This window comes from Ceratotherium simum, chromosome 6, assembly GCF_057802395.1.
Source record: "Ceratotherium simum simum isolate JZ-2026a chromosome 6, ASM5780239v1, whole genome shotgun sequence".
NCBI classification, from domain to species: domain Eukaryota; kingdom Metazoa; phylum Chordata; class Mammalia; order Perissodactyla; family Rhinocerotidae; genus Ceratotherium; species Ceratotherium simum.
In genome coordinates this window covers 32184094-32304534 of record NC_141905.1, presented here as the reverse complement: position 1 = coordinate 32304534, position 120441 = coordinate 32184094, and the positions used below count along the sequence as shown (strand labels likewise).

The following is a 120441-nucleotide window of genomic DNA, read 5'->3' as shown; positions in this document are numbered from 1 at the left end:
AAAGAGCTGTGGTAGTGAAAAGACTGGGAACAACTGTGTTTTGAGAAGCCATCCTACAAGCTACTTGAGAAGGCTTTTAGGGGACAGGGAAGACAGACTAGTGCCTAAAGGGAACAGAGAAGAGAGACATGAGAGTCATGAAATAAGAATGGGGGTATCAAAAACAAACTCATGATTATTTTGCTGGCCTCTACAGATTTTTCTCCTTTGGGACCTTAGAAGCATGTTCCCTCTTTAGCAGTAGCAGATTCTATTTCTTGGGTAATGGTGCCCTCTTCTGGGATAACTGATGTGACTACTCCCTTCCACCACTTGATTCAAAACATCTACAAAGCAATTGACTATAGAAGCAGAACTCCCTCCAAAGGTTCAACATTTAAAAAGCTTTTCCAAATAATTTGAATTAGGAGCTAGAAACATACATAAGTATACATGTGATAAATGTGTTCAAAGCTGTTGCCTCTCTAACGCTGTCAAAACCTGGAGCTAAAGGGGGAAACCGTAAGCACCTTTGTACATTATCTCTGATCGTCCCAATTTCCCTGCACTATCAGCAGGTAAGGCATTTTTGTCCCTACTTTACTAACAAAAAACAGGTTTTAGAGTTGAATTGGCCAAGGTGATGTGTCTAGCAATGGCAGAAACAGCCCTCCTGTTCCCTCTTTCATTTTCTCCTTACTTCTTAGTAATCTCAACACTCATTCTCTGCCTCCAATGTCTCTTGATCAATTTATAGCAGCCCCTTAAACTATTTCCATGTCATAACATTTTCTTGTCTTTGAAGAAGATTAGCCCTGGGCTAACATCCGTGCCCATCTTCCTCTACTTTATATGGGACGCCGCCACAGCATGGCTTGACAAGTGGTGCATCGTTCCGCACCCGGGATCCAAACCTGTGAATCCTGGGCCACCAAAGCAGAGTGTGAACTTAACAGCTATGCCACCGGGCCGGCCCCATAACATTTTAAAATAATGGTTCAATTCCTCTTGTCACATAAGATTGACATGCAGATGCAAAATGATGGCTCTTTTTACCTTCTACTTTCTAACTATGGAGTAAAAATTAAAATCAAGCACTGTAGGTTTGAGAATGGCCAGAGATAAGTTTATAGTCATCTCATTTTTATATCTTAAAAACAAGGTCTTAAGGTCATTAAGTTTAATGGACTGAAGCCAAAGGCAAAGGAAATCTTTATAGAACATTGAAACAGAGCAACAGATGAGGCACCCCAACTCAAATTCTGAGAAAGAAATTACATCAGTGACTCTGGTAAGATATTTGGAAAATAAAGATGTTCTAATAAGATTATATTTTGAGTTCCTTGTACATTTTAATTATTCATGCTACCCCTTCATGTTTCCCCCAATTAATTTCATCATCAGATATAAATCTCCTGAGATTTATAGAGGGAACAAATAGGAAAAAAAATTCTCCATTCCCTCATCCCCTTTCCCAAATTTTCTAGTTGATACCCACTGAGAACACATATGTGGTATTAGCCAAAATTTTTCAACTAAGCCCCAGCTTGGTCAAGTTACTTATGACTTGCTTTAATTTACACACAGTTGCCCTTTCCACCTGACATAGATAGCAACCAGGGATTTGATTCAATGAATTTGGGGCTTAGAAAAGCAGAGTTTGTTGGGCCGGCCCCGTGTCTTAGCGGTTAAGTGCGCGCGCTCTGCTGCTGGCGGCCGGGGTTTGGATCCCGGGCGCGCACCGACGGACCGCTTCTCCAGCCATGCTGAGGCCGCGTCCCACATACATCAACTAGAAGGATGTGCAGCTATGACATACAACTATCTACTGGGGCTTTGGGGGGGGAAATAAATAAATAAAATCTTTAAAAAAAAAAGAAAAGCAGTTTGTAGAGTATCTCAATCACAGGTCATTCTGAAAAACACTAATATACTTGTTAGTCTCTTGCAACGGGAGAATCAAACAATCTAGTCATTTCCTTTTTCAGACCTGCTGTATGACCTCAACATAAAAAGGAATGCCAAAAACAGAAGCTTGAGGAGCTAAAACGTTACTTCATCTATGTTTGATCTTCAACCACAACATATTAACATCTATTCCTGTTATTATCCCAATTTTATATGTGTGACATTCTTAGCCACATCCACTCCTGTGTTCCTTATGCACATCATACCCTGTTGTAGGGCCAGGAAGACTTTACAATGGTAGAATTGAGGGTGGGTGTGAGGGCGTGGGACAAAAAGATTTAGAAAAGCACAGATCTAGAAATGCATAGCTATTCTCATAATTTAGGGAGAGAGATGCATTTTCCCACCATCATTAGCTGAACACTCCTTTTGTTCACAGTACTGAAACCATAAGGTAGCGTTTAGATAAACATATAGCCTTTGACTCTGGCCAATCCATAATTATGCAGAAGGACTGTTGCAATCACAGATTTAACATTCGTGGTTTCAGCTATTCAGTACCAATCCCCAAACTCCGTGACACGTAGCCATTAGTAATTTTGGTAAGACACAAGTTTGATGCTCAGGCTACAAGGCTGGTGTGCTAGACAGTGTCAAGTGGTTTGTGAAGTGCCCCCGAACCTACATCTCAATTTGATTTCTCGTTCTCCACTCAAGAATAGCCGGGTTAAGGCCGGCCCGGTGGCTTAGCGGTTAAGTGCGTGCGCTCCGCTGCTGGCAGCCCAGGGTTCAGATCCCAGGCGTGCACCAATGTACCGCTTCTCCCGCCATGCTGAGGCCATGTCCCACATACACCAACTAGAAGGATGTGCAACTATGACATAGAACTATCTATTGGGGCTTTGGGGGAAAAGATAAATAAATAAATAAAATTATAAAAAAAAATAGCCAGGTTGAACAAATCATGACAAAGAAATGGCTCTGAAAAGAAAGCCAACCAGCTGGCACCAGTGATGTAAGAAAAAGTATATGCTAACAAGTTAACCCTTTGTATTCTCAAAAGGTTCCCAGTTTTGTATAGGGTTGTAATTCACAGGCAGTTAATCCCTATCAGCAAAATAAAATCCTTTTATAATCCCTTTCTTTATGGGTTTAGTTTCCTCTAATGTCAAATGAGGAATGTGGGAAGGACCTAAAATGAACCAAGGAACAACTTCAAGACTAAAACGTAAGAGTTGAGGGACGACTGTCCAGTCCCTGCGTTCAGCTAAAGCCCACCTCGCCCACTCCAGCCCCCCACAACCCCCTTCCCACCTACGGCGCGCCTCCGGCCTCGCGCGAAGCCGTTGGACGTTAACGCCTCACCCCGCAATGGGCGGGGCCGAGGCCTGCAGCTTCCGGCGGGGGAAGGCGAGGTGGCACGTGGCGCTCCCCACCGGCAAGGCCCGGGCGCGCGGGCCCTTCGCCGCTGCCGTTGAGGGGCTCCCCAGCCCCAGCAGTGAATACTGAGGGCCCGAAGCATCTCCGGGGTGCCGAGGAGAAATGTTTCAAGCGGGGTAGGAGGACAGAAAGAGAACCCGCCCCCCCAATCATTTTATGCTAATCAGTTCGTGCGTCCTTTATGGCGATTGGCCAGGGTTTTACTCTAGAAGCCAATCACTTCAGAACAAGGGTGGACCAGTCGAGACCGCTCACACTCATTGGCTGGGAGATTGCGTCGCAAGAGAAGAATTTAAACAGAGTGTCCGGGGTTATTTTCCCCCGCCGTGCGGTGCGTGCCCCGGAAGTGACGCACGGCCCTGGCCGGGCGGCCGCCCTGCCCCCGCTTCCTTTTACGCCGTCGCTGCCAGTAGGTGGTTGTGGCCGCCTTGCTTAGAGGGAGGCGGCGGCGGCGGCGGCGGCGGCGGCGAATGATGCCTGGGAAACTCCTCTGGGGGGACATTATGGAGCTGGAGGCACCCTTGGAGGAGACCGAGAGCCAGAGGAAGGAGAGGCAAAAGGTGCGCGGAGGATGGGCCGCACCTCCTTTTGGGGCTGCGCCGGTTTGGGCGGGGAGGGGAGCTGTCCCTGGAGGCCTGTCACAACTGGGCCGGAGAATCCGAGGGCCTCCCCTCGCGCCGCCCTTGTCCCTCTGAGGTCGCTCCTGGGCCGTTTCCACCTCCACACCCTCAACCTGGAGAAGGGCGGCACTAGGTTTTGGCCCGGCCTCCCGTGGTCCCTCAAACCTTCCCGTCGGCGCCTATGAGATGGGCAAACTCAAACTCCCGTCGCGGAATCTTTCTTTCCTCTTCTTCCTTAAGCAGCGAGGCCTGTCATTTGATTCTCACTGGCCGTCTTAGAAGATGATTAAGAAAAAGGATTGTCTTGAATATGTGTTACTTCTCCGTCACCCTGTCCTGTGTGCGAGAGTCTTGGGGAAAGCGATCTTAGCTTTACAAACCTCGGTAACTAATCTGTAGAGGCTTAAGAAAAAGTGTCACTGCAATCGTTGCCGGGATTCGGTTGTGATGGAGATCATGTGGGTTGTATTATTAATGGCCTTTACTGTTAGTATTTTCATTCAATCCACAAGTAGTATTTATTGAGCCTAATTTGTGCCAGACTCTTTGCTGGGCACCAAGGAGCCTGTAAAAGAGTTGTAGAGACTTCCCATCCCACTCCTCAAAAGAAAGAGGGACTTACAGAAAAGAAAATGGAGCTTTGGAGGGTAAGGAAGCGGTATTCCAAAGCTGACATTTGACAAAAGGATGAAAATATTATATATAGCTCCAGAGAGCAGAACCTACCCTTCCACCATATCACCAAGGTAAACTTGCCATTTCAGCCAAGCAGTTAATTTTTGTATCGTGGTAAAATACACATAACGTAAAATTTACGACTTTATTTTAAAGTGTACAGTTTTGTAGCATAAAGTACATTCACATTGTTCTGCAGCCATCACCACCATTCATCTCCAGAACTTTTTCATCCTCCCAAACTTTGTGTCCCCTCTCTGTGCCCCATCTCCTCAGCCCCTGGCAACCACCATTCTACTTTCTGTCTCTATGCATTTGGCTACTCTAGATAACTTATGTAAGTGGAATCACCAAGCAGTTATTTTAATTTTGGCTCCTCCTGAAATGCTTGTCTCTCCTTTTACATCCAAATCCTGTCTGTCTGTCAAGGTTTAGTTTATGTGTGTTCTAACCACTGTAGTGTATAAGTACAGTAATCTTATTCCCCTTTGAAGTTTTGTTCCAATGCTATCTTTATCATTCGATGGGCATTTATTATGTGCTGTCTTACAAAATTAGCTCATTTTTCCTCTGTGCCTCTTTCCCAAAGATTCTTGAGGGAAATGACCATATCTTTGTCCATCCTTACATTTCACTATATTCTTGTAAATTGATGGCTTTCACACTGTAGATTCTCCAGCAGTACTTGAATTTTCTTTAACTATGAAAGATAACTAAAGATTTGGAAACAGATTGGAATTCCAGCTAATAGAAATAGAGCATTCAGGGGCCGGCCTGGTGGCGCAAGCGGTTAAGTGCACGTGCTCCACTGCGGTGGCCCGGGGTTCGCCGGTTCGGATCCCGGGCATGCACCAACGCACTGCTTGTCAAGCCATGCTGTGGCGGCGTCCCATATAAAGTGGAGGAAGATGGGCATGGATGTTAGCCCAGGGCCAGTCTCCCTCAGCAAAAAAAGAGGAGGATTGGCAGATGTTAGCTCAGGGCTGATCTTCCTCGCAAAAACACAAAAAAGAAATAGAGCATTCAGATAGTGATCTGGCATCGAGATGAAGATAACTTTGGTTTTGGATATGTTGAGATATGGAGCTGGACTTTAGGTTCTCAGAACTGGGGTACAGGTGAGGAAGGATGCTGGAAGTGTATATTGAAACCATGAAAATGGTATGAAAGTGTATGTAAAGAGACTTAAAGAGTGTCCACAGAAGGAGGAGGCAGAAGAACCACTGAAGAGGATAGAGGTAAGAGGATAAGGAGCGAATATAGAGTGTCATGGAAGCTAAGTAAGGGGAGAGTGTCAAACACTGTGGATCTGATGTGGAACAACGTATTTCATCACCTTGGGATATTGCTGGGTTTGGACCTAGAGGTCTCACTTTACCTTGCTTCATCTCCCTGAAGTGCAGGGCCCAGGAGTAGTTCAAACCCCAAGGCTAGCTCTATAAATAACCTTGTTTTTCTATAGAGCCTGTTGGTTTGGGGAGATGTAGGCTAGTTTGGTTAACTAAAGATCAGATGATGTAGCATATGACTATAACTTACATTAATGTACAGTTTTAATGCTTTACAAATGTAACAAATGCTTTGTTTACAAAGCATTTTCACATGTGTTAATTCAGTTTTCACAACAACTATTTTATGGATGAGAAAATTGTATGTGAAAGCACGCTGTAAAAATTGTGTAAATCATGGTGAAAATTTTGGTGGTGGTAGTTTTTATCATCACTAGTCACTACTATCTAATTTATTTTGAACATTTAACCAAGTAATTTCGAAATGCTAAATTTCCAAATCATGTCTTGCTCTCTGCAAATATTAAAACACTTGTCACCAGTTTGATGTTTTAAAACTGAAGTTGCAGAGGCCACCCCCGTGGCGTAGTGGTTAAGTTCTTGTGCTCCACTTTGGTGGCCCAGGGTTTGCTAATTCGGATCCTGGGTGCGGACCTGTGCACAGCTTGTCAAGCCGTGCTGTGGTGGCATCCCATATACAAAATGGGGGAAGACTGACACAGATGTTAGCTCAGGGACGATCTTCCTTAAGCAAAAGGAGGAAGATTGGTGACAGATGTTAGCTTAGAGCCAATCTTCCTCGCCAAAAAAACCCAAAACCAAACAAAAAACTAAAGTTGCAGAATAGTCTTTTTTTTTTAAGTTGTATTAACTAAATTTAAAAAACCTTAAAAAATTTTCCAGGATTACTAATATACTTGTCTTTCCATGGGAGTCTAACAGTTGGAGTTTTATGTGAATTATATAATTTTGTTTGGTTTGGTTTTTCTTTAACGTCTTAATTATCAGAGTTCAGGGAGGAGGCACGATGTGAAAAGAGCGTGGGCTTTCAAGTCGGACAGGGCTTGATTTCTAACATTTCTACTTGCAGGAAATCCCACATGTGGGTCTTTGGCAAGTTACTTACCTCTAAGAACTTCTATTTCTTCCTCTGTAAAATGGCAGAGGTGATACAGGTTCGCTATCCCTTATCCAAAATCCTTGGGGCTAGATGTGTTTTGAAATTCAGAATTGTGGGGATTTTTATAGAAAGGTAACACCCCAGTAGGGTTTGGGGCCCCCAACCTGTAATCAAACATCTTAATATTAAATATGAATATTCATACTAAGTGGAATAAATAAAAATTATAAATAGCCTCACATTAGTTCAAGTCAGATTTTGCCACCAAATGAGTTCAGGTCAGGTAAGGTTTTGTCTCCAAATAAGTTACAAAAAAACTTTCGGTTTTCAGAGCTTTATGGATATCGGAATTTCGGATAAGGGATTATGGACCTGTACTTCCCTTATAGGGTTGTTATGAAGATTTAAACAAGATAAGCCGAAAACACATTACACATGCTGGGTAGGTACTCAATAAATATTAATTTTTTTCTCTTGGAGATATTGGGAGTTTTTGTTTGTTTTTTAATTTATAAATCTTGGGTTCTCATTCTTTTTCTGAAAAGGAGCTATTTTTTTTGCTGAGGAAGATTTGCCTTGAGCTAACATCTGTGCCGGTCTTCCTCTATCTTGTACGTGGGTTGCCACCACAGCATGGCCGCTGCGAAGTGGTGTAGATCGGCACCCGGGAACGAAACCTGGGCTGCCAAAGCGGAGCGTGCAGAACCTAACCACTAGGCCACAGGGCCGGCCACTGAAAAGGAACTATTTTAATTTCCCTCATATGTTATGATGGGATTGGGGAAGGGCTAGAGGCCAAGTCTTGAGAATATTAGAATTGGGATGAGAAAGAAAGCAGTAGGTGAGTCTTAGCCTTGGCATTAGCAACCAGTCTGGATTTTACCAGGTAACTTTTCAAGATAATGGTAGATTGAGCTTTGCTGGTTGGGGGGGTCATGCTCTAACTTATCAAGAGTCTTAAAAGGAGACCTTGTGACCTTCTTGTCATTGCTTTGTTTTTCCACAGAGTGATAGAAGGAAGTCAAGGCACCATTATGACTCAGACGAGAAATCAGAAACGAGAGAAAATGGTGTTGCAGATGACCTGGATGCTCCGAAGCCCAAAAAAGTTAAAATGAAAGAGAAGCTAAATGGAGACACCGAAGAAGGATGTAATAGACTTTCAGATGAATTTTCTAAAACTCAGAAGTCAAGAAGAAAAGATCTATCAAATGGAGATATTGATGAATATGAAAAAAAATCAAAACGAGTGTCATCCTTAGATAGTTCTACTCATAAATCAAGTGATAATAAATTAGAAGAGGTATGGACACTTTTTGTTTTGCATTTGACATTATCCTTGAAATACAGGCAAATTTGATTTTTTAGACTAATTAGAATTGATTCTATAATATTTCCTGCTTAGGGTCCAGTACTTTCAGTTGGACCAGGGAGTCTGGACAGCTGAAACCTGAGCATTTTTTCCTTTGTTCGTTGTTTCTTTCATTGTATTGCCTTTTTATTGGGGTGGAGGTGGGGGATGGTCAAATTTAAACCTTTCCTGTACTTTTGGATTCCTGAACAGTTTTTCCAAGTTGCTTATTGATGGTCCCCTACTTGCTTTCCTTATGGTTATTTCAGTCCCTACCAGTACTCATGAATTGACTTCTGACTGCCTGAAACAAGGTACAGAAGGCCTCGTGACTTTGTGTATTTTGCCTTCTGCTTTTTCTGCTTCTTTAACAATAGCAACATGATCTTTAGGTCCTATTGTAACTCAATCCTAAAGCTGCTTGCATTTTTTTTTTTTTTAATTTTGTTTATTTATTTTTCCCCCAAAGCCCCAGTAGATAGTTGTATGTCATAGCTGCACATCCTTCCAGTTGCTGTACGTGGGACGCGGCCTCAGCATGGCCGGAGAAGCGGTGCGTTGGTGCACGCCCGGGATCCGAACCGGGGCCACCAGTAGCGGAGCGCGTGCACTTAACCGCTAAGCCACGGGGCCGGCCTGCTGTTTGCATTTTTAAAACAGAAATGAAACATAAAAATGATCTGAAGAAATCTATTCTCCTGGGTATTAATTTTTTGAGAGGTGTAGAAAACATGCTTAGTATGAAATCTGCCTTCCTGGACCCATTGCTTTTGCCAGTACCCGTTAGACTAGATATTTTTTGGCACAGAATTTGTTTAACTTGTTCTTACACTTTTCTTCTAGCAGAGCTCATAGGTTTATCTAGGTATTATGGATTGTCAGTAAATTACTCAGGTCTTCAGAAGAAACCACTTTGATATTCTTAATAATTCTTGGTAATTAATAATTCTTTATATTTTTAAAATCTGATAGTTGCTGATAATTTAAATACATTTGAGCTTAATTTGATGTGTAATCTTTGGGGAGCTTTGGGAAAAGACGTTGAATCCTTGCCTTGCAGTGCGGTGTTTTTTTTGTTTGTGAATTTGATATTTGTTGGGAAGCACATATGTTAGAGCGTTGATCTAAATAAGGCCCTATAAATCTGTATGTGCTAGTAGTGGAATGTGGTTGCCTCTTGTTCTGTTGGGATTATGCCTGATACAATGCTCTGTATAATAATAGGCTTAACTGTTTATTATTTTGTTTAGATCATGTTAGAGTTCAGGAATTCTACTTCTAGGAATTTATCCTCCTAAGAAGATAATCATGAGGTGTGCAGAGATGTATTAATAAGTACTCTTATCACAGTGACGTTGTTGATAATAGCAAAAAATTAAAACATCCTAAATGTCTGATAGTAGGTCGTTGGTTTAATAAAATATGCTATGTCCATGCAGTAGAATACATCTATCCTAAAGGGCATAGAAGAATGTTAGAAAGGTATTTAATGTATCTTATTAAGTGAAAAAAGCATATTACAAAACAGTATGTACAGTATGACTTCATTTTAAAAAATTTATATGGGCATAGAGTGAGGATTGGAGGAGTGTGTGTTTTAAATGTGGCTTTAGTTGACCGGATTATAGATAATTTATTTCTTTCTGTTAATATATGGTTTCTAAAATTTCTACAATGAAAGTGTATTGCTTTTGTAATAACAATTTTTTCTTTTAATCTTAAAAAGATAACAGCATTGAGGTTTGCTTAAATGGTTTACAATTTGAATTCAATATCATGTCTTTTATCTGGTCCCTGGTTTGAAAACTGCTATTGTAAGTGGTTTTGGAACTACTTTCTTTAAACACACCAATAATAAAGTTTACAAGTAGATATATTGTTTTTGTTCTATATATACATTGATTAGTACACTAAGTTTTCAATAGATTTTAAGTGATAAGGTCATGCTAACCAGTATATATGTTAAAGAAATTTTCAAGCTTACAGGAACTTTTCCTTGTATTAGTGACCTAAAAAATGTTTTTTAGAGCCATAGAACAACTTTTTTAAGTTTATTTTTGGAAATAATTTACTTTCCTCATTGTGTAATTTCTGTTAGGGCTGGTTTGTAGGCTTGTGTTAATCTTTGTAATTAATATTGTCTGTGTCTGTTAATATGATTTAGATTATTAAATAACTCTTTTGTAATATCTTAGTCAAATGGAAATATATTTTGATTTAGGTAGTAGCTGTATTTCTAAAGTGAGTTTTATTTGTGAATTAATCATTTTTAAATGTATCATGGGAAATGTATTAAGTAAGCTTACTGTTTAAAGGGATACTTCTAAAATTAAAAGAATTTCTCACTAATTTATCTTGAAGTTAATGTATACAGTTTTTGCAAGTACTAGCTAAAGTCAATGTGTTAGCTCATGTAGTAAAACTAAAAACAGTAAATGAGTAAAAGCTTCTAAATACCTAGTCAAATATGAACTATATTAGTTAGAACTTTGATTTCATTTTGACAGACCCTAACACGAGAGCAGAAAGAAGGGGCCTTCTCCAATTTTCCTATTTCTGAAGAGACTATAAAGCTTCTGAAAGGTACTATGAATTTTAATGGATATGCAGTTGAAAATCTACAATTAGATTTTATAAAAACTCTTGTGCCTTTTCTGACCAAAAGGAGAATATAGAAAACGTAGAGAAATCACTTTTCTTTAGTTGAAGTTATTTATGCATCATCCTTTTTGGTATTCTGACCTATTTTAACTTTAAAGAATATTTGTATTTGTCAAAAGTTGAGACCAGTTTTTTTTTTAATAATTCCTCTTTGGGGTGGGAATAACTATAAATGTTACTATAGTGGTGGTGTATCTTTAGGCAGACGTTGAGGAATCAGGATTGTCATTTTCAAATAAATATATTTTTTCCTAATGCTAGTCTTAAATAAGTATTTCAATGAAATCTTGTTTTACAGGTCGAGGGGTAACATATCTCTTTCCTATTCAAGTTAAGACCTTTGGTCCTGTATATGAAGGAAAAGATTTAATTGCTCAAGCACGGACAGGAACAGGAAAGACATTCTCTTTTGCCATTCCCTTGATTGAAAGACTCCAAAGAAATCAAGAGATGATTAAAAAAAGCCGCTCACCAAAGGTAACAATTATAGGGAGTAAAAGGTTTAAACATTACTTTAATGGAGAGAGAAAGAAAGAGTATACTGGTCTTAAGTTCAAGTTCTCCCAAGATAGAAAAGTTAGCCCTGTGGTATAAAGCAAAAATTTGGGTCCTAAAGCAAAAATTTGTTAATTTTTAACATAAAGAAATCTCAAGTAAAGCTAAAGTGAAGTAGTTATTGCATATGCATGTAATGTGTATGGATCCATAGATGTCTTTATAACTGTATATTATGAAGCCAGCATATCCAATTTTAGGAGTATTTACAATTAGTATATTTAGTGGCTTTTTTCTTCTCCTTTTTTGGTCCTGACTTTTGGTTTTAAACAATGAATTTGCTAAATAGATACTCATTAATTTGGTTGTTTAGTAAATAATCAGTATCATTTATTTCATTGGTTGACTTTAAGAAGAATATTACGGAAGTGATATTGCTAGTCCCTATGTTATTGGGGTACTGGAGCTCTGTCTTAATTTATCAGCAGTAAAGAACAGAGAGGACCTAGTGAAATTTTAGCCTAAAATTTGACCTTTTTAGAACCTGTGTTCACTTTAAGGTTCATAAAGTGAAGAAAAAAAATAAGCATCAAAATTTGAACAGATAGGTGACTAAAAGTAATTTGTTCTTTGAGACTCCTAAATGGTATTACAGTATGAAAGTAAAGTTACATACATCATGCATTGCTTAATGACGGGGACACATTCTGAGAAACTCGTCATTAGGCGATTTTGTTGTGCGAACGTCATGGAGTGTATTTGCACAAACCTAGATGGTATAGCCTACTACACACCTAGGCTGTTTGGTACTAATCTTATGGGACCACTGTCAGATATGTGGTCATCGTTGACCAAAATGTCGTTATGCAGCGCACAACTGTATGAATATATTTATTTATTTACTTATTTATTTATTTATTTTTTGTGAGGAAGATCAGCCCTGTGCTAACATCTGCCAATCCTCCTCTTTTTTTGCTGAGGAAGACTGGCCCTGGGCTAACATCTGTGCCCATCTTCCTCCACTTTATATGGGACGCCGCCACAGCATGGCTTGCCAAGCAGTGCGTCGTTGCATGCCAGGGATCTGAACCGGCGCACCCCGGGCTGCCACAGCAGAGTGCGCGCACTTAACTGCTTGTGCCACTGGGCTGGCCCCGAATATATTTAAATCATAGTGGTCTTGGATTAGGTTGACCAACAGGACAAATCTTTTTTATAGAGTTCTGTTTCTTAAGTGAAATTAGGAAAGACTGCAAGTAATAGAAATAGGACATAGTCCCAACTCTGCCTTAAAGAAGTTTTTATGTTAGAAGGACATTACTGGAGATTCTGGCTCCACCACTTCTAGCTATTTGATCTTGGGCAAGACTCTTAACTTCTCTAAGACTCATGTTCCTCATCTGTAAAATTGGAATAATAATGCCACCTCATAGGGTTTTCGTGAGGATCGAATTAGATAACTCATGTAAAGCACTAGTGCCTGGCACATGGTGAACATTCATTCATTCATTTAACAATTATTTTGAGCATCTATTCTGTTCCAGGCACTGTTTGAAGTGCAAAGAATACAGTTAACTCAAACTGATATAAATCCCTGCCTTTATGGAGCTTACATTTTAGTGGGTGAGACAGAAAATAAGCAAATAAGTAAAATATAATTATTTTATATGGTATAAGTACTAAGGAGAAACAGTTAAGCAGGGGTGGGAGGATATGAAAAGGGTTAGGAACCTCATTGAGAAAGTGAGATTTGAAAAGAGACCTGAAGAAAGTAAGGGAAGATTTAATAAATACAAGCCATTGTTCTTGTTATTTGTGCTGTCTGTTTTTAAAGATTTTATTTATTTTATTTTTTTCCCCCCAAAGCCCCAGTGGATAGTTGTATGTCGTAGCTGCACATCCTTCTAGTTGCTGTATGCGGGACTCGGCCTCAGGATGAACGGAGAAGTGGTGCCTCGATGCGCACCCGGGATCCGAACCCGGGCCACCAGCATCGCAGCGCGCGCACTTAACCACCAAGCCACAGGGCCGGCCCTGTGCTGTCTGTTTTTAAATACTATGACATTAATGTTGAGATTCCTAGTTTTATTTTATTTTATTTATTGTTTTTTTGAGGAAGATTGGCCCTGAGCTAACGTCTGTTGCCAATCTTCCTCCTTTTTTTCCTTTTTTCTCCCCAAAGCCCCAGTAGATAGTTGTATGTCATAGTTGTACGTTCTTCTAGTTGCTGTATGTGGGATGCCGCCTCAGCATGGCTTGGTGAGCAGTGTGTATTTCCGCGCCCAGTATCTGAACTGGTGAACCCCGGGCCGCCGAAGCGGAACGGGCAAACTTAACCAGTACGCCACCAGGCCGGCCCCGAGATTCCTAGTTTTAAATACATCTTAAAAAAAAGATCTTCTCGGTTTGAATAATCTATAGAAAAGTATCTTTTTGTTTTTTTAAACCTCTTGCTCAGGTACTTGTTTTGGCTCCTACAAGGGAACTGGCAAACCAAGTAGCCAAAGACTTCAAAGATATAACTAGGAAACTCAGCGTGGCATGTTTTTATGGTGGAACATCATATCAAAGCCAAAGTGAGTAAATATGTGTGTTAGTAGTACAAAGATCTATTTGCTACTTAAATATAAAGAAATAGTGTGATAATATGTATTTGATTTTTACGAGTTACTGGTATTTCTCTCCTCTCATAGTTAATCATATTCGAAATGGTATTGACATCTTGGTTGGGACCCCTGGTCGTATCAAAGATCATCTACAGAGCGGCCGATTAGATCTTTCTAAACTGCGTCATGTTGTCCTTGATGAAGTGGATCAAATGTTAGATTTAGGCTTTGCTGAACAAGTTGAAGATATTATCCACGAATCCTACAAAACTGGTATATCCTAATTCAAAATAAGCACATTAGCAGTTATTCTTTTCTTGAAAAGCTTATGAATTTTTTATTTCATAATTTTTATTACATTGTCTCCAGTGTTCTAACAAAATTAAAGTTATTTGGTATCTGTTCTCTTCTTGAACAAGAAAGTACAGTAGCATACTTTCACTATGTTCTTAGCTTTCTATGCTTTCTTCCATGTATTACATTTTTAAAGTCAGTAGTTAGATTTACTAACTCATTTTACTGATTTCTTTGCTCATTGTTCCATCTAAATTCTCACCTTCCTTCTGGGTTTAGTTTTCTTCATATTTTTCCCCCAGTTTTGAAAGTTGAAAATTTTAATAATTGCATTGAAGTTTGTATGTCCAAAATTCACTCCAAGTTTTAAATTTTTCATTATTTCTTTGAAGTCTGGGGGGATTTTTGAGAGCTGACTACACCATGGGATATTAAGAAAGCGTTTGAATTCTTTTTGTTTATTTAAGATTCTGAAGACAATCCTCAGACTTTACTTTTTTCTGCAACTTGCCCACAGTGGGTATACAAAGTTGCAAAAAAATACATGAAATCCAGATATGAACAGGTTGACCTTGTTGGAAAAATGACTCAAAAGGCTGCAACTACTGTGGAAGTAAGTAGCTTTCCAGCATGATAGATTTTAGCTTTTAGTTGGTATTTTGAAATTTGTTGAAGCTAAACTTATGTTTTAGTTACCAGTTCAGGCCAAATCTCTCCTTTTTGCCCTTAGTCAATAAGATACCTATTAATTTCTAGTCTGAGACTGAGGAGCAGAATAGAATAAATAGGGGGGGAAAGTATGTCAACAGGCAAGTCCTAACGGGAGATATACAAGCAGCCATAGAGACAGAATTAAAGTATGTAGAATGTGGCAAAGGAGACGACTCATACCATTTCAAAAAGAATAGTGCTGGGATAATTTGTTAAAGCTTAGGTGAAAAAAAGTTAGATCCTCATCTCATACCCTGTACCAAAAATATTCCCAAAAGATTTTTAAAAATTAAGCCATAAAATAAGTTGAAGCAGATGTAGAAGAACAGTCGTTTGATTTCAGGAAAGGGAAGGCTTTTCTAAACATAAAGTCCTGAAGAAGATACACCATAAAGGAAAAGGTTGATAATTTTGACTCCATGAAAATTTAATAGTATTTAAAAAAAAAAAAAAAGATTAAAGGTAATATTTGCATTATTTAAAGTCACCTCTGTATATGTCGCTTTTCCATTTAATAGATGTACATATATGTATATGTAGATAAAAAATAAGTTAAATGAACAATAGTATAATTTGTAAATACAATGTAATGGTTGAAAAGAATGAATTTGAGTGATAAAAACCAAATTACAAAATGATATGTACAAAATCATACTATTTTTTAAAAAAATACACAAATAATGCTAAATGAGTTCTTAAGGTATTTACTTAAATGTACAAAGATGGATTGGAAGGATAAACATCAAAGTAATGTGATGATTACTTCTGGGAAAGAGGACTATTGTAGTACAGGATGGTGAAAGCAAGCTTTGTATCTTTTGTAATGGCTGAAAGTTTTACAATAAGAACACAAAATGTACCAGTGAAAGAAAATTTATTAAGGACATTTTCAAACATGTACAAGAATTGAATAGTATAAGGGATCTGATGTACCCATCACCAGGCTTGAACAATGATCTTTTCTATACCCCCTTTCTATACATTCTTCATCCCTATATTTGAAGCAATCCAGTCATCGTTTCATCTTTCATGTAATTGTATATATTTTTAAAAGGATATGGGCTCTTAAAAAAACAAACAAAAAACCTCAAAGTTACTATCACAGTAGGAAAAAACAGTAATTCTTTAATATTAAATATCTATTGTCCACATTGCCCAGTTGTCTAATAGTTTGTTTGAATCTGGATCCAAATAAGATCCTTACATTGCTGCTGGTTATTTATATATGTCTTAAATCTTTTATAGTCTACAGGTTCCTCTGTCCTTTTTTTCCTTGCAATTTTTTCTTGAAAAGAATCATCATTTGTCCTGCAAGTTTCCCACTGTCTCAGTTTTGCTATTGGCAACCCTGTGGTGTTACTTAACACGTTCCTCTGCCTTCATTTTCTTTTCTTTTTTTTTTTGTGAGGAAGATCAGCCTTGAGCTAACATCTGCCAATCCTCCTCTTTTTGCTGAGGAAGACTGGCCCTGGGCCAACATCCATGCCCATCTTCCTCCACTTTATATGGGACGCCGCCACAGCATGGCTCGACAAGCAGTGCGTCAGTGCTTGCCTGGGTTCCAGACCGGGGAACCGCGGGCCACTGCAGTGGAGCGCGTACACTTAACCGCTTGCGCCACCAGGCCGGCCCCTGCCTTCATTTTCTTGTGAGTTGATGGTTAGATTGTGAGGCTGGTTCAGATTCAAGTTCTTTTTTCTTTTTTCTTCTTTGAGAGTAGGGGAAGAAGCAAGGCTGTTGTACGTGGTACAAATGATTCTTAGTTTTCTTCTTTGTGCTTTTCTCTGTTTTCTAGGTGTTCTATAGTTACTATGTGTTATGTTTTAAAAACAATTTTATTGCGATATATGTTAAAATGCACAGATTTAAAATGTACATTATGGGGCCTGCCCTGTGGCTTAGCGGTTAAGTGTCCGCGCTCTGCTACTGGTGGCCCGGGTTCGGATCCCGGGCACGCACCGACGCACCGCTTCTCTGGCCATGCTGAGGCCGCGTCCCACATACAGCAACTAGAAGGATGTGCAACTATGACATACACTTATCTACTGGGGCTTTGGGGACAAAAAAGGAGGAGGATTGGCAATAGATGTTAGCTCAGAGCCGGTCTTCCTCAGCAAAAAGAGGAGGATTAGCATGGATATTAGCTCAGGGCTGATCTTCCTCACACACACACAAAAAAAAGTAAAATAAAATAAAATAAAATGTACATTATGTTTTTTCCCAACATTTTATCATGAAAATTTTCAAACACTGAAAATTTGGAAGAATTTTAGAGTGAACATGCATATACCCACCAGCTAGATTCTGCCATTAATATTTTACTCTGTTTTATCACATATCTACCCATCCCTATATCTATCTTATTTTTTGATTCATTTCAAATTGCAGAAATCAGTATACTTCCCGTAAGTATTTTAGCATGCCTATCTTTAACTGGAGCTCAGTATTTACAATTTTTTTATTGTGGTGAAATTCACATAACAAATTTACCATTCTGAATTGTACGATTCAGTGTCATTTAGTACATTCATGATGTTGTACAACCATTGCTTCTACTTCCAAAACACTTCATCACCCCAAAAGGAAACCCTGTAACACCTAAGCAGTTACTCCCCATTCCCCACTTCCCCTAGCAACCACCAGTCTGCTTTCTGTCTCTATGAATTTACCTATTCTGGATAGTTCATATAAATGTAATAATACAGCATGTGACTTCCTTTTGTCAGGCTTCTTTCACTTAGCATGATGTTTTTGAGGTTCATCCATATAATACTAACTTTTTTTGTTGTTGAGGAAGATTCGCCCTGAGCTATCATGTGTTGCCAATCTTCCTTTTTTTTCTTTTTGCTTGAGGAAGATTAGCCCTGAGCTGACATCTGTGCCAGTCTTCCTCTATATCATATGTGGGTCACCACCACAGCATGGCTGATGAGTGGTGTAGGTCTGCACCCCGGCTCTGAACCTGAGAAACTGGGCTGCCGAAGTGGAGTGCTCTGAACTTAACCACTAGGCCACGGGACCAGCTCCAATGTTTATAGTTTTTAAAATAAGATTTACATACAATGAAATGTAAAATTTTAAGTGTACATTTGCTTAGTTTTAACAAATTCATAAATGTGTGACCCACACCACTATCAAAATATAGGATATTACCATCATCCCAGAAAGTTCCCTCATGCCACTGGCTAGTCAGTCCCCATCCAGAGACAACTGCTGTTCTGATTCTTTTTCCACCATAGACTAGTTTTGCCTGTTCTAGAACTTCATGTAAATGGAATTATCTGTGTGTACTCTTTTTCTATAAGGCTTCGTTCACCCAGTATATGTTTTGAGATTCATCCGTATTGTTGCATGTATTAGTAGTTGGTTCCTTTTAATTACTGAATAGTTTTCTCTTGTATAAATATACTACAGTTTGTTTATCCTTTCACCTATTGATGGCCATTGGTATATTGTTTTTTTTTTAATTATTTTATTGAGGTCATATTGGCTTATAACATTGTGTAAATTTCAGGTGTACATTGTTATATTGCAGTTTCTGTGTAGACTGTATCCTGTTCACCACCAATAGTCTCGTTTTTATCTGTCACCATACATATGTGCCCCTTCACCCCCTTTGCCCTCCCCTCACTCTTTTCACCTCTGGTAACCACCAATCTGTTCTCCTTATCTATGTGTTTGTTTGTTTAGGAGTGAAATCATACAGTATTCCACATAGGAGTGAAATCATACAGTATTTGTCTTTCTCTGTCTGACTTATTTTGCTTAACATAATACCCTCAAGGTCCATCCATGTTTTTGCAAATGGCATGATCTCGTCTTTTTTTTTATGGCTGAGTAGTATTCCATCCTATGTGTGTACCGCATCTTCTTTATCATTCATCTGTTGATGGGCACTTGGGTTGCTTCCACGTCTTGGCTATTTTGAATAATGCTCTGATGAACATAGGGCTACATATATCTTTTTGAATTACTGATTTCACATTCTTTGGATAAATACCCAGTAGTGCTATTAATAGCTGGATCATATGGTATTTCCATTTTTAGTTTTTTGAGAAATCTCCATACTGCTTTCCATAGTGGCTGCGCCAGTTTGCATTTCCACCAGCAGTGTATGAGCATTCTCTTTTCTCTGCATCCTCTCCAATGCTTGCTATTTCTTGTCTTGTTAATTATACCCATTCTGATGGTTGTAAGGTGATATCTTATTGTAGTTTTTTTTTTTTTTTTTTTTGCTAAGGGAGATTCACCCTGAGCTAAAATCTGTTGCCAGTCTTCCTCTATTTTTGTATGTGGGTCACTGCCCCAACATGGCCACCGATGAGTGGTGTGTAGGTCAACTCCTGGGAACCGAACCTGGGCCGCCCAAGCAGAGCAAGCTGAACTTAACCACTAGGCCACGGAGGTGCCCCGTCTCATTGTAGTTTTGATTTGCATTTCTGTAATTATTAGGGATGTTGAACATCTTTTCATGTGCCTATTGGCCATCTGTATATCTTCTTTGGAAAAATGTCCACTCATTTCCTCTGCCCATTTTTTGATTGAGTTGATCATTTTTTTGTGTTGAGTTGTATGAGTTCTTTATATATTTTGGAAATTAACCCCTCATTAGATATATGATTTGCAAATATTTTCTCCCAGTTGATGGGTTGTCTTTTAGTTTTGTTGATGGTTTTCTTTGCTGTGCAGAAGCTTTCTAGTCTGATGTAGTCCCATTTATTTATTCTTTTGTTTCCCTTGCCTGAGTAGACATGGTATTCGAAAGGATACTGCTAAGACCAATGTCAGAGAGCATACTGCCAATATTTTCTTTGAGGAGTTTTATGGTTTCAAGTGTTAAATTCAAGTCTTTAATCTATTTAAGTTAGTTTTTGTGGGGCCGGCCCTGTGGCTTGGTGGTTAAGTGCGCGCGCTGCGATGCTGGCAGCCCGGGTTCGGATCCCGGGTGCGCATTGAGGCACCACTTCTCTGTCTATCCTGGGGCCGAGTCCCACATACAGCAACTAGAAGGGTGTGCAGCTATGACATACAACTATCTACTGGGGCTTTGGGGGCAAAAAATAAAATAAATAAAAAATTTAAGTTAGTTTTTGTGTATGGTATAAGATAATGGTCTACTTTCATTCTTTTGCGTATGGCTGTCCAATTTTCCCAACACCATTTATTGAAGAGACTTTCCTTTCTCCGTTGTATGTTCCTGGCTCCTTTGTCAAAGATTAGCTGTCCATAGATGTGTGGTCATTTGTATATTGTTTTTAAATGAGGTTGGAGAGAATCGTTGTTTTATTGTTTGCTAGGAAGGCCAGTTCTTGAACAGGTAGAAAAAAATGTACAAGAGAAATCTTTTTGAATAATTTTAATGAAACGTATTTGACATTTTCTTTCCTCAAAGCATCTGGCTATCCAGTGCCATTGGTCTCAGAGGCCAGCAGTTATTGGAGATGTCCTTCAAGTCTACAGTGGGTCTGAAGGGAGGGCTATCATTTTCTGTGAGACCAAAAAGAATGTAACTGAAATGGCCATGAACCCACACATAAAACAGGTAAGTCTTTTTCATACTTTCTCTAATTGAGATTATAGGGATGAATCACTGAACAAAAGCTCATTATCCTTTGTGGGCCAGGTTTGATAGTCATTCTTAGATTGAGTCTCGTTCAGAAAGAAGTTATAGCCAGTCACTCATAATCTGTTAACTCAGGATGGAATTATATGCATTTTCATCAGAAGTTTTTTCAAGACTTTGCAAATGTGATCTTCAAAATACAAAGGTTGAAACAAAATAAGTTTCTATGGGTAAGAGTGGGTAATATTTTAGAAGTGTGTTATAAAATGAATCCAAATATTTATTGAATGAATGGATCAGAATACTAAATCCATGTGTCTTTTTTCTTTTAACTGTCTTTTCTTTTTTTTTTTTGTGAGGAGATCAGCCCTGTGCTAACATCTGCCAATCCTCTTTTTTTTTTTTGCCGAGGAAGACTGGCCCTGGGCTAACATCCCTGCCCATCTTCCTCCACTTTTTATGGGACACCGCCACAGCATGGCTTGCGAAGCAGTGCATCAGTGCGCGCCTGGGATCCAAACCGGCAAACCCTGGGCTGCCGCAGCAGAGCGTGCGCACTTAACTGCTTGCGCCACCCAGCCGCCCCCTCTTTTAACTTTTTATAGTAGAAGATTTCAAACATATACAGAAGTTGACTTGTAATAAACCCCTGTGTTTTCATTCTCCAACTACAACAATTAATCTGTTTCATCAAAATGCCCATACACTTCCTGCTCCTGAATTATTTTGAAGCAAGCCCTGGATAACATATTAATACGTTCATAAATATTTGGCTATGTGTCTCTAAAAGAAAAGGATTATTTTCAAAAACCCAGAATATTGTTATTACATTTAAAAAATTAATAGTAATTAATATCTTCAAATATCAATTAGTGTTTAGATTCTCTATTGCCTCATAAATGCTTTGTTTTTTCTTTTATAGTTTCTTTTCTTGAATCTGGATCCAAATTACATTGTGCGATTTCATTAAATATCTTTACTTTGTGGATTCCTCCTTCATCTGTTTTTTTCTTGTAGCTTTTTTATTGTTGTTTAAGAAATCATGTTTCCATAATCTAGAGTATTGCCTTCCTGTGATACCCTTTAACATGTTCCTCTGTCTTCTGTATTTCCTGAAAATTCAGGTGTGTTTGTTTGTTTAGAGCAAAACTTTTATAGGTAGTGTACTTCCATAAAGAGCTATATAATGTCTAGGTCTTTCTCTTTTTGTGATGTTAATGTCCATTGATAATAACACCATCAGTCCTTATGTCAGTGTCTCTGCAGTCATTTTTGTTTTCTGTGACTTATCTGATAGATTCCTGAGGAAGGGCTCGTGGAAACAGTATTGCCTGTTGATAATAGCTTGTTTGTAACTTTATACCTGAAAATCGTTTTGGCTGAATATAAAATTCTTGGTTCACATTCTCTTTCCTTTAGTATCTTAAATATTTTTCCATTGTTTTTGGAATAAAGCATACTGTAAAAAGTCTGATGTCAGTCTGATATTTTTTTTTCTTGTGAGTGATTTGGTCTTTTGCCTGAATGCAAAGGACTTTTTAAAAAAAAAAATCAGTTTTATTAGAATATATTTTGGTGGTGTTCTTGGTCACTTTTTCTGGATACACAGTATGCACTTTCAATTTATGGTTTCAAATATGTATTTTTTTAATTTCAGCAAAATTTTCTTGAATTATAATTTTTTGATATTTGGTTTGTCTGCTTTGGTTTTTGTCTTGAGAGACTCTTGTTATATATGTGTTGGCTTTTTTCTTCTCTCCTTTGTCACTTTATCTCAAACCCTTTTCATCTTTTTCTTTATTTCAGTTTTCAAAATTTCCCGTTTTTAAGGCACAATCTGTTGTGCTTACTCAATCTTATATTCTTTCCAGTGTAGTCTTCATTTGCAAAAAGTCTTTATCTTTTATTTCTACTTCTTTCTTGAGTCATTTCACCCCATTGGTTTTTCTCATTCTGATTTTTCTTGTTCTGTCATATATCGTTTAAAAATTTTCTTATAGCTCATTCAGAAATACAATGCTGTACTTTTCATCTGTTTTGTGGGCATGCCTTTCTAGAGCTCTTTCATTATTTGTAGGGATATTATCCTGCTTCTTATTCTGTTCCCCGTCTCCCCCCATTACTTTCTATGGGATTTAACCATGATCTTTTCTGTTGCTTATTTTTAGATGAAGTAAATCTTTCTGAACTTTACATGGAGAGGCATGGATCAGAATAGTTTTCTAGCTTCACTGTTATTTTTGTTAGTGTTTAAGAATACAGTCTGTAAATTATATGTCAATAAAGCTTTTAAAAAAAGGTCTCCTGCTTTCTGAGCTCTGGCTGTCTTTTCCCTCACTTTTATCTGGATCTTCTCTTTCCTTTGCTTCTGTCATCTCTGGCATCCTCAGTTTGGATTCTAGGTCCAACAGTTTGTTCTCAGCGTGGGGCTTTGTCCTGGCAAGGGAGCATTGGCTTGTTAATTTTGAAAGTTCATATAGGGCTCAGGCTTCTCCAGCCTCTTTCAGACCTTACCTCTGGCTCCTCACAATCACCCTTGAATGTGCAGAAACTCCCCCCGTTTCAGTTGCTGTTCTCAAATTGGCCCATTATGCTTTCCAGGGAGTATCTGCTCTTAGGACTAGAAAATTCCCCCCTATACATACAGGTGTTGTCCCTACCTGTTCATGTTTTAGAAATCATGAAAATGCCTTGTCACTTAGTTTTGTCATTTAATTTTGTTATCCTAGTTGCTCTGTTTGTTTTTACGTGAGAACTGGAGATTCAAAAACTATGCTGTCACCATCTTCCCCAGTGTCGTTTTAACTAATTGTGTAGCTTTAGCTTTGTACCCAGTATAAACAAATGGAGGCTAAATAGTGAAAGAGTGTTGGAGGGTAGTTGATTTACCTCTCCTGTCATTGCTTTGGAACACTCAGCAGCAGCTGTCTTGCAGAAGCTATTGTTTTATTTTGTAGGGAGGAGTTGCCTTGCTGCGAAGGCTGGGTGAGAATTCTCTTAGTGGATGAAATCAGTTTCTATGGTTGGGAGTCATGTAATTTCTCCTCTGCTGGTGACTGCTATTTAGGTAAAAAGCAGTAGTAGCATATCGTTATGGGCGATAGGGGATTTTATGGACTAACCAGGGAACTTTAATGGTTAGTTTATTTTTATTTTTATTTATTTATTTATTTATTTTTAAACTTTATTTATTTATTTTTCCCCCCAAAGCCCCAGTAGATAGTTGTATGTCATAGCTGCACATCCTTCTAGTTGCTGTATGTGGGACTCGGCCTCAGCATGGCCAGAGAAGCGGTGCGTCGGTGCGCACCTGGGATCCGAACCCAGGCCGCCAGTAGCGGAGTGCGCGCACTTAACTGCTAAGCCACGGGCCGGCCGTATTTTTATTTTTAAATTTTGATTTAATTGAATTTTTTCCTTAAGGTAGGTTTTATCAGAAAAATGCCTTCTTAATTCTAAACAATTACACACACACGTACACGCACACAAACTTTTGGAAAATAATTTATTCATAAGTTGGCGACCTGGACACTGTCACTGGTATCATGAATGTATTATGTCCTTCTTAGGACTAATTATCAAGTAAAAAATCTGTGCTGTGTCAAATTTTTAAAAAATGAATTTGAAAAATTCACTATGAAATACTGTCCAACGTATTTAAAGTATGTTTGTTTATAACTTAAAAAATATATATATAATAATGTTTCCTTTCTTGAAACATTTCTCTTAACTTGGGTTCCATGATATCACATGGGTTTTCTTCCTTTTCCTCTGGCTAACCGTTCCTGGTTTTGTTGAGGTCTTTTTGTATTCTTACTTGTACTTTAAATATTGGCATTTCTCACAGTTCTAATCTCTGTACTTATTTCTTCTCATTCAACGTATTCTTCCTGAGCATAGTGATTTTTTTTTTTTTTTAAAGATTTTATTTATTCATTTTTTTCCCCCCAAAGCCCCAGTAGATAGTTGTATGCCATAGGTTCACATCCTTCTAGTTGCTGTACGTGGGACTCAGCCTCGCGTTGGACGGAGAAGTGGTGCCTCGGGGCGCGCCCGGGTTCCGAACCCGGGCCGCCAGCATCAGAGCGCGCGCACTTAACCGCTAAGCCACGGAGCCGGCCCAAGCATAGTGATTAATATCACAGATTTTGGAGTCAGACAGATCAGAGTTTAAATCCCAATTGTCTTACTTACTAGCTATGTAACCTTAAGCAAGTCACTTCATATTTCAGTGCCCATGTTTCCTTTTTAAAAAGTAGTATTGAGGGGCCGGCCTGGTGGTGCAAGCGGTTAAGTGTGCGTGCTCCACTGCGGCGGCCCGGGGTTCGCCCGTTTGGATCCCAGGTGTGCACCATCGCACTGCTTGGCAAGCCATGCTGTGGCGGCATCCCATATAAAGTGGAGGAAGATGGGCATGGAGGTTAGCCCAGGACCAGTCTTCTTTAGCAAAAAAAGAGGAGGATTGGCAGATATTAGCACAGGGCTGATCTTCCTCACAGAAAAAAAGTAGTATTGAAAATAAATTTTTTACACTTTTAAGATTTAAGTGAAATCATTTATTTAAAGCATTTAGTACAATGCGTTTCTCTTTTTTTTTTTTTTGTGAGGAAGATTAGCCCTGAGCTAACATCTGTTGCCAATCTTCCTCTTTTTGCTGAGGAAGATTGGCCCTGGGCTAACATTGTGCCCATCTTCTTCTACTTTATATGTGGGACACCTGCCACAGCATGGCTTGATAAGTGGTGCATAGGTCTGCACCTGGGATCTGAACCTGTGAACCCCAGGCTGCCGAAGTAGAGCGTGCGAGCTTAACCACTATGCCACCAGGCTGGCCCTGGTACAATGGTTTTCTTATAGCAAGCAGTCAATAAGTGCAGAAATATAGTTTAGCTCTGTATATAGATACGTATATCTAATCACTCCTATGGCTCCGGTTATTGTATATATGCTGATGATATCCAAATCTCTTTCCAGGTTAGCTCTGTCTCCAGAATCAAGACCTGTGTCTACCCTACTGGCCACAGACACCTCAACCTATTGTGTACCTAAAATTGAATTCATTCTCTTCTACACTCTAATACCTGCTCTGTCTCCAACATTCCATGTTGTTGAATGATACATCTATCCATAGCCTAAGCCAGAAATCTACATATTGTCCTTGACTTTTCTTCCTTACCATTTGCCATCCAGTTAACTACAAAGTATTTTTGGGTTCTATCTCCCATGGTTTAAAATGGTCCGTTTCTTTCCTACTGCCATTGCAGAAGCTCAGAATCTGGGAATCATGTATGATACGTTTCTTTACCTTATACCTCATTTCCACTCCCAAGTCCTTCCAGTTTCATCTGCTGATAGTTTTTGAATTCATTTATGGCCTAGCTCCTACTTACCTTTCCAGCCTCAACTTATCATTATACTTTCTTCTCATTTCTGCATTCTCTCCATACGTGCCATGTTTCCTCTCACCACAAGGCTCTTGAACGTATAGTCTGCCTTACCTAGCAACTCCTACTCATCCTTCAGATATCAGTCCAGAGCATCACTTTTCAGGAAGTTCTTTTCTTGCCCCAAACTGGGTCAGGTTGTCTTCTTATAAATGCCCTTTGCCTCTTAGACCCGTGCATCATCCATTACACTTGTTGGCTAAATTGATTTGCATGCCTAATTATTTCATAAATGCCCATCTCCCTGACCGGAGTATAAAGACCATGAGGACAAAGGCAGTCTTATTTTTGTTTGCCATTTTATCCCTAGTACCTGACATGTTGTAGATTACTAAATGTTGGTTGAATGAATAGTTATTGATACCACCTTGGTGAAGCCACTGATATCTCTTCTGAATTTCTATAACAGCCTGCCACCTGGGTCTCCCTAGCTTTTGCCTTGCCCTTTTCTAATACATTCTATACATTGTAGCCACCCGCAGTGTTCCTTCTACAATGCAAATATGTTCATGATAATCTTCTGCTTATAATCATTCCATTGTTCCATATTGTCCTCAGGATAAAATTCATATTCCTTGCCAGCCTCATCTCTCACCACTTCCCCTTTTCACTCTGTGCTTCAGCAATACTCAAATATTTGTAGTTCTCTAGACACACTATTTATGTGGGATATTGCTTCTGCCCAGAGCTCCCTAGCCTCCTGCTCCTCCTTTTACCTGACTTCTAGTTCCTTATTATCTGTCAGGTCTCAGCTTCAGTGCTTCCTTCCCCTCAAACAAGATTGTGTTGGGTTTCCCTCTTAGGTGTTCCTATAGCATCCTGCACCTTGTTATCGCACATATCGTACGGTATTGAAGATGCCTGTCAACTTGTCTGTCCCAGGGCTGTTTCTTTATGATTATTCCAGAACCCGACAGAGTGCCTGGTGCATAGCAAGTGCTCAGTGAATTCACTCGTGAATGCATTAGGCTTGAATACTACAGTTTAGATACTGTGGGGGTTAAATCATTTTTATGAACTTTTTAATTTTAATAGTGGCTAGGAATACTGGGAAATTTATGTATAATACTAGGAAAATTATTTTCAGCACAAATGGAAGATCAGCCCAGTATAAATAGGTTCAACTTCACTAAAAATTACAGAAATGTAAATTAAAAGAACATTGGGAAATTGTTTTTGCCTATTAGATTCACAAGGATTGTAATGATATATAATATACAAGGTAGGTGGAGTAAGATGAAATAAACTCATAAAATGTTGAAGAGTAAATGTAAAAAGAGGGTTCAACCTCTTTTTACAATACAGTTTTGCATAGCTATTAAAATGTTAACTGTTCATAATTTTTGAGCCAGAAATTCAACGTCTATATATTTATCCTACTGAAATATACATATACTGAGGGGTTCAGAGATCTAAGTACACGGTTATTCATTGTAGCATAGTTTCTAGAGGTGAAAATTTGGATATGAGCCAAATGTTTATCAGTAGGATATTGCTAAAATTAATGATACTGCATCCATATGAAGAAATCATATACGGTTTTAAAAAATTAAATAGAGTTATATCTGTAGATGTGGAAAAATGGCTAAGATATAATAAATTTATAAAGCAGGTGGCAAAACAGTACATATATAGTATGATCCCATTTTTACAAGTAAATACATAAAATTATAGTATATGCTAGTACATGTGAATAGTGTGTGTATGTGTAGTAAAAAAAATATCTGGAGGAATATTCACCAAACTTTAGCAGTGAATTATTAGGAGGCTGATATTAAGGGAAGCTTTTACATTTTATGTTTAATATTCTCTGTAATGTTTGATTTTTTTAAACAATAAGCATGCATTATTATAATTATCAGAAAATAAGATTAAAAAACAACAAAAAAAGATCACAGACTGTATGGTGTTAGGGTGCTATATCAATTGCAATTATGAGCTGGACACTTACCTTTCCCCTTTTTCAAATAGAATGCCCAGTGTTTACATGGGGACATTGCACAGTCACAAAGAGAAATTACGCTGAAAGGCTTCAGAGAAGGTAGTTTTAAAGTTTTGGTGGCTACCAATGTGGCTGCCCGTGGTTTGGACATTCCTGAGGTTGACCTGGTGATTCAAAGTTCTCCTCCACAGGTAGGAAATGAGGTTTTTTCCAGTTTTATTGAAAAATAATTGACATATATCACTGTATAAGTTTAAGGCATACAGATGGTTTGATTTACATATATTGTGAAATGATTACCACAGTAGGTTCAACTAACATCCGTCTTCTCATATAGACACACTAAAAAAAAACGAAGAAAAGAAAAAAAATTTTCTCCTTGTGATGAGAACTTGTAGGATTTACTCTCCTAACAACTTTCCTATATATTGTAAAGTAGTGTTAGCTATTGTCATCATGTTGTACATTACATCCCTAGTACTTATTTATCTTATAACTGGAAGTTTATATCTTTTGACCACCTTCCTCCGATTCCCCCTCCCGCTACCCTCCGCCTCTAGTAACCAATACGTCTGATGTCTGTTTCTATGAGTTTAGTTTTTTTTTAGATTCCACATATAAGTGAGGTCATACAGGATTTATCTTTCTCTGTCTGACTTATTTTCCTTAGCATAATGCCTTCCAGGTCTATCCATGCTGTCACAAATGGTAGGATTTTCTTGTTTTTTATGGCTGAATAATATTTCATTGTGTATATATATATACACAACACAACTTGTTTATCCATTCATCCCTTGATGGATACTTAGGTTGTTTCCATGTCTTGGCTATTGTAAATAATGCTGCTATGAATATGGGGGTGCAGATATCTTTTAAAGTTAGTGTTTTTGTCTCCTTTGGCTATATTCCCTAAAGTGGAATTGCTGGATCATATGGTAGTTCTATTTTTAAATTTTTGAGGATCTTCCATACTGTTTTCCATAGTGGCTGTACCAATTTAAAATCCCACAACAGTGCACAAGAGTTCCATTTTCTCCACATCCACGCCACCATTTGTAATCTCTTGTCTTTTTGATGATGGCCATTCTAACAGGTATGAGGTGATATCTCATTGTGGTTTTAATTTGCAAGGAAATGAGATTCGATTTAGGGAAAATAAAAGCACCTATATAAATTGCCATTTTATTTACAAGATATTGCCTGGGATATGAAAAATATGTTATCTGTTTTTGCTCTTAGCCTTCTTTTGTTAGTGCAGTGTTAAATTGATCAGAATCTGATGTCTTTGCAAATGATTAACTTCATTATTTGGATTTGAAGCATGGAACCATGCAAGGGAATTATAAAAAGTTGCCATATAAAGAACCCTGGGATGAGGTGGATAAAAAGGTTTTAAATCATATCCCCTTTATCCCAAAATTCAAGCATGAAAGTTCCTTGGGATGTTGAAAAGAGCAACAGGATTAAAATAAAAATATTATTATTAGTTGTAGTTTTGTTATTATTAGCATTATTTTTTGGATGCTGGAATGACTGTGTAATTTGCCAGAATTTTAAAAAGTATCACCTTTTTTATTTTTAGGATGTTGAATCCTATATTCATCGCTCTGGACGCACAGGTAGAGCTGGCCGGACAGGGATTTGCATATGTTTTTATCAACCAAGGGAAAGAGGTCAACTAAGATATGTGGAACAAAAAGCAGTAAGTAGAGTTAAATTGTTTCAGGCTTATTGTCCAAATGGTGCCTTAGAAAGAGCTCTTTTTATATTTGTTCTCACAAATAGATCTTTATAACTTTTCTCAGTTTAAGTTGCATTTGGATGTGAAGCATGTGAAGAGCTAAATTTGTATTAGCTGCAAGACTTTGTTTTAATACAGCTTTTATTGTGAAGACAGAAGAGCTGACTTTCTCATTTTTCCCTTGAATTTCTCCCTTGATACTGAAATCAGAAGTGCATTGTGATTTCAATACCTCTTAGTCCAGCATTGTAAATGGGTGACTGTGACATTGTCTTGGTGTAATAGTTAAGATTATATTGAGTAATGGTACAATAGCCAGTTTCTATAAGAAATTATACATTTTTTGTGGTCTGGATTTTTTGTGGTATTTCACATTTTTTCTTATTTTTATGATGTGTGTTTTTATACACTATTTCATATTCTTTGCAAAATGGGAGTAATAAGGAAAAAAGTTGATGTAAACAGCATCTTTTTCTTCTTTTGAATCAGCTATATTTTGCAAGTGAAATTCCATGATTTTAATTAAGGGGCAATTCAAAAAATTTTTTTCTCTTTCTAGAATTTGTAGTTGATGATTTATTAGAAAAAGCAGATCTTTTGATCTGCTAGGGCTTGGAAATCTTTAAGTCCAAGAAATGGAAATTCAACAAACATTATTAATTTAGAAATTAATTGTAAAGACTTCCATTTTTCTTTAATATAATTCTTTCATTTTCAGGGAATTACTTTTAAACGTGTAGGTGTTCCTTCTACAATGGATTTAGTTAAATCTAAAAGCATGGATGCCATCAGGTATGCTTTCTGACCTTGCTGAATAATTTTTTCTTTTGTATTAGGCTATTCATCTTTAAGCTCTCCTAGTTCAAATATGAGAAAATTTAATCACCAGTTTTACCAGCAGACATTTAGTTATATTAAAATACGAAAACGTTGCTCTTTCTTTTCCCATTCATTCTCTTATCTTTAATTTTTTCCCGTTGTCTTGACCAAGAAAATTTACTATTTTTAAACCATAGGTCTCTGGCTTCCGTTTCTTATGCTGCTGTTGATTTTTTCCGACCATCAGCTCAGAGACTGATAGAGGAGAAAGGGGCAGTGGATGCATTGGCTGCAGCATTAGCTCACATCTCTGGTGCATCGAGTTTTGAACCACGATCTTTGATCACCTCTGATAAGGTAGAAATCTGTGAGAAAGTTGTATGTGGTGAGAAAGATTAAAATTGAACCATAGATATCTGTCTATCTGGAGAGAAATACAGGAAACCTTCACTTGGCACAGTACTGTGTTAACTGAAACTTGCATACCAGAACCTATTCTTCATTTTGTAAGTTGCCATGGAACCATGCAAGTCGAAAAATAGACTGTGCAGTTAACACAGTACCATGCAAAGTAAGGATGTAATCCATGTAAGGATTGCCTGTACATGTGGAGGCATTGCCTGTGTGTGTGTGGGGGGGGTGTGTATCCCACCAGGTTGGTATGGGATGTCAAAACAAACCACACCATTGTAAATGTATATTCTACTCTCTATAATTAGTAAGTAATCTGTGGGGTGATACTTTAGCACTGAGCAAATTCCCTATCCCTAATAATCCACCAAATACTTCTTAAGAAAATATTTAAACTGTAGTTCTTAAGAAAATATTAAGGGGCCAGCTCCATGGTCTAGTGGTTAAGTTCAGTGTGCTCCGCTTCAGCAGCCTGGGTTCAGTTCCCAGGTGTGGACCTACACCACTCGTCAGTGGCCATGCTGTGGCGGCAACCCACATACAAAATAGAGGAAGATTGGCACAGATGTTTGCTCAGGGTGAATTTTCCTCAGCAAAAAAAAAGAAAAGAAAATATTAACATAGACTTTTAGAGCTAAGTACCTAAGTGGTCATTTAGTTCCAGCCCTTATCTAATAATAGAATCCCTCGTTGGCAGATGGGTCATCTACCTCTGATTAAATATCTTGGAAACAGAGTGTTAGTGGTTTGAAATTTCTTTTACAGGTTAAACCAAAATCCAAAGTCTTTACTCTGAATGTCCTATAGGGTCTTTCCCTTGCTACCTTTTTGACCTGATCTCTTATCACTCTCCCTTTGCTTGTTTTACCTACCCTGACCTACGGGCTGTTACTCAAAACATAAACCTACCCTGCACAAGGCTTTTGCACTTACTTGCACTGTTTCAAATGTTCTTCCCTTTTAATAACCACACAGTTTCCTTTGTTACTTCATTCAGGTCTCTCCTCAAATATCACCATATCAGAGAAGTCTTTCCTGATCCCTCTGTCTAAAATAGCTTATCCCACCCTTTACTCTCTATTCCCTTCCCCTGCTTTATTTTTCTTCATGATGCTTATTATCTGACATTCTGTATATTTCCTTATTTGTTTACTCTCTACCCCCCACTTAACTTACCACCCTCACACGCCCCCCTCCCTGACTCGAATGTAACCTCCATGAGAGAAAGGACTATTTACTGCTGAATCTCTAGCACCTAGTACAGTCCCTGGCACATACGTGGGGCCACTCATTGTTAGATGAATGCCTCCCTGTATCTTCTTCATGTTGATCCTTTTGCTGTCCAGTGAAGTTTTATAGAACAAGTAATTTTTGCTTATGTAATATTCCTTCAGAAGTTTAAAGAGGTTTATGTCCTCTTGTTTTTCCACTCAAAGCTAACTTTTACTCCTTTAGCATTTCCTTAATTCTTTACTACCTTATCTTTTCTCTGATGCTCTAGTTTTTAAAATTTTCTCTTAAAGCATTATGGTTTGAATTAAATGTAGCCTTTACAGCAATGCATAGAAAATGACACCTTCAATGATCTGTAAACATTAGTCTTCTATTAATACAGTTTCAGAGAAGTTATTTTTTAGCAGTTATGTTATACTGTTGGCTCATAAGAAGTGCACAGTTAAGTCATGAAGGGCTGTAGAGTTAGAATTTCATTGTCCTGCTGCTGCTGCTTTTTTCCAAACAAAATGTGACTTTTATTCCTTCAGGGGTTTGTGACCATGACTCTGGAAAGCCCAGAAGAAATACAGGACGTCAGCAGTGCTTGGAAAGAACTTAACAGAAAGCTGAGTAGTAATGCTGTGTCCCAAATTACCAGAATGTGCCTCCTAAAAGGAAATATGGTAGGCTTTTCTAGATAAGTAAAAAGCTTTTTACTCAACTACCGTAAATGTTTATAAAGACCAGCAGAGTTTATTTTTCTTCCTTTTTTTGAAGACTAAAGGAATGAATAATACTGTTTTCTCCATGTGTTAGTTCATTTCCAGTTGTAAATTTGGGGAGTTATTAACCCATTCCTCTAGAAAGCTTATGTAAGTCATTCTGCTTAGTTTGACTATCTAATACCCAAGTTATTTAAGTTTCTGCCCTTGTATGCATATTATGTGTGGTTGTGTGTGTTTATTTTCTAAGACTCAGTAACTTATGATTGCAGCAGCTAAATAGCTCTATTTTTTAGAGAATACACAATATTGGTTTTAAAGTGGCCTGCTATTGGTTGTTAATGAGGATAATGATGTGAAGTAAGTATTTTACTACATTTATGAGGTAGCAAAATTAAAGCTGTCAGTATTAACTCGATTTTTTTTATTGGAAATAATTATCTCTCTCAAAGTTTAACATTGCTTATCTTTTAAGATTTGTTGCAAGTATGAGACAAATACACACATTGAGAAAAAAATGTGGAGGAGGGAAAATATAACAAGATCCTTAGCCCAAACTAGTTGCTATCCTTCAGTATTAAATTAACTTTCAACTTATTGGCAACCAAGACCAAAGAGGAGATATCTTGGGCTACATCATTCTCATTATCTGATAAACATCACAGCTCCTCAGGAGGGAAACTCTCTGGCACTAAATTTTTTTTTTTTTTTTTTTGTGAGGAGATCAGCCCTGTGCTAACATCCGCCAATCCTCTTCTTTTTTTGCTGAGGAAGATGGCCCTGGGCTAACATCTGTGCCCATCTTCCTCCACTTTATATGGGACGCCGCCACAGCATGGCTTGCCAAGCAGTGCGTCGGTGCGCGCCCGGGATCCGAACCAGCGAACCCCGGGCCGCCGCAGCGGAGCGCGCGCACTTAACTGCTTGCACCACCGGGCCGGCCCCTGGCACTAAATTTTTAAAGGAATTTATTAGATGGATCATTTTACAAGGGATATGGAACAATATTATAGTGTCTACAAAAACTTTTTTAGAGAATACTCTAGATTCTTAGTAGTAGTAGATTCTTATTAGATATTGTGTTTTTTTTTTTTTTTTTAAAGATTTTATTTATTCAGTTTTTTCCCCCCAAAGCCCCAGTAGAGAGTTGTATGTCATAGGTTCACATCCTTCTAGTTGCTGTACGTGGGACTCGGCCTCGCGTTGGACGGAGAAGTGGTGCCTCGGGGCGCCCCCGGGATCCGAACCCGGGCCGCCAGCATCAGAGCGCGCGCACTTAACCGCTAAGCCACGGAGCCGGCCCAGATATTGTGTTTAATTACTTTTCAGATTTAAAAAATACAATAAGCACCCATTCTGTGTCATGCATTATTATGTATTAGCTGTTGGAATTCTATAAGCAATCGTGGGACGCACCTAATCTTTTTTTTTTTTTTTTTGAGCTAATATAAGATTACCAGCAAGTATTTGTCTTTTAGTAAAAAATCAACTCATATGCATCTAAATAAAACTGTTCTCCTTTTGCTTTTAGGGTGTTTGCTTTGATGTTCCCACAACTGAGTCAGAAAGGTTACAGGTATTTTTAAGATTTTATCTGTTAAATAGTTGAGTATGTTTCTCTAAAAGATAGGGATTAAAAAAAACATAGTCACAATATCATTATCATGTCTAAATCAGTTAACAGTTCTTAATATAAAATATCCAGTCTGTATCATAATTTAAAACATCTTTTTATTATAAATAATTTCAAACATTAAAAAAATAGAATTGCTTACTGAATTTTCACGTCCCCATCACCCAGCTTCAGCAATTATCAACTCAAGGCCAATTTTGTTTCATGTCTACCTCCATCTACTTCCCCACTCTCCTATATTCTTCTGAAACAAATTCTAGGCATTCTATCATTTCAACCATAAATATATCCATATACCTAAATATTAAGGACACTTTAACAAAACATAATCATAATACCATAATTAAGCCCCCCAGAATAATAATTCCTTAATATCATCCAATTTTGTGTTTAAATTTTACCTTTTGTCTTCTAAATATTTTGAAATATAAGGTTCATACATTGTAATTTGATGTTTCTTAAGTCTCTTTTAACCTATAGATTCTTCTTCCTTTCTCTCTCTTTTTAAAAATTTTCCTTGTATTTTATCTGTTGAAGAAAGAAATTGTCCACTAGATTCCTACAGTGTAAAATTTGTCTATTGCATCCCTGTGCATATTTATGTACATATTTTGAAACAAGAATGGAATTATTCTGTTTAATAATTCTTTTTAAAAATGCAGAGTATATTGTGAACACATTTCTTTGTCAACTATATACTTATTTTTTTATTATTATTATTATTTTTTTTTTATTGTAACATTGGTTTATGACTATATAAATTTCAGGTGTACATCATTATATTTCGATTTTTATATAGATTACATCATGGTCACCACCCAAAGACTAATTACAATCCATCACCGTACCCATGTGCCTAATCACCCCTTTTGTCCTCCCCTCTTCTCCTCTGGTAACCACCAATCTAATCTCCATCTCTATGTGTTTGTTGTTTTTATCTTCTATTTATGAATGAGATCATACAGTATTTGACTTTCTCCCTCTGACTTATTTTGTTTAGCATAATACCCTTAAGGTCCATCCATGTTGTCACAAATGGCAAGGTTTCATCCTTTTTTATGGCTGAGTAGTATTCCATTGTGTATATATACCACATCTTCTTTATCCATTCGTCCCTTGACGGGCACCTAGGTTGCTTCCAGGTCTTGGCTATTGTGAATAATGCTACAGTGAACATGGGGTGCATATATCTTTATGCATTTGTATTTTCATGTTTTTTGGATAAATACCCAGCAGTGGAATAGCTAGATCATATGGTACTTCTATTCTTAATTTTTTGAGGAATCTCCATACTGTTTTCTGTTGTGGCTGCACCAGTTTGCACTCCCCAGCAGTGTATGAGAGTTCCCTTCTCTCCACATCCTCTCCAACACTTGCTGTTTCTTGTCTTGTTAATTATAGCCATTCTGACAGGTGAGGTGATATCTCATTGTCGTTTTGACTTGCATTTCCCTAATAATTTGTGACGTTCAATGTCTTTTCATGTGCCTGTTGGCCATGTGTATATCTTCTTTGGAGAAATGTCTGTTCAGATCTTTTGCCCATTTTTTAATTGGGTTGTTAGTTTTTTTGTTGTTGAGATGTATGAGTTTTTTATATATTTTGGATATTAACCCCGTATCAGATATATGGTTTGCAAATATCTTCTCCCAATTGTTAGGTTGTCTTTTCGTTTTGTTGATGGTTTCTTTTGCTGTGCAGAAGCTTTTTAGTTTGATGTAGTCCCATTTGTTTATTTTTTCTGTTGTTTCCCTTGCCTGGTCGGACATGGTACTTGAAAATATGCTGCTAAGACTGATGTCAAAGAGCATACTGCCTGTGTTTTCGTCTAGAAGTTGTATGGTTTCAGGTCTTACATTCAAGTCTTTAATCCATTTCGAGTTAATTTTTGTGTATGGTATAAGATAATGGTCTAGTTTCATTCTTTTGCATGTGGCTGTCCAGTTTTCCTAGCACCATTTATTAAAGAGACTTTCCTTTTTCCATTGTATGTTCTTGGCTCCCTTGTTGAAAATTAGCTGTCCATAGAGGTGTGGGTTTATTTGTGGGCTCTCAATTCTGTTCCATTGATCTCTTTGTCTGTTTTTGTGCCAGTACCATGCTGTTTTGATTACTATAGCTTTGTAGTATCTTTTGAAATCAGGGAGTATGATACGTTCAGCTTTGTTCTTTTTTCTCAGGATTCCTTTGGCTATTTGGGGTCTTTTGTTGTTCCATATAAATTTTAGGATTCTTTGTTCTATTTCTGTGAAATATTTCATTGGAACTTTGATAGGGATTGCATTGAATCTGTAGATTGCTTTAGGAAGTATGGACATTTTAACTATGTTAATTCTAACAATCCATGTGCATGGAATATCTTTCCATTTCTTTGTCTCTTCAATTTTTTTCAACAATGTTTTATAGTTTTCAGTGTACAGGTCTTTCACCTCTTTGGTTAAATATATTCCTAGGTATTTTATTCTTTTTATTGCAGTTGTATTCATAATTTCTCTTTCTGCTACTTAGTTGTTAGTGTATAGAAACACAACTGATTTTTGTATGTTGATTTTGTTTTTGTTTTTTTTTTAAATTTTTTATTTATTGCAGTAACATTGGTTTATAACATTGTATAAATTTCAGGTGTACATCATTATACTTCTATTTCTGCATAGATTACATCATGTTCACCACCCAAATACTAATTATAACCCATCACCACACACATGTGCCAAATTATCCTTTTTGCCCTCCCCCCTTCCCCTCTGGTAACCACCAATCCAATCTCTGTCTCTATGTGTTTGTTTATTGTTGTTATTATCTACTACTTAATGAAGGAAATCATACGGTATTTGACCTTCTCTCTCTGACTTATTTCGCTTTGCATAATACCCGAAATGTCCATCCATGTTGTCACAAATAGCTGGATTTCATCGTTTCTTATGGCTGAGTAGTATTCCATTGTGTATATTGTATGTTGATTTTGTATCCTGCAACTTTACCATATTCATTTATTATTTCTAAAAGTTTTTTGGTGGATTCTTTAGGGTTTTCTATATATAAAATTATGTCATCTGCAAATAGTGACAGTTTCACCTCTTCCTTTCCAATTTGGATCTTTATTTTTTTATTTTTTGCCTGATTGCTCTGGAATTGCTCATTCCAATACTATGTTAAATAAGAGTGATGAAAGTGGGCATCCTTGTTTGGTTCTGGTTCTTAGAGGAATTTTCTCCATTGAGAATGATATTAGCTGTGGGTTTGTCATATATGGCCTTTATTATGTTGAGGTACTTTCCTTCTATACCCATTTTATTCAGAGTTTTTATCATAAATGGATACTGTGTCTTGTCAAATGCTTTCTCTGCGTCTGTTGAGATGATCATGTGATTTTTATTCTTCATTTTGTTAATGTGGTGTATCATGTTGATTGATTTGCGGATGTTGAACCATCCCTGCATCCCTGGAATAAATGCCACTTGATCATGGTGTATGATCTTTTTAACGTATTGTATTTGATTTGCTAGTATTTTGTTGAGGTTTTTTGCATTGATGTTCATCAGTGATATTGGCCTGTAATTTTCTTTTTTTGTGTGTTGTCCTTGCTTGGTTTTGGTATCAGGGTAATGTTGGCTTTGTAGAATGAGTTAGGAAGCTTCCCCTCCTCTTCAATTTTGGAAGAGTTTGAGAATGATAGGTGTTAAGTCTCCTTTGAATGTTTGGTAGGATTCACCAGGGAAGCCATCTGGTCCTGGACCTTTATTTTTTGGGAGGTTTTTGATTACTGTTTTGATCTCCTTACTGGTGATTGGTTTGTTCAAATTCTCTATTTCTTATTGATTCAGTTTTGGAAGCTTGTATGATTCTAAGAATTTATCCGTTTCTTCTAGATTATCCAATTTGTTGGCATATAGCTTTTCGTAGAGTTCTCTTATAATCTTCTGTATTTCTGAGGTGTCTATTGTAATTTCTCCTCTTTCATTTGATTTTATTTATTTGCACCTTCTCTCTTTTTTTCTTGGTGAGTCTAGCTAAAGGTTTGTCAGTTTTGGTTATCTTTTCAAAGAACCAGCTCTTCATTTCATTGATTTTTTTCTATTCTTTTTTCCATCTCTGTTTCATTTATTTCTGCTCTGGTTTTTATTATTTCCTTCCTTCTACTGATTTTGGGCTTTGTTTGTCCTTTTTCCAGTTCCTTTAGGTGGACTGTTAGAATGTTTATTTGAGATTTTTCTTGTTTGCTGAGGTAGGCGTGTATTGCTACAAACTTCCCTCTTAGAACCACTTGTGCTGTATCCCATAAATTCTGGCATGTCTTATTTTCATTTGTCTCCAGGTATTTTTTTATTTCTCCTTTGATTTCTTCATTCACCCAGTCGTTGTTCAGTAGCACTTTGTTTAATCTCCACATATTTGTGGCTTTTCCTATTTTCTTCCTGTAGCTGATTTCTAGTTTCATACCCTTGTGGTCAGAAAAGATGCTTAGTATTATTTGTCTTAAATTTTTTTTTTCTTTTTTTTTTTTATTGTGAAGTTTTTGTTGTACATTATTGTTTATCAGTCACGATATAAGTGCATCCCTCCACCCCTTGTGCCCCTGCCCCCCCCCAGCCCCTGGTAACCACCAAACAGTTCTGTCTGTCCGTGTGTTGGTTTGTCTTTCACATATGAGTGAAATCATGCACTATTTGTCTTTCTCTTTCTGGCTTATTTCACTTGACATAATACCCTCCAGGTCCATCCATGTTGTTGCAAATGGGACGATTTTCTTTTTTTATGGCTGAGTAGTAGTCCGTGGTATATATATACCACATCTTCTTTATCTAGTCATCAATCGAGGGACACTTGGGTTCTTGGCTATAGTGAATAATGCTGTGATGAACATAGGGGTGCATAAACCTCTTTGGATTGTTGATTTCAGGTTCATTGGGTAGATAGCCAGTAGTGGGATAGCTGGATCATAAGGTATTTCTATTTCTAATTTTTTGAGGAATCTCCATACTGTTTTCCATAGAGGCTGTACCAGTTTGCATTCCCACCAGCAGTGGATTAGGATTCCCATTTCTCCACAGCCTCTCCAGCATTTATTGCTGTTTGTCTTGGTGATTATAGCCATTCTAAGGGGTGTAAGATGATATCTTAGTGTGGTTTTGATTTGCATTTCTCTGATGACTAGTGATGTTGATCACCTTTTCACGTGCCGATTGGCCATCTGTATATCTTCTTTGGAGAAGTGTCTCTTCATTTCCTCTGCCCATTTTTTGATTGGGTTGTTTGTTTTTTTGTTATTCAGTTGTGTGAGTTCTTTATATGTTATGGAGATTAATCTCTTGTCAGATATATGGTTTGCAAATATTTTTTCCCAGCTGGTAGGTTCCCTATTCATTTTGATCCTGGTTTCATTTGCCTTGTAGAAGCTCTTTAATCTGATGAAGTCCCACTTGTTTATTTTTTCTTTTGTTTCCCTTGTCTGAGTAGACATGGAATTCAAAAAGATCCTTTTATGGCTGATGACAAGTAGTATACTACCTATATTTTCCTCCAGGAGTTTTATGGTTCCAGGTCTCACCTTTAGGTCTTTGATCCATTTTGAGTTAATTTTTGTGTATGGTGAAAGAAGGTGGTCTACTTTCATTCTTTTGCAAGAGGCTGTCCACTTTTCCCAGCACCATTTATCGAAGAGACTTTCCTTTCTCCACTGTATGTCCTTAGCTCCTTTGTCAAAGATTAGCTGCCCATAGATATGAGGTTTTATTTCAGGACTTTCAATTCTGTTCCATTGGTCTGTGTGTCTGTTTTTGTACCAGTATCATGCTGTTTTAATTACTATTGCTTTGTAGTATGTTTTGAAGTCAGGGATTGTGATGCCTCCAGCCTTGTTCTTCTTTTTCAGGATTGCTTTAGCTATATGGGGTCTTTTGTTGCCCCATATGAATGTTAGTATTCTTTGTTCTATTTCTGTGAAGAATGTCCTTGGGATTCTGATGGGGATTGCATTGAATCTGTAGATTGCTTTAGGTAGTATGGACATTTTAACAATGTTTATTCTTCCAATCCAAGTGCATGGAATATTTTTCCATTTCTTTGTGTCATCATTGATTTCACTCAGTAATGTCTTATAGTTTTCATTGTATAGGTCTTTCACATCCTTGGTTTAATTTACTCCTAGATATTTTATTCTTTTTGTTGCTGTCTTCTTAAATTTTTTGAGACTTGTTTTGCAGTTATTTTTAACAGCTCTCTGGCATTTGGCCATATGGGTGGCCAACTTTCCTTAATCAGTGTCCTATTTTCTGACATAGGTTATTTCCAATAACATACTATTATAAACAGGTCAGCCCTGAACATTGGTATAGCTATTTATGCACTGCCATGTTTAGCTCTTTTTTTTTTTTTTAAAGATTTTATTTATTTATGTTTTCCCCCCCAAAAGCCCCAGTAGATAGTTGTATGTCATAGCTACACATCCTTCTAGTTGCTGTATATGGGACGCGGCCTCAGCATGGCCGGAGAAGCAGTGCGTTGGTGCGCGCCCGGGATCCGAACCCAGGCTGCCAGCAGCGGAGCACACGCACTTAACTGCTAAGCCACAGGCCCGGCCCAACCATGTTTATCTCTTTAAGGTGAATTTTTTAAGATGCCTGCTTGGCCAAAGGTCTGTGCATTTTTAAGGCTTTGGTCATATATTGCCACAGTGGTGTGTGGGGGTGTGTGTCTCTGCTCACTTTTACCAACAAGGTATTTTAATATGAACTTTCCTTAGCAACTCATGATCACAATGTAGCACAGTTACTGTAGCAGGATATGACATAGTGATGCTCTTATGAGCTGCTGATTTGTGTATCTTGAGTTGTTTATTCTGATACCAAATTGTTTCCAGTGGCTACATTTTTTATTCCCTGGCTGGTGTTGACAGGTTGTTAATCTTCATTATTAGTTCTCACTTCTTGCTTCTGTCAATATACCTACTGAATGCAATGCACTAGTTATTAATGGCCTATTTGTTTTCTTCTGAGAAACCAGTGCTGTTTTTTAGAATGTATAATTTATACATTTATACATGAATTTAGAGTCTCAAAATGGGCCTCCGAGCTTCTACTGAGGCTAAAACTTAGGAACTTTAATGAATGAGCTTTGAATATGTTTTTGTTTTTGTTTTTTTTCTGGTTTTCAATTTTGTTCCCGATACTTTGAATTTAATGGATAGATGGCCCTTAGCTAATAGATAATGGATATGAAAAAAGAGTTTCCTATACTCCTATATGCTTATCTTATGGTTTCTATTTTGCATTTATGTTAATCCTGTAAATTCCCCCAACAGGCAGAGTGGCATGATTCAGACTGGATACTCTCAGTGCCAGCCAAGTTACCTGAAATTGAAGAATATTATGATGGAAACACATCTTCTAATTCCAGACAGCGCAGTGGCTGGTCAAGTGGCCGGTCGGGCAGGTCGGGCCGGTCAGGTGGTCGATCCGGTGGCCGGTCAGGTAGACAGAGTCGACAGGGGAGTCGGTCAGGAAGTCGACAAGATGGTAGAAGACGAAGTGGGAATAGAAATCGATCAAGAAGTGGGGGCCACAAACGGAGTTTTGACTGAGAATTTGATAGTTAATCTACCAATGTGAGCTTGCCTGTTTCTGCCTAATCATGTACATTATCCACCAAAAATTAGGTCATCATAGTTGAGGTATGTGTCTGCTATTTGCAAAGAAGTTGGTCGTATTTTTTTAAAAAGTATTTCACAAGAATGGTTGTAAACAAGTCTACTTATCCAGTTATACCTTTGAATAAAAAAACCTCCTTTTATTGTCTCTTTTCACTATGCGTTAAGAATTTTGTCAATGTAATCTTTTAAAATTTCTTCTGAAATGTGGTAGTCAAGTTAATCTTACTTAAGGTTACTTGCATTTTACAAAATGTGGTGTATTTGTATTCAGATCATTCCTTCCATAGGATATGTGGTAGAAAATAAGAAATCCCTTCCACATTAAAGGGCTGTATAAACTGGTGACATGATTGGTTAGGTGTAGCATTTTAAATTCTAGATATAGTTAATTAAAAGGGTGTGCAAACAGTGCACACTCAATAATTTATTCAGCAGATATTGGTTGAATGTCTACTCTGTGCCCATAACTTTACTAATCACTAGAGATATAGTGGTGAACAAGGCACAGTCACTATCCTCAAGGAACTTAGTCTAAAGACAAGCAATTATGAATGAGATTAACACCTAAAGGCTAAAATGAAGGTAGGTATGGAATGCTAAGGACTTAGTTGGGGTATGCCTAACCAGTTGTAGGAGTCAGGAAGGCTTTTAGAAGAAGTGATACCCAAAAGGAGAAGTAAAGCAAAAGTATCAGTTAATCTAGCCAAGTATATGTGTTTGGTGGGAGGAGGAGTTTAGAAGGGAGAGGGTTTGCAGGCAGAGAGAACAGTATATGCAGAAACCCAGAGGCAAAGAAGACCATGGTAAGTCTGAGGACCTACAATTAGTTTGGTATGATTTGCATGATAGGCAGAGGACAGGAATAAGAGAGAGGATTTAGTATTTAACGGGGGCCAGATTTTAAAAGCTTTGTGTGCATTGTAAAAGAGTTTAAATATTCTCTTGAAGACAGTGAGGAACCATTAAAGGGTTTAAAATAAGGAGTAACATGATGAGATTTGTGTTTTAGAAAGATTACTGGCTATACTGAGGAGACTGGATTGCAGAAAGGCTAGACTGGAGGTGAGGAGACTTCTCCAGATGCTGTCAGAGTAATCCAAGGTAGAGGTGGTGGTGGTCTGCACTAATGATAGGTAACACATTTTGAGTGATGAGCACTGAGGCACTTGAGAGGTTGTTGCTTGTCCATATCACACAACTGGATAATATGTAGTGGAGTGAGGATTTGAACCAAGATAAATCTAGCTTTTGAACCAGCACTCTTAACTACTGTGCTAAATAGTGGCAGTGAACATTGAGAAACATGGATAGATTTCCGAGGTTTTTAGGAAATAGAATTGTTAGTACTTTGAGTTGGAAGATGAGAGAGAGGCAGAAGAATGAAACCTATGGGCCAGCACCATGGCTTAGCGGTTAAGTGCGTGCGCTCCACTGCTGGCGGCCCGGGTTCAGATCCCGAGCGCGCACCGACACACCGCTTCTCTGGCCATGCTGAGGCCGCGTCCCACATACAGCAACTAGAAGGATGTGCAGCTATGACGTATAACTATCTACGGGGCTTTGGGGGAAAAAATAAATAAATAAAATTTATTAAAAAAAAGAATGAAACCTAGAGTTTTGTCACTAAGATAAGGTACAAGGGCAAAGAGCAAGTGAAGTTATGTGGGGAGGGAGTGGGAATATGGTTAGTTCAGGATTAGATATATTTTAGTGTTGAGTAGCCCATGAGATATGTAAGAGGAGACAAACAGTAGGCAGTGGAATATATAGGTTTGTAGCAGGAGAGAGGTCTATCTATTCTAAAGATCTGGGACTAATAAAAAATGGTAATTGTAGTTAAGGTAGTAGATGAGATTATCCAGGGAAAGTATAGGAAAAGAGGACAGAAGGGAACCCAGAGGCACACCAATGTAGTTACTGCATAGCAGAGGAAAGGGGATGCCATTGAGAAGGGATGATGATAAGAGGGCAAAAAGCCCGGAAGTGTGAGGCTTTCAAAGGAACTGGAAGACGATCCTGAAATGGCCACTGATTTTGGCAAAAAGGAGACGTTTGACATGGGGAGCAACAATATTAATAGAGTGTAAGAGTAGACGCCATTTAGCAGTGGGTTCAGCAGGAAATGGGAGTTAAAGTCGTAGGGACAACAAACATGAACAGTCTTCTAGAAATTGGGCTGTGAATAAGGAAGAATAAGTTAAAGCTGGATGTAGAAGAAAGGACAGGAGGTTGCAGTGAGAATTTTGTGTGTGTGGTGGGGGGGAGATGAGGGAAATTTGAGCATGTTGAAATACTAATATGGGAAGGAGCCAGAAAGGAGGGAGGGGGAAAAAGAAAATATGATGGAGCAAAATCCCTATGAAAACCCAGAGGGATGAGATCAAGCACACACTGGAGATTTTAGCCTTAGGTGGCAGAAGCACATCTCTAACGTCTTGTCAGGAGGAAAGTGATTATCATGTAGGTGAGTTTGCAGGTGTCAAGGTAAAAAGCTGAGAGAGTGCCTGTCTGATGTCTTCTATTTTTTTCTGTAGTATTCTTGCATGGTCATCTACTGAGGGTGAAGAAGGAAGTAGTAGGTTAGGAGACTTGAGGAAAGTGGAGAAATGCTGAGGTATCAATTATTAGAACAAGATGGAGAACTCACCAGGCAAACTGAGGGTCCCAGGCAGCTTTGGGGGTCCAGTTGAGATTAGAGACTAAATCTGTAGTGGCGGCAGTTAGAGTGATTGAGTGATTTCCTATAGCAACACTCAGCTTTCTGTTGTAGGAATGGAGATGGGAGACAGTTGATTGAGGGTTGGGGTTTTGCTCTGAGATGAAAGGATGACAAGGTGAAGATGTTAAGGACTCTGCAAAAGTGATTTGAGTAATGGTCCATGGAGTCCAGACTGCCTAGGGGTTGAAGTGGAGATGGGGTTGATAAGAGGGAGAATGTAGAAGGGGCAAGGGAATAAGGTCAGTAAGGGCTGTCTGAATTTGAGATTTCACAAGTGGAGCAGTTGGGGAGGAGAAAGGTGCAGAGTACGGTAGTAGGTTGTTGGGGGCAAAGGTTATTTCAGTTGAGGTGGTCCAAAAACCGAGACGCCAGGTGTTATATGGGTGATTTTCATGGACAATGAAGTCTCCTAGAATGAAGACAAACCAAGACTAAGGAGGGAGAGGAAGACTAAGCCAGGTGCCAAAATATCAATGAATGGGGGAGGTTGGTAAATTACCTGAGTTAGGAGGGGTATACGGTGATACTACCACCTACCTTCAAAGGGACAAGGGTATTCACATGAAAGTGAAGGAGTAATAGTTTAGAAATGGCCTTGAAAAAAAGAGGACACTGCTACCAGGGTACATAGAGTGTGAGGGAATGAGCAACATATGTGTGAGAGAGCTACAGGGGAAATATTTTTCAGGAGAAGCCAGATTTCAGTTAAGCCAAGGAAGGAGAAAGGACTCTCAGTGCTGGATTGAGAAAGGGGGAAATTTTGATTATGGGGAACGGCGTTCCAGATAACTATGACTCGGGGGAAAGAATCTCAGTTGGCTGTGCATTTGAGTAATTGTGAGCTCTGGATTTATAACCAAGGTGAAGTAGGGGCTCCATTCCTACTAAAGTGCATGAGTTAGAATATGCTGTCTTCAGTTAGAATATGCTGTCTACCTACAATGACCCAGGCACTATGTTTGGGGTACAAAGGTGAATGGAGTACCCAGTCTCTGCACTCAGGAACTCAGAATCTAGTGAAATAGATAGACACATAAACTTAGGTCCATAGCAATGACTAAATGCAATGATTTGAGAGCTCTGCACAAGGGCACCCAGCCCAGCCCAGGAATGGGGGTGGGGATTCAGAGAAAGCTTTTTGGACATGATGACTGAACACGAATTAAGTCAGGTAAAAGAAATGGGGATGTGGGAATGGGCATCCAGGCAAAGGTACAGAATAGCTAATAAAACTGTTAACAAAGTCTAAGTATGGTAAGCTAAGTAGCTCTTGTTGCTGGGATCTTCACTATGAGGAAAGCAGTGGTGAAAACATGGCAAGAGTCATATCTTGGAAGGTTTCTTAGGCCTTGTGTTGGACAGCCATTGAAGGGTTTCAGGGAAGAGAGTGAACAAGATAAGCACGTAGCTAAATTCCAGCAGGGTGGAGATGGATTTAAGGGGTGCACTAGCTAAAGGCTGGCTTCTCTATTAGCAGGGAAAGTGGAGCAAATCCTAACAAGATTAAATAATAACTTTCCATATCTTCTGGAAGGAGGAACCGGGGCAAATTCCTAACCAAATTCTCAGCTTTGGGCTGCAATCGGCCACTTATCTTTACTCCTTCCTCATAAAGCCTAGCACCTTCATGACTCCACTTTTGGCTCTTCAGAGCCTCCTGTTTGGTACTCTGTGCCTAGTGTGGTCACTTAACAGCTATTTGAACTTGAATCAGTTACCCTGATCTTCAGTTTTTGAATTTGTAAATAATATCTTTTATTCCCTTCAGCATTAGAAATTTGAATAATGAATTCACATTTTGGTGTGAATGTCCAAGAGCCTCTTCTCACATTGTTTTTGTTTTGTATATTTTGGGGGTAGTGCTTAATAAGTTTTTTAAAACCATATTCCTTTTTTTAAATATTAGTAATATATGTCCATTGTTGAAAATTTAAAAAAACGCAGAAGCAAATGGAAGAAAATAAAAACCACCCATAATCACATCACTCAGAGATAATTACTGCCAACATTTTTGTTGTGTAGACTTTCAAATTCACTGCATGTATGTGTGTGTGTATACATACTTTTTGAAATAGAAATTCTCCCAATTTTATGAAAACATATTACATCATCTACATCAGAGGAAACTGGTCTGGCAGAATCAATATTCAAGCAAAACTTCACATTTCCTATCAAATGTATATAAGACCCATTTCTTATACTTGTTACTGAGTTTTATACTGATGACTAGATTTAATACAGTAATTTGGCCACCTTTGAGCCAAAAAGGGCCTGTTGCATGTTTCTTCTTGGAATTTTGGCCTCGTGCCCATGTGTAGGAATGTTAAAAAGGAACTTACATACTTTATAAGCCTTGACAACAATTTTCCATTTACTCTCTTGTTGAACATCTGTTGGTAATAAAAATGTCCCTGTACTGTTTATAGCAGTTATCACCTACAGCAGTATCACGTAGTTTTGTGGTTTATTAACCAGACTTCAGGTTCCTAATGCCAGGATGATTTAATTGCTTTCCTGCCTGGGCATATAGCTAAAATTTATTTCAAGGGGTTCCTTCCCTCCCCTGACTCCCCACATTGCCATTTTAATGATCGATCAACATTTAGTGACAGGTTACTATGTGCCAGGCACTGTCTGAAGTCTTAAGGATACAAGGATAGATAAATTAAGGCTCCTGGCTCAAGGATGTCACAGAGTTAAAGCATTGTATATTTACATAAATTTATCTGTTAAATTGAGACTGTGAAACATCAATAGTTCGTGTGAAACATGAAATTTTTCCTTTAAATGGTCAGACCTGAGGTTTTTTTGTTTTCTTTTGCTGAGGAAGACTGGCCCTGAGCTAATATCCGTGACCCTCTTCCTCCACTTAATGTGGGACGCTGCCACAGCATGGCCTGACAAGCAGTGCGTTGGTGCATGCCCAGGATCCGAACCCTGGCTGCCAACAGTGGAGCGCGGGCACTTAACCGCTATGCCACAGGGCTGGCCCGACCTGTGAGTTTTAATAGCTCTCATTTATTGTGCTCTATGTGCCAGGCACTGCTAAACCCTTTTCATTCATTATCTTAATTTTCTCAACCGAAGAAGTAGGCTTTGTTATCCCCATTTCATGCATGAGAAACTCAGGTTCAGATTAAGTAACGTACAAAAATCACAAAGCAAATAGTGCAGGTTTTCAAAGCCCGGCCTGATTTCAACCTATTTTTAAAAAAAGATTTTATGATGAATTGGCTCCCAATTCTTTGGATCACTAGTTCTTCACAGGAAGTTTAGCCACGTTGTCACAGATCATTCAATGGACCACTCCTTCAACTGCTTGAATTAGTATATTGTCCAAATTATGCAAGACTAAGAGCTGTATTTTCTAATAGAGGTCCGTGTGGTTTGGCGCCCCCTTCTCCTGGTCTCAAGGAAGGTTTAAGTGCCTCTCTCTGCCTTTGGAACAACTGATACTCCTCCATCTCCCACCAATCTATAAACCTTCTTGGAGACTAAGGCTTGTGTATTGTCTGTTACTGAATCCTAACCCTGTTTCTCATACCTGACACGGTGAATGCTCGGGGGATGTTTGTTGAGTGCACGCACGAATGAATGACCAAGGCCGACTGAATTCTAGATGTGAGGCCTGGGCGTCTCCTTTCAGTGTCGACGTTTCCACAAGACGATCAAGAATACACACCTCGCGTATGTGCGAGTGAAAGGATCTTGCAAACTCGAGGAATCTAAAGCACTGAAGAGGCGCCATTCAAAGGCAACTACAAGTCTTCATTTATCAGGCCAGGGCTAGCGAGAATCCGGCCAGTGTTTGAACGACAATACAAGGCCAACCTTTGCGGTTCCTTCCAGTTCTGCCTTTCTGTAAGTGCCTTCTAGTCCCGGCGCCGTAAGCAGTCCATTCACCAAGCGCAGCCAGCAAGAGATGCCGGCGCTTTGCACCTACCACGTGGGCCCCGGCCTCCCTGGGGCTTCCTGCTTCCGCAGGAAATGCTTTGCTACGGGAAGTGACGAAACTGGGTGGGCTGAAGGGGTAGGACAGTCTCTTCCTCTCCACGCGGTGGACGAGAACAGTCGGCTTATCCATCTTGTGCTGAATGATGCCGGGGAAACTCCTTAGTGACGCGGATTTGGAATCAGACACGGCCATGGAACAAGTGGAGATACCGCGAAAGCAAAATGAGAAGGTACGCTGAGAGGAGCGCGGCCGCGGGGTCCGGGAGAGGAGGGGTGCCGGGGCTGGAGCGCGTGGCGCGGACCCGGCTCGTCCGGAGCCCGGCGTGGGTCTCGGCCAAGGGCGCCCGGGAGTGGTGCTCTCGCGGACGGTGGGCGCGCCGCCCGCCCCACCGAGCCCGCGCCGCCGCGCGCCGGCATCTCGCACGGGGAGGCCGGGGCGGATCGGAACTGGACAGAGGCCGGGTGTCCCACGTGGTCCCGGAGTCGGGGCGCCCGGCACCCGGTGCGCAGAGTTGGCCGTTCACGGTTAGGCCCTCCGTTGTTGGCTCAGGCTCAGACCCAACTCTGGGCGTGAGCGTGCGCGGAGGGGATTGTAAGTCAAGTCAAGGTAGGGACTGATGCTTTGGACTAGACTAGCGAGACCTTCAACCCCTCGGCACACGTGGGCGGCGCCTGCGGTGACATCCCTTTTACCCTGGAGAGGGAAGTACAGTTTGTGTTCCGGTAAGCAGACCTTAGAAGATGAAGTAATTCAGTTCCTCTTAATGTTTATTGACCAGATTTCCCATGGAAATGTAAGGACGTGTTGTGGTGCTAAGTTTACTCCATATCTTGATATAGGCCAGCCGTGTGCAGTAGTCTTAAGTGACAATGCTTCCTTAGATAGTGATTTAACTTGTGACTAAGTCTCTGTTCTGAGATGAGGTCAGTGGGAGCAAAGATTGTCCCTCAACTTGTGTTGTACGTGACTTAGAGGTTTTTTTCTTGCTGTTTGTGGGTCTTTTTGATGGGGAGCTTTTACAACGGCAATATTTTGGCGTCGTCGGAAGCCAAGGGATCGCAGATTTGTCGGCACAGGTGGGGAGGAATTGGTCCTTGTTTACCTGCGCTGTATTAGCGAACCTGTTCAATTGTGCGATGCTCAAATTAGAAGGGACATGACCAAACTCCATTACATTCCAAAAGAGACCACCGGGATGGGAAATCCACTCTTATTTGATGGAACCAAGGGATGAAAGAACTGAAGCCTTGCAGGGAAGACCGGATTATTTTTCAGATGCCTGAAGGACCATCGTGTGGGAGAGATTACTCTTCATACTTGATTTGAGAGCAGAGGCCAGACCTGAAGTTTCAGGGAGGCAGATTTCAGCTCAGTGTAATAGTCTCCATACTTCTGGGATTGGCCTGGAGCTCTACCAGAGAGGTTTTAACAGAGGCTCCAACACCTGTCTAGTTGTTTTCAGTAATATGAAAAGTTGGAGTGGGTCAGACATTTCAGATACGAGCCATAGTCTGGTATGGTTTTGATGTTTCACCCCTTCCGTTTCCTTGTAATTTGTGCTTTTTTCCCCCTTCTTTAAATTAGGTACATCTTTTTTACACATGGAGTGATAGGTTGTGGGGTTTTATAGCTTTTTGTTCATAAAGTGTCTCTGTAAATTCGTTTGTGCTTGTGAGATAGACAAGACATATTATGAATCACTGTTGTACAGGAATTCTGCAGAAAAAGAAATCTGCTTAACATCATCCATCGGTGGATGTATATGGCCTATTACTCTATCAGAATTAAATTAAGCTGTACAGGATGACTTTCAATAGTAGTGTTTACCGTAGAGCCTGTTAGAGCATCCCATGAACCACCCCAAATCCCTTGTGAAAATTTGACTTTACAACCTGTTCAACCAACATGAATCGTTACCAAGAGGCGTTCTCTTCCAAGCTAATGAAATTACTGATATATACGTATCTCTGTATAACTAAGAAATGGTACTAAAAAACATACTGTTTGATTTTTGCCTTATTGCAAGGTGAAAGTACAAATGTTGAAAAATGCCCCAAAATTGTGTTCTTCATAATTATGCAACCTTGAAAGAATCCAGAATTGATGTACTCTACAAATGTATAGATGCTTTGTTCAATGTTTGTATTTTCTTTATTAATTTTTTAGAAAGGTAGAAAAGAGAAGCCAAAATCGAATAAGACTGAAGAGGCAGCAGGAGAAAAGGAAGAAACTATTTCCCCCAAAGCTAAAAAAGCTAAAAAGAAAGCAGGGCTTTCTGAGGTTGACATAAATTCTCCTAAATCCAAAAAGCCAAAAAAGAAAGAGGAGCCATCTGAAGACGACGTTATTTCTCCTAAAACCAAAAGTGTGAAAAAACCCAAGGGGCCTTTTGAAGAGAAAGTTGTTTCTCCTAAAACCAAAAAAGTAATAAAAAGTAAGGAGCCTTCTGAAGAAGAAATAGGCGCTCCTAAGCCGAAGAAGATGAAGAAAGAAAAGGAAATGAATGGAGAAATTGGAGAGAAAAGTCCCAAACTGAAGAATGGATTCCTTCATTCTGGACCTGACTCGAACTCCAGTGAAGCTGCCAGTGAAGAAAGTAGCAGTGAGTTAGAGCAGGTAAAGTTGCATTTTAATAGGTGGAGTGTATCTTTCATTGTTTTTTAAGAAAAATAAATAGGTAATCACTACATGTATTAATTATGTAGTAATGGGAGGAAATTTGATGTGTCAGCCCTTCATAGGGGTCCGTTGAGCTGCAGGGTGAAACTTCATCTTAAAAATTGTATGGTGTCTGAATGCCTCCTTTGCAAATAAGCACATCTTTTTAAGTTTAGGGAAAGTCTTCTCTCCACACTTGGTCTGCTTATTTGCAAGTCAGAAATCAACAGGAGGGATATAGTTATGCGAATAGGTGCTAGCTTCCCTCTGAGGGGTTTCACCAAATAAATCACGATTAAGTGGCACCACTGAAAAGGTATTTGCTTGACTGCATAAGTCTTTTTGTTCAGGCCATTAACTAACTTGAGTTGAACAAGATGATTTAAATGTCCACTTGGAAGCTAATTCTGTTACCTTTCAAAAACTCAGTCATTAAAGAAAAATCCTAGTTCTAATAAGTAATTTTCTGTTTGCCATAGGTCGTGATCAATATTTAAAATTTTTTTCCCTGGTCATAAAAAGTATGTGATCTAGAGAATTTAGAAAATATAGAAATTTACCAAAAAGTAAAAAGTTCCTTATAATTTAAGCATTCTGGTAAATATTAAGCACTTTTCAGGTAAAGAGGTAACCTGTTGTTGAATTTTGATGTTTCCTTACTGTACTTTTATTGTATACAACTGTCATTTATTTATTTTTTTGGTGAGGAGGATTGGCCCTGAGCTAACATCTGTTGCCAATCTTCTTCTTTTTGCCGAGGAATAGTGGCTTTGAGCTAACATCTGTGCCCATCTTCCTCTATTTTGTATGTGGGATGCTGCCACGCCGTGGCTTGATGAGCAGTGGGTCGGTCCGCGCCCGGTATTCGAACCTGCAAACCCTGGGCCGCCAAAGTGGAGCATGGGAACTTAACCACTACGCCACCGGGCCGACCCACAGCTATTATTTTTTATCAGATTAGGATTGTATATGCTGTCTTTTCTCTTTTTATATAAGCATTTTTCCCACTTTTAAATATTAAATATTTTTAATGGTTACGTAATCCGTCATATAAATGTTTAGAAATTCACTTAATTATTCTTCTGTTGGGCATTCAGATTTTTTACTATCAAATAGTGCCACCATGACCACTTTGTTGTAAATGCTTGTTCCTTATTTTGTATAGAATTATATGAGAGATGTTGCTGTGGAAAAGGGTTAATGACCTGTTCAGCAGTGTGTTGCTGGTTTGGAATGGCTATGGAATGGTTCTTAGTTGAGACCGAATCTGCCTTCACTAGCACATATAGTATATGTGCAGTGTACATTTGCTACAGATTTTTCTTTTGTTAGGGTTTTATCGATTATTAATGATATATTTCCTTTTCAGATCTCGATTTACCTACCTACGTTTTTGTGTCTTTTTGGTTGATTTAGAAGAGATACAATAGGTTCTTTTGTTTCTTTTTTAGAAGGCTTCTCTTTATTAACCTGTAGGGGTAAAGTTATTAATTTCTTTCTGTGGCCCTTTTCTTGATAGGAAATACCTGTGGAACAAAAAGAAGGAGCTTTCTCTAATTTTCCCATATCTGAAGAGACTATTAAACTTCTCAAAGGTAATATTCTTAGACATATTGTATGATGTTAGAATATATTATTTGGAAGCACTCCACTGTTTTTGTTGAGACGAACTAGGACGTGTTCTTATTGGTGGACAATATATGCAACCATATGATGAATTAGATCTGTATATTCAGTACAGAACTGTACTGTTGATGGCCTTTGTTGCCTCTTAAGTGGGTGATGAAAATTTATTCAATACAGTATGTATATTCAGAAGTAACGACTGATAGTGCTGGTGCAATTAAACAGCTGATGCCATGTTAATATTTTCTTTTTTATCCTCTTCTACTTCTTGAGGCATCTCTAGGTTAATGATACCAGCTTGACTCAGACTTATCTTAGCAGTGTGCCTGTGGATGAGCTCTAGGTAGTCACAGATGCTCGACTAAGTATTTTCTGAATCAGGTGTGGCACAGTCTGGACTGCAAAGCACCTGATTTTCAGGCTGATACTGGCCTATGGATGAGATTTCATGACAAGTGACTTAATCTCTTAAAATAATAAATATTTACAGTAATTCACTGCTTTAAATTTTGTTGATATATATATATTTTATTTTTATTTTTTGGTTGGGAAGATGGGCCCTGAGCTAGCATCTGTGCCAGTCTTCCTCTGTTTTGCATGTAGGATGCCATCACGGCATGGCTTAATGAGCGGTGTGTAGGGCCGCACCCTGGGCTGCTGAAACGGAGCACACGAACTTAACCACTATGCCACCGGGCTGACCCCAAAGTTTGTTGATATTTTTTAGTCAAGCAGATTCTTCTTTACCAGAATATATTTGAACCTGACTTTGTAGATGTTGACAAGAAGGTAGAGTTCCTTAATTCTGCAGGACTAGGAGCATGGATATGCTTTGGTCCTCCAGGATGGCTAGAATTTTAAGAAGTGCAGTGTGAGATAACATGGTTAATTTGTTCACAGCCCGTGGGGTGACCTTCCTGTTTCCTATACAAGCAAAGACATTTCACCATGTCTATAGTGGGAAGGACTTAATTGCACAGGCGCGGACAGGAACTGGGAAGACATTCTCCTTTGCCATCCCTTTGATTGAAAAACTTCAGGGAAACCTACAAGACCGGAAGAGAGGCCGTGCCCCTCAGGTAACTATTTCTAACACAGACTTCGGGGTCTCCAAATCTGCCCAGGAAAAAGCATCTCTTAGGCACTGTTTACATACCCTATTGGTTTTTTTTTGTTTTTTCGCCGAGGAAGATTTGCACTGAGCTAACATCTACTACCAGTCTTCCTCTTTTGTATGTGAGCTACCACCACAGCATGGCCACTGGACAGATGAGTGGTGCAGGTCCGTGCCCGGGAGCCAAACCCGGGCTGCGAAAGCAGGGTGTGCCGAGCTTAACCATTAGGCCACCGGGGCTGGCCCCTGTTGTTTGTTATTGGAGTCTCCTTAAAGCTTTTTTTTTGGTATTTGCTTTACATCTTTATCTAAAGGTAAACCAGGATAATTCTTTTAACACTGTTGGCTACAAACCCTATCTGTTTAACTATTGTAATCTGTCCCATTGTTGTGATCGCCTATGTTATTAATGTTCATCATGTTCCTTTCAAACTATTAGATGTCCCTGGGGCTCACAGGTTTGGTCAAGTGTCTTTGACCATTTTTTCTTAAAATGGAGAAAGCATGTTTATTAGAGATGCATGAGTAGAAGGAGGAGCACTCTTGAGAGGTGAAGAGGCCAAGCCCCCTAAGAGGATGGTGCTCATTGAGCTTATTTTTGGAGAACCTGGAATTTGACAAACCTTAACCTCACTGAAATGTGTATGTTGTCCTCTTGGCTGTGGGTTCTTGCACCTGACTTTCTGGCCCCACCTCACTAGTTTACTGGCCTTCCAGTGTCCACGCTTCCTCCTCATTAAGTTTTACTGCTGTAAACAAATACATCAGTAAACAAATGAATTATTCTAGCACCTAGAACAGTGCCTAGTGGATGTTGAGTAAGTATCTGTTGGATGAATGTATTAGGTTGTTGTTCTTAAATCATATTTGTTTCATGCTGTTACCCTAGTTGAGGATCTGTAGTGGTTTCGTACTGTATGTCCTGTTGGATCAAACTCCTCATGTTGGCCCTACCTTATTTGTCTGACTTCCATTCTACTTCAAATTCACTGTAGTGTAGAGGTTCGGACTACAGGTTTTGGAGCCTGACTGCCTGAATTTAAATCCAGACTCTGCCTCTTCTTAGCCTTTTGGTTTTAGAAATCTACTGTGTGTTATTATAAGTATTATAATAGAATTGTAGGTGAATAACTTGTTGTGAGAATTAAGTGAGAATAATGCATGTTAAGCATTTAGTAGAGCCTGAGACATAGTAAAAGCTGGAATATTAGCTGCTGTTATCATCATCAGCGGTATGACTCCTTGCACAAGCTGTTCCTTTCCTGGAGTGCTGTTCTTTAAGTACTAGCAGCTCCATGAAACGTTCCGCAATTCCTCCAGCCTGTTCCATGCAACCCTCCTGAAACACCATACATTTGGGCACCTACTTCTCTGATTGGTAAGATCGCAAGCTTTTCTTCTGAGTAGCTATCTTAGGAACCCTATTATATTTGTGATCCTTCCATACCACAGTACATTGCAAAGCACATAATAGCTGTTCTGAATATAATTGTTGGGGTGAGTTGAACCTTTGGTGAATTCCAGATTTGTTAAGAAACAAATACTGCATAAAACTTTGAATTTAATTGTTAGTTTTTCCTGTTTAGGTACTGGTTCTCGCACCCACAAGGGAGTTGGCAAATCAAGTAAGCAGAGACTTCAGTGACATCACAAAGAAGCTAGCAGTGGCTTGTTTCTATGGTGGAACTCCTTATGGAGGTCAAAGTAAGTAAATGTAAAAGTGAGGAAAGGAAATGCCATCCATTGTTGGATGCCCTGATTGGCTTTCTTCTGATCTTGACATCTGGCTTTACCTACCTGGTCTAGTCATTTATGGTGGTTTTCTTTTGTCATTATTGTTTAAAGATGATCAGGAACATGGTCCTGCATGACGATGTGTCAAATCCTGTATACAGTTCTTGGGACTTTTGTATTATCTAGCTGTGTTTATCTAAAGGCTGCAAAGGTATCTTACTGAACCCAAGAAGATAGTCCAGTTAGGCCCTTGGAATGAAAAAGTCAGAATTTAAGGTTATTGTTTTTATCTGTCAGGGACCTTGGGTCTCGGCCTCTTTTTGCTTCAGGCGGGCTTTCTTTTCTCTGGGCCCAAGGCCAAATGTTACAGCCCCTCCTGTAGTAGTCCATTACTTCCAGCTCAAGACCTTGAAGCTTCATTATGTAGAGCAGTTATATAATTCAGGATGGGACTTCAGGCATTAAAAAGGTCCTAGCTTTGGCACTCAAGGCTTGTGATTATTTCTTTCCAGCTTTACTGGAATGAACATAGGCTTTGGCATCAGAAAGGCCTGGGTTCGAATCTAGACTCTGCTCACAGAATAGCTGTGTGATTTTAAGTTCAAGTTGCTTGATTTTTCTGCTCATGTGTAAAATAAGGTTACTAAACTCACCCTGCAGGGGTGTTGGGAGGATTGTATTGGATGATGTGTGTAAAGTGCCTAGTATGATCCCTAGGCTGCAATAGCAACTCAGTGAAAAGCTGAATTATTACCATCTCATCTCAGCTATATTGAATTCCATTTTCCAGAACGTTTCTATACCTTCTTGGAATACTTGCCTTTCTATCCTATCATTCTGTCTGTATCTGTTTACCTCATAGAAAATTTCTATTTCTTTGAGATTCTTATTTTTATTTTGTTTGTGAAACCTTGACACTTTCTACCAGCCAAGGGAGTCATTTCTTTCCCGGTGCTACCATCCCCCACTGGTGTATTTTTCTGTTGTGTCATGAAATACACTGGACCGTCACTTACATTTTTTCCCCACTAGATTAAGGCGTTCCTTGAGTGTCTTTGTCTTCACTACTTAGCATATTACCTTGTACTTGTAGTTAGTAAATATTTTAGAATAAAAATATATTTAGTTGGTACCGCAGCCTAATAAAAGGACTTAAAAACCCAGTATATCTTATCATTGGTCTTCTTTATAGTTGAACGCATGCGGAATGGGATTGATATCCTGGTTGGGACACCAGGTCGTATCAAAGACCACCTGCAGAATGGCAAGCTAGATCTCACCAAACTTAAGCATGTTGTCCTGGATGAAGTTGACCAGATGTTGGACATGGGGTTTGCTGATCAAGTGGAAGAGATTTTAAGTGTGGCATACAAGAAAGGTAAACTCCAAATTCAAGGAACTGTTCTCAGGGATTGGAGAAAAGGTGGTGCTTAAGTAGTCTTCTAAGTTAAATGAAGCCTTAGGAAATTGGGAGGTGACTTATTTTATTCAGGAAAACTTAAATTAAAAAAAAATCATGATTTACACATAACTACCATGGAGAAAATTTGAGCAAGTAAAAGAACAAAATTCCGTATTCTACCAGCTTGGTATACTTTGCTTTTGGTGTATTTCTTCCTCACTTTGTGCTGTTGTGTGTATGTGTGTATGTTAATTTTAATCTACTGTACCTATAAAAATTTAGCATAATACTCCATGAAGGGGTTGTGCCATCATTTAATTCCATCTACAAATTTTAATTTTTAGATAATATAAATAATTCTGCTCACAGACATTTTTATGTAGGCAGTTTCCTTCACACCTTAGTATGTGGAATTAATTCTATCCTGAAGATGTGAAATTACAGTAGTCCCCCCTTATCCATGGTTTTGGTTTCCATGGTTTCAGTTACCTGCGATCACCCGTGATCTGAAAATATGAAATGGAAAATTCCAGAAATAAACAATTCATAAGTTTTAAATTGTGTGCTGTTCTGAATAGCCTGATAGAATCTCGTGCTGTCCCACTCTGTCCCACCTGGGAAATGAATCATCCCTTGTCCAGCATATCCATGCTTTATATGTTACCTTTCTTTTGCCCACTTAGTAGCTGTCTGGGTTGTCAGATTCGCTATCGAGGTATCACAGTGCTTGTGTTCAAGTAACCCTTAATAATGGCCCCAAAGCACCAGAGTAGTTTATTACAGTATGTTGTTAAATTGTTCTATTTTATTATTAGTTATTGTTATTTTCTTACTGTGCCTAATTTATAAATTCAACTTTGTCATAGGTTTGTATAGGAAAAAACATAGTATATATGGGGTTCAGTACTATCTGCGGTTTCAGGCACCCACTGGGGGTCCTGGGATGTACCCCCCCCCCGCAGATAAAGGGGGGGCTGCTGTGCTGAGTTGAAAGGTATCGATAGTTCATACTTCTCAGTGTACATTGTCAAGTTGCTCTCCAAAAGGGTTCTGTTGGCTAACACTCCCATTTGAAATATATGAAAATGAAATGCCGTTCTAAGAGCAACTAAAAAAGAACTGGAGTTGGGGAGCTTTTTAGTACCTGACCTCAAAGAATGAGTAGACTGGAATTCTCAACTCAAATGTTGAGGAAATGCTAAGAGGGCTATAGATGAGTACAGAATCTGTTCTGTTGTTACAGGGTATTTGCTTAGTGTTCTAAACTGGTTGGTTACTGGGCTTGAGGAATTGGTGTTTTCCAGTTGCTAGGTCTCATGATAATGGACAGATTGCCCTCGTGGTTCATAAAGGCCAGTGGTCAGAAAGCAAAATACGTTTAAAGTACTTTTGGTATTTCAAGGATCCTTTACATAAATTATTTAGGCAGTATTTCTTTGTTCATTGGGAACCTTTTGTGTCTTTCATTTTTGTGTCCTCAATGTCTGGCTTCGCCTCAAGTGGTTGCTGTAGAATGTTGATGGATCCTAGAAGAATTGGGTGAGGTGTGGAATACTATGTAGGCTTGTTTGGGTTATTCATACTGACTTTTTTTCCCCCAAAGATTCAGAAGACAATCCCCAAACATTGCTTTTTTCTGCAACTTGCCCTCATTGGGTATATAATGTTGCTAAGAAATACATGAGATCTACATATGAACAGGTGGACCTGATTGGTAAAAAGACTCAGAAAACGGCAATAACTGTGGAGGTAAATGATTCGTTCAGTTGCTGGAATTAGTAATAAATTGTATATAATTCTTTTCCTGTCTGATAGTATTAAGACTGGCAAATACAAACTTTTTCCAGATAAATACTAAGTCCCTGTGAAAAGCTAAGTAAAGATATATTTCTATTTGAGTTGTATATGGTATCTGTGTTTTCTCAATTTCATCTGGTAGCCTGATTTCAGAATCCTGTGCACCCTAACTAAGTCGTCTGAATTATGTAAGAAATTACTCCTAGAATTTAAACACTAGAGGGCAGCAGAGAAATCTAGTGTTTGTGTTGAAGCCCTTTTGATCTTAGGGTCGGATACCTAGATGAATTCATTGGGAATCCTTGGGAATAGACCTGTACGGTAACTGGCTACTGATTGCATTTTTAAGTGGAAAGGGCAAAACATCCAGAGACTTTTCTCTTGTCAGTTATGTGGTTTCCCATAGGAATCTAGGGAATGGCATTTCTTCCTATATTTTCCTGATTAAGTCAGAAAATAGATAAAGAAGCCAGAAGGTCTTTGGAGAAAGGGGAAAGGCTCTCTGCTTTAATGGTTTGGTTTTTTTCTCTGATGAGTGGTGGCAGCAGTCTGCTCTAGTCAGGCTCAAACGATGCTTCTAGTGCCATTAGTGTTGAGCAGATGATTTTGGGTTCCAGCTAGGCTTTACTAAATAGATGGTTTTTTCCCTCTCTTATAAGCATCTGGCTATCAAGTGCCACTGGACTCAGAGGGCGGCAGTCATTGGGGACGTGATCCGAGTGTACAGTGGTTATCAAAGACGCACTATCATCTTCTGCGAAACCAAGAAAGAAGCCCAGGAGTTGTCACAGAATGTGTCCATAAAACAGGTTGGTCCTTCCCCTCCCTTTCTTTTAGGGAGGAAGCATCTTGCAATTAATAGTCAGAGTATACATGTTAGAGCTCACCTAATCTGTCAGTCTCATCTCACAGATGAAGAAAGGGTGGCTCAAACCCAAGGTTACACCGACAAAGTGGGTTTGATCACTTATCTGGTGTTCGTTACCTTGTAAGTAGAGGTGGATACAGTTGATGTAATGACCAAGATTGGAAATAGTTTTGAGGCTTGTCCGTGTAAGGCACATGTTTTCCCCTTTGTATTATTTTCAACAGAAGTATCACCACAATATGAATGTCTTTTACAGGCTCAGTTAATGATTTTAAAAATACCTGTATTGTTGGATTTCATCTTCTTAGGCCAGTTTGTTTCTTTGGCAGGATGCCCAGTCATTACACGGAGACATTCCACAGAAGCAGAGGGAAATCACCCTGAAAGGTTTTAGAAATGGTGATTTTGGAGTTATGGTTGCAACCAATGTTGCTGCCCGTGGGTTGGACATCCCTGAGGTTGATCTGGTTATACAAAGTTCTCCGCCAAAGGTAAGTGTTCTGTACTTAGATTTTATTTTGTTGTTTCTTTTGGGTACTAAAACAAATTGGAAGTTGTATCATTTACCTTCATGTGATGAGTAATAGCTCTCTCTTGAGGGCTAGGATGCTAAGGGTGAGGCCCTCCCCTCGGAACTGACAGCTGAGTAGAAGTGCGGTTGGTGGCCACAGGTTGGAAAAATAGTTACTGGTTAGAGAGGAGTCCTGGAAGGCTTCATGGAGGTGGTACAATTTTGAGCTGGGTAGGACTTAAATGGGGTGGGGGTAGGATAGATAAACTTATGAGCTTGAGGATAGAGAGGGGAGAAAAGGCCTGAGGTTAACAGCCTCCGTGGTTAAAACTGCTTGGGTTTGTGGGTGATGGGAACCTCTCAGGGAGGGCCCTGAAGCACACTTCATGTGATGTGGACAGTGCTTCATGGAGCGTGTTCTCATCACTTCAAGTGTGAAGATCCCACAGCCTCCCCCGAAATTGGCAAATCCCTCTGTATTAAAGGTTGTTTACAATGATGGAAAATTGTAATTAGTATGAAGTCACCAGTTCTTATGAAGGAAGTCCCATAAGTGCGTTGACATAGACATTATAAATTAGCCTGTAGGCCTGTGGTCTCCAGTATGCTAGCCACAGCCTGTGTAGCTGTTGAACACTTGAAATGCAGCTGTTCTGAATCGACGTGTGTGCTGCAAGTATAAAATACATGTTGAATTTTTTTTATTTTAAACTTCTTATTATGCACACTGGATTTTGAAGACTTTATGAAAAAAAGAATGTAAAATATCTCATTGATAACTTGTTTTATATAGATAGCATATTGAAATGATAAAATTTTTGGATATATTCAGTTAAATAAACGATATTATTAAAATTAGTTTAACCTTTTTTTTTTTTAACCTTTTAATGTAGTTACTAGAAAATTGAAAATTGAAATTACGTACATGGTTGTTTTGGGCAGCACTATTTAGACAATATTTTTTGCAGACTTGCCCACTGGATAGAGACCACTGTTTAGAGGTTTTTAAATTCTTTAACAGTTCTTTAAATTGAAGTGCTAAGGAACCTTCCCCCTCACACCCCCTGGTATGTAACCGTCACCCTTGCCTCTGCACAGACTGCCCAGGTCTCTGTGTCTTTTTGGCGTTCAGTGTCACTCACATATTTTACTTCAATAGGATGTGGAGTCCTACATTCATCGTTCCGGGCGAACGGGTAGAGCTGGCAGGACGGGGATTTGCATCTGCTTTTATCAGCACAAAGAAGAATATCAGTTAGCACAAGTGGAGCAAAAAGCGGTAAAACGATTTCCTTAGTCTTCTTGCAGCCAATGTTGGTTTCTTTATTCAATTTTTATTAACTTTAAATTATTTTTATTGTTACTTCTATCATGTGGCCAAAGCTTATTGTTAGATACAGGTTTTATATGTTGTCCTATAATAAATGTTGTCCCATTTTGAAATAACTTTGCATTTGAAAGCATTGGTTTTGTTTTCATATTTATAATTACAAGGGGTGTTCTTAACGTTTGGAAAGGCAGTTTTCAGACAATGATAACATGAACACAACAGAAACATTTAAGCATAGATTAGGGGCTTATAGGAATTGCTTGAAACCAAAAGGTTGGGAATACGTCAAAAGGATAAATTTAAGAATAGGAGAAAAGGGGCCGGCTCCGTGGCTTAGCGGTTAAGTGCGCGCGCTCTGATGCTGGCGGCCCCGGTTCGGATCCCGGGCGCGCCCCGAGGCACCACTTCTCCGTCCAACGCGAGGCCGAGTCCCACGTACAGCAACTAGAAGGATGTGAACCTATGACATGCAACTATCTACTGGGGCTTTGGGGGGAAAAAAATGAATAAATAAAATCTTTAAAAAAAAAAAAAAAAAAAAAAAGAATAGGAGAAAAGAGACTAGTTTTCTTACGTAGGTACTTCTCCTCTGGGAGGTGGAGCTTAATCTCCCCCTACCCCTTGAGTGGACTGCACTTAGTCACTTGCTTAGGAAGAATAGAGTAGGGGTTGGGGGGCGGTGAGGGCTTCACAGTGCAGAAAGCAGGCAAGCACCGCCTGGCCAGGTGACCATGGTTAACATCAGTGATAAGCATGTGCCTCTGATATGATGTGATGAGATGGGCATTCCCTTTGGTCTTCCCCCAAACTCATAACCCCAGTCTAAGCATGTGAAAAACATCAGACAGCCTCAAACTGAGGGACATTCTACAAAATACCTCACGAGCACTCCTTAAAACTGTCAAGGTCATGAGAAACAAGGAGACACAAGCTGCCACAGATCAGAGGAGACTAAGACGACCTGATGACTAAATGTAATGTCGTATCCTGGATTGGATATTGGAACAGAAAAAGAATATTAGTACAAAAACTAGTGAAATTCAAGTGAACTCTGTAGTTAATAGTAATGTAGTGATGTTGGTTTCTTAGTTGTGACAAATATACTGTAGTAATAACAATAGGGGAACTTGGTGCATGGTATACAGGAACTCTCTGTGCTATATTTGCAACTTTTCTGTAAATCTAAAACCATTCTGAAAAATAAAGTTGATCTTTTAGATGTGTAATAAATTTGTCTGGTAAATATAAAAAAAATTAGAGGACTGCTGATCTCAGTGGAAACAGTTGATTGCCACGTTGTACATTAAACCATGGTTTATTTTCTTGTAGGGAATTAAATTTAAACGCATAGGTGTTCCTTCTGCAACAGAGATAATAAAAGCTTCCAGCAAAGACGCCATCAGGTATGTTCCCCACCACTGCTGTGGGCTGTTTTAGTGCTTGTTCTATTTCCTGTATGTCTTTGTGCAGGAATGAGATGTGGCCTTTTAAAATTTATTTTCTTGGGGCTGGCCTGGTGGCGTAGTGGTTAAGTTTGCGCGCTCTGCTTACGGCAGCCAAGGGTTTGCAGGTTCATATCCCACGTGTGGACCTTATGCACCGCTTATCAAGCCATGCTGTGGCAGGTGTCCCACATATAAAAGTAGAGGAAGATGAGCACAGATGTTAACCCAGGACCAATCTTCCTCAGCAAATAGAGGAGGATTGGCAACAGATGTTAGCTCAGGGCTAATCTTCCTCACCAAAAAAAAAACCAAAACAAAACAAAAAAAAATAAGTAAAATAAAATTTATTTTCTTGACTCATTATTTTTAACAGTTTATAACCTGCTTGTTATAAAAACACTCAGACTGTGCTGAACTAAAATTTTACAGAGTAAAAAACCTCCTTTTTCCTCATCCCTGCCCAGTCAATCCTGTTCACCAGAGGAAACCACTATTACTAGTTTGGTTTGTTTTGGGCATTTTAAGGAACTGTATCTTAGATATGGTGTAGGTGCTTCCCACCTGGAGATTGATTAGATCGGATCACAGATTATATCCCAGATCTTCATAATCTAGTCCCCCACCTCGTAGGAATGAGAGTTGATAATTTCTTGAAGTTATAGTAAATATCTGGATGGTGAGGATTATACCGGCGTTGAGGACAAGAGCATTATTTACTGTGTGGGATTGTCCTACAAATTGAAGAATATTTAGCTGTTTAGCATCCCTGGCTGTGCAGTGTATTCCTGGGAGTGAGTGGGGTTGAGGTTATGAAAACCAAAAAGGTCCTGACTGTTTTCCAGATATCTAGTGGTGAGCCACATCCCCTGCTTAAGAACCAAAGTCTGAGCATCATGTTCAGAGTGCTTTCCACAATTACTATTATACATATGTGAAGTGCTTATTTAAAAAACAGATAGGGGGGCCGGCCCGATGGCACAGTGGTTAAGTTCACCCATTTCGCTTTAACAGCCCAGTGTTCACTGGTTCGGATCCTAGGCACAGACCTACTCACTGCTCATCAAGCCATGCTGAGGTGGCATCCCACATAGAAGAACTAGAAGGACCTACAACTAGGATACACAACTATGTACTGGGGGCTTTGAGGAGAAAAGGAAAAAAAATGAGGAAGATTGGCAAGAGATGTTAGCTCAGGGCCACTCTTCCTCAGGAAAAAAAAAAAAGAAAAACAGATGGGGGAGTTCATGATTAAAAAAATGCCAAATATTAGCATATTAATAGCTTGGGAAAGTTCTGCAAATGAAAATAATTTAACTCAGCATTTTTCAAATTTATTTTAGTATGGCATGCTTTTCTTTAAGTGTCCTACAGACAGGGTTTCCTATGACGCCAGTTAAGGAAATTTGGGGTTAGGTGGCCAGGAAGGAGAGAAGAGACAAAGATGCTGGTGGTGTACGAGAGATGGCCTCTAGAGGGGCAGCCCTGGCCAAGGAAGCTGCCTCACATTGCCTTGTTCATCTTTGTCCTGGGCGATCATTTCAGCTTTGAGATGTGACATTTATTATCACCAAGATCATAGTGATTCCCTAAGAAATGTATAGTCTCATAGAAGTCTTTATCATTTTCAACCTGTGTTTTTTCTTTTATTTCAGAATGGAAATAGCTGTAGTATTTTCTGATTCTAAAAGTAACATGTACTTATAAAAATATTCAACTTTTATTAACATCACTTTTAATGGCAGTATGGCATTTCATTGTATCTGTTTCATGGTTTATTTAACCAGTCTATGTTGATGCACATTTTGAAATTGTTTACACTCTTTCTATAATACTGTGATGAGTTTCTTAATGTTTCATATTATTTTCTTGAGATAAAACTTCTTTTTTTGGTTTGATGGTAAATTAGGATTAGATACAATCAAAAGAATGGATTTATTACTATAGAAATGTGATGATTGTATCCATTGCATCAAAATGATGTGTTAGATGGAAGGCTTGGTTTGAAAGTTATTGATTTATCTTGTGAAGCTGTTGTCTTGAAAATGAAATCTATCCACTTCTGCCTTCCTTTCTCCTAACAAATATACTCTCAATCAAACCGTAGGCTTTTGGATTCTGTGCCTCCCACTGCTATTAGTCACTTCAAGCAGTCAGCCGAGAAACTGATAGAGGAGAAAGGAGCAGTGGAAGCCCTGGCAGCGGCACTGGCCCATATTTCCGGTGCCACATCAGTAGACCAGCGCTCCTTGATCAACTCAGAAGCGGTAAGGGTCCCTGTTGAATTTCTGACACTAATTTGCAGTTTGAGCAGGATTTGAAAGTGTTCCATTTAAACTTTCCAGTTGTTTTAATTGCATGAAGATAGATATATATAAACAAATCCAGAGAGACAGAGAGTAAATTAGTGGTTGCCAGGGTCTCGGTGGAGGGGAGGAATGGCAGTGACTGCTAATGGGCATGGGGATTCTTTTTAGGGTGATGAAATGTTCTGGAATTTTAGGTAGTGGTGATGCTTGCAAACTTTGTGAATATACTAAAAGCCTGTGAATTGTACACTTTAAAATGGTGAATTTTATGGTATATGAATTGTATCTTGGTTTTTTTTTTTTTAAATCCTAAAATAAATATATATATCTTAGGATCCTATATATATAGTCATGTACCACGTAACACTCTGTGATGTTTGCACAATGATGAAATCACCTAATGATGCATTTCTCAGAACATATCTCTGGTGTTAAGTGATGCATGACTGTATATATTTATACATACACACACACACATAAATGTGTATAATACCTAGCTAGCATACCTAGACACTTGAGAAGGTGTATGCTTTTTTTTTTTTTTTTTTTGAAATTTTTAAGATAGTTGTATGTTCACATGTAGTTGTAAGAGATAATATAGAGAGATCCCTTGTATACTCTGCCGACTTTCCCCCAATGGTAACATTTTGCAAAACTAGACCATCACAACCAGGATATTGACATTGGCACAGTCCACCAATCTTACTCAGAGTTCCCCAGTTTTACTTGTACTAATTTGTGTGTTGGGCTGGGAAAGGTATATGCTTTTAGGAAGAACTTTTCCAAAAATATTTTAGAAACATGAGAGCAAGTATTTATCAATTAGATGTGTTTTTCAGACTTTAATTTTGTGCCCCTTTCTTCCATAGGGCTTTGTGACCATGATCCTGCAGTGCTCAATTGAAATGCCAAACATTAGTTATGCTTGGAAAGAACTTAAAGAGCAGCTGGGCGAGGGTATTGATTCCAAAATAAAGGGAATGGTCTTTCTCAAAGGCAAGCAGGTAAGGAAGGCTGGGGCCTCTGTTGTGACCTCCCTTTGGTTCAGTAGGTCCATGTAGGCAGTAAAACACTGTACGGTGCCTTCTCCCTGTTTTACGGGGATGCTGCATCTTTTCCCTGTGTACAGTCTTCTCTAGGCATGTCATCCATGACTCTCAGTTGCCACATAGTCACTGACAGCTACTCCATCTGTATCTTTAGCCTGAACCATCTGCACGCAGTGCTGAACTTAAAGATCTGGCTGCTTCCCTGACATCCCCACCCAAATGGCCTTTATTAAGCAACTTAAACTTATTCAAAATTTTTAATTCAGGGCCCGCCCCGTGGCTTAGCGGTTAAGTGCGTGCGCTCTGCTGCTGGCGGCCTGGGTTCGGATCCCGGATGTGCACCGACGCACCACTTCTCCGGCCTTGCTGAGGCCACGTCCCACATACAGCAACTAGAAGGATGTGCAGCTATGACATAGAACTATCTACTGGGGCTTTGGGGGGGGGAAATAAATAAATAAAATTATCAAAATTTTTAATTCAGATTTAAAATCTTGCCTTCCAAACCTGGTGTTCTTTCTTCTGAGTTCTGCTCTCTGTTAATGGCATAGATTAGCACAGCAGTTCTCAAACATTTTAGTCTCGTGACCCCTTTACATTCTTAACAAATGTTGGGGACACCAAAAAGCTTTTGTTTATGTGGTTTATATCTATTGATATTTACTGTATTAGAAATTAAAATGAACTCTAGAACATAAGAATATCATGTTCCATTAGCCATCAGAGCAATGATGTCATCACATGTGATGTAGCGTCTGGGAAACTCCACTGTACCCGAATGAGAGTGAAAAGGACTGATAGCATTTTAGTATTCTGAAAATCGTTTGACTTTGTGGAACCCTTAAAAGATCTCAGGGTTCCAGGGGTGCATGGACTATACTTGGAGAACCATTGCCTAGTGAACCAAATCAGATTTATCTTCAACTCATTTCGTGGCTGACCATGTTGTTTACTTCCTTAAGCAACTCCAAATAATCTGTGGGATGAAGTCCCAACTTGTGCATGGAGGATAAGGTCCTTCATGACCTGGCTCCTGTCACCTTGACCAACTTCATCTCTACCTCCTCACTGCCAACACCCTCCACTCTAGCAGTGCCAGTTACACCTTGCTTTCTCTCATCCTAAGTGCATGCTCAACCCACTGTTTATAGTATTTCTTCCCTCTACGGTATCCTTTTTGACTTGGCTTAGCCTTAAGTCACCCTGCGATGCTTTGCCTGGCCACGTGGCAGAGTTGGGGGCATCTTTATCTGTACTTCAGCGTTCTTAGGGCATACCTTTATTCAGGTAAATTTTACCTTGCTGTGCTTGCTTACTGCCTGAGAGCCTCAAGAACTCGATGACCTACTCAAGGGCAAAAACTGTTTCTAGTTATCTTTATACCCCAGGGAGTGCCTGGTATTGAATACTTAGTAAATATGTGAATGAAGATTCCCACAAATGGCAAAATCCGGTACCTGATGCTACCTGTAGTTATAATTGGGTAAATTGTTGGTTAGAAGGGGTATTCCTCATAAAATGTTTCAGTTAAAGTCAGCCAGGAGAGAGGGGTGCCTGTGTCAGTTGCAGAGGTAGTTTGACTATATTTGTGGAGACCGAGAAACAGGAGGAATTCCTTGATTGGCGGTGATGGCACTGCTTGTTATCAAAGATAGTGCCTTGTCAAGTATTTAATTTTTTAAAAAACTTTTTCATAGGAGGCTGAGTTAAGAAAAACTAGAAAATTAACCGTAGAAGATCATTTATTTTTCTGCTTTTAGTTAGGTCATCCTGAGTAGTTGACATTCTGTCTGATGGAAGGTGGTATATTTTAATGGTTTGAGACCATAGGTTTGGGAACCATGCTGACCAGATAATTTTAAAACCTGCTCTACTTACCAGCTGTGGGGCCTTCAACAGGTCAGTTAGCCTTTCCAAGCTTCTGTTTCCTCAGCTATAAAATGTAGCTAATAGCTACTTGAGGATTAGCACAGTGTGATAGCCAAGGATGATCTCTAGTCAGTTCTAAGTTGTTTTGAGTCCTTTTTTTTTTAATATCCTTGGCTTTTTGCTAGTGTGTTTTTGGGAGGTATAATGTGTTGGCCTTGGTCTAAAGTTCATCTAAAATTAATACCTGTTTTTTTGTTTTGTTTACATAATACCTAGTCTTTTGGTGTATCACTTAATGTGCATTTTATGATTCTAGCCAAGGCTGGTTTAACTTGAATTTGTTTTGGTTTCTAGGGTGTTTGCTTTGATGTCCCTACTGCAGCAGTGACAGAAGTACAGGTATTCTTTTCTCTTGGATTTTGAAGTTGTAAAATGTTCATTCTTGAAAATACAGAACAGTAGAAAGGGAAACAACAGCTCTAGTCTCTTTACTAAAAGACAATTAAGAATTAAATTTTAGTATTTTTTCTCCTAGCCTTTTTAATCTGATATTTTTCTTGTTCAGCCTGTTTTCCTTTCTAAAGAGTTGTAAACAATATCCAGCATTTTTCCCTGAAAGTGTTAGGTGGGGTTTACATAGACATTTTTCAATTCTATATCTTTATTCAGTACTGCTGTGAGAAATGTGTTTGTACATGGTATATTTATATGTTTTGCTGCCTGATAGCTGTGGATACCCTGTAGTAATTGAATTGAATAAATGATACAGTGATGAGGGTACTTCACATAGTGAATCTTATTTCCCTACACTTCAGTGACTGGCTTTTGGGCCATGAAGGTTAGTATTATTTTTGACCAGTGACCTTTTGAGCAGTCAGGTTAGCGATCTGGTTTTTCTTTAGAGAAAGGGCAAAAATATTGTCTTTCTCTTGCCTTTTTAAACCAAATTCAATAAAAGTCAAAGCAAGTAAAAACACAACGATCTCTCAACAGGAAAAATGGCATGATTCACGGCGCTGGCAGCTCTCTGTGGCCACGGAGCAGCCGGAGCTGGAAGGACCGCGGGAAGGCAGTCGAGGCTTTAGGGGACAGCGGGAAGGCAGTCGAGGTTTCAGGGGACAGCGGGACGGAAACAGAAGCTTCAGGGGACGCCGGGAAGGAAATAGAAGCTCCAGAGGACAGCGATCAGGAGGTGGCAACAAAAGTAACAGATTCCAAAACAAAGGCCAGAAGCGGAGTTTTAATAAAGCATTTGGTCAGTAATTTGAAGTAGAGGACTTATATGGCAAAAACAGAACTATGTTTGGCAACACAGAACTGAACATTATTTTTCATACAAAGTTACAAGCACGTTGCATTTCCTTCCTGACCACTTGCCTAGTCCCCATCTCTTCCAGAGAGACAAGCTTCATCTAAATTATTTCATCTGATTATTTTCATTTGCTACTTTATTACTACTTCTGTATCAGGTTTTCTTTTTGAAAAGGTATATGAATTCATTACATTTTTATTCTAATGCGTTGTCTATAGATTGTAAGATAAAATCAAGTATATATCTGTCTATACTTTTTAAGTTGATCTGTCTTTATACTTAAGTGTCTGTTAATACTGTCCTTCCCGAAATGCCTATGAGGAATGCAACAATCTCTAGAGAAGCACTTTGAGCAGTCAAGACTTTGTTCTGTAATTGGCATTCCTCAGCCACCTCTGCGTAACAATTACTCCTAAGGTCCTATAACATGTCTTCTGAGAATTAACACTGAGCAATGTTTTGAAGCAAGATTCCAAATTTAGCTGAGACGTAATACAGTTATGCCAGCATATGCTCTGGATTTGGACGATGGCGATACATTGATAGGAGACATTATGTAGATTAGCTGTCATTATGTGCATTTTGGTACATTTTTAACTTCTCGATATAAGGTGATTCATCCTTCAGTGAATTCTTTATAGATTTTATATATCTATCTATATATAAAGAAGTATTTTAATAGAAAGCAGGTGTCTCTAAGGAATTCCAAATGTATAAGAACCATAACTTTCTTCCTAAGTAAGGAGGCTGATAAATGGTGCTTCATAATGTACTCCACTTACTATTGGAAGATTAACATTATTTACCAAAAAGCAATTAAGGAAGTAGGGTGCAGGTTTGCATTGCTGACAAGTCAAAAATGCCACTGAAAATTTTTTTCACATGCAAGAAGGAAACATCTGTTGAGAGCAAAGAGAAGAACAAGTGAAGATGCATGATAAAGCATTTTTTTAATGGTGAAAACTTAATAGAACATTAATGTTTCTAGAGGTTAACTTCTAATGGGCAAACTGGAGTTTTTAGGTAGAATGATCTAATTTAGTTTTTCAAAGGCCAAGTTCCTATAGCCACAGTATAGGATGTATTTCTTTCTATTAGACTGTTACTCCATTGAAAGGTTTTAGCTGCTTGAGACTTCCTTTTAAGACAAACTCTATATGGTTGTTTTAAATTGTTGCTGAAGAACTTAATATAGCCCCTGGCCAGATCGCTCTCTGATTTCTCAAATATTATTTCTCAGGGAAACTTTCTGCATGGTGCAGGAGCTTGAGTGGTGTCGTCTTCTCACCTTAATTCCTAGAAATTCTGTACGGGGAATCTCAGAATAAACTGTGAGAGGAGAAGTTAAAATACATGGCCTGTCTTGTTTTCATTTAATTATTTTGAACAAATGAAGTCTTTCTGAGCCCTGGTTTATCTCACTTAACTGGGTCTTTATCTCTAATTGCCTCTTAGTCGATCACCTTGCGATAAGGGGCTGAGATAGTCAACTCAACTCTTTGATTCTTGAGGCAATTCCTTTTTATATTTGGACGTCAGTTCTACCCTTGAATCCTGGCTGGATGTTTCTCTGTTCTCAGCAATTCTCTTGGCTTTTATTCCTTAATCGACTTGTCAGTTTTATCCCTTTTTCTCCTCCACATGGTTTCCCATCAAGCCCACAGGGATTTAGGGGAAGGTGTTTGATGACAGACAACTCATGTACCTTGTGAATTACAATATATTAGATTCTGGTTTTCTTCCAATACTGAGCATACTTTAATAATAAACAAAACCTGCACAGTTTGGATAGGAATGGGTACCTTATCAAGCAGATTAAAAGGACATGGTACCTGTCCTTTAGGAAGGAAAAGCTAAAACCTTGGTGTGGATTAGCCTAAAGAAAAATAATCAGACATAAGAGGAAGAGGGAAGACTAATGGGAATTTCACTTTACATAACTTGATTTTAAGGAAAACATGGCTGTTTAAATAAACGAAGCTAAAGTTTCCCTCGGATCCCAGAATTCAAACCATATTTATAAATGTATAATATAGCTACTATTTGGTTTAAATGGGCTTGTTGGGCTTGCCTGAGAAATGTTATCATTTTTACTATTTTCTACAGAGAAAATAATTTCCAATTTATGTATCAGTAGCAACTCAATGAACTTTTAAAATACAACCCATTTTTATGTTGGAACTGTCTGAGCAGCAGCTACTTTACAGCTGTACATAAAATGTTTTTACTGTAAAATTGAGTTAATGTATAAAATACTGCTTTACGCCGTAATAAAGATATTAGTACTTACTATTTATGTTTTTGGTGACTTTTTTCCGAAAATTGAAAATAGCTTGAAATTTTTATTGTAAAAATAATAAAGGATGGGTGTAAAAATCCAAACATAGGAGAAAAACCAAGCAAGTAATAGTCCCCCCTTATCTAACATTTTTGTGAGCATCTTTTCCAGGAATTCATTTTCAAAATTGGAATCATTCATTTAGTTTCGTGAATTGCTTTTCCTCCCTCAACGTGTTGTGCACGCTTTTTCTACGTACAGATCTATGACATACTGATGACTGCATGGTATCTCATAGTATGGCTCTGCCACTACATATTTAACGAGGACTCTAGATGGCCATATTGGTTATTTGTAATTTTTCACTTTTATACACAATCCTAAGATGAATGTCCTTGTATAAATTTTTGCCTACTTGTCTGTCATCTTAGGATAAATTTTTTAAATGTAGAAATGGAGGATCAAAGTGAACATGTGTTAAATTTTTGTGCAAGTTGCCCTCCAAAGCACTCCCAGTTTGCATTCCCACCCCACAGCATATGAGAGAACCTGTTTCCCCACAGCATTGTAACACGGGATTTTGGCTTCCTTTTCCCAGTTTGCTAGGCACAAAATAACATTGTATCATTCTTTTGTGTGTGTGTGTATGTGTGTGTGAGGAAGATTAGCCTTTAGCTAACATCTGTTGCCAATCCTCCTCTTTTTGCTGAGGAAGATTGGCCCTGGGCTAACATCTGTGCCCATCTTCCTCTACTTTACATGGGACACTGCCACAGCATGGCTTGACAAGTGGTGTATATGTGTATATGTCTGTGCCCAGGATCTGAACCTGTGAACCTCGGGGGGCCAAAGTGGAGCACGCAAACTTAACCACTACGCGACTGGGCTGGCCCCTGTTGTATCATTCGTATTTGCATCTCTTTTTTTTTTTTTTTTGTGAGGAAGATCGGCCCTGAGCTAACATCTGCCAATCCTCCTCTTTTTGCTGAGCAAGACTGGCCCTGGGCTAACATCCATGCCCATCCTCCTCCACTTTATATGGGACGCCGCCACAGCATGGCCTGACAAGTGGTGCGTCGGTGCGCGCCCGGGATCCGAACCGGCGAACCCCGGGCCGCCGCAGCGGAGCGCGCGCACTTAACCTCTTGCACCACCAGGCCAGCCCCAGTATTTGCATCTTTTAATTGAGCAAGAATTAACATCTCAAGTTTATCGGCTATTTGCATTTTTTAAAAATTACCCTATACATTTGTCTTGTCTTTTTCTATTGGGGTCTGTCTCTTGTTGATAAGAGTTCTTTGTTTATTAGTAACAAACATATCATAGCAAATACTTTTTCCAAATTTTCATTTGTCTTTTAACTGTGTGGAGTGTTTTGACTTAAGAAAGTTATTTTTTTATGCAGTTGTAACTATCAGTCTTTTATCATTTCTGGCTGTTTTATGCTTATAAAAGTATTCTCTACCTCCAAGGTTGTAAAAATATTCACCCACATTTTCTTCTAGAACTCTTGATTATATTTCAATCTTTAATTCATCTGGGATTTAATGTGAGGATCAAGAAGGAATCTAGCTTTATTCTCTCCACCCCCCTCCCAAGTGACTAGTAATTCCACACCATTTATTGAATAATCCATCTTTTTCTCACTGATTTTTAAATATTGTCTTTACTGTATACTTTAATTGGAGGCAAGTCTCTTTTTAAAGGTAACTTGAAAAGCATTTTATTAAGTTGTTTCTTTCCATTGGTACTACATAGAATTGGGAGTCTTCTCCAAGAGCATGTTACTGCTTGTAATTTTTTAAAAAGATTTTTAATTTTTACTTTAAAATAATTTTAGACTTACAAAAGTGTTGCAAAAATAGTACAGAGAGTTCTTGTATATTCTCAACCCAGTTTCCACCAATGTAACAGTATATCCTGGAAATCACTCCACATCAGTTATAGAAATCTTATTCATTTTTTGTTTGTTTTACATCTGCATCATACTCCATTGTGTGGGTAGTTTATTAAACCATTTTCTTATTTCTTATGCATAGGCACATAGCTTGTTTCCGATATTTTGCACTTACAAGCTGCTGCAGTGATGTATTTTCATACTGTCAGAGGTGGATCTTCATTCAGGGTAGATTCCTAGAAGTGTGATGGCTGGGTCAAAAGATAAGTGCATGTGTAGTTTTTTATTATGTATTGGCGAATTCCCCTCTAGAAGGGGAATCCTTCCTTGCAATTTACTTTTTGAAGAAGCCAGGCCATTTGTTCTGTAGATTCTGCCACACTCTGAATTTTGTTGATGCATCTTCACCTGTCATTTAACCCCCCTGCACTTAATGTAAATTGATAATTAGATCTAGCGGGGTATACGATGGCCAGTTGTCCCTCTGTCTTTTAATAGCAAGAGATGATCATTCCCTAAGTCCATTAATTTCATTAGGGTTCTTGAAAATGGTGATATTCTGTCATTTCTTTTTCATTCATTAGCTAGAATACCTCTAAAGAAGGAAACGCGCTAATCAACACTTGGGTTCCCTGAATACTATTCCTACAGAAAGGGCAGGACAAGAGCTTGATTCTTTCCCTTGGTTTGTGTACTAGTTTTCAGAATTATGACCGGCTCCCTGCTTCCTTCAAAGGTGGCCAATGAGCTTTTCATTGTTACCGTTGATTCCTTATAAATTTGTGGATTTTAACATATTTGATATACTTTAATCTATTACATTTATTTTATTGATGCTCATATTGTCCCATCTTCGGCCAGCAAAAGCCTGTTTTTAAGTTGGCACTTTCTCAGTCCTTCTGACCTGACCCTCCTCATCTTTGTTTCCTTGATTTCTGGTATGACAAGACATGCAATAAATAAAATCTTTAAAAAAAAAAAAAAAAAAAAAAAAAAAAAAAAGGGCCGGCCCCGTGGCTTGGTGGTTAAGTGTGCGCGCTCCACTGCTGGCGACCCGGGTTCGGATCCCGGGCTCGCACTGACGCGCTGCTTCTCCGGCCACGCTGAGGCTGCGTCCCACATGCAGCAGCTGGAAGGATGTGCAGCTGTGACACACAACTATCTACTGGGGCTTTGGGGGGAAAAATAAATAAATAAAATCTTTAAAAAAAAAAAAAAAAAAGACATGCAGACTCATCCTGCCCCAGAACCAAAATCATATTCTCCAAGGAACCCTCTTTCCTTTTAATAGGAAATACTGTTTGAGGCCTACAATCTAGGAACCCAGACTTATTTTATGTCCTACATTATTATTATTATTTTTGTTTGGCTCATTAAATAGCTTAAATTTATGCTAGATTTTTGTTGTTATTGCTATTATGAAAGTGATCTTTTTCCTCTATTGCATCATTCCTCCAATAAAAAGTTGTTGATATTGTATATTTATTTGTGACTGGACTACTTACTGAACTTTTTTACTTTTTCCTGTGTTCAGCTGTTTTATTTTGCTTTTTCAGAAAAACAGTCATACCATCTGTAAATAATGATACTTTTCCCATCTCCTTCCCAATCATTATACTTCTTCTTTTAAAGATTTTTTTGTCCAGTTGCATTTTCTGGCACTTTCATATGAAGATTATATACTAAAGATGATACAGTCAGTCACCCTAGTCTTATTAATGAATTTTCCATTGAGTGGTCTCCCTGATGTAAAAGACAAAAAAAGTAGTGCTCTTATTAGTGAGGTATTTTTACTGGAAGGAACAGAATTGATAGACATTAACTGTGCTCTGACCAAACAAGTTAATTCCCTTTCACCACAACATGCCTTATACTTTTCTGTCTCTTCTAATCGTTATCTTCCATGAGACAGATCTCAGGTCACTGCATCTGGTGATCTGTACTTTATACCGTTTATCAGACAACTTCCACAGGGACTGCTTTATAACATCTCACAGAGATCTAAGAATGCTCAACCCTCAAAATATTGATGTAAAAAGAAGGCCAAGAGGAAATATGTTCCCCAAATGGCAGCCAGAACGCTTCCATCTCATTTCCTAGTCCCACATCTTTGTGTTTCTTAGGTGTGTTTGTGTAAGGATTTTTCAAAAATCTCTATTTTAGTTTTCACCTGGGTGTTCTTCTAGCCAGATCTTCAGAGGTCAGCACCGTGTGTCATGGTTTATTGAGGTCCTACTATAAGACGGTCTAGCGTGATGATTAAAAGGGTGGGCTCTGGGGGCCAGCCTGGTGGTGTAGTGGTTAAGTTTGGTGCGCTCCACTTCAGCAGCCCGGGTTTGCAGGTTCAGATACTGGGCACAGACCTACACCACTCATCAAGCCATGCTGTGGCGGTGACCCACACACAAAATAGAGGAAGATTGGCACAGATGTTAGCTCAGGGCCACTCTTCCTCACCAAAAAAAAAAAAAAAAAAGTGGGCTTTGGAGCAAAACTGCCTACTTACTGCATGTGATCTTTTGTAAACTATTAATCTCTGGATCTCAATGCCTAATCTGCAGAATGGGAATAATAATAGTATCTCACAGAATTGTTCTGAAGATTAGATGATTTTAATATAGAGAATGTTATCTGGCTCCTAGTAAGTAATTAGCTGCCATTATTAACCATGTGTCAATTGCTTTCCTATTCATCAACAGATAGATACTGATCACCTACTCTGATTATTACAGTAATTTCCTTACCAGTCTCCCTGCTTCTTCCCTTGACCCCCCTTCAGTTCGTTTTCTGAATAATCCTGTAAATCAGATCTTGTCACTCCTTTCTTCAAAACCATCCAACAGCTCCCATCTCACTCAGAATAACCACAGTCCCTATAGTGGCCTTACAATCTCTATATAATTGGGCCCACATTACTGCTCTGACTTCATCTCCATTCTGTCTACTCCAGCCAAGAGGTCTCCTTGTTCCTTGAACACACCAGGCACACTCCTGTGTCAAAGCCTTTGTATTTGCTGTTCCTATGTCTGGGATACACTTCCCCTAAAGTCTTCATGGCTCACTCCCTCACCCTCAGATCTTTACTCAAAGGATGTCTTCTCAGAAAGGCTGTTCCTGACCCTCCTGTTTAAAAATTGCAAACTTGCCTCACCTGCTAATACTCCTCATCCCCTCCTTTGTTTTGTTTCCATAACACTCATCATCTGATGTTACTGTATAGTTTACTTTTTAATATATTTAATATCTTTCCCTATACTAGGGCTGAAATTTCTGTCTGTTTTTAACTACTGAATTCACAGAGCCTACAACAGTGCCTGGCAAATTAATACTTTAAATATTTATTGAATGAGTGAATGAGTCATCTGAAGTGTTGTGGAAAATGCACTGATAGGAAGCCAGGCTGGCAGCAAGAATACCTATTAAAGGCAATTCATACGATGGTCGTCTAAACTACTGGAGATGAAAAGTAGTCAGATGTAAGAACTATTTAAGAGGTGGACTGGACAATACTTGGTTTTATATTTAAAGGGATGAGAGAAGAAAGGAAATCATCAGCTGAGTGTATAGTGGTGCCATTCACTGAGATGCAGAACATAAGAGCCAATGTGTGGGAGGGAGGGGGCATGTGAAGAGGAAGATAATGAGTTCTGATTTGAACATGCTGATATACAGGAGTCAGTGGAACATTCAAGTGTGGTTGTTCCAGTTGGGAGAAGGATATTACAGTCTGGAGCTCAGGAGAGCCATCTGGCCCATAGACCAAGTTTTGGAACTGAGCAGCACATGTCATGGAAGCCCTGGAAATGCCTAACGTCTTCCTGGGAGTTCAGGAAGGAATCCTGAGGAACACTAACATTTTAAGGACAGACATTTAATTTCATTTATACTCCTTAAAATAATTCTGTAGAGATAAGTAATATTATCATTTATGTTTTAGTGTGAGAAACCTGAAGCTTAGAAAAGTTAACTTGTCAGAAGCAAATCTGAGATTCAAACTTTATGTCTACGAGCTTCCAAAATCAGTGCGCCTTTGTATATCTCAAAGCACTTTACACAGCTAGTACTGGGCCACCTGAAGAACACTGCACCCAGCAAGAGGGAGATGGCCCAGCTGAAGAAGCAGCTGGAGGAGTCAGATTTCATCTGTGCAGCAGGTGTCGGAGCACAGAAAGCAATGGAGGTGGAGACTGAAGACCCACACCTGCAGATCGATGACATCACCAAAGCCAAGATGGTGCTGGAGGAGCAGCTGAGCCACCTTCAGTGTGAGAAGAATGAGATCCAGTACTGGCTGGAGGAGGATCAGGAGGACATGAATGAGCTGATGAAGAAGCACAAGGCGGCCGTGGCTCGTGGCTCAGGCCTCCTGGGACCTGGCTCAAATGAATGATCTCCAAGCTCAGCTAGAAGAAGCCAACAAGGAGAAGCAAGAGCTGCAGGAGAAGCTACAAGCCCTCCAGAGCTAAGTGGAGCTCCTGGAGCAGCCCCTAATGGACAAGTCTATGGTGAGCAGGCAGGAAGCTAAGATCCAGGAGCTGGAGATGCACCTGCAGTCTGATCTAAAACTAGCATTCAAGCACATCGGGGACCTGCAGGCTGCCGTTGAGGACGAGATGGAGAGCAATGAGAATGAGGACCTTATCAACAGCGAGCGGGATTCAGGTGTGGACTCGGAGCTGGAGGACCGGGTCGATGAGGTCAAGTCATGGTTGTTGAAAAACAAGAGGCCTTCCAAGGCAGCTTCCGATGATGGCAGCTTGAAGAGTTCCAGCTCCATCAGCTACTGGAAGTCCCTTGCTGCTGACTGGTCAGATGAGCACGACCCTCTCGACAGCACCCCCAGGCCCTGATACTCCCACAACTATCTGAGTGACAGCGACCCAGAGACCAAGCCAATGGAGACCAATGCATACCCCAGGGGCGTGGTCCACACCCCTCCCACCCACGGCTTACTGCTGCCGTGGCGCCTCTCCCAGGAAATGGTGGGGCACAGGTCTCCCCCACCTGACTACTGAACTGCATGGGAAACACCCAACCCTCGTTGGTCAGGGGGCTTTCCAGGCTGTGGGTGTCTGACATCTCCACTTGGAAGAGGTAGGGGAAGAGGAGTTTCTGAAAAGAGAACTTTTCGCTTCTTCTGCCTCCAAAATGCCATACTCTTGGCTTCTACCTTGGGCCACCATGGGCAATGGCAGGTGGCTTGGCACTGCATTGAGCCAACAAGTTGACCTCCATCTCAGCCCCCTGCTCAGGGATGGTGGACAGATTGCCTACTGGGACATTCTAGGTTGCTGGGTCCATGGGGAGGAGTTAGGGGGTGGGAACAGCAACTTCTTCCCTGTGGCTTGCAGTGAGGGCTTTCTCTTAGTGTCTGCTATCTTTTTACTTTTTAATTTAAATACCCAACCTCTCCATCACAGCTGCCTCCCTGAGAGCGGGAGGGGACTGCAGTGGCAACTGGGACCCAGGGACTAACTAGGGGAATCTCATCTCCACCTTCGCTCTTCAGAGAGCAGTCTTTTGTGCAGCTGCAAAGATGGGTGAGCAGAGCTGGGTCCAGGTTCCCAAGAGGCAGCATGAGGAGGGGCTCTCAGGTGCTTCTGGGTTTGGGTTGAACAAGCCTACACAGACAGGGGTGCATATGTACCATCTGGAAATTCCAGCCCCCACCCCTCTTCATCTCATGGATGTGTTAAGTGCAATGACCTATTTAAGAGTAAACCCCTTCCACCTACGCCAATTCAGGGCTTATCCAAGCACTGCCTCTCTCCCCCTCTGTCCAGGTTGCCTGCACCATAAGCTCAATTTGAGAGGGATGGCCTTGGGTTGAGGGCTTGTGATCAGAAAAACTGAAGATGGATGTTTTGGTCAGTGCTAATGCGTTTTAGACACGAGTCCTCACCCTGTGCTCTGAGCCTGAGTCATTTTTCTTCGTCCAATCGCCCTGCCTCCACACACTTATCCTAGCTATGACAACATGTGGCCTGACAGTCCCAGCCCCCTCCCAAAGGTCATCCTGCCATCACCATCAGACTTGGGGGCCCAAGGGCAGTGCCTGGTGCCGCTCCCATCAGCTGTCCCCGCTTCTCTCCCGCAGTTGGTTTGTACTCATTGGGATATGCTCTCTCTTCTTTGTTTACCTGATGTATGGAAATAAATGTCCTTTTCCTCCTGGGAAAAAAAAAAGTTAAAACCTTCTACGCCCCTTCCCCGCATTTGACTTGATAATTTACGAAGGTATGTAATGGAAAATGCCATGCATGAGGTGGCTTGTCACAGCTCTGGGACTTAACTCTTGTGTTACTTTGGGAAGTTATACACATTTCTACAACCTATATTTCAGAGTTGAAGTGAAAATATTTGTCGATCACTGAGTGCTTTTTACATTCATAGCTTTCACTCAAGAGGCTATATATTAGTTAATAATAAATTATTTACCCTTGTTAAATCCTTGTTACATTTTTATCCAGTAATGAGCTGGGTTATATACACTAATGTCAAAAGGTTTCTTCCTCTCACCTTATATCAGTTAACGAGAGTAGTTAGCTAGCAATGTTTGTAAATAATACTTCCATGTGTTCTGTTCAAGTCAGCCGATATTTTTATATAAACCACTTCACCGGGTCAAGAGAGAGAGAAACTCACTACTGCAGAGGGCGGGGCAGCAGGTGTGACCACCCTCATTGACAGCTTTGTTTCCATGACAACGGTTGCTATGGTGCCCACTACGTCTTCCCATTGGTCACTGCCGAGCATCTTGCAGTTCCTCTGGTGGACTCCATTGGTTACCATTCTGCGGAGCCCGGGCCTGTCGGGGCCGTAAGTGAAGTGTCGTAAAGCAGAAAGAAGGCGGGAGTCCCGATTGCAAACATTGAGGAAAGCCAGGCTATAAAGGCCGCTATGGCGAATGCTCCGTGGGCCGAGATTTGTGAGAAATTCCAGGCCGCGCTGGCCTTGTCGCGGGTTGAATTGCATAAAAACCCCGAGAAGGAACCGTACAAGTCCAAGTACGGCGCCAGAGCGCTGCTGGAAGAGGTCAAGGCGCTGCTGGGCCCCGCGCCTGAGGACGAGGATGAGCGGCCTCAGGCCGAAGACGGCTTGGGCGCGGGGGACCACGCCCTGGGGCTGCCGGCTGAAGTGGTGGAGGCCGAGGGGCCCATCGCCCAGGGGGCAGTGAGGCTGGCAGTTATTGAGTTCCATCTCGGGGTGAACCACATCGACACCGAGGAGCTGTCGGCGGGGGAGGAGCATCTGGTGAAATGCCTGCGGCTGCTGCGCAAGTACCGGCTGTCGCACGACTGCGTCTCCCTCTACATCCAGGCGCAGGTGAGAGTCCGCTGCCGTCGGCCAGCGGCGAGGGGATGGAGATGGCCCCAGTTCTTGCCGAGGCCAAAGGCAAATGTTTAAGGCACAGTTTGCCCCCACGTTGTTGAAGCTTTGGGATAAGCGGCTTCCAAACCCCCTCTCCACCCTCATCGCCGCTCCAGCAGCATCACCTGCTGCTTCGCTTAGTCGGGGTCAACGCGTTGGTTTCCGAGACCCTCATAAATCGTAAATGCCTTTTCCAATTCTCCTCCACCAGCCCACATCCTGTTCATTCTATTAAGAAAAAATCCAGGGCCGGCCTGTGGCTTAGCGGTTAAGTGCATGCGCTCCGCTGCTGGCGGCCGAGGTTCGGAGCCGGGTCGCGCACCGATGCACCGCTTTTCTGGCCATGCTGAGGCCTCATCCCACATACAGCAACTAGAAGGATGTGCACCTATGACATACAACTATCTACTGGGGCTTTGGGGGGAAAAAAAAAAAAGGAGGAGGATTGGCAATAGATGTTAGCCCAGGGCCAGTCTTCCTCAGCAAAAAGAGGATTAGCATGGATGTTAGCTCACAGCTGATCTTCCTCACAAAAAAAAACAAGAAAAAATCCAAAGTAATTTAAATCTTAAAGTCTCAAGGAAATTATAAAGAGTGAGCAGAGTACATTCTTAATTTAAAGCAAAGTATATAAAATCTTCAGTTTCCATTCTTGTGATTGTCACTTGTTTGCTCCCCAGGGAATTCCTGCCCATTCTTCAAAACCCATCTCAAGAGTCACCTCATATTTTTAGTAACTTTCTTTGGATCGTTTTGTGCCAAACTGATTCCTCCCTCCTACCTTTGAATTCTTTTTTGTGAGGAGATCAGCCCTGTGCTAACATCCGCCAATCCTCCTCTTTTTTTTTTTTTTTTTTTTGGCTGAGGAAGACGGCCCTGGGCTAACATCTGTGCCCATCTTCCTCCACTTTATATGGGACGCCGCCACAGCATGGCTTGCTAAGCAGTGCGTCGGTGCGCGCCCGGGATCCGAACCAGCGAACCCCGGGCCGCCGCAGCGGAGCGCGCGCACTTCACCGCTTGCGCCACTGGGCCGGCCCCTGGATTCTTATAATACTTATTGTTTCCCATTTATATGGTACTTGGTTTCTTAAGAAATAAATCTGACATTCTCCTCGGGAACATAACACTTCAAAATACAAATGTATGAACTCCTTGTATGTGCCAGGTTCTTTGCTTCAGCTCACAAACCCTTACATCCAGTATTTCCAGTTCCTAATATATATGATCCAGGGAACATTTACCAAAATTGATCATATGCTAAGTCGGCCTCAGACGAAAACCTCAAAATTAACAAGTAAATCGTATAGGTCATGTTCTCTTATCATGGCCCAATAAAATTAAAAGCTACTTAATAACAGGAACTCTATCTCTTTTTGCTCACTCTATATAGCCTTAGTACCTGGCACATAGTAGGCCATTCTAAATATTTGTTGAGTGGATGAATGATCTAATGAAATTCATGAGACGTTGAATTCAGACAAAACTTCAATTTTCTTTAACCATATGGCTGCCTAAGATCTTAATAAACATTTAAAAAATTACTTCATGGGGCGGGCCCCGTGGTGTAGCGGTTAAGTGTGTGCACTCCGCTTCTGGCTGCCAGTTCCGATCCCCGGCGCGCACCGAGGCACCGCTTGTCAGGCCATGCTGTGGTGGTGTCCCATATGAGTAGAGGAAGATGGGCACAGATGTTAGACCAGGGCCAGTCTTCCTCAGCAAAAAGAGGAGGATTCGCATGGATGTTAGCTCAGGGCTGATCTCCGCGCGCCCCCCCCCCCCAAAATTCAATATCTCATAAATAGAATTAGAAATCCTCCTTAATGTAATATAGAAATCTCCAGTAGTTACTGTATTTTATTGATTTTAATATGCACATTCTTTCATATTTTAATATCTCTGTAATCAGGTTGCATCTTAAAGCTGATTGATTTTGTGTTATAATTTACTTGGCAGTGTGTTCTTGTTGATACATAAAATAATCATGTGTCTTAACAAATTGTGACATCTTACATTCAGTGAAATACAGTATTTCAAACAGCCAGCCTTTTCTGAAGGGTCAGTTATTAGAGGTATCTTTACTAAAATTGGGAACAAAACCTTGATTAGAGGTTCTGGCCATTGCAATAATATAGAAAGCAAATAAGAGTTATTAATTTTGGAAAAATAAAATAATTTATAAAAATAAATATCATCATTTGCACATGTGATCCTTGTATACATAAAAAACCTAAAGTCATCAACTGAAAAACTGTTAGAATTATCAGTTTAATAAAGCAGAGGATATAAGGTAAATATATAATATTAGTAGTATTCCTCTATATAAGCAATAATTTGTTAAAAATATTATTTTTAGAAATTGCATTCACAACACAGTATTAAGGGGTAATAGAACTGATAGTCTTTTTTTTTAAAGATTTTATTTACTTATTTATTTTCCCCCCAAAGCCCCAGTAGATAGTTGTATGTCATAGCTGCACATCCTTCTAGTTGCTGTATGTGGGACGTGGCCTCAGCATGGCCGGAGAAGCAGTGCGCGCCTGGGATCCGAACCCCGGGCTGCCAGCATCGGAGCGTGCGCACTTACCCACTAAGCCAGGGGGCTGGCCGAGAACTGATAGTCTTAAGAGGAGATATACCATGTTCCTGGGTGGCAAGATTAAATATAATGGTATCGTTATTCTGATATTCATTTATAGGTGTGATGCAATTCCTGCTGAAATCACAATAGGCTTTTTTTTTTGGAACTTGACGAAATGTGTTTATCTGAAAGAATAAAGAAAAGGGAATATAAAACTATGAAAAGAGGTCTTTCCCATTTTACAGAGGAGAAGACTGTGGCACAGAAATGCTGAGTGACTTGCAGACAGTTACAGAGCTGCTAACTGGCAGGGGAAAAGGCCAGAACACGAGCTTGTGTTTGGAAAGGTGTCCTGACCTCAGAAGGAGGCAGAAGTTTCCAGAGCTCTGGCACTGACGGAGCTCACCTGATTTGTTTTGAATCCATTCATTTATACTCAACAAGGAGCCAGCCTCTGTCAGGTGCTGGGAAAGAAGTGAAGAAGGGTTTTAGGGAGTTACAGTCTAGTGAGAGAGAGAAAATTAATCTAATTGTGGTGAGTGCTTTGAAGGAAAAGTACAGCAGGGCTGTTTGGCAATTGTGTTATTTCTGGTGGGGGCTTAAATCCTACTTAAACCACTTTTTACAAGAATTATTTTAGGTTTTTGCAGCTCTCTGGTGCTTTACATTTTTAAAGGGAAATGGATTTAGGTAAAGCAAATATATATAATTCTTAGATTTTACTTTCCACCCTCTAGTTCTCCAGGAACTGAGTATTTCCATTGAATATACTTGATCTCTGGTATATTGGTACAAAGCATCATAATATTCTAGAGAAATCGTGAGATGTGAAAGCATGAGACTGGAGATTGAGTCCTCTTTTGTCAGATAAAACTTGACCTTCACTTCTCTGAATTTTAATTTTTTCTCATATGAGTAATGAGAATAATAACTGAAAGCACTTAGGTGCTACTCTAATCTTCTTGGCTATTAATTACAGAACAGTTTATTAGGCCCACAAATTTAAAAGTATTTTTAGGTGCCAGCCTAGTGGCACAGTGGTTGGGTTTGTGCGTGCCACCTCAGCGGCCCGGGATTTGCTGGTTCGGATCCTGGGCGCAGACCTACTCACTGCTCATCAAACCATGCTGAGGTGGCATTCCACATAGAACTAGAAGGACCTACAACTAGGATGTACAACTGTATACTGGGGGCTTTGGGGAGAAAAAAAGAAAAAAAAGAGGAAGATTGGCAACAGATGTTAGCTCAGGGCCACTCTTCCTCAAAAAAAAAAAAAAAAGTATTTTTAAACCAGTTACGTGAAATGGTATCTTGCAGAATAGGAAATTGTTTTTCATATATAAATATTTGAAAGGAACGCTGTATTTACAATGAACATTCTTTTCTGGAAGAGCTAATCTAAGTTTCCTATCATAATAGATTACAAATTAAATTATAAACATGCTGGAAGACTCATCTTGGAATAGGTAGATCTGGCTCAATGTATTTAAGAATTGGGCATGATTAACCAGTTTCATTGCTGGTACAGCTATTTGAGGTGACCATGGTTCTTTACAAAGAGGGCACTTTACTGAAGGTGGTAAAATCGAATAGGGCTAATCAGTGCTATTAGGTGCAAGAGAGGCAGAGGAACAAGAAGGGAGCAAAAATGAAAAGGATGTATGCATTGAAGAGTAGACGTTGTTTGCCTGAATCTGCCTAGACTTAAGTTGAAAACTGCCTATCGTATTAACTCTTTAAGCTATGGAAGCATTTGATCTTAGTTGTGAAACACTGCTAAAGGTCTCCCGTTGTCTTAGAAGTATTTCCCAATTCTGACAGTCTCAAAATTAGTATAAGTTGTTAAAATACTATACCTTTTTTGGAAGTGGGAGGAGAGTGTTATCTCTTGCACATCTGGAAGGATTCGGAGGTGTGTGCTCACAAAAATAACTTGGACTTGAAAATTGCCTATGAGAAATGACAATCACTTCAAGTGACACCTACTTTTATGAAGTCTGTGAATTCAATTCTTTATAATTCTTGAAGACAACCAGTCTTCTGATCTTACACCTTCATTTTAAAGGCAATCTTAAACAGAAAGGCACCACATTGAGAATTACTCTTTCCTTGGAGATTCACTCTGAATGTGTGAGCCTCTGCAGTGACTTTAATCTTAATCCAAATCTTGAGAAGCATTCCCTAGCTAGCAAAAATTACAAGTGGTTTACAGATTATTTTCAGGTAAACATAGGGACAATAAAATAGTTCCTTTAAGGTAAGTAGAGTTGATAACTTATTAATTTATTTATATAGTAAGATTTATTGAGACCTTTATGGACAGCACTGAGCGAGAGTCTGTGGAGCGGTCAAAGATGAAAGAGATGAAATCACTGATTCTAAGGAGTTGATAATTTAGTAGGCAAGCAGAAGACAAGAATATGAATGTTTCTGGTTCAAGGTAGTATTAGATAAGTGCCATGGGAGCTTCTAAGCATGTGCTGTGGTGGTTCAAAGGAGAGAGAGAAAGAGAGTGCACCAAAAAAGGCTTCGTGGAGAATGGTGCCTAAAGATTTGGTATGATTTGGACAGTATGGCAGTCAAGGGAGGCATTCCAAATGAGAGAGCAGCCCAAGCAAAGGTTGAAAAGTATGTGGCAATTATCAGTTTTCATCAACAGCACTTTTCACGTTCCTCTGTTATTAGCACTTAGCCCATGGTGTTGTAATAATATGCTTAAATGTGTGTCTCCACCACTGTTCATTAATTCAACGTATTTTATCAATTGTCATCATATGCTAGGTACTGTCCTAGGTGTGAAAATATAGCAATGAACAAAACAGAGATAAAAATCCCTGCCGTCATGTAGCTTACATTCTAGTTGGCGGGCAAGATGGACAGCATAAACACAATAAGTAAATTATGTGTACAGAATTAAGTCAAGGTAAGGGAGATGGATGCTAGGGGGTGAAATTTTAAATTCAGGTCAGAGCAGGCCTCACTACAAAGAAGGCATCTGAGCAAAGACTTAAAGGAAATGAAGGAGCAAGCTATAGGAATATCTGGGGGAAGAACATTCCAGGCCAAGAGAACAAGTACAGAGGCCATGAAGCAGAAGGATACCATACTGAGAATCACCTTTAAAGAGACAAGAGGCTGTTGTGATAGCATAGGGGAGAAATGAAGGTGGCTTGGATCAGAGTGTCAGTGAATGAAGTGATCTTCAGTTTAGATCTTGGAGGTATAGCAACTGTGGTTTTAAATGGCTATGATGTAGTAAAGGAATGCCCTTTAATCAAAGAGAAAATTTTTGTGGACAGACCATGTTTTCCTTTATTCATGAAGATGACAAAAATGGGAGGCTTACTCAATTCCAGATACAGCTGAGGACGGGTTGATTACAGAAGATTAGCTGTAAACAGCTTTCACTATTTTAGATATAGCCAAAAGTCTGTTGATCTAAAATCGTAGAAGAAACCAAATTTTTCATTGATGCTGTTGAAACATACAAAAGTAGACCTTTTGACTTTGAACAGTTAATAACAAATGCTGTTTCAAACATATCCAATTTGATTATTTTTGGAGAATGACTCACTTATGAAGACACTGATTCAGTTATTTAGTGAAAATGTGGAGCTAGCTGCCAGTGCCTCATTCTTCCTCATTAATACCTTTCCATGGATTGCCATCTTACCTTTTGGAAAACATCAATAGCTGTTTAGAAATGTAGCTATGGGGCCAGCCCTGATGGTCCAGTGGTTAAAGTTCCACGCTCTCACCACTTTGGCGGCCCGGGTTCGTTTCCCGGTTGTGGAACCACACCACCTGCCCGTCAGTTGTCATGCTGTGGTGGCAGCTCACATAGAACAACTAGAAGGACTTACAACTAGGATATACAACCATGCACTGGGGGGCTTTAGGGAGAAAAAAAAAAAAGATGAAGATTGGCAACAGATGTTAGCTCAGGGCGAATCTTTCCCTGAAAAAAAAAAAGTGCAGCTGTGGTCTTTGATTTTCTCTCCAGGCTTATTGAAAATGTTTCGTTCACAGAAAGCCTCAGTTACCTCACCTTATTTTGTTGATGCTTATTTAGATGGGATGGATCAAGGTAAAAATGGCCCGTCATCTACTTTCTCCAAAGAAAACCTAATTTTCTCTGTGGGTGAACTCATCGTTGCTGGAACCGAAACTAAGCCAGTGTGCTATAGTGGGCAATTCTTTTCGTGGCCCTTTATCCTAACATTCAAGAACAAGTTTAGAAAGAGGTTGATTTAATTATGGGACCTAGTGGGAAGTCATCTTGGGATGACAAATGCAAAATGCGTTATACTGAGGCAGTTTTGTGTGAAGTTTTAAGATTCTGTAGTATGATGCCATTAGAGATTTTCCATGTAGCCTCTGTAGATGCAGTTGTATGTGGTTATTCCATTCCTAAAGGCACAACAGTAATTACAGATCTTTATTCTGTGCACTTTGATGAAAAGTGCTGGAGAGACCCAGAAATATTCTATCCTGAGTGATTGCTGGACAGCAGTAGATATTTTGCCAAGAAGGAAGCTTAGATTTTGTCTTGGAGAACAGCTGGCTCCCATGGAAATGTTCCTGTTTTTTCCTGCATTGCTTCAGCGGTTTCACTTGCATTCTCCACGTGAACTAGTTCCAATTCTGAAGCCCAGGTTAGACACGACATTGCAACCCCAGCCCTGCCTCATCTATGCAGAAAGATGCTCCAAGTATTTGGATGTTTTGTGGAACAAGGCTATACATTCACCTCACCTCTGAACCTTGTTTAATCTAATCAGTATGTGTGTTTAGACAAAAGTCACAGCATCATAAAGCCAAATGAACACAGATGTATCTTTATTTATTTATTTATTTAAAGATTTTATTTATTTTATTTTTTGCCCCCAAAGCCCCAGTAGATAGTTGTATGTCACAGCTGCACACCCTTCTAGTTGCTGTATGTGGGACTCGGCCCCAGGATAGACAGAGAAGTGGTGCCTCAATGCGCACCCGGGATCCGAACCCGGGCTGCCAGCATCGCAGCGCGCGCACTTAACCACCAAGCCACAGGGCTGGCCCCAGATGTATCTTTAAAAACAGTACTAAAGCAATAATAAGCATTAGCTATGAAAAAAATGTGAAAAGTAATACACTAAAACTAGCCTACCAGGTACTAAAACAGTACAGCAATAGTAATTTAATTAGATCCTGTTTGTGCTAGTCTGTTTCTGAACTCTACTCTGTTCAGTTGATCTGTTTATTGCAATGGTATTACCACACTATAGCATTTTATTATGTTTAATATTTGCTATACATGATAAGAGATTTGACCTCACTAATAATAAGCAAACTAAAAGAATGAAATAGAAAAATTATAACAGATTGGCAGAGATTATTAAAGATATTAATTATACTCATTGTTGGGGAGACTGAGGAAATGGATACTATCCATTAGCATTACTGCTAGTGGAAATATAAATTCGTAGAACTTTTCTGGAGATGAGTAGGTATCAGAACTCTTGAGTCAAGACTTTGACTTAAAAATTCCACATCAATATTCTAAAATAATATTGGGACAGGTATGCAAACGTCTGTTAACATGGATGTTCATCACAGCATTGTTAATTTTAAAAAAAGAAGAAGAAAATAAATATCAGTCAGTAGATATATGGTTAAATATATACTGGTACATCCATAGAGAAGAACAGTATGCAGCCATTAAAAATAATGATTTATATTTGTTAACTAAAAATATCAATATTAAGAGGGAGAGGGAAGACTATAAGGCATGTTTGGAATTATGTAGAATGATTTCATTTTGGTAAAAGACTACCTATATATGTGTAAGTGTGCATATGTATAGGAAAAAGTTTGAAAGTGTCAGTTAATGGGAATTTATGATATTTTGACTGCTTTGTCTCAATCTGGTGTCTCCTTCCTGGGAAACTATGGGTATATAGAACATGGACCCACATTAAATTATCAAAAGAGACTGTCCCCTTCTATCTTTACCGGGTTCTGGGAGCCTTAGGAAGATTTTTCTCTAGTTTTCTTCTTTTTTTTTTTTTAATTTATTTTGTTTTTTTCCCCCAAAGCCCCAGTAGATAGTTGTATGTCATAGCTGTACATCCTTCTAGTTGCTGTATGTGGGACGCGGCCTAGCATGGCCGGAGAAGTGGTGTGTCTGTGCGCGCCCAGGATCCGAACCCGGGCCGCCAGCATCGGAGCGCGCGCACTTAACCGCTAAACCACGGGGCCTTCTTCTGATTTTTGCTGTCAGCAATATATACTTGCATTATCATCTTGAGTGAAATTCAACTAATCCACTGTAGTAAAATTCCCTAAAAATTTAGTAGATTATTCTCCCCACTGCCAGGATATATGTGTATAAGGAGTACCTTTTGTGTGTGCTTATAGCTTTATTGAGGTACAGTTGACATACAATAAACCCACATATCTAAAGTATACAATTTGATGAATTTTGACATATGTATATGTTATGAAACAATCACTATAGTCAAGGTAATGAACATACCCATCACCACTAAAAGTTTCCTTTTGACCCTTTGTAATCCCTCCCTCCCTTCTCCTTGTCCTCCTCCCCCACATTTTTAAAGATTTCATAATGGAATCATACAGTGTATACTCTTACTTTGGTCTGACTTCTTTCAGCATCATTATTTCATTGGTGTGTCTGAGATGATCATGTTTTATTCTTTTTTAGTCTAAGATGGTGAATTACATTGATTTTTCATTGTTAAACCAACCTTTCCTTCCTGTGATAAACTCCACTTGGAGTTTTTACCAAGTAAAACTTGAATGAAGTATTACCCTTTTGTATATATTTGCTCAAATTTTGCTAAATTTTGTTAACGTTTTTTGTATCTATGTTCATGAAGGATATTAGTCTGTAGTTTTCTTGTTAGGTCTTTGCTTTAGTATGAGATGGGACGTGTCCTTTTCTCTTCACTTTTCTGGAAGAACTTGTGTAGAGTTGGTATTATTTCTTCCTTACATGTTTGGTAGAATTCACCAGTAGTACTTTTTTAGCTGTTTTTATTTTATATTTAACTTTCTCAGGGTCTTGCAAAGAACCTCATAAGTGACATAGAGGAGAGAACTCCCCCATCTCAGCACATTGTCACTATGACCTACAGTTCTAGACACAGGACTGATCAAGTCACTTAAAAAAATATGTATAAAATAAACGTATTATGTGAAGCTAGAAGACCAGCAGTCTGTTCCAGGGGAATAATCAAGTCACCTTTACTCTGTAGGGTTTCTAAAAATTTTTTGTGTCATGTGCCCCTTTTGCAGTCTAGTGAAGCCTGTATTTCATAAAACAGAATGATTTTTTTTAAATTTTATTTATTTATTTATTTTTCCCCCAAAGCCCCAGTAGATATGTCATAGTTGCGCATCCTTCTAGTTGCTGTATGTGGGACGCGGCCTCAGCATGGCCGGAGAAGCGGTGCATCGGTGCACACCCGGGACCCGAACCCGGGCTGCCAGCATCGGAGCGCACGCACTTAACCACTAAGCCATGGGGCCGGCCCAGAACGATTTTTTTTTTTAATTTAATTTTATTTATGCATTTTCCCCCCAAAGCCCCAGTAGATAGTTGCATGTCATAGTCGCACACCCCTCCAGTCGCTGTACGTGGGACGTGGCCTCAACGTGGCCGGAGAAGCGGTGCGTCGGTGCACGCCCGGGATCTGAACCCGGGCTGCCAGTAGCGGAGCACGCGCACTCAACCGCTAAGCCACGGGCCTGCCCCAGAATGATTTTAAATGTATAAAATAAAATGTAAAGAGTTAGAATAGAAACCAATAATATGGAAGTCAGTTATTGAAATATTTTTTAAAGCAAATGTACGATATAGTAATATATATACTTCTTTATTAACACATTAATAATATTGAATGATGTATCTAATAACTTCCATAATCTTAAAGTAGCAAATGAATATACATGATATTTTGAGATATCTGAAAACTGTAGTATGAAGATTTTTTTACTTTATAGGTCACAAAATCCCAGGTACTGTAATACTGTTGCATTTTGTTTTCTGAATTCATAATTGGAAGAAATGCTAAATTTTAGTAGAACATATTGAAAATAAATTTGTAATATTTTCCCCATCCACGTTTATAGACTCTGAATTCTCTTCATGTATACCTTGTGGGTTCATGGGCCCCAGGTTAAGAATCTGCATTAAAAATTCTATTTCCTTATCCTGTTCCCTTCCCTAGGGAAGTAAGCAAAAGATGGTAGAAGCCCAGCCTTAGAAGTATTCTTGTGCCTGAAGGACTTTCCCAAGGGATGGGAGGCAGTCTAACCTCATTGGGGAGCTAGGCATCCTCTCTTGAGTTCTGACCATCTAAATGGGCCTGATTTGCCCTGTATAGAGCCTGACAAAGAGTCATGTGGCAGGGAGCAAAGTGGCTTAGTTTTAGAAATATTATTTAGGGTATAACCCCAAATCTAATCAACTTCTCTTTACCACCTTCATGGTAGTAGAAGGAAGTTGGTGCTCTGGAAATCAAAAGGAAGTGATCAATACAAGAAAAGACACTACCAATGAAGAATTTTTGATTGGGGACTGGATATAAAGTTATGTAATTTTAAGAACTCTGGAAAATGTTTTGTAGTTTGAAATGGTAAACATTAGGAATCTGATTTAACTGATGAGGAAAGGCATGTAGCATCTTCTGATTTTTCATACCATATAATTTGAATTATTGGAATTTGAGAGCTCATCTCCCTTTCTTCAGGCTTGAACCAAACAGTTACTGTTGAGAATGTTTCCTTTTTTAAGAGGTCTCTGGGGGGCCAGCCCCGTGGCTTAGCGGTTAAGTGCACGCTCTCCTCTACTGACGGCCTGGGTTCGGATCCCGGGCGCGCACCAACGCGCTGCTTGTCCGGCCATGCTGAGGCGGCGTCCCCCATACAGCAACTAGAAGGATGTGCAACTATGACATACAACTATCTACTGGGGCTTTGGGGAGAAAAAGGGAAAAAAAAGGAGGAGGATTGCCAATAGATGTTAGCTCAGGGCCGGCCTTCCTCAGCAAAAAGAGGAGGATTGGCATGGATGTTAGCTCAGGGCTGATCTTCCTCACAAAAAAAAAAAAAGGTCTCTGGAGGAGATTGTAGATGTTTTGAAAGCATTATATGTTTCTGACTCATCTTTGTCTCTATGTATATTAGTTATGTATTGCTACGTAACATTTTACCCCCAAATTTAGCAGCTTGAAACAACAAACTTGTATTATATCAGGAATCTAGGCATGCCTTAGCTGGTTGCCTCTGGCTCAAGGTCTCTCATCAGATTGTTGGCCTGCTGGGGCTGCACCTGAAGGCTTACCTCGGGGAAGATCCGCTTCCAAGCTCACTCACATGATTGTTGACTGGATTCAGTTTCTTACAGGCTGTTGGTCTGAGAGCCTCAGTTCCTTCCTGGCTGTTGACCTCCCTCAGTTCCTTGCCACGTGAGTTTATCCATAGGGTGGCTCACAGCATGGCAGTTGGCTTCCCTCAGAGAGAACAAGTGGAAGGGAGCACCCAAAAGGGAACCACAGTGTTTTGTAACCTAATCTTGGAAGAGACCTTCTGTCACTTTTGCCATATTCTGTTTGTTAGAAGCAAGTCACTAAATCCAGTCCATACTTAAGGGGAAGAGATTATACAAGGGTATGAATACCAGTAGGCAGGGGTCATTGGGGATCCAACTTAGTAGCTGCCTACCACTAAATGAGGACAATATTATTATGAATAATTAATTTGTTAATCAGACTCTGGTACTATTAGGTGAATATTGACTTTGAGACTATGAAACTTAACTGCAAATGGAAGATTTATATTGTCATTATTTATTTCTCGTTTCTTTATTTTCCAGAATAACCTAGGTATCTTGTGGTCTGAAAGAGAAGAAATTGAAACTGCACAAGCTTACCTAGAATCATCAGAAGTGCTGTATAATCAGTATATGAAAGAGGTATGTTGCATGTCAGATAAATTTTAAGTTTTGACTGAAATTAGTCAACAATTGATGTTAAGAATTCCTCACTTGGGGCTGGCCTGGTGGCATAGTGGTTAAGTTTGCGCACTCTGCTTCAGCGGCTCGGGGTACGTTTGTGGGTTTGGATCCCGGGCGCAGCCCTACACACTGCTCATCAAGCCGTGCTGTGGTGGCATCCCACATACAAAACAGAGGAAGATTGGCACAGATGTTAGCTCAGGGACAATGTTCCTCAGGCAAAAAGAGGAAGATTGGCAACAGATGTTAGCTCAGGGCCAATTTTCCTCACCAAAAAAAAAAGAATTCCTCACTCATAATCACTCATATATATGATTCTTCAGTATACTCAGGGACCTCTCTATAGAGCTGTCTAGGTGGTCACCTAATAGTTGAAATTATTTTATATTAAAGACTTTAGGTTTCTTAAAAATAATCCTTGGATAGGGTCTAATGGCAACCTTTGTCCAAATATAATTGTATTGGAGATATTATTCTAGTGTCATCCTAAGATACTGATATTTGCATATTTTCATTTATAATCTAAAAATTCTATTTCGATTTCCACTGAGAGTAGCAGGGATTAAAGGAAAGCAAACAAATACTTAAGCAAAATATCTGAGATCATTGAGGCAATGGTTCTCAAATTTCAGCATGTATCAGAATCACCTGGAGGGCTAATTAAAACAGAATGCTCACTCCCAGACTCTGATTCAGTAGGTCTGGGTTGGGGCCTGAGAATTTGCATTCTTAACAAGGTGCCAGGTGATGCTGATGCTGCTTCTGGGTACAGCACTTTGAGAACGACTGCTTCCGGGCAGTGGTTTTCAGTGACTTTCCCCCCCCCCCCCCCCTCTGAAATCCTTCTGAAATGCAATATATAAAAAGTGATTGAGCAACTCTGGTTAAGCAGGTTAGAAAGACCCTGAGCCCAACCCACTACAGATCCCTTCCTCCCTCCCCACTGTGGTAGTACAAGAGAGGGGCTGTAGAGCTTCTAAGGCTCTAGGGAGCCTAGATTGAAAACTTTTATTTTAGCAGATCACAGCTCTACGAAGGTAACAAACCACTGTGTTACCATCCATTTCCTTAATAAATTACCTACTAAAAGTTGGCAATCTGGAGGAGGCCCTGCATGTGTGGGGGCAAGGAGGTATGTAGGAAAACTCTGTACCTTTTGTTCAGTTTTGCTGTGAACCTAAAACTGTTCTAAAAAATAAAATTATTAAAAAAAAAAGGTTGGCAGTCTTCTAAAATTGAAATGGATTTCAGTTAATTTTGTTTTGAGGCTATGTGTAGCACTCCTTTAAGTAACCAGATATTTTGAGGTATTTCAAATTCAGAATTAAGAATCAGTGTCTTATGAAGTTCACCAGTGATTTATATGTTGCTAAATTCAGTGGTGAATTCTTAGTCCTCATCTTATTTGACCTATTGGTAGCATTTGGCATAGTTGATTAGTCTTTCTTCCTTGAAACACTTCTTTTGCTTAGCTTCCACTTGTCTGTTTTTCCTTCTTCTCAGGCTTTGGTGCTTCCTCCTTATTTCCCCACCTCTGAACACTGGAGTACCCAGAATTCAGTCTTTGAACGTCTCCTCTTTACATCTGCATTCATTCCCTAGTTCTAAATACCATCCCTATGCAGATGACTCCCACATTATCCATGCGGACAACTCCCACGTTATCTCCCAGTCTGTACCTCTCTAATTCCAGAGTTGTCTGTCCAGCTGTTGATTTGACATTTGCACTATTTATGGAGAAGATATCTCCAAAACTACTGTCTCACATTGAGCTTCTGATACCCTTCCTCTCCCCACCTCCCTTGCTTAAACACCAACTTCTTTCTTCTAGTTGTTGAGGCCTAAAGCCTTGGAGACTCTTTTCCTCACACTCTCTACCCAGTCTAAGATCCTGTTGGCTTCATCTTTAAATTATATCTAGAGTCAGACCACTGCTATTACCTGATCCAAACTACCATCATCTCTTGCCGAGATTATTGCTGTAGTCTCCTAATGGTCTTCCTACTCTCATGCCCCCTTCAGTGTTTCCTGTTCAGAGGTAAATCAGATCACATCACTCCTTTCCTCAAAATCCTCTGATGGCTTTCCTGTCTCGCTCAGAGTAGACTCTAAAGACCTTATGAAGGGCCAGCCTGGGGGCTTAGCGGTTAAGTGTGCGCGCTCCGCTACTGGCGGCCCGGGTTCAGATCCCGGGCGCGCACTGACGCACCACTTCTCCGGCCATGCTGAGGCCGCGTCCCACATACAGCAACTAGAAGGATGTGCAACTATGACATACAACTATCTACTGGGGCTTTGAGGAAAAAAAAAAAAAAGGAGGAGGATTGGCAATAGATGTTGGCTCAGAGCCGGTCTTCCTCAGCAAAAAGAGGAGGATTAGCACGGATGTTAGCTCAGGGCTGATCTCTCTCATAAAAAAAATAAAAATAAAAGACCTTATGAAGACCTACAAGTACATTGTCTGATCAGGCTACCATTACTTCTCCAATTTCATCCTCTACTAGTTTTCCCTGTCTCATTCTGCTCTAACTACAGTGACCTTCTTGCTGTTCCTGAAGCACACCCGACAAGCTCCCAGCTCAGGGCCTCTGCACTTACCTTCCTCCTCTGCTTAGACTGCTCTTCCCCTAGCTGTCTGCCTGGCTCACTCCCTCATTTCCTGCAGATCTTGACTCAGATGTCTCCTATCCAGGGAGGACTCACTGGCCACTCCATCTAATACTGCCATCCACCCTCTCTAACACCTCCTGTCCCTCTTTCCTGCTTTATGTTTCTGTTTTGCAGTTATCACCATCTAACATATTGTTTTTTTTTTTTTTGAGGAAGATCAGCCCTGAGCTAACATCCATGCTAATCCTCCTCTTTTTGTTGAGGAAGACTGGCTCTGAGCTAACATCCGTTGCCAATCCTCCTCCTTTTTTGTCCCCAAAGCCCCAGTAGATAGGTGTATGTCATAGTTGCACATCCTTCTAGTTGCTGTATGTGGGACGTGGCCTCAGCATGGCCGGAGAAGCGGTGCGTCGGTGTGGGCCTGGGATCCGAACCCGGGCCGCCAGTAGCGGAGTACGTGCACTTAACCGCTAAGCCACGGGGCCGGCCCCTAACATGTTGTTTACTTTAGTGATTTATCTTATTTATCACCCTTCTTCAGTACTGGAACGTAAGCTCCACGATGACGAAGATATTTTTTACTATTGTATTCACTGCTGTATCCCCAGCATCTAGAACAGTACCTATTTCTTGAAATAACAAATGGTATTCCATCTGTCCATCCAGATCAACCGAAAAAAGAACAGTATTATACTGTGTGAATGCTTGAGTGAATTTAATGGAGGGTTTCAGTTTAAAAATATAAAAAATAGTGTTCAGTTATAGAAGTTTAGAAGCTTATATGGTTTTCTACTTGTTTAGTATTAATCAGTAATTAGTAATTCTGAATAAAAATTTTTTTTTTTGAGGAAGATTGGCCCTGAGCTAATGTCTATTGCCAATCTTCCTCCTTTTTCCCTTTTCTCCCCAAAGCCCCAATAGATAGTTGTGTGTCTTAGTTATACATCCTCGTAGTTGCTCTATGTGGGACGCCGCCTCAGCATGACTTGATGAGCGGTGCATAGGTCCACACCCAGGATCCGAACCGGCAAACCCCGGGCCACCAAAGCAGAATGCACTAACTTAACCACTACACCTGCCACTGGGCTGGCCCTAAAAATCTTTTTAATATTTCATAAATTATCGACCTAATGGTGGCAGAAATTAGAATGTCATTTTTAAAAAACCTACAGATAAAAAATATAGTTCTAGGTAAAGGAGAGATTTAAACAAAGGGGAGAAAATCACTGAATTTGAAGATAGGAGACCTGGGATTCTAGTTTGACTTGTGGTTATAGCTAACTGACTTGGGAGAAATCAAACTTTCTATGCCACCCATTCCTCATCTGTAAGATGGGGATAACCCTCCTATCTCAACGATACAGAAGTGTTGTGGGGATCAGATAATAATGTAGTTAATGCAGAGTCATAAAAATATGTTGTACATATCCAATAATTGCAGAATGGTTAAGTAAACTATGGTACACTAATAAAAGGGAAGAAGATATAACCATTAAAATGATAAATATTTGGATCATCAGTACATGGAAAATGTATACAATACATATGCACACTTTGATTACAACTATGTTGACATTTTTTCATGATAAGGCCTTGCTAAGATGAAGTAGATGATATAACTAATAAAAACAAACATTTTTGTTTTAGAAGATGTAGCTAATAAAAACTAATGTTTATTGAGTACTTAAGCAGGATACATTTTATTCTCACAAAAACTCTATGAAGTGGGTACTGTTATTCCCATTTATAGGTAAGGAATTTGTGACTCGGTGAGGTTAACATATACTATGTGGCAGAATCAGGGTTTAAATCTGGTTTGACCCCAAATTCTTGTTCTTTCTACTCTACCATGCTGCCTTCCAAGGTAATATAGTTAAATATTTATTGTGTTAAGATAAAGGGGTTCTTTTTTCCCTAAAATTGTTCAAATATAGAATAATAAGAAAGAAAATGTATTCTATAGTTATGAAGACTTATTAGTAGGTTTTGGGTAGGGGTGGTTAAGAGACAAAATCTTATAAGCCAGAGGAATATTTTATTTGTTTATTTAAATTTTTTCCAGCTTTATTGAGATATAATTGACATATAACATTGTGTAAATTTATGGTGTACAATGTGATGGTTTGATACATGGATATATTCCAAATGATTACCACAATAGGGTTAGTTAATATGTCCATCACCTCACATAAGTACCATTTTTTTATGCATGTGGTAAGAACATTTAAGATTTACTCTTCTTAGCGACTTTCAAGTATATAATACAGTATTGTTAACTATAGTCAGCATGCTGTACATTAGACCCCCAGAATGTATTCATCTTATAACTGGAAGTTTGTAGCCTTTGACCAACATTTTCCCATTTCCCTCCACCTCTCAGTCCCTGGCAATCATCATACTGCTCTCTGTTTCTATTAGCTCACCTTTTTTTTTTTTGCTGAGGAAGATTCGCCCTGAGCTAACATCTGTTGCCAGTCTTCCTCTTTTTGTATGTGGGTCACTGCCCCAGCATGGCCACTGAGAGACAAGTGGTGTAGGTCCGTGCCCAGAAACAACCCATGCCGCTGAAGCAGAGTGTGCTGAACTTTAACCACTAGGCCACCGGGGATGGCCCTGATATATATATTTTTTTAATTCTACATTTAACTGTTGCCTTACAGTATTTGGAGAATGACCATTTTAAAAGCATTTGACATGCATTGTAAAATTGCTTTCCAAAAAGACTGCCAGTGTACTCTTATTCTACTAATGTATGAGAGTTCTCATCTCCTTCACTACTTTTCCTCGTATGGCTAAAAAAAAAAATCTTTGCTAATATTAAAGGCAAAATGGTCTCATTTTAACTTGAATTTCTTTGATTAAAGAGATTAATTTTAAATGTTTATATTCCATTATTTTCTCTTTTGAAAGTGTTCACTGGGCCGGCCCCGTGGCTTAGTGGTTAAGTGTGTGCGCTGCGCTGCTGGCGGCCCGGGTTCGGATCCCGGGCGCGCACCGACGCACCGCTTCTCCGGCCATGCTGGGGCCGCGTCCCACATGCAGCAACTAGAAGGATGTACAGCTATGACATACAACTATCTACTGGGGCTTTGGGGGGAAAAATAAATAAATAAATAAAATTATTAAAAAAAAAAAAAAAAAGTGTTCACTGAATACCTTTTTACATTTATTTACTCAAGTTTGTGACTTCTTGCTGCTTTGTTTGCTCTTTTATGTTATATATCAATTATATCTCAATAAAAAATATTTAACATATTAGTTTAAGGTGTACAACATAACGATTCAATATATGTATATGTTGCAAAATGATCACTACAGTAAGTCTATTTAACATCCATCACCACACATATTTGTAATTTTTTTTCTTGTGATAAGAACTTTTAAGATCTACACTCTTAGCAACTTTCAAATATACAACACGGTATTATTAAGTATAGTCACCATGCTGTACATTTCATCCCCAGGACTTATTTATAATTGGAAGTTTGTGTCTTTTGACCCCCTTCACCCTTTACACCCACCCCCCCAAACCCTGCTTCTGGCAACCACCAATCTGTTCTTTCTATCTATGAATTTGTTTTTTTTTAAATTCCACATATAAGTGGGATCATATGGTATTTGTCTTTCTCTATCTGACTTATTTCTCTGAGCATAATGCCCTCAAGGTCCATCCATGTTGCAAATGGCAAGATTTCCTTCCTTTTGTGTTTATGGCTGAATAATATTCCATTGTACGTACACCACATTTTCTTTATCCACTGATGGACACTTAGGTTGTTTCCATGTTTTGGCTATTGTAAATAATGCTACAGTGAACATGGAGATGCAGATATCTTTTCAAGTTAGTGTTTTTGTTTCCTTTGGATAAATACCAGAAGTGGAATTCCTGGGTCATATGGTAGTTCTACTTTTAATTTTTTGAGAAACCTCCATATTGTTTTCCATAGTGGCTACACTAATTTACATTCCCACCAACAGTGCACAAGGGTTCCCTTTTCTCCACATCCTCACCAACACTTATCATCTCGTCTTTTTGATGACAGCCATTCTAACAGGTGTGAGATGATGTCTCAATGTGGTGTTTTTTTGTTTTTTTTTTTTTTTTTTGTGAGGAAGATCAGCCCTGAGCTAACATCTATGCTAATCCTCCTCTTTTTGCTGAGGAAGACCTGCTCTGAGCTAACATCTATTGCCAATCCTCCTCCTTTTTTTTCCCCAATGCCCCAGTAGATAGTTGTATGTCGTAGTTGCACATCCTTCTAGTTGCTGTATGTGGGACGCGGCCTCAGCATGGCCTGAGAAGCGGTGTGTCAGTGAGCTCCCAGCATCCGAACCCGGGCCGCCAGAAGCGGAGCGCGCGCACTTAACCGCTAAGCCACGGGGCCAGCCTGGGGACTCATACTTTTAACCACCATTTTCTACTGCCTCACTTAGTAGTTGGGCTCAGTCTAAAACACAAGTGTGAGGTGCACCTTTAAGAACTGTGTAGTGTGGGGCTAACCCTGTGGCGTAGCGGTTAAGTGCTCGCGCTCTGCTGCTGGTGGCCCGGGTTTGTTTTTTTTTTTTTTTTTTTTTTAAAGATTTTATTTATTTATTTTTTCCCCCCAAAGCCCCAGTAGATAGTTGTGTGTCACAGCTGCACATCCTTCTAGTTGCTGTATGTGGGATGCGGCCTCAGCATGGCCGGAGAAGCAGCACGTCGGTGCGAGCCCGGGATCCGAACCCGGGTCGCCAATGTGGCCCGGGTTTGGATCCCCTGAGTGTGCTGACGCACCGCTTGTCAGGCCATGCTGTGTCGGCCTCCCACATAAAGTGGAGGAAGATCGGCACAGGGCCGATGTTAGCTCGGGGCCAGTCTTCCTCACAAAAAAAAAGAAAAAGAATTGTGTAGTGTAGAGAGGACCCCCATATCTATACCAAAATGAAGATGGCAGATAAAAGGAATGTGCTGTAAGAAGAATGCATAGACCTGAGCATATCTATTTGCTTTGTCAGTTTAATTTACTAGACATTTATTGTTTTTACTGTGTGCCAGGTACTATGCAAAATGCTAGAGAATCAAATATGAATAAAATATGGTCTCCGCCCATAACAGGCTTCCCGTGGAGGATAAAGATTGGAGCAAACCAACATGTTAATTATACTCACAAGGAATTTTAGAATGTACGTTTAGAATATGTGTTTATAGGCCCTTAACACTTTTTTCTGAGGACTGCATCCCCAAATTGGAGAATTGTAGAAGTGGGCTCTTCTACTTTGGTGTTTTAACTTTCCTCCTAAAGTGCTAAGAGGAGTAGAGCACCACAAAGCCAATTGAGAGGTTAGTCTCCTTTCATGATTTTAGGCTCACACTCATACATGAAATTGTTAATTTAAAATATGAAGGTACTAAACATCTATAATACTTCATTAAAAACTAGTATTAATATGGAAACATAAAACACATAGCAAAACTCTTTGTACTTAATTATACCTCTATTTTGGTTAAGAGAAGAGACTGATTTAATTGTTAGTATTAAGTATACATTGTGCTGGTTGTAACAGTGAAGTACGTACATAAAATAACACATTGATTAATTCCCCTCATCAAGACGGGTAAGCATACTAAACAGCCCTCAGAATTATTGAGGAGGTCTCTGAAGAATTTCTTATCTATTTTGTTTGCCTTGGGCCTTGCTTCCTGGTCATTTCACTTTCTGTGAATTCTAGGAGCCCAAGTTTTGATGATTTTAGTGTTTGCATCCATAATGTAAGATCACATTTTTTTTTAATGGAAAGCATTGTTGCTATTTGGAGTTTAAGTGAATTCAATTTAAAGCAAGGATGGGCTTGTAGATGGAACCATCCTCACAGAAATAAAATGAGGCAGAGGTTAAGTAGTTCTGCTCTTTTGGAAAACTTAAGATGGGATTATAAGTGATTTACACATATTAACTCATTGAATCCTCTTAACCTTATGAGGTAGGAACTATCATTTTTATTTTATAGATGAGGAAACAGAAGCACAAGAGATTGGGTGACTTGCCCAAGGCAATAAACAATGGAATCACAGGTTTTAATGTCCCTGTGTTGAAAGAGGGTAATCTATATACTTTTCTTGTTCCCTTGAGGAAAAGATATTGGAATAAATGTTAAAAACTTTTATTTGATTTTCTTTGGTGGTCAGTTTAGAACAAGGACGTGTATATTTTTCCTATTTGTCGTGCTTATATAGGTTTTTTTTTTTTTTTTTGTGAGGAAGATCAGCCCTGAGCTAACATCCATGCCAATCCTCCTCTTTTTGCTAAGGAAGACTGGCCCTGAGCTAACATCTACTGCCAATCCTCCTCCTTTTTTTCCCTTTTTCTCCCCAAAGTCCCAGTAGATAGTTGTACGTCATAGTTGCACATCCTTCTAGTTGCTGTATGTGGGTCGCGGCCTCAGCATGGCCGGACAAGTGGTGCGTGGGTGCGCACCCGGGATCCAAACCCAGGCCACCAGCAGCGGAGTGCGCGCACTTAACTGCTAAGCCATGGGGCCGGCCCCTTATATAGGTTTTTAAAAGAGTTTTTTTTATTCACCTGCAACGGCAGTTTAAAATTTTGTCAAGTATGAGCTTGTAGGTAATCTTTTTTTATTTGTTTGACTCTTCTAGATTTTATGGTTAAGAACATTACTTCTTGGGTAACATGAAAGTGAACTAGTAAAGAAGTATATTGGGCTTTTAAAATGTGATTTCTCCAGTTCCTCCAGGGGAGGGCGCTTGGTGTTTGCAGTAAAATTTTAGAGTTTGTTTTTCTTTAATTGTAGATTGGGAGTCCTCCTCTGGATCCTACTGAGCATTTTCTCCCTGAAGAAGAGAAACTTGCTGAACAAGAGAGATCGAAAAGGTGAGTAGGTCTAGAAATCAGCCCTCACAGGTATTTCCACATAGTGTAGATGATTGTTCAAAAAAGCACAATGTTTTCTCTTTCAAGGCACTCATAAAGGTTATAGAATGTGGATTTTGACTGGATTAAAACCTCCAGTTGCCACGTACTAGATATGTGACCCCGTTCAAATCTGAGGCTCAGTTTCCTTATCTGTCAAATAGATACAATAGCCGTACCCAACTCAAAGGGTTGGTGGGAGGATCAAGATGAATATATATGCAAGTTCTTTGTAAATTGTAAACCATTATGCAAATATTGGTTTTTTTCTTGATAGATTTGAAAAAGTTTATACTCACAACCTCTATTACCTGGCTCAAGTCTACCAGCATTTGGAAATGTTTGAGAAGGCGGCTCATTATTGCCACAGTACCCTAAAACGCCAACTTGAACACAATGCCTATCATCCTATAGAGTGGGCTATTAATGCTGCTACCTTGTCACAATTTTACATCAATAAGGTAAGCTTCTGGAAGTAGTTATCTAACAAAGTTACCGATAGTGGTATAAAAATAGAACCAATAGTACCTTGACAAGGTCACCTTTTAAAAACAGGTGGCTTAGCGGTTAAGTGCATGCGCTCCGCTGTTGGTGGCCCGGGTTCGCATCCCGGGCGCGCACCGACGCACCGCTTCTCCGGCCATGCTGAGGCCGCGTCCCACATACAGCAACTAGAAGGATGTGCAGCTGTGACATACAACTATCTACTGGGGCTTTGGAGGAAAAGAAATAAAATTAAAAACAGGTAGCTTATATTTTATGATGTAAATTGGACAGAAAAATGCAGCCCAATTTGCTAGTGTACTAAAATTTTGTAGCTTTTTGTTGCATTAATCCTTTTGAATCTTAACATACTGAGTTTTATCATTGTCTTACATGTTGCTAGCGCCTAAAATTACATGTTATCTAAGACCAATTCTTTTTTGGTATAGGCACGCTATCTCAATTCATTTTAGTGAGATGTTACCTTAAATTGCAGATTTTATCTTGTAGATATAACTTTTATCTTTATGCAGTGGTAGTCTGGTAACTATGAGAATTTGAGGAAGTTGTCTGTTAAATGTGGGCTTTGATAAAAGCATGTGACACATTTCAGCTCTTTAGAATTAACTCCTCTATAATAATTTTTCTATACTGGAAATGGCTCTGCTCAGTTCTAGGTCTGTATGATGTACTTCTTCTGGAGTATTACACAGGGACAAATCTGAGCTGCTTAGTTGCTTTCAGAATCATGTTGGTGTACTCTTAATTGACCTATTTATTCTTTTAGTCCTTAAGAGTTTTTAATGCTAAAACACTTGTAAGCTACCTTTCCCAGCCAGATTTGCTATTAATCCTTAATAAGATAGCTCAGCAATAGAAATTACTTTCATTTGTATTTCTACTTCACAAGCTCTCTGAAATTTTGGTAATTCTTTGCTTATCAGAGTTCCTTCTCAGATCTCTCTGGTTGCCTGCTGCCGTATCCTTACTGGGCCTTTATCCTTTCTAAGCTTTTTGTCAGTGCTGGTTCTGTAAATGCGCCCTATGTTTAAAGTATTGTCCCACAGAATTTCATTCAGAAAAGCTATTAGCAGGCGAGAAAGGGCTGTGGTGACTGCAGCATCGCTTCTAGGACTTTGGTCTAAGATCAAGCGTGTAAGTAACGCTCCTGCATATATCAGAGCATTCAGTTAAATCTAACTCTCATGAATCCATTTCATTGTGGTCATCATCAAAGAGTGTTATCTGGTGCCTCTGCTTGTGGCACCTTTTTTATAGCTTCTGGAGGCCCCTTGTTTGTTTTGTTTAGCAACTTTAAAATGACATATTCACTGTGATTTTAATTAACACTTAAAACTCCATGGATATTAATAGTACTAAGATATCTAGATATTAATGTAATGTGTAATTAAAAATTTAAAGTTGTTAAGCATTGCTTATGTGGAGCATGCAGTAATTGTCATGAGTACCTCCCCCACCCTGTGCTTTTATTTTTTCTACCAAAATGTTTTATAAGTTTTTGTTACAGCTAGTTAAGTTATATTGCAAAAAGAGAGATTTGAACCATGTTTTTAAAAAAATGCAATTGTCATTTATATCACTGTCATCTTCATCTGGTTCCAGTGATAAGGTTTTGCTACTTGGTGAGTCCCTACCTTGCAGGTGCTAAAGTCCCACATTTACCAGCCACCTAGAGGGCACAGGGCACTCACTGTTCTAGCAGTGGTTGCTCACAGGGAGCCAGTCTGGACAAAGCTGAAGTGATATTGATGAGTAAGAGACTGTAGGGGGACAATTAAGGCTTCTTTATGTAAACTAACTTTCTTTTGGTTCTCGAGGTTTAACACCAACATTTTGATTTATAGATGTTGCTGGCCTGATACTACACATGGTGCCCAGCTATTTTCAAGATGGCTTCTGAATTTGCCATAATGGAGAGAGACATTTAATACTGAGATTTTAAAGTCATCGCCAAGCATTAAAAATCTTAGCAAAATCAGGTGTTACTAATATGAAGTAGACCTTGTATTTAATGAGGGTGGCTTCCAACTAAAAGTTGGACTTTAACTTTGTACTTCTGCTGGGTGGTCCTGTGACTTACATGACAAATGCAAAGTGTTTATATTAACAAGGAGATCTTCCCTAAGTGTTTGAGAAGTTTACCATGCCCAGATTTGAATTATGAAGCCTTCAAGTGTGTTGGTAAAGCAGTTCCATAAAGTTCGCCTGTGGAAATCTGTTGACTTCAAAACTTGGTGGGAAGCCTCATTACATGTAAATTCCAAAGATTTTAGGAGACAGGAATCTCTTCCTATCACAATTTATCCTTCTTTGCCTTTGAATGGTAGATGTAAAAGGAACCTCTAAACCTAAAAAAAAGAAAATGAATTAAATCTTCAAGTCCTCTGACAGAATGTCAATGGGTTAAGAATTTATTGTGCATGGAACGTTGGCTATTTAGACTGAACCTAAAAGACTGAGGCACTGAGTCTAGGGTGATAGCCATTCTTGTATACTTACTGATTACTTGAGGAAAGCTAACTTTCAGTCAGCAGTTGTCTTTCTGCAAGTTTGGATTATTATTAAGAGTTTGGGGGCATTGTTATTTTAATCTTTGAGGGAGCTTTTTAACCAGATTACACTATAATATGTCTTAAATACCTTCTTAATGTTCAGCAACTATACAGGGTTTCCTTAGTAGTGATTTTTACCTTACTTTATAGCTTTTCCCTTATAAAAGCCATTATACAAATATAAATTACAAATAAGGCTGTGTGATAATTGCATTTACTCTTGTTTTTTTCCTCAACAGCTATGCTTTATGGAGGCTAGGCACTGTTTATCAGCTGCTAATGTCATTTTTAGTCAAACTGGAAAGATGCCAACCACAGAAAACAGTAAGTTTATGTGTGCATGTTTCCTTATACAGCTTTTTAAAAACTTTAGTTTGTAATCATTTTAAACTTTAGACAATTCAAGAACAGAACAAAGAACTACCATATGCCCTTCTAAATTCACCAGTTTTTAATATTTGCCTCATTTGCAAGCACATTGTGTTTTTTTTTGAACAATGAGAGAAGATTGCATACATTAGGCTTCTTTACTCCTTAATACTTCAGTGTGTATTTCCTAAGAATAAGAATATTTTCTTACACAGTCATAGAAGAGGAATTGTAACATTGATACATTTCTTTTATCTATAGTGCATATTTCTGTTTCATTAATTGTTCCCATAGTGTCCTTTATAGCAATTTTTTTCTAGTACCAGAGTATCCAGTTCAAGATTGCATATTGAGTTTAGTTGTCACATGTTTTTAATCTTCTTTAAGCTGGGACAGTTCCTCAGCCTTTCTTTCTCTTTTATCACAGAATTTTTGAAAAATATAGGCCAGTTATTTCACAGAATTTTCATCAAGTGGTGTTTGGTCTTTCCTTATGCTAAGATTCTGATTATACATTTTTGGTTGGAATACTACATAAGTTATGTGTCCAAAAATCTAGCTTTTTTATAATAGTGTTTTATTTAGTCTTAAAAATCACGGTTAACATGTATTTGTGCAAATGAAAACCACAGTGGACTATCACCTCACACCTGTTAGAATGGCTATTATCAAAAAGACAAGAAATAACAAGTGCTGGCAAGGATGTGGAGAAAAGGGAACCCTTGTACACTTTTTGTGGGAATGTAAATTGGTGCAGCCACTGTGGAAAACAGTATGGAGTTTCCTCAAAAAATTAAAAATAGAACTACCATATGATCCAGCAATTCCACTTCTGAGTAATTTATCCAAAGAAAATGAAAACACTAACTCGAAAAGATATCTGCACCCCCATGTTCACTGCAGCATTATTTACAATAGCCAAGACATGGAAACAACCTGTGTCCATCGATGGATGAATAGATAAAGAAAATGTGGTATATATATACAATGGAATGTTATTCAGCCATACAAAGAAGGAAATCTTTAGAGGAAGGTACAGACTTCCAGTTATAAAATAATTAAGTCATGGGGATGTAATGTACAGCATGGTGACTATAGTTAATACTGTATTTACATATTTGAAAGTTGCTGAGAGAGTAGATCTTAAAAGTCCTCATCACAAGAAAAAAAAATTTTGTAACTATGGTGATGGATTTTAACTAGACTTACTGTGATTATTTCACAATATATACAAATATTGAATCATATTATACATCTGAAACTGATATAATGTTATATGTCAATTACACCTCAATTAAAAAAAAAAGATTGGTATTTTCCATTATAAAATCAGTAACCTGCCCACACAGGGCCCCTGAGCACATTTTAGTAAGATATCATCCAGTAACTTTTACTTCCAAACCTTAACGAAGTCAAGTACCCAGATCCACAGGCCATTTCTGAAAAAGAAAGATCAAGGACTTCATATCTAAGTGCAGGTTCCAAAGTACAGTCAATCCTCATTATGTGTGGATTTCATATTTGTGAATTCCTCTACTTATTACAGTTCACTTATAGCCCCAAAGTCGTACCAAGGCACTTTTCTGGTCATTTACAGATGTGCAGAACAGCAAAGAATTTGAGTCAACCAGGGTGCACATTCCCAGCTGGGGTTGAACAAGGTGACACTCCGCCTTCTTGTTTCAGCTCTCATACTGTAAATAAGTATCCTTTTTGCAGTCTGTTTAGTGCCACATTTTTTACATTTTCGTGCATACAGTGATTCCATTGTTTAAAATGGCCCCTAAGTGTAGAGCTGAAGTGCTATCTAGTGTTCCTAAGCACATGAAGGCTGTGATGTGCCTTACGGAGAAAATACAGTGTTAGATAAGCTTCATTCAGGCACGAGTTATAGTGCTATTTGGCAATGAGTTCAGTGTTAATGAGTCAACAATACATATTAAATAAGGTGTCTTTAAACAGGAACACATAAAATAAGGTTACATATCGATCGGTTAATGAAAAATGTTGTGACCAGAAGCTCATAGGAACCTACTCCTATATTTCTCCTAGGAGCAGTGTTTAGCATTTGCAATTCAGTGTTCACAATAATTTTTTAGAACATAGCTATCATGAATAATGAGAGTCACCTGTACATTGTTTCCTTGTAAGAGAATCCAGGTAGAAAGTTTTACTGTTTGGGATGAAAACCACTTTTTCTACTGAAATGGATGTTCATCTGAAGGAGACAATCCAAACCACTGGTGACTTAGATCAGTGCTGTGTTTCCTTGTTGCTTGGGAGGTGAGCAGCTTGATTCTCTCCCTGTAGGGCTGGGCAGCGTAACTGTGGTACTTGGCATTGGTGGCACACCCAAAAGGAAGACCACAGAGGAAAGTATGCGGATTAATAGCAATACTGCATTAAATCTAACATGGTGATCAAAAATGTTACTTCATGTTATGAAGGATTTTTAAAAAATACTAGTGTAAACCAAAATAATGTAAACCATGAAAATTTTTGGAATAAATTTTTCCTTGCAAAGGGAATTCCTTCCACAGATGTAACAATAATATTTTGGTAGAACTGGACATGGGACTTGAATTACAAAATGAAATAATTAGCCCTTCATTAAACCACCTCTGTCATTCTGAACGTTATTTTGGGGGATGCTTCCAACTCAGGACTACTTTTAATTCATGAGAAATCCATTTCAATTTGGATTCCACTAAATTGGAATTTTTGACAAATTGGTAACAGAGACTACAGCATAGGCAAGGTGATAAAAGCAAATGTTTAAACAGAGGAAACTGCTTTCAATCACCTCATAAAGATCCGTATATAGACATGAATTATAGAAGGATTCTATAGAAGTATAGAAGTAACTAAGTATTCTAAAAACCTGTATGAGCAAGTCTTTTATTAATCCAATTTGATTAATAATGGTGTTGAACACCTACATATACCAGATCCTGTCCTAAATTCTTTGTGGGTATCTTCTCATTAAATCCTCATAGCAGGGCCGGCCCCGTGGCTTAGCGGTTAAGTGCACGCTCTCCTCTACTGGCAGCCCGGGTTCGGATCCCGGGCGCGCACCGAGGCACCGCTTGTCCGGCCATGCTGAGGCCGCGTCCCACATTCAGCAACTAGAAGGATGTGCAGCTATGACATACAACTATCTACTGGGGCTTTGGGGAGAAAAAGGGAAAAAAAAAGGAGGAGGATTGGCAACGGATGTTAGCTCAGGGCCAGTCTTCCTCGGCAAAAAGAGGAGAATTGGCATGGATGTTAGCTCAGGGCTGATCTTCCTCACACACACACAAAAAAATCCTCATAGCAACACTATCAGACAGTCACTGTTACTACCTACACTTTACAGATGGAGAAACTGAAGCACAGAAAGATCAACTTGCCCAATATTACACAGAGTGTGAGGGCAGAGCTGGCATTCAAACCCAGGCAGGATGGCTCCAAGCCTGTGACTCGTAACTCCACTGCTTGAGCAGAACTACCGCTGTCCCGGTCTCTGCTGGCTCGAGAAGAGACAGCTGCTCTCTCTGCAACCTTGGGAAGGCTTAGAAATAAGGACAGATAAAAATCAAACCCACAGTAGTAAGTTTGGGAATAAGTATGTGAACGTTATGATAATAGGCATTGGTTTCTAATAAGATGCTTGAAATGCCTAAGGCATGCATTCTTTTTTTTTTTTTTTTTTTGTGAGGAAGACCGGCCCTGAGCTAACATCTATTGCCAATCCTCCTCCTTTTTTTTTTTTTCCCCTTTTTCTCCCCGAAGCCCCAGTAGATAGTTGTATATCATAGTTGTACATCCTTCTAGTTGCTGTATGTGGGACGCCGCCTCAGCATGGCTGGACAAGTGGTGCGTCAGTGTGTGCCCAGGATCCGAAAGCGGGCTGCCAGTAGCGGAGCGCGTGCACTTAACCGCTAAGCCACGGGGCCAGCCCCCTAAGCATGTCTTCTTAGTAGGGGGGAAAATTATTTCTTGGAAACTGAAAAAAAAAAGAGTTATTACAATGGTCTGTGGAAAAAAAAGGAAGGAAATCTTGCCATTTGTGACAATGTGGATGGACTTTGAAGGCATTATGCTAAGTGAAATAAGTCAGACAAAGAAAGACAAATACCATATGATCTCACTTACATGTGGAATCTAGAAAACAAAACAAAACAAACTCATAGATAGTACAGAGAACACATTGGTGGCTGCTAGAGGTGGGGGGTGAGTGAAATGTGTGAAGGGGGTCAAAAGGTACAAACATCCAGGTGTAAAAGAAACATGGGAATGTAATGTACAGCATGGTGACTATAGTTAATAATACTGTATTGCATATTTGGAATTTGCTAAGAGAGTAGATCTTAAAAGTTCTCATCACAAGAAAAAAATTTTATAAGTATGTATGGTGACAAATGTTAACTAGACTTATTTTCATCATTTTGCAATATAAATATTGAATCATTATGTTGTACACCTGAAACTAATATATGTCAGTTATATTTCAATAAAAAATGTGTATTTGATTCATTTAACAGATTTTGTAATAAAGTCACAATTTTCTTGATCATTGTGGATCAAAAGAATACAGGGTTAGAGCAATAAACATTATCAAATAATAGTGGGGTTTTTCCCTTTATTTATTTATTATGTTGAATTACTTGTAGATTGGTTGAAGTCTAAAAGACACTTGTCCAAAAAGAATAAAAACTAAACCACTAGCGAGATATCCTTTTGTGCTCATTCTTCAAAACAAAGCTAAAAATGACAATGTTTAATGTTTCCAAAATGCTTTCATTGAACAGCCTCATATATTGTTGGTTAGAGTATTTATTGAAAATAATTTGGCAGTATGTGTCAAGAACATTTAAAATGGTGTAAACTCTGACCCAGTAAATTCTACTTCTAGGAATCTGTCCTGAGGAAATAATCCAAAACCCAGACGGATTTATGCCCAGAGATCTTCCTGTTTAGAGTTGTTTGTAATATTGGAATTGGAAACAATGAATACCCAGTATTAGAAGAATGGTTAGATAAAGTATGGAACATCTATTTAATTGTATATAATGCTATACTTAAAAATGATGTTAAAGAGTTGATAACAATACGGGTAAAGTGTTAGTGGTTTAGTATGCGAAGAAAAAGCAGTATTCAAAATTGAATATACATTGTGACCTTAACTTTTAACCTACAAATAATAAGAAAAAACTAGAAAGAAATATGCCAAAATAATAGTAGTGAGTGCCTCTGGGTGGTAGAAGTTTTGGGTGGGTTTTTTCCCCCACTGCTTCAGTGAGGATCTGTTACTTTTATAATCAGGAAAAAGTGATATTAAAAAAGAATGCAGTACACAATGAAAATTACAGTTGTGATCATTAACTTTGACAAATCATGTTGTGTAATTTTAGCTACTGAAGCTGAAGGAGATGTGCCAGAGCTTTATCATCAAAGAAAAGGGGAAATAGCAAGATGCTGGATCAAATACTGTTTGACTCTCATGCAGAATGCCCAACTTTCCATGCAGGTAATACAGTCAAAAGTCACATTTTCTTTCTTAAATAAACAGGATGTAAGTAAAAGCTTAAAATGGAGATTATGCTCATTGGGTTCTCTGCATGTTTGTTAGGCAAGACATGCAGAATGCTTTCATAGGTATTTATTTCTTGCTCTCCCCATCTCTGCCTTGTAAAATCTTACTCACTATTCAAGGCCTATCTCAAATACTGCCTCTTCCTTGAAGATTTTCCTTTGGATAGAACATAAATTCTTTGAGAGGTGGGGTCTACATTATATTCATATTATATCATTATCTCCAGGCACAATAGGTTCTCAATAAATAATTGCTGAATATGTAATTCTTTATCCCCAACAGATGTCATCTCCCTCCCTTTAAACTCCATAGAACTTTTCTTACCCTTTCCTAAGTCACTTAAATTCACCTTGGTATTATCCCCGTTCATATTCTTATCTTATTCTTTTACGTTGTTTTAGACTATAAGCAACTCGAGTGCAGGAAACAGTTCTTACTAATCTTTATCTACTTTATACAGCATATTTTTTTATATGCCAGTTTGTGGCTGTCTGTTCGTTGCAATTTACTTAATCTCTCTGTGCCTCAATTTCCTCACAAGTAAGATGGAGGTAAAAAATGTACCAGAGACATACCAAGTCCTCAATAAATGTTAACTATCATCATCATTATCATTATTATTACTAGTTCATACTGAATCCTAGTTCCTAACCACTGAAGAGGAAAATAAATCATTTGGATGCAATATAGTAAGTGTAGATACGTAGGAGACTTTCCTGGAGGAGTTATTATGCTTTTTTTTTCTATTTGCATGCATTAAAGTATAGTAATTTACTAGTAAATATAGAACCTTGTAAAACTACTAAACAAAACCAACCAACCAAACCACAAAACCCCAGAAGCATAGGTCTTGCAAAGATGAGAGCATTTTAGAAATAGAGGGTAAAGATGAGGCATATTTGGGAAAGAAAGGAAGTAGGGAGAAAACTAGGGAGTTTTATGTCTGGAGAAGTTAGAACCAGGAAGAGCTGTCATCAGAAAGCAACCTAGAAAGCATGTAAATAAACAAACAGCCAGGAAGCGAGTAAGTAAACGAGATTTAGAGACTGTAGCCTGCATTGGAAGTAATTGTGTCAAACAAAATACCCTACAGTTTAACTCTTACCCTTCATTTAGTTGGTGAACTAGAACTTATCACCTGATTACTTTAAACTCAAATAGTTGCTATGCTACTAAGTTACTCAGATTTTCCTTAATCTCATTTTTTTGTTACTTGAACTTCATTCTTTGATCATGTTTATCTGAAAAGCCTTCTTCAATTCAAGCTTAAAATAATACACAAATTTATTTAATTAAGAATTTATGCCAGCTCAGTGAGTCATTGTCCTATGATGTACAAAAATAGACCTGGTTTTTGACTTCATGTAAAAATGCACTTTTACGTTTTTTTTGTTTTTTTTGGAGAGCAAGAGCAGCCCTGAGCTGACATCTGTTGCCAGTCTTCCTCTTTTTTGCTGAGGAAGATTAGCCCTGAGCTAACATCTGTGCCCTTCTTCCTCTGTTTTGTATATGGGATGCCGCCACAGCGTGGCTTGATGAGCAGTGCATACGTCCATGCCTGGGATTCTAACCTGCGAACCCTGGGCCGCTGCAGCGGAGCACGCGAACATAACCACTACACCACTGGGCCAGCCCCCTAAAAGTGCACTTTGATAAGTTCCACAAAGGAGAGACACATGATATGAGAAGATGTAACAGGAGGAGGTAACATTTGAAGGAAGCTCTGGGAAAGAGTAGGAATTACCTAGACTGGAGAAAAGAAGGAGCACCATTCCAAGGAGCTGGAGCAGCATGTTTAAAAGTTCTGTGGCATAGGGAGCATGGTATTAGAAGGGGTAGAACAAAGGCCTGTGAGGCTGGGGCAGAGTGAGAGAGCATGTGATGTTAGATAGAGTTAGAGAGCGGCTAGAACAAGCAGGGCCTTCGAGAAATGGCAGCCTTGAAGGGTTTTTGGAACAATCACTTAGGTAGCAGAATGGAGAATGAATTGAGAGAAAGCAAGAGTGGGTGAGGGACATTAGTTAGAAGACCACCGGAACAGTGCAGGTGAGATGGTGGCAGAAGTGAAAAGTGAATGGATTCAAGAGGTATTTAGGAAGCAAAACATAAAGGATTTGGTGATAGATTGGAAGTGTGGAGTAAAGGGGAGAGGAGAGGGACATCTCAAGGATGATTCCTAGGATGCTGGCTGTCCAGATTGATGGAGTGTCCTTCACTAAAATAACACTAGAATTTAGGAACCTGTTTGTTGAAGAAGAGTAGGAGTTCCATTGTGGGTATGTTGAGGATGAGGCACCTTTGAGTCTTCCGAGAGGAGATGTCATCTAGGGAGCTGTAGTTACGGGTCTAGGGCTTGAGAAGAGGTCTGGGCCGTAGCTGTAGATTTGCGAGTCATCCTTCCACGGATGGCAATTGCAGCCGTGGTGTGGATGGAGTCACCTGTCTAGAGCAGCACTGTCCAATCGAAATAGAATACCAGCCACATACATAATGTAAAATTTTCTAGTGGCCATTTTAGAAAAAGAAGTGAAATCAAAATTATACCTTTTAACCCAGAATATCAAAAAATATTGTCATTTCTATGTCATCAGTATTAAAAAATTGAGATATTTTAGATTCTTTATTTTTGTATTAAGTCTTAGAAATTGGGCGTATATTTTGCACAGACAGCCCACGTCTCAGTTTGGACTCGCCACATTTCAAGTGCTCAGTAGCCGTCCACAGGTGGCTGACGGCTGCTGTTTTGAACAGTGCAGGTCTAAAGAGACAACATCAAGTGAAGAGAAGGCCTTGGGGCTGAGCATGGAGGGATCTTATGTTTAATTTATTGGCCAAGAAGAGGAGGCTGACCGTACTCTATTTTTTAACCATCTTAGCTCCTTTTTTTTGTCCCAGGAGGTAGAGAAGATAACTTTAACTATGAAGGTAGATTTAACTGTCTTCACTTTAGGGTCTTTAAGAGACCTAGAGCATTTCTCTGTAATATATTTTACTAAGTAACTTATCCCAGCACAAATATCCTATCATTAATCTTACTGGCATCTCTGTGAAGTATTTTTAGGCTGTAGATTACAGTCTTTCTCTAATGTTAAAATAATAATGTATTACATGTATATAATGTTTCACAGTCCTTGAAGTTCTTTCATATGCGATTATCTGAAGGAGTAACTATAAATGAGTTTTAGTTCCTCAAAAAGGAAAATTATATAAGTGATTTATCTTACTTTTTCCTGCTTTCTTGCATTTTTAATATAATTGGAATATAATTAGAAGAAAAGATGTTTCAGGTTATAATACCTCTCTAACCAGGCTGGGAAGTTAGAGGGTTTCTTTTCTTTACTCTTAAGTTTGCTTTAATATCATTTGACAGCAGGAGATTAGGTTAAGTGTCCTACTTAACCATAATTTATTTTTTTCTTTTAGGACAACATAGGAGAGCTTGATCTTGATAAACAAAATGAACTTAGAGCTTTAAGGAAAAAAGAACTCGATGAGGAAGAAAGCGTTAGGAAAAAAGCCGTGCAGTTTGGAACTGGTGAACTGTGTGATGCCATCTCTGCAGTGGAAGAGAAAGTGACCTATCTGAGACCTTTAGATTTTGAAGAAGCCAGAGAACTTTTCTTATTGGGTCAGCACTATGTCTTTGAGGCAAAAGAGTTCTTTCAGATCGATGGTTATGTCACTGACCATATTGAAGTTGTTCAAGACCACAGCGCTCTGTTTAAGGTGCTTGCGTTCTTTGAAACTGACATGGAGAGACGGTGCAAGATGCATAAACGTAGAATAGCCATGCTAGAGCCCCTCATTGTGGACCTGAATCCACAGTATTATCTGTTGGTCAACAGACAGATTCAGTTTGAAATTGCACATGCTTACTATGATATGATGGATTTGAAGGTTGCCATTGCTGACAAGCTGAGGGATCCTGATTCACACATCGTAAAAAAAATAAACAGTCTTAATAAGTCAGCATTGAAGTACTACCAGCTCTTCTTAGACTCCCTGAGAGACCCAAATAAAGTATTTCCTGAGCACATAGGGGAAGATGTCCTTCGCCCTGCCATGTTAGCTAAGTTTCGAGTTGCCCGTCTTTATGGCAAAATCATCACTGCAGATCCCAAGAAAGAGCTAGAAAATTTGGCAACATCATTGGAACATTACAAGTTTATTGTTGATTACTGTGAAAAGCACCCGGAGGCTGCCCAGGAAATAGAAGTTGAGCTAGAACTTAGTAAAGAGATGGTGAGTCTCCTTCCAACAAAAATGGAGAGATTCAGAACCAAAATGGCCCAGACTTAATAATCTCTATTTTTAATGAAAGAAAATGTGCAACATTGAAGAGGTTTTTTTTTTTCCCTTAGTCAAACAGGCCCAATTCCATTGTGATATTTACCTTTATAGCCAGATGAATGAAGTTCGAACTTGAGATAGTCAGACCAAGACAGTCTTTGCTAGGACCTTAATCACCATAAAGATAATTAATAATTTACACCTAATAATGTAAGTTGCCTTGTTAAAGTGACGTGTGATTGGTATTTTAGATTGCTTGTTTCCTATTTAAATAAAAACCTTTCCTGCCTTGGTTTCTAAATATAGGTTCTTTGTTGGCTAGTACTCGGATTCGTTAAGAGGAAAAAGGCTAGGTAATGTACCTGGTAGACAAGCCTGTTACTATATTAAAATTGAAAAAGTAACTTCCTGTAGTTATTCTTCCCAAAATACTTACTTTCCTAAATTCCCAAAGAAATCTTTCCTTTTTGAAAATATTAAAAAATTAAGTTATGTTGTTGTAGTTTGTCTTGTAGGGGAAAAAGGCCTGGTTGGAAATATAATAAATTGACTTGTTTCACTAATAAAAGCTTCCATTTACTCTTTTGTTGTGAGAATTGGTTTTATTTTTGATGCTTCAAAAGGTATTGCCTTATTTGAAGCCAGAGAAGAATATTTCTTTGGTAACATTGCACAGATAGAAAACATTAAAATCTCATTCATTGAATAAATATTTACTGAGATACTACTGTGTGCCTGAAAACTCTCATTGGCTGCAGGTTTTTTTTTTTTTTTTTTAAAGATGTTATTTATTTTTCCCCTCAAAGCCCCAGTAGATAGCTGTATGTCATAGCTGCACATCCTTCCAGTTGCTGCATGTGGGACACGGCCCCAGCATGGCCGGAGAAGCGGCACGTCCGTGCGCGCCCAGGATCTGAACCCGGGCCGCCAGCAGCAGAGCGCGCGCACCCAACCGCCAAGCCACAGGGCCGGCCCGTGGCTGCAGGTTTTCATCAGAGGATCCTGGTATATTTATAAACGTTTAAGCACTATTGAAAAAGGATATGTACGTTGTTAATATACTTAGTGATTTTAAGAAACGCAGAATTGAAATGGAGTCCCTATGCAGTGCAAACATCAAGATCTTTAGTAAAATTTGATACAGAGAATAACTCTGTATGTTGGCTTGCCTATTAATTTGCTTCAGAAAGGTTAGGACTAGGTCAACTCTAAGATTCTGTAACATTTATGTATGTGTGATAAACACCTTGGTTTTCCTTTGAGATCAGTTTGCCAGGAAAAAAATCTTTGTATAACAGCAATGTGTAATTCACTCAGTATTTAACTAAAATTTATTAAATGTCTACTGTGAGTCAGGCACTGTTCTCACTCTTCTAAGCATAGAAGATTCAGTGATGAACAAGGTAACACAGGTCCTGTTCTCATGGAGCGAATAAACAAATAGCAAGATGATTTCAGGTCCTGAGTGCTGCTATGAGAGGAGCCAGAGTGATATGGTAAGCATCTCATGGGAAGGGGTGCAACTTTAGCTATAGTGATCTGGAAAGGCCACTGAAAAGGTGGGAGGTGACATTGAGCTGAGAACTAAGTGGGGAAAAAAAGGCAGCAAAGATTCTTTGGTAGAGTATTCCAGAGAATGCTAGGCCCTCAGGCTGGACCGAGTTTAGGAAGGAGTTTGACATTTTAGAAGATAGGGAAGGCCTGTGTGGCTGGAGCAGAAGAGGGTGGGGAGTGGGGTGGAATGGAGCAGGGGTAGGGAGCCAGATGGAGAGGACTTTGTGGATGAGGGTAAGGAGTTTGGATTTTATTCTAGGTACAGTGGGAAACCTCTAGAATTTTTAAGAGGGGAGGGGAATGATCTGATTGGCATTCTTAGGAAACCACTCTGGCTTCTAGGGGGAAAATAGATTGTAGGGGAAGGGGAGGCACCAGAGGGGAAGCAGGGAGACAGGATAGGTTCTGTTAAGATTAATCCAAGTGGTTTGGACTAGGGTGATAGAGTAGGGATAGAGAAGTGGATGCGCTTTGGAAGTAGAATCATAGGATAGGCTAAAGGAGTAAATGTAAGGTGTGAGGGGAAAAGAAGAATCAAGAACCATAGTAAGTGGAAGTATACAGGAGGAGCACTTTTTTATGAGGGTGATGCGGAGTTAGAATTAAGAGTTCTATTTAGGTCATATTGAATTTAGGATGTTAACATGCTTGAGATGAAATGACTGCTAATAACATCCCTTAATCAGACTTGAAAAGGAAAGTGAAGAGGATCAAGAGGGTTCTAAGGGGCCGGCCCGGTGGCGCAAGCGGTTAAGTGTGTGTGCTCCGCTGCAGCGGCCCGGGGTTCGCCGGTTTGGATCCCGGGCGCGCACCGACGCACTGCTTGTCGAGCCATGCTGTGGCGGCGTCCCATATAAAGTAGAGGAAGATGGGCATGGATGTTAGCCCAGGGCCAGTCTTCCTCAGCAAAAAGAGGAGGATTGGCAGATTTTAGGTCAGGGCGGATCTTCCTCACAAAAAAAAAAGGGGGGGGACTAAAAGGGGAGGGAGGTCTCTTGGGGATAGTGATACGGCTCTGCTTCTCAGCTACTCTCATTTCTTCAACTCTTGAGAACTTCTTCTAGAACAAGTCCCCCAGTTATAAGTCTTTCTTGATATAGCCGTTTTGCTACCAACCTAATTCAACTTCATTTATGTAGTCTTTCATTCATTCATTTAAAAATACTTAACTCTTTCTGTGTGCTAGTCACTGCTGAGCTCTGAGAATATGATCTGTAAGACAGCCTCTTAAGTCTTGACAGCTTTTCTTCTTTCCAACTGTGTTATTCAACTTGAGTTCAAAAGATAAAATTCAAGTATAAAAGGCACTGGTCTTAAAACCAGTCTTTATCCTAATAGCCATCAACATACTCTGCTGTTTGTCATTTGCTGTCTGTAGTGACTTTTCATATTTTAAGACTTTGTCTTTAGTTGACTGCAGAAAAATCTCACTGGCTGCTTTGCAATCCCCTACTCAAGTCACGTAGCCTGTTCCACAAACTGCTTTCCTTGAGCAGGGCTTTCCAAAGACAGCTGCCCTCCGAGACTGCATTGCTTCCGTAGCTTAGTAGTTCTCAAACTTTTTGGTCTTAAGGCCCCTTTCCACTTAAAATTATTCAGGATGCCAAAAAACTTTTGTTTATGTAGGTTATAGCTTTCTATATTTACCTTATCTGAAATCCAAATTAAAATTTTAACAATTTGTTAAAATGACAATAATAAATCCATTGGATTTAGATGTAATCTTTTATGAAAAAAATTATTTTCCACAAAAAAGGAAAGTGACTTATTTTACATTTTTGCAAATATCTTTAATGTCTGGCTTAATAGGAAACAGGTTGATTCTTATAACTGGTATGATAGAACATGTCATGTAGCCTTTGGAAAACTCTACTGTACCTTTGTGAGAGAGTAAATAAAGCAATGTTTTCCTATTAGGAAATAGTTTCATGGGCTCTCCTGCCCCA

General features: G+C 39.3%; 3 protein-coding genes and 2 pseudogenes across 5 annotated transcripts; all 5 read left to right on the top strand.

Annotated features, from left to right (window-relative positions):
- The first annotated feature begins 3740 nt into the window (after positions 1-3740).
- Positions 3741-42440, top strand: DDX50 (DExD-box helicase 50). Of its 3 annotated transcripts, none has more exons than XM_004427049.2 (15): positions 3742-3887; positions 8038-8334; positions 10890-10965; positions 11342-11520; positions 13997-14114; positions 14232-14417; positions 14906-15051; positions 20542-20691; positions 28128-28289; positions 29681-29800; positions 30558-30631; positions 30856-31015; positions 32833-32967; positions 34538-34582; positions 41940-42440. In XM_004427049.2, exons 1-15 carry the CDS (start codon positions 3798-3800, stop codon positions 42216-42218), a joined length of 2217 nt encoding a protein of 738 aa, XP_004427106.1. In that variant the 5' UTR covers positions 3742-3797; the 3' UTR covers positions 42219-42440. The 3 variants fall into 3 exon arrangements, with proteins under 3 accessions (XP_087288233.1, XP_004427106.1, XP_087288234.1); XM_087432108.1 differs by lacking the exon at positions 3742-3887 and adding an exon at positions 7363-7473; XM_087432107.1 differs by lacking the exon at positions 28128-28289 and having other exon boundaries at positions 3741-3887.
- Positions 42441-49025: 6585 nt separating this feature from the next.
- DDX21 (DExD-box helicase 21) lies at positions 49026-72274 on the top strand. Its single transcript, XM_004427048.3, has 15 exons — positions 49026-49190; positions 51128-51577; positions 53139-53214; positions 54146-54324; positions 55946-56063; positions 57286-57471; positions 59099-59244; positions 59952-60101; positions 60490-60651; positions 61831-61950; positions 63331-63404; positions 65551-65710; positions 66622-66756; positions 69025-69069; positions 69664-72274. Exons 1-15 carry the CDS (start codon positions 49101-49103, stop codon positions 69931-69933), a joined length of 2361 nt encoding a protein of 786 aa, XP_004427105.1. The 5' UTR covers positions 49026-49100; the 3' UTR covers positions 69934-72274.
- A 5342-nt stretch (positions 72275-77616) lies between these two features.
- LOC101393542 (unconventional myosin-XVIIIa pseudogene) lies at positions 77617-79045 on the top strand (annotated as a pseudogene).
- A 1964-nt stretch (positions 79046-81009) lies between these two features.
- Positions 81010-117526, top strand: KIFBP (kinesin family binding protein). The gene is made up of 7 exons (XM_004427047.3): positions 81010-81483; positions 93990-94088; positions 103530-103609; positions 103926-104109; positions 106944-107028; positions 112470-112585; positions 116075-117526. The coding sequence occupies exons 1-7, from the start codon at positions 81058-81060 to the stop codon at positions 116948-116950; spliced, it is 1866 nt and encodes a 621-aa protein (XP_004427104.1). The 5' UTR covers positions 81010-81057; the 3' UTR covers positions 116951-117526.
- Positions 85379-89193, top strand: LOC147916826 (vitamin D 25-hydroxylase-like; annotated as a pseudogene).
- Positions 117527-120441: the final 2915 nt, after the last annotated feature.

Excerpts from the sequence above, each read along its gene's own strand:
- DDX50 (XM_004427049.2), top strand. The coding sequence starts at position 3,798 with ATGATGCCTGGGAAACTCCTCTGGGGGGACATTATGGAGCTGGAGGCA. Across the intron at positions 14,115-14,231 it reads AACATCATATCAAAGCCAAA|TTAATCATATTCGAAATGGT; the intron begins GTGAGTAAATAT and ends CTCCTCTCATAG. Across the intron at positions 28,290-29,680 it reads TTCAAAGTTCTCCTCCACAG|GATGTTGAATCCTATATTCA; the intron begins GTAGGAAATGAG and ends TTTTATTTTTAG.
- DDX21 (XM_004427048.3), top strand. The coding sequence starts at position 49,101 with ATGATGCCGGGGAAACTCCTTAGTGACGCGGATTTGGAATCAGACACG. Across the intron at positions 49,191-51,127 it reads CGCGAAAGCAAAATGAGAAG|AAAGGTAGAAAAGAGAAGCC; the intron begins GTACGCTGAGAG and ends TTAATTTTTTAG. Across the intron at positions 60,652-61,830 it reads TACAAAGTTCTCCGCCAAAG|GATGTGGAGTCCTACATTCA; the intron begins GTAAGTGTTCTG and ends TTACTTCAATAG.
- KIFBP (XM_004427047.3), top strand. The coding sequence starts at position 81,058 with ATGGCGAATGCTCCGTGGGCCGAGATTTGTGAGAAATTCCAGGCCGCG. Across the intron at positions 103,610-103,925 it reads GAACAAGAGAGATCGAAAAG|ATTTGAAAAAGTTTATACTC; the intron begins GTGAGTAGGTCT and ends TTTTCTTGATAG. Across the intron at positions 104,110-106,943 it reads CACAATTTTACATCAATAAG|CTATGCTTTATGGAGGCTAG; the intron begins GTAAGCTTCTGG and ends TTTCCTCAACAG.